We start from the raw sequence: 138,352 nt of genomic DNA, 5'->3' as shown, positions 1-138,352 counted from the left end.
TGAAGTCCCCCTGGAAGAACAGCACAATGAAGGCACTGCCAAGCTTCAGCATGCCCCTAGGACCCATGTGAGGTGAGGACAGCCATCTCCCTCCCCTTGTTTGGAGTGACACCCCACCCCTTCCCCCACACTTTGAGTGATGGGTGGGCATCAAGCCATGCTTCCACACAGGGCTACCAACAAGTCTGAGCACCCAGGCTGTTCCAAGGAACCCAACAGCTCTACAGCACACTGATCAGGTGGCTCTTGGGCACATGCTGATGGAGGCATCCCAGACCTCATCAAGCTCAGCACTGCTCCCACAGCAGCAGCTGCACCCACCCCTCACCTCTTCAAGCAGCTCCACCAGAGGTGGCAATAACCCACAGGTGATGAGTTGCTGGATCTGCTGGGAAGGCCCTGCTGCAATGTTACTGAGTGTCCACGCTGCTTCCTTCTGTATAGTTGGCTTCACGTGCCTCAGGAGGTAGGGCAGGACAGCCAGGACACCAGCATCAATAGCTGCCTGGGTCTGCTCGTCGGTGCCTGTGACTACATTCCCCACAGCACGGAGAGCTGGAGTCTAGACAGAGATTAAAGGAGATGAGGAGAATCCTTGCCTCGAGGGATACATGCCAGAAAGTCCAGCAAGATCCCTCACTAAGTGCTTGATCCTTCAAATCAAGAAGGCACTGGGGGTGATTACTGCTATTCACAGACCTATCCTCCTCCTGTTCTGCTCTAAGCAGCTTTACAGCCCCTTTGAGCCTGTCCACTCTGCCAGCCACAGCCAGCTGGGACAGAGCAGCAGCCTGTGCTCATGGGCTGAGCAGGCAGCAGACCACATTAGCCACAGAGGATGGAAACAGCCTTCCCTCTCCTCAGGGATTCCTACATTAAGGGACAAGAAGCCAGAAACTGCAGATTGTTTCCTACCATCACAGTCAACTCCAGGCTGGCCATGATCTCCACCAGCCTTGGGAGAATCCCTGTATCCACCACAATCTGGATGCGATCGTTGGAGCCATCAGTCAGGTAGGAAACAGCCCAGCAGGAATCAGAAATGATGTCCCTGTCCTCATGTTGCATCAGGCAGATGAGGACTGGCAGCATCATCTTCACAGCATCCAGGGGAGGGTAGGGGTTCTTGTTCCTGCAGAGGTTTGAGAGTGTCCATGTGATGTTCCTCAGGAACCCAACCTGAAACACAACAGAGGGGTAAGATCCTCACTGCAGTGGCAGATCCTCACTCTGCTTCTGGTCCCTTCAGCTCAGATGCTACCCAGCTTCAGCTTTGAGGGCTGAAGCTTATTTAAGGGAGGTGACAGGTGAGTGACCAAGATTCACACTCTCCCTCCCCAATATCAAGTTCCAGCAACTTCAGCTCTGCTGGTGGGACAAGCTACAGTGACTAACAGGTGCCAAGCAGTTTATTTTCTGGGTCCTTGAGCAAGTTACAGAACATTCACTGGACAAGATCAGGAATTTGGTGGGGTTTAACCTCAGCAGCTCACTGGTCTAGATCCAGTATCACCCAGACAGCTCACCCAGTAAGGATGCTCCCAGGAAAGCACTGGGGCTACATTCAGAGCATCATAGCTACCAAGGTGCATGCATATCAACTGGTGTTTTGTCATGTTCCTTCCACAGGGCTCCCCAAGAGTCAAGGGTGACCTGGGCTAGAACAGAGCAGCCAGAGAAGTTGGCTTTTTGACAAGCAAACCCCACAATGGAAATTCACAGGAGGTCTAGAGGGCATCTTGACACCAACCTGAGAGGCCACAGGTTCACCCACAGAAAATAAACAGCTTCCACCACACCCAGGGTAGTGCCAGCACCACCATTCCAGCCCCTGAGAGCTTCTCCATCCACCTTATGCCTCTAAAAGGGCCCTTCTGCCCCAGAGCCCAAGGAAGCAGTGGGGCTTCATTGCAGAAGGGCAGAGAAGCCACAAAAGCAGCAGGAAGAACCTTGAAGGACAAGTCCAGCCCACACACATGCAAGTTGACATGGCCCACACAGTTCCACCTTATTCTTAGCTTGAGATAGTCAAAGCTGGATAGGAAAGCTCAGACTAGAAGACATCAGTGACCTGAAGACTGTCTGCTTGGCACCTCCAGCTCTGAATCTAGCTGGGAGGCAGGGCCATTAAAACCAGTTCAGGACAGCAATACAGACAGGCTGGTGTTTGTCAGGCAGATGATAGACCACCAGTCACCCATCACCCAAGTCATTAGGAGCTGTTAAGAAAATGAAGGTTATTTACTGGAGTTACAGGTGACACCAGAGCCAGCAAGGGAGGAATCACGTTGCAGTTGATAAGAGCATCTCTGTACAGAGGACCATCACCTGCACAGATGAAAGGGTTGTTTATGGAGTCTGCCCAAGTCACAAGACACCTGACATCAGCCAGACCCACAGGTACACACACCAGGGCAGGTGGCCAGGCTCCCTCACAGCCCCACACATCTTCATTTCCCAGCTAGGCTGGACCAGCCTCATGGCAGGTAGCCCTGCACAGCCCATCCTGCTCTCCCTACCAACACCACCAGTGGGTCAGATCATCCCAGCAGGATGGAGTCCTGTGCTCAGCTTTGGACAGAGCCCTCTTGGAGAACCAGCACAGGGTCTCAAGGGCTGCCAGGCTACCTGGAGGGTTACAGGCTTCAAAAGGGGCAGCAGCTTGGAGACAAAGCTGCAGGGAGACAAGTTCTTGAGGAACATCAAAGTTTCATCTTCCCAGCACTGGCTCAGGCAGTGACTCCCCACATGCCACCAGGTCTGGAGACTTCTGCTCACCTGCAATGTTGCCCAGTGCCCACACAGCCTGCTCACTGATGTACATGTGTGGGGAGGACAGGAGGGAGATGAAGGCTGGGATGGCACCTCCCTCCACCACTGCCTTGGTGTGGTCAGAAGTGCCAGAGGCGATGTTAGTCAGTGCCCAGGCTGCTTCGAACTGCAGAGGAGCCTTGTCTGCATAGCTCAGGAATTCAACCAGTCTGGGGATGATCCCCAGCTGAATGATCTGATTGATAGGTGGGTCCTTCTGCTTGGACAGCATCTTCCTGCAGAAAACAGCCTGCTGTGAGCAGCTCTGTGTGGTCCTGTGACAGACCAGGGGTGAAGGGGGAGGCAGCCCTGCTCAGCTTTGGCCCCTTACAGAATCAGGGTCCCCAGCCCTTATCACACCCCCATGTGCTTGATTTCTTGGGAGGTCCAATGTGATCCCAGCCCCAGCACCTCCAGGAGCTGCCACCAACCCCTGGGCTGGGTTCAACCACAAAGGTCCCTGCCACAGGCACCACCCAGGCCTGAGAGCCAAGGCACACAGGGCACAAACCAGGCACCAGCTGGGGGTCCCTTGTTACCAGGCTCTGTCCTCACTCCAACATCCCTTCAGAGCACTGGGAGGGGATGCCAGGAGGACCCAGTGCAGCTCCACCAGCCACCTCCCCCCAGCACAGGGCAGCGTACCTGGCAGCCTGCGTAGCCTGCAGCTGCAGCCCAGGGTTGCTGCCATTCACAGCTTCAGCGATCTCCTCCAAGGACAGCTGAATACTCTGCAGCACAGGGAGTGATTCAGAGTCAGGTGGCAAGCCAGGACTCCCTCTGGTTTAATCTCCACAATCAATCAGCTGTCTAGACCCAGGTCAGTCACCGCTCCATTCCTGAGCGGTGTCTGTTCCTTATGCAAGGCAGTTTCGTGATGAGGCAGAGGAAGAGAATCCACAAAAGCCTTGGAGGCAACTAATCCTTCTAATCAAGCCCTGCAAGAGTCACCAACACTCCATAATGGGCCCAGGAGCTCAGTAATTACCCCTCACCACACAGGGAGCCAGACAGGAGCTCCACCAGCTCCCAGGTGGCTGGAGCACCAGTTCTACCTGCTGGCAGTGGAAGCCACACAGAGCATCACCTCCATGGAAATAGCATGGAAAGAGGCTGGGCAGCCAAATGCTCCTGAGCCTGGCCATGGAGATCAGGAATTGCACCCACTGTCTAACCCAGGTCACCTGAGCTGGGCTTGGTAGTGGTCCAGGTAGACAACAGCACTAATCCTGCCCAGGTGCAGAGCACCCAGCACTCACCTCATCCCCTTTGTCTTCTCCCAGAGGGACACGCTGGTCCATCAGGCTGAAGGAAATGTTCCTGCGCTTCAGGATCTGCTCATCCTTCTTGGCCTTTCGCAGCTCGACACTCACCTCCACTCTCTGTCTGTGCAGGGCCTGGGGGTGGAACAGCACTGTCCCACTGGTGTCCCCATCACCCACTTCCCAAAGGGCTCCTCTGTACAGCCCTCTGCCCCATGGTCCCTGTGTAAGCAGCTCAGAGCACCAGCACCTGCTCTCCAGCTCCTCAGAACCTGGAGGGTTCTGTGGGGAAGGGGCAGTAAAGCCTCTCCCCCAGTAGCCCCCAAGGACATGGGCTGCTGGGTGAGTCAGCAGCCAGTGGGGGTTTCTAGAAGTAGATTTGCTGAACCAGAAAGGCAAACTCATCTCCTCTGCTGGCTTAAGACAAGCTGACAGATGCCATGGCCTGACAGCCCATCCCAGCACCTCTCTGCAGGGATAACTACTGCAGAGAGCTCAGCAGGCTGGGACTGAACCATCTCCTTCCCCCAGCACTACCCAGAGTTACCCAAAAACTCATGTCCCCCTTGCCTGGGCCACCACATTCCTTACAGCCCAGCCAGCTCAGGAGCTAAGCTGAGCATCCTGGCTGGCAGAGCCACCCCTGCACAGGGAGAGGTGGGCAGTGGCCTTTCCCTCAGCTCCTGCTGATGAGCAGCCCCCCAGTGAGCTCTGCCAGGCTCTGCAGGGGTGGCACAGCACAGCAGGTACTCACAGCAGCATCCTTGCCCTTGTTCTTGAACTTCTTCATCCGCTCACTGTGCTCCTTCACGACTGGCATTTTGGCAGGTTTGAGAGAGGTACCAGCTGAAAGCCTGCACGTGCTTTTGGGGTTCAGGACAGGGTCAGGTCACAACAGCACAGTCACCCCCACTCACAGAAGGGTCTAGACCCACCCCCATTCACATCCATAGCCTGGGCCACACTTTTTCTCCCCCAAAGGAGATGCTGAAGGTTCCCTTCCCCAGGCAGGGCTCAGCAGGATCCTCACACCCCATAGCTGAGCCACCAGCTATGTGTGAGCACAAACCACCCACCCCTTAGTACCAGACAAGGGTCACAGCTGCTGCTGTCCCTGAGAGGGCTGGACACACATCACTCCTCATCCTCACTCACACCACCACAGGGCTTCTGAGTCTTCTCAGACACCAGCCCAAGCACAGCAGGGCTGTTGGCCTCCAAAAGCCTGAGCTTGAGCTCTGATTGAAGGACAAGGAGCCATCCCCAAGCCTACTCTCATCCCACCACACAGCCTGGCTGGCTTTCCACACCAGGACCCCCTGGGGAGGGCACAGGGTCACTTGCAGTGGTGCAAAGGGACCAAGTTCAAAACAGCAAAGAGCTCTCCTGGAAAGCCAGCTGCCAGTGAGGGTCACCAGGTAGAGACCATTAAATAGGGACAAAGGTAAGTTATTTCTAAGCCTCCTCTGGAAAGAGCCCCAGACACACACACATGAGACCAAGAACTGGCCTTCAGACAGTGTTGGAGGCCACAAGGTTTCCACCCAGCAGAAGCAGAGCTGCTTTCAGGCTCCACAGGGACACACTCAGGGGCTAACAACACACAGGAGATGCATCCTCACCCTCCCTCCAGGCTCACAGCAACACCTGTGGCTGAGACCAGCCTCAGAGAGCTGCCCCTCACTCCCTCTTTCAGTGAAGTTGTTATTTTATTTCTCTCTCCATATTTCCAGCCCCAGACCACCCCCAGCTCAGAGGGGCCAGGATGAGCCACCTCTTGGCTCAAGCCAGTTACATTCCACACTCAAAACCTGCTTTAGTCTCCCTTCCCCCTGTTTCCCCTCCATCAGGGGACCACAGTAACACCCCAAAAGAACTCTCTTGGGAGCTTCCTCCATCCCCATCAAGGTATACCACAACCCACACACCAACACCAGCTCCATACTCACCCTGAGGTGAGCAGGGGGCACCCAAAAGCTACTCACCTCAACTCTCTCTCATGCCCCACCACCCTCAGGTTGCCTCTTTTATTGGCCCCACAGAGCCACATACCCTCTGCTTCCCCCCTATGATTGGCTCTTCCCAGGACAGCCTCCCCATTGCCTCCAGCTGCTCCTGGATGCACCTGGGGGAGGATAGGTGGGGATGCTTTTCCCCTGGGTGCTGCCCACTCACCCCCCTCCATACATTTCTGCTTTGCTGACTTTGGGCTGGCCTGTAGCTGGACCCTTCATGGGAGATGCCACCCAATGTATGTGCCCCATAACACAGGGCACAGTCTGGGTGCTGCCTCCCCACTGCTGTGCAGGTGAGGGGGTGCAGGGGGTGCCCCTTGTTTATCCAGGTAGCTGGAAGGTCTTTGTGTGTGGGGATGAAGGCTGGGAAACAGCCACCTTCAGTTGACAGGGACTGGGACCCCAGAGCTGGGCTGCAGTGGGGGGGGAATCGGCTGTGGGGAGGTTACAGCTGGGCTGAGGCTGGATTAAGAGACTCAGAGGAGCAGCAGCACCGAGCTGCTGGCTGGCCTGGGATGAGGGGGACCTGGTGGGGCTGCAGCAGGAGGTAGCACAGAGAGAAACCCAGTAGGAACCTGCTATCTCTGTGAGTCCTGAGCTGCTGGGCAGCCCTTATCACACTGTGTTACTGCCTGTCACAGCCTCTGCCAGCTTTCAGCAGGGGATCCTGTGCCTGAACATGGGGGCTGCATCCTGCCTGTGCCACGGCTCTGGCCAGCAGAGACCTCGACATCCCAGCCTTTGAAATACAGCAGGGCCTGGCTACAGCACTGAGGTGTGTTGGGGGACTCAAGTGCTGAAGGCACCCTGGTTTTGCAGCCCCCCCAAGCCATCCCCCTGTCTCACAAAGCTGGGGGAAGCCCAGCCTGTGCTCCTCTGTGTGTGCAGATGTCCCAGCCTGCTCCAGCCGACGGTGGGTGGAGGAGGAATGTTTCCTGAAGGGGCTGGGAAAGCAGCTACTGGAAGACCCGGTGGAAACCTGGCTTTAAACTGCTCCACACCTTCTGCCCAGGAGACAGGGATGCACAGGGCTGGCTGCAGGAAGGTGGGAGCGAGGTGGGAGCAGCCCCCAGCGCTGGGGTCTGCACCTTGCATACCCCGGGAGCAAAGCCCTGGCTTTCCAGCCCTCCTGGATGTGGGAACAACTTCGAGTTGAATTAATTATCTGAGTTCCAGGGATCTCTGAGTTCAGCACACAGGGATCTGCAGTATGGGAACACCGACAGGAACAGGCTGCAGGACACCCAGGCTGCTTTAGGTCACAGGTACAAGCCCCAGGGTGACCCCAGCGCTCCCTTCCAGGCCACATGCAATGAATGGAAGGAAGCTTTGTGCAGAAAGCGATGGGGGAAGGCTGGAGAGGAGGCCTGGGGATAAACCTCTTGTTTGTGGGCATTAACGAGCCCGTTGGGCTAATCCCAGATGTTGCTGTTTCCAGCTTCAAGTGCCACCAGTGGCATTATCTCCATCCTTTGCTACTTGAGACCGGAAAATTACATTTCAATTGCTTTTTAATTCGACTTAATCTGGTGCAAAAGTTAGCGGTGCGCCCTCTAATTTTGTTTTCTCAGTGGTTTGTTTCAGCTAATTCCTAATCAGCCAGCGCTAAATCAAACCAGGCCTGGCTCAAGCTGAATCACACGAGTCCTCCCAACCTTTCCAAGCTAGTTAATTAAATTGGCTTCCAATCACGCCCCGAGATAAGCAGGGGCTGCCTCCTGCACAGGCTCCTGCCACCGGCATTCGCTCCTGTGCCTGGAGAGCTCTCGCCCGCGGTGCTGCGGGACACGAGATGTTTTTCCCCTTATCCTGGGCTGTTCTTTCCCTCTCTGCCCTTTTCTGTTCCCGCTCCACCTGCCAAGCACAATCAGACCCATCCTGTTCCATCCTCTGTCCCTGCCAGCACAGGGAGGGAGAGGATTGGGAGAGGAAAATGGATATAAATTGATTAGTGACCCCCCCCCCTTCCCCACCCTGCCCGGGCTTCAGTCACTGATGTCATGAGAGGTGGCACCACGGCCCCTCCTGAGCAGGCAGAGGATGAGTGGGACTGATTTAACCCCATGCTGAGGACATGGGCCGATCGATGTTTGCTGAATGGGACCAGGGTTGACTGCTGGAGGGGAATAAAACCCAGTTTTGGTTTTCAGCATAACAAGAGGGTATCACAGCAAATGGAGGGGAAAGGAGAGAAAACCCTAAATCTACATGACAGTGTCCCCCGAGCTCAGCCGTGTGTGCTCAAGCTGAAAATCCACATGGTGACAGGTATGAAGAGCTGTGCTCTGGCTTAGAGGTTTCCTTTGCGGCTGCTCTGTCCCACCGTGCCACCCTTCACCCTGCTGGGACACCACAGGCAGGTTGGAAAAGCCCCAGTTTTAGCCCTGAGATAACAGCACTGATTTTTCCTCCTCTTTTCCCCTGCCTGCTTCTTACAAGGTTTATCCTCACTGCACGTGGAGAAAGGTGCTGGTCAGGAAGGATGTCAGCATGTGGCATCTCCACAGAGGGGTCAGAGGAGCCAGGAATGGCCCAGGCTCCATCACAGGAGGTTGCATGGCCACGGCAGCTGGTCGGAGCAATGAGCAGGTCCCTCTGTGAGCAGAGGGCAGGGAGCGAGCGAAGGGAGGGATCCCTGCCAACCCCCAAACGCTCCTCTCAGGCAGCGCGTTCTCCCTGTCAGCTCTAATTCAGCCCATTAACAGCAGCAGATTAATTTCACTCCTCAGTTACAGTAACGCCAAGGCAAAAATCCACACGGGTTCCTGAACTGACTGCTGGTGGATGCGGGGCAGTTCCCAAGTGTGGCAGGGATGGAGCCTGAGCATTCCTCTCTTTCCTTTTCCAGCTGGGATGCAGGATCCCGGCGGGAGCGGTGCTAAGGCCGCAGCGGCTGCTCCCGGGGAGGCAGCCGCCAGGCAGCCAGTGACCTCCCCACCGCCAGCCATTGGATTCATTTCAGGCCTATTGTTCGCGCAGCGGCCGCGGGGCTGAGCCGCCATCAGAGCTGCATTGTGCCAGGCACCAAACAAGCACATAATAAGTGACAATCCCCGTCCCTTCCAGTCTATCTAATCAGGCCGTGCAGAAGGTGGGAGAAGGGATTTATTGTTATCCCTGAGCCAGAGGCAAAGCCGAGCACCGCAGCTGGATTTTCCGAGGCTCAAGATGCAGCTTGTTGTTTCCCCTCATTTAGCGTAGCAGCCTCAGAACAGCGGTCCTGCTTTGCTCCCCCTCCTCAGCCTTTTCTCCCAGCCCACCCCCTCCTTGCTTTTCCCTGCAGCTGGGGAGCCGTGGGGATGTGTCTGCTCAGGCAGTTCATCCGAAGGACAAGCAGCCCATGAAAACAAAGCGAGCGGTATGGTTTGCCATCAGTTCGGATAACCCAGCTCCAGCGCTGGCCACGGGATGGTTGGGGCTGGTAGATGAGGAATCACCTTTTAAAAGGGTAGATAATGGCAGGACAAGGGGGAATGGACTAAAGTTGAAGGAGGGAAGGTTTAGATTAGGTATAGAGTGAAATTCTTTACAGAGAGAGTGGTGAGGGGCTGGAACCAGTTGCCCAGAGAGGGGGTGGGTGCCCCGTCCCTGTGGGTGTTCAAGGGCAGGTTGGATGGGGCCCTGGGCAACCTTGTGTAGCTCCAGGCCTGGAGGTTGGTGTCCCTGCCTGTGGCAGGGGGGTTGGAACTCTGTGATCCTTGGGATCCCTTCCAACCCAGAGCAGTCTGTGATTCTATGAGGAGGAGAGGTGTCCCTGAGGGCGGGCAGCAGCACAGCATCACACCCTGAGATGGGAGTTACAGCAGGGTAGAGCAAACGAGTCCCTGTGGGAACGTACCTGAGCTCTGCGATGGGGTGGGACTGAGAGCAGGGAAGCCTGTTTTAAAGGCAGGCTTCATTTTCTCCCAAATACCTGGGAATTTTGCCTGTTAAAGTGGGTTTGATAAATGCCACAACTGTGGTTGTTTTGCTGCGCTGCAGGACATCTCCATTCCCAGCATCCTGGCCCAGGTTTGGTAGGGGTATTTATTTGGTTGAGCAAATATTGATTCCTGCCTGAGAGAGAAAAAGTCACACTGGTTTTTACTGATAGAAACCCAGCAGAGCTGGGAATTCCCTGGGAATTCAGGAGAAGGGAACTGCTGCGCAGGAAGGGAGCTTGTAACATGGATGAGAGGATAAAGTGCAGCACCAACTGATGATCCCATCAGCTCGGTGGGACTGGGAGCAGGACAGAGCCAGTGGGGGCTGTGGGACCCTCTGCTCGCCCAACGCAGCTGTTAACGTCCTTTAGGCCACTGGGTAAGTGGATGCCCTGGAACAGCAGCACAGCCCTGGGCAGCCTGTAACTCCACACCAGTCTGAGCCTTAAGGAGCTAATTTTAACTTCTCAGCAGCATCCTTTGTGCCAGCCACGGGGGGATCAGAGCAACGGGCTTGGAAATTATTTAAAAATAACACCAGACTTAATCAGAGCTATTTATTAAATCCATTATCCTCCCTGAGTTGTGGGACACTGATTTATTCAGCTGCAGAAACTGTAATAACCTACAGCTAAAAATCTTACTTGCTTTTTTTTTTTCCCATCGAGGCCCAGGAGTAATTATCCCTTTAGGGCAAACCGGTCAGTTGGGAAACTGAGATGGGGAAACCTTTGTTGAATTTGGGGATGAGGCACAGCAGTGATGGAGAAACCTTGGACTTGGTGAGAAAACCCCACATGATTTTGTATAAATCCTGCACGACTTTGCTCCATGGCACCTGGTGGGAGAAAGGCCAAGGCACGGAGTATCTCGTAAATCACAGAGGGGAGAGAAATCCTATGAAAACACCAGAAAACCCACATCAGCCATGGAGTCTTCAGCCTCTGGGTACTTTACTGCCAGGGTGTCCACATGCAGCTTTAATTAAGGGAAAAGATGGGCTTTCCCTTGTTTCTGCCATGTCCTCAGCAGTGAGGGCTGCAGACGCTGCTCACCTTGCTCTGATACCTCTGGTTATCACAGCCAGGACAGCAGCTCCACAGAAATCAGTGCCTGTGTTTAGAACGTGGATTCCGGGGGCTCTGGTTGAAAGCCACGCTTGGGAAATGCTAAAAAGAGGGTTCAACGTGTGCATTTCACCTGATCCTGGGAGCTGAAGGCACATTTTGCTAAGCCCAGGGGTGATACTCCTCTCTGTTTCACCTGCTCCATGTCTCAGGCACACACCGATTTGGTAATGAGCTTTTGGGGCCCAAATTAATTATACATCATTGTGCCACCTCCTTGATGTCACTCACTTCGCTGCTCTGAGGTCTGTCCTGGACAAGGCGATGGGAGCAGCTCCCTGTGCATCAGCACAGCCCCTGGGCAGCACCATCCAGCCGCTGTGACCCTCAGAGCAGGGCTGTTTTCAGAGATTAGATACCAAAACACACGCTCCAATTCTGCACGTGGCTCTCAGTGGGGATGTAATAGGCACAGCCCTTTCCTGTGAGGCACAGTGGAGGTGATGTTCCAAACGCCTGGTGAGCCCTGTGGAGCTGCTAGCGAAGCTGCTGCCTGCCCGTGGCGAGGGGTAGGCTTGTGCCATTACTGGTGTCCTCGGCCAGGGCTGTGGATGGTGGGCTGGAATTGGGCTGGAAATGGGCCCCAGGCCTGTGCTGGAATGGATGGACCCAGGATTAGGGCCCTTTTGTGGGCTGGGGCTGTTCTGGGCCCACAGCTGGGGCTGGGACACATCCCTGCCCGGGGTGAGGCTGTGGCCCAGCAGTCTGTGGCTAAGCACAAGGGTTGGGCGAGTGGTGGCCCTTGGCAGGGCCAGACCCAGAGCCCTGCACCTGCAGGCTGGGGCTGGGGGAAGGCTGAGAGACCAACTCCAGGGCTAGGGTGGGCTCTGTGGGCTTTGGCTCCTCCTGACTGTGCCAGAGTCCTCTGGAGAACCCAGCAGGACAGGCAGGAGGGAAGTGCAGGCATGTGTACAGCCTCCTTCTCCATAACTGGGAATGCCATTATGGTCACCAGGGCTACTGTGTTTGGCCTGGGATCCCTGGCAGGGCTAAGGGGGAGAGATCAGAACCCTCTTTCCATGGGCTCTGGATTCTACGGGCTGATTTGACCCCGATCTGATGATCCTTTTTCAATGTGAAACAGGGACAGTCCCCATCCCTTCCAGAGGGAAAGCTGGACTCTGCATCTCACTTTGAGAAGAGGGAAAGCTGGACTCTGCATCTCACTTCAAGATGATGAAGAAACCTGTGCTGGGGCAAGAAACTGCACCCACACTGAAGGCCAACGTGGTGCTTCGCAGACAGCTCCCTCCCTGCGATCCCCGCAGAGCTGGCTGTGAGTGCTGTCAGGGCACATCGCTGCAGAACACGTCTCCTTCATTTTCTAGGGGAACCTTCAAACACCCCCCTTACCCAGTAACATCATCACTGTAACAGGATGTGCCCAGACCAGCCAGCTCCAGCCAGCTCGGGCTGTCACAGGGGGATTCATGGAGCATGGTGATGTGCTGGAGAGCGGCGTGGCCAGGGATGATACAGGACAGCCCTGTGCTAGGGACACTGTAATGTCACGTCATTAAACTCAGCAAGAGGCATCCTAGGAAGCAGCGTGGCTGAGTTCTAGCCATGGCTGACCTGTCCATGGGCTGAGTGAGCCTGCAGCTATTTCAGGTTTGCCATTCTGACCTGCATCACTTCAGAGAGAGGTCTGATCGCTCCCTTCACAGCTCGCTCCCCTCACGCCATCGAAACAGACACTTCTGCACCTTACATGAGCAACCAGCTCAGAGCCCATCATTTATCTGATGCATTTCACCTCTTTCTCTAAGGTGTTTGCCTGAGAACTGCTCACAATCTTCATTTGCAGGCTGAAGGTTTGAAACAATTACCCAGAAAAGCCCAGAAAATCAGCCTTGCTCCAGATTCATTCCTGAGTAAACACAATTCTCACTAGCCAGTGCTCAAGCTGGCCAGGGTCCCTGCAGTGTTACCCTGCTCCTGACAGGACAGGCTGAGCTCTCAGGATCAGATTGTCAGGGTGAATAGTCAGTAACAAATTCAGGAGGTGGGTGTAATGTGAACTCTCTAATTTTCACCTCAAAGCGGATGTTTATCTGAATCTTCCTGCTTGGAAAGTCTATCCCAAGCATATGCACCCAAACACCCACGATGGGAATACTGGCAGAGCAGCCAGGTCCTGGACACTCCAGCTGAGGCAAATACAGCAGAGAAATACTTGAAGCTGACACAGAAGGAGTTGTCTTTCCGGGCAGTTCACATCCACTGAGCAACTGAAACCAGCAAGACTGTAACACAAGAATAATCGTTATCCTTTCTGCTTGTAGCAAACCCACAGGATTTATTCATCACAAACACGGGGTCAGGAAGTGATTTTTAAAATGAAACAAGTTCCAACACAAGCCAGGTAGGTCACTGACAGGGCTGCTCCTGCCAAAGATGAGCTTCCTTCACTGATGGAATCCCCCAGCCCACCTTGGCAAAAAGGGCACGGTCGAGGATGTGACTTCAGCTGAAGGCTTCCTTAGACAATCTTTCTATTTCAGCCTCTTGGCCCTATACTCCAGCAGCTGAATTCACAAAACACTCTGTAAGAAAGGAAAGACAAGGAGAAATCCTCATGAAACAGAGCATTATCTCTCCTGAGGGACCAAAGGTTTCCCAATCAGGGTCCCAGTCTGCTGAATGTATGGATGTTCATATGTTCAGCATATGTACTGGCTCAGGCCCTCTGCTACAAAAGAGCCTGTCTGGCCCTTGCACACACACATCTCCCTGGATCATGTGTGTAATTGCTGGGAAGAGGCGAGGGGTGGAGATCAGCAAGGACCTTACAGCTCTATGGGCAGCAATTGCAAGCAGAGGCAGAAGGAGAAAAGCCTAAATGCAGCAGGTCTTACAGATTTATACAGGCCGAGGGGGATGTGATTGCTCAGTGGTCTGAGTCCCTCACCTCTGCCTGAGCAGGAGTGGACATAGACAGAGTAAAGTTTCTCCTGCCTGCTTTATGGGTGAAATTCATCCCAGAGCAGCAGACTGCAATCCGCAGTGTGACACCAGGACCTTCCTGAGCCCCAAACCAGTTTCCAAAGGTGCAGTGCTGCTGCCTTGTAGCTCTCACTCATTAATACTTTTAGACTCCCAAGGTTTTCAGGAGGATGGTGGGGAAAATGAGAACCAGAAGGGTGAGTGCACTCATCATCTCTGACCAGTGCCAAGCTATTCAGGCCAAGTAGTAGCCTCTCAAACCAGACCCTGCTGGCAAGGAGCTCCCCACCCACCCCAGGGTCTTCTCCCTCTTCCCCCAGACAGACTCTTAACTCCTGTGCAGGAGCCTGTGACTCACAAAGCTGGGCAAAGCATTGCCTGGGGCTGTCATCAGGGGGGCTGCAAAGGTGGGACAGCTATAGCCCTTGGCCTGGGCAGTGTGTCCACATGGCAGAACAAAGCCACAGCACAGCCCATGTTCCCTTTAATCTATGCAATGCACACTAGTGATGAAATCAGCTTTGCCTCTGCAGGGAGCAACAAGTTGAGCAGGTATCACAGGTCCCCAGGAGGCACATCTTTAGGTAGCTGGACACCAGCACAGACTGCTCAGCAGCAGTGGTTTGACAGTTGCCTTGACAACATTCAAGCTAGTTCAGATGTGTGGGTGGGGGAAGGAAGGCTGCCTGGAGTGTGGGACATAGTCTGTTCCCAACAAGGAACAGGGCCCAAAAAATGCAAAGCCTTGGGACATGAGTCATGTCCTTGAACTCCCCTGCTCCTCCCCGTGGAATGGCTTTGCCACAGGTTTAAGTTCCCTAATGGTCTCAGGTCATGACAAGGGTGCAAAACATTGAGGGCCATGTGAAGTGGTTATGCCACAGACTCTTCTGGATGACCCTGGTGGTTTTTGATGGCTGAGGACAAGAGCTGATGAACCAGGTCCTCCCTTTGAGGTTCCTCTGAACCCCTTCTATAGCCACGCCTGTATCTGTGCTGTTTGGTGCACTGCTGTAGCTTTACACCCTACAAAGGTCTATGCCCACACTGTGCAGGAGGCACCTGCACAGGGGTTACCTTGCTCAAGGGAGGGAGTGAGCAGCTCTGTGGTTGCTCGGACTTACAGTGACTTTGTGAGTTTCTCTGGGAACCACAGAAAATCACCAAACACCCTCAGTGCTGCCAAAGTCATCCCCTTCCAAGAACTGCCCCCTGCCCAGAACTGGGCTGTTGGGTTTTACAGTTTTCCAGAACACAAGGTGAGGGATGGGAGAAAGGTCCCCCCTCCTCAGCCACCCACAGGTTCCCAGTGGCCCAGCACTGGACAGTGAGGAAGGCTAAAGAGAAAGTGGGAATATTGTCCCTTTCTCCCCAGTTCATTTCTGCCCCCTCTTAGGAACTGCCACCCAGGTTTGGGATGTTGACTTGCCTGTTTCTTCTGCTGCTGGTTTCTTTTGAACTGGAATGTATTGTTGGTGTGAAGAGAACAGCATCACAGGAAATTCCAGGCTTCTTCAATCTCTACTTTCTCAGCAATGTGGGAAGTATCATTCTCCTTTCCTTCTAATTTTACCTTCTGCCTAAAAGAAAAGCCAAGATGTCAGATGGTTATAAAGAACAGTGCATGGATGATGCTGACCCCGTGCAGTCCCTGGTTCCTCCTGAGAAAGAGAAGACTGAGCCATGAGCAAGCCCTGTGACATCAAGACATCCTGCTGGGGGAAAGATGAGAAAGGGGTTTATCCTTGCTGAGGAGATCCAATCTGAAAAGGTTGACAAAGTCATGGGGAAGATGGTAACCAGCCAGCTAAGCTCTAAATTACGAGTTCAACAGGAAAGCAGCAGCCTGTTGCCCCCAGAGGTGCAACCACATCTGAGTTCAGATCTATTTTGCTCTGTGGGATGGTGGATGTGTGGGACTCCTCTCCTGAGGCCACCTGCCAGGGGCAGCTAGCAGACCTAAAGTGGCAGTATGTCTAAGATAGTGCCTTTCCAGGGCGGTCTATGGAGGCCTATCAGGGATAACACCACCTTCCTCCTGTTCCCCAGCACTGCAGACATCATGGTGAAGATGGTGGATGACAAACGCATCCAAGTTCCCCCAGATCGACGTTCCTGAAAGAGGCCAGTGTCCTGGACAACCTGTGCCAGCTCTACACTCACAGGAGGATCACAGAATCACAGAATCACAAGGTTGGAAGAGATCTTTGAAGATCATTGTGTCCAACCATTCCCATCCTGTGCTAAACCATATCCCTGGGCACCTCATCTACCCTTTTTTTGAACACATCCAGGGATGGTGACTCAGCCCCTCCCTGGGCAGCCTGTTCCAGCCCTGACAACTCTTTCAGTAACACATTTTTTTCTAATATCCAATCTAACCCTGTCCTGGGGCAGCTTGAGGCCATTGCCCCTTGTTCTATCTCCTGTCACCTGGCTGAAGAGACCATCGCCCACCTCTCTGCACCCTCCTGTCAGGTCAGTGTAGGCAGTGATAAGGTCTCCCCTCAGCCTCCTCTTCTCCAGGCTGAACACCCCCAGCTCTCTCAGCTGCTCCTCATAGGATTTGCCCTCCAGCCCCTTCCCCAGCCTGGTTGCCCTTCTCTGCACTTGCTCAAAGACCTCAATGTCCTTTTTATGGTGGGGAGCCCAGAACTGGAACCAGCACTCAAGTTGTGGCCTCACCAATGCTGAGTATGTACGATCTGAAAGGGCAGAGGGGAAGCAACTTGGGGTAATGGCAGGACAGGGACCAGTCCTGACTCAGAGGGCCAGTCTGTGCTGCTGTAAAGGGTGTACGTGACTTAAACCCTCCAAGGCCAGCTCATGCCCAAGCCCGTTTTCCCTGCCTGTCGTAGCACTGGGACATCTGAGCCCTCAGCTTTGCTCTGCCTTGTTTTCAAATGAATTCCCTGCATTTCTTTTTTCCCATTCATAAAGCAGAGGGTGATATTGATCTGTGGCTGCAATGAATCTACCCTCACACGGAGCTCTGGGGGCTCACAGGTGGTCTGGAAGCTGAAATAAATAGCAGTGGGAGGAATAATCACAGTGTTCACAGAGAACAGTGCTGTGGAGCAGCCTCAGGGATCCTCAGCCAGGTGGGATTTCCCAGCACTTTATTTCCTGCCACCTGCAAAACCCAAACATAGCAAAAAGTGTTTTATCTGGGTAAAGCAAGGTGAAGAGCAAGTTATCCAAATAATAGAAGAGACTTAAGCATCTATAATCAGGGAGGGAGAGCTGGTCTTTTTTCTCCTGATAGCAGTGAAGTATGTTGTTTGGCATCAGATAGAAAGAAGCCCTCTATGATACTGGCTGCTTCTACATGCAGAGGCATTGCAGCTTCTGGCTGAGCACAATGGTTTCTTCTCTTCCCCTTTCTTTCTGTGCATCCCCCCCCCCTTCTTTTTTCTCTCCCCTCTGCCTCTGCTATGGGGATCAGTAAAACAATTCAGAATTTAAGGACATAAATAGCAGCTACATTTGGCCTTGCAGCAAAAATCCTGTCATTCTGGCCTTGTGGGATTCCTTCGGTGGTTTCCTATTTCTCCTTCCAGCTTCCTTGCCACCAGAGCTGACTTGTCATGTCCCAGCCTGTACCTCTGCGCCCGTTTCCTCCTGCACAACTCCTCCCTCCCGAGGCTCTCCCTACCCTACCCGCATCCCTAGCCTGTCGTATGCTGCCCTCTATCCTTGGAATAACCTTCTTCTTCCTACAAGAAATAAACCTCACTCCTCTTTCCTAACTTTCTGCCTGCACATCCTAGCATTGCTCTACCATTGCCCTCAATCCTGGCACATCCCAAAGCCTGTCCTCTAGAAGATGGAATTACAACGCACTGAAAGCTGCATTACACTTTGCACTGGGTTCTTGGAATTAGGGAGATTAGACAGACTCCTGCTTACTCCCAATCCACAAGGCTGGATCTCTGTGGAGAGCCTTTGGTAGGGCTGAGCCTGAGAAGGAGTTCCTGCTCCCAGCAGTAGTGCAGCTTTCTGTGGGAGCTGACTGGCAGGAAATGGATTTACTGGATTGCTTTGGATGGGGAGAAGGAGGTGTGCTCAGAGCCTAAGGCTTTGGTGTTGAGCATCCTGCTGCTGCTGACTTTAATCTTCTTTTTGGAGTAATCCCTGGAAGATCAAACCATCCAGGTGAGTCCTGTTCTGGAGACCCTTGAAAATGCTAAAGCCAAGAGGAAGAAAGATTCCTCACATTTTGGAAGCATCAGCCCTTCACTTCCAAGCCACTGGTAGGTCACAGACAGCTGTTCCCCCAGAAGAAATAAACCAAGAAATGTTCCTCAAGTCCTACAGGTAGTTTATATTTACCAGCATTTCACAGGAGCCATTACTGGTTCCTGTCTGCTTGAACTCTGTCAGTTGATACTGGTTTTTACTTCATATTTTTATATGTCAGAAGAAAACAAATAATTTTGATCCACCCCAAACCAACGCCCTTTCAGTGTTGACTTCTGCAAAGACACAAAATGCTCTCAGTTTCTTCAGAAGATTTTCAATTTTAACATTGACAGTGAAAATGTAAAACGGTGGGGTTTGCAACTGAAGTCTCCTCATCCCCCTGTTCCTGTGCTACATGCTTCTGCCATATGCTGCAGAGAAAGGAGGATTTCTTTAAGCTCTAATACAGAATCCAAGAAGAAAGAGGTTTTTTATAGATCTGATCTTTGAAAAGATTAAATTTCCTCTCACTGACTTGCAAATTTGCCCCTACAGGCAACGCTGCCTGTCCCTGATGAACGCTCAGAACCTCTCAGCTAGGTTCTGTTTTCCTACAGATATTGCAATCTTGATTAACAGACTCATCTTTTATTTTCTCATCTAGGGCAAATTTATCTGACTTCACTTTGGCAGCACAGGGAAGCTGGCTGGGGCTGGCACTGAGAGCTCTAAGTAAGTACATAATTCTTTTTATTTACTTTGCTTTGGATTCTTTTTCTTGGGTTGAAGGGACCTTGTTCCGATCGTTTCAGATGTGCAAATCTGAAATGAATTGTGTTAACTTCAGCAATCAGCATCACAGCAAATCACAGAGTCACAGAATCACAGGGCTGGAAAAGACCTTTAAGATCATCGAGTCCAATCGTTCCTGCCCTGTGTTAAACCATATCCCTGAGCACCTCATCTGCCTGTCTGTTAAACACACTCACCCCTGTTCCAGGCCCCAACAACTCTTTCAGGGAAGAGCTTTTCCCTCACATCTGACCTGACCCTGCCCTGGGGCAGCTTGAGGCCATTTCCCCTTGTCCCATCTCCTGTCCCCTGGCTGAAGAGACCATCACCCACCTCTCTGCACCCTCCTGTCAGGTCAGTGTAGGCAGTGATAAGGTCTCCCCTCAGCCTCCTCTTCTCCAGGCTGAACACCCCCAGCTCCCGAGCCACTCCTTATAGGATCTGCCCTCCATGATTTGAACCCAAAATCTGCCCCTGCTTCAGCAGGGAAGTTACACACTTTCCATGATGAGAAATTTATTTTTAATTTCTTTAGTTGCCCACGAGACTCTGTGTGAACACACAGCAGACACAATGCCTCCCCCAAAAGCTGTACCCTTGCCATTCTACAATTATACTGCAACCATTACTCACATTCATCAGTCCAACTCTGTAATTGTCTTGCAACCAAGACCCTAAAAATAGCAATCCTGGGAAGGTGCATTGTTCTTTGTTTGCACACGTGCATCCAAGACTAAATTGAGAACCACAAATCCCAGCTCTCAAGGTAAAAAGTCTCCATTGTGTTTCCTGACTAAAGCCCTTCAGCATAGAGAAAAAGGAGAGAGGAAACATATGGACGGGTTATTCTTTAATGTGGGATTGTCTGCATCCCTCCTACTTTCAACTCATCCCAGATTTGTATCACACCCAGAGACCATATGTTGGATTTGCCTCTCTGGACAGTGGGCCAAGGCCAGTTTCAGGTTGTGGCTGCTTCCAGCCTGTCCCACAGAGTGGGGCACAGACAGGCAGTCACTGTGTGAGCAGCAGCACTGGCTCGAGGTCCTTGGCACCCTCCCTGGAGCTCTGCTGGCAGAACAGATTGTATGAGTGCTCCCTGAAGTCACCTGGACTAAAACTGACAATAAAGATGAGTTCAGTCAACCCAAATTTTTCTGAAGACCTCACATGATGCCTTCCACCAGCAGAGCTCTATGGACAGAAGACTTCAGCTGAGAGGCAGGGATGAAAAATGCCCCAGCAGGACTGCCAGCAAGAGCTGGGGATTTGGTACAGCCAAATGAATTGCTGCAGTGAGGTCTAGAGGAGGATGGGCTTTGTGGAGATCAGAAGCCAAATTTAGCATGTTAGTGCCTGACTATGGATAGAGTGATCACAAGGTGCAGAGTATCTTTTCCAGAGCTCTTCTCAGAAAGAAAAGGTGATGGAGGGACACGTTTCACAGGTCAGTCTTACAAGCCATGCACTAGGGGATGCTTAGAAGTAGCATTAGTCTGGAGATCGGTTCCTGAACCCAGCACTGACATAACTGGGCAAGTGATGGCATCTTTTGCCTCCATTTCACTTGCTGCCAAAACAGCTGTGCTAAAACTTGTGTCAGTGGGAATGTTGTCAAGCTTGAAAGCCTGCTCTGAGAGCATCACTGGAGGATGCTACAGCTCTTGCTGCACTCACAGGACTGCCAAAGGACAGTGGTGAAATGCTGGTGTTGCTGATATCAAAAGCGAAATTCTCACTGACATCCACAGGGCCATGATTTTCCAGTCTCTGTCAGCTACCTACATCTGGCCCTGTCTCCCTCTGTGGTTCAGGTCTAGGGAAGTCACGTGCCATTTCCTGGGAAGCAGCTAAGAGACACGATCATATTTTCCATCAGATTCCATCCAAGAAGAAACTTGATCTTACCGGTATGGCACTTTGTGTGAGTTACTCACTCCCTTCACCACACACATCCCAGCTCAATCCTCTGTTTCTAGAATAAGAAACTTACTCACCAGAGCTGTGCTTGGCGAGAGATTGAAATAGGTTCTCTGCAGTGGGGGGTTGTTACTAATTACCCTGGAAGAAGACGATTGCAAGTGACTTTTCCTTAGGCAGCCCAGAGTGAGAAAAGAAAGCTGTCTTCCTTTGTCTTGATCAATGTGTGGTGAGGTCCCTCTTGACCTGGCAGGGCTGCCATTCTAAGGTAAAAATGATCATTTCAAACAGAAGTGTTGAGCTGCTTCATGTCAAGTGCTTACATCTCCTCAGGACAGGAAAGACAGCCAGGACAAGTCTTTTAATACTGCTGAAAAGGTTTGGGTGTTCAATCCCACTTGCTTTGACGCAGCTGCTGTGTCAGAGTCTCCTAGGTAGCCTGAGAAACTCATCCCACAAAAAGCTTTTTTCTTAAGTGATACAGTCAAGAGGTGCTCAGGAATTGAAACTTAGAAGAACCCTCAGTCTCCAGCCAAAAAAGCTCATGTCATACCTTGATTGTACTGATGGCAACCGGTGTGATCACCTCTTGGCCTGTCTCTTGCTGCAGAAGCTGCTTCTTGTGTCCGAACCTTGTCATTACTACGGGGTGCATCAAGGTGTGATCCCAGCAGACAACACGGATGATGGGGAAGAGACACTTCTCACTAATGTAAGCCTGGAGAAACAACAGTGGAATTGAAAATACAGCAAACAGGATGCTGCTGCCTCAGCCCAAGTTTCCCCTAGGAATAAAATTCAGCTCCTTCAACCTGAGGATAAATAAGCTACTGGAAGAGAAGCTAGGGATAGCCTAAAGATTTGTTCAATTGTCTGTGAGCTGAAGCCTGAATGCAGAAGATCTGCTCCAGAGCAAATGAGCTTGACATAGGAGTTTCTGGTTAACATTCAATGGCCTGGGGTTTGCAGGGCTTCAAACAAGCTAGTTATAAGGTTTGTTTGAAGCCTGAAAACTGACAGATCTGAAAGCTGTGGCAGAGACCCTGGGTTAAACCTGCTCATCTCGCATACATATGTAATCTCAAGGAGCAGCTTTGTCTGGTTTTGACACATATTTTCCTTTTTAATATCATTTTGCAGAGTATCTGTTACTGGAAAGAGCTTATTGGGAATATCTGCTGGCTCCTGAGACTATTATTATAAGCAGGACTTGAGCTACACAGAGATCAAACAGTCTCCAGCTGCTGAACTTCCAGTGCCCTTTCCAGCAGCTGTTGGTATTTTACAGCTCCCAGGATTTTATACATTGCAAACAAGCCTTTTGTACAAAGCAGATATGATTTTCACAGCCACTAAGGCAGGCAGTCCCGAATCATCATGCCTCATGAGTAACCACACTGCCTGCAAGACTCTCCAGCACGCTGAGAGTCACACGCTCCCCCTTCTGTGGGCACAGCCTGTGAGCAAAGCACAGTGCTCCCAGCAGCACCCTGCTCCCCCCTGTACCTGTGCCATGAGCTGAGGAGGGGGATAATTGCAATGAGGGGATGGCACTGCTCCTGTCCTGCTGATTTTAAAAAGCATGGTGAGGAGTGGAATGAGCTGATATGTTGTGTTTTACTCCTGGTAGCAGCCACAGTGAGAAAACTGCTGCCAAAGCACGTGGTTCTTAGTGAGCATAAATCAGTGTATGGAGGAAAAGTGAAGTGCTGGTTTACAGCAGCACTAAGCTACTCTGTCCCAGGCAGTCTGAAGGGACCTGGCTGGTCAGATTTCAATGGGCTGGAAAATTATTTTAGATGTTTAGTGCTTCAGGCTGGCTTCCAGCTCATGGTGCAGATTAAGAATTCCCCTATGTGGGTCTGTGTCCCTTCTGCCAGGTGGCCTTTGATGTCATGGGCTCCAGTCCAGAAGAGAAGATCTGTGTTTACATTGACTAGGGGTACTGGGCTTTTGGGCACTGTGAAGTTATAGCAGAAGCCAAGAGAGGAGCAGGCAGAGGTAGACAGCACGGAGGTAGGATGGCATCTCATGCTTGGTGACAGCAAACCAGGGCAAAGCCAACATGCCAAGAGCTCAGCAACTTCGTTAAGATTGAAAAAGCTGCTAAAACCAGATTCTTGTTTCCAGGGAATATAAAATGACCTTAAACAACACAGTGATTTTTTTTTTTTAAATGAACAGATGTGCTACTGAGAGTCAGAGCTGGCATTCACAGCTGCCACAGGGCAGCAGGCCTAGCCAGATGGCTGAGCTGTCAACTAAGGACTTGATCCTTCTTTGTTGAACAGCCCTGCTTTGCAGGTGTTTTGGGAGCCACGGTGAAGCAAACAGGCACACACCTCCCAGAGCATATGGGAGCCCATACACAGAGCAGTTGCCCCAACACCTTGTTTGAAGTGTGTATTATTGCTCCATCCAGCAAGCTCTGCTGAACAGTGTATGTGTGTGAAGGGACAGAGCTGAGACCTGCTTCCCTTCTGTCCTTCCCAGTGAGCTCCCAGCAGGGCTGCAGAGCTTGCCCTGCCCCTGAAAGCAGAGCCTGTAACCACCTTCCTGAGTATGAGCAAGGGGATGTCCGCACAATGAGTGATTTTCTTCCTGTTACTCAGATGAGCATGTTAATCTTCCCTCCAGTAGCAGCTGACAGAGTTACTCAGCTCACAGGTCTGGAGAGCTGCAGTGCAGGGATCACTGGGCCCAGGGGGACAGCAGGGAATGAGCGGGAGCAGAAATACCCTCTTAGCACTGTAGTGCCAGAATTAGGGATTTAGCCAGTGAGAGCATGTTCCCTGAGGCCATGGAGTGTAACAGCCATCCCAGCAAACCACCTAACTTCCTCAGTCCCAGGGGAGGCAAAGGCAAAGGGAAAGCAGCTCACTGCACAGTAAGTACAGACCAGTGCTGGTGCTGCCATAGCCCTGTGTGTAGCTCTGAGGAAGCTACAGCAGGCACTCAGCCAGGTCAGACATGAGGCCAGGATGCAGAAGCCATGAACAGATCACATCAAACTTCCATGGACTTTAATGTACACCAGTGCTGGGAGTAGGGCTGTGCTGGTGCAGATTAATGTGACTCTGTTGCCATAAAGCAGCACTGCAGCCAGAGCTTGGCTCTGCTGCACAGAAATGTGCATCTCAGAAATCCTTTCCAGCAACAATTAATTGAAAACACTGATTGTGCAAATGTCTGACCAGTGATGCAACAGTCAAGCATTTTATTGTACAGAGAACAGCCAGGCTGTTCCATGACTCTTCAACATGTTGCCACTGGTCTTGATTAAAAATATAATCCTTGTAGATATTCTGAAAAGGAACAAACACCACCACCCCCCCCCCCCAACTCAAGCCAAGTCTTGTTTGTAATAACACAAAGCTATAGGAATGCTACCCAAAAAAGCACATCAGCTAAAGGATTACATTCATTTTTGCTTCTGTTGCTTACACGTTGCTGGGAGAGCCAGAGTCCTGCAGTTCACTGCAGCTTGTCTAGCCTTTCCTGGTTTATGTGACTTGCCTCTCTGCTGTGTTGTCAAGCAGCCATGCTAATGCTTAGCAGCAGGAACAGTCTTTAAGCATATTATCAAACCCCACCAGTTATTCATATACTCCAGTGCACAGACACACTGACAGAACACGATCAGATCATGAATCACAGGCCCTTTGCTCTATCTTTTTTACACTCAGCATCTATTTCCTTTCTTTGCTACCAGGCAGGTTTTAGAAAGGGACATTTGACTGTGCCAAAATACGTTCTGATTGTGCTTGGTTATACAGTCTGTAAAGCTGTGTTGCCCCTTCTGTCAGTGTATCAAAGCATGAGCCTAAAAGGTAGGGATGTAATGTCTCCACAACACCCTTTAGCAGTCCTGCAGAATCATTTATTCAGTGCAAATGGACTTTCCACAGTAAAGTGTCCACGCCATGAGTCCTGAAACTCTAGGGAGTGTGTTAATGCTCTTCCCATGCCAGCTTTAACTCCCTTCCTGGCCCTGTGGCCCCAGAGGCCATCTCCCTCTCTCTAAGCAGGTTAATGATCAGAAATCTGCTTCCTTGTGCGCTGTGACTGGGCTATTCCTTCGCAGTGCCTGAACTGGCCACGCTCCTTTCCAGGTGTGCTACGTATCACAGGGTGGCTACAGCAGAGCGAGGAGCCCTAAATGAAGCAGTAGTGGGATTGCTCCAGAAATCCAGCACGCCCCTGGCTCTGGGTCCTCTTTAAAGGGAAGGCTGCAGGTAGAATGAATGTTATGAGGTACACTCAATACTGTCAGCTCAACGTGTTGGCAAGCAAATGCCACTGGTTCTGGTGCCCAGTGCTCCCCCATCATTCTTTACTGGAAAGGATTAAGCCCAACATTGCAAAACCCTCTTTCTCCAGCCTGTGTCTGCTTCTGCATGCTTCTCTTCCATGCTGAAAGCCAATCTAGCTCTGTCCTTGAGAATAGTGCCCCTCCAGCACCAAGAGAGGCAGATGCCTGTTCGTTGGGCTCAGGGAAGGCCCCAGCAGCCCTGCTGCAGACAGAGGCCTGCACAGATGGGAGCGGGAGCACAGGCCCAGCTTAGCGACAGCTACATAATCCCCTCCTGGCAGTCAGGGGCCTTCTGCTGCCCAGACAAACGTCAGGTTTCTATCAACCAGAAAACTTGCTGCCTACTGGGATTGTCATCAGCCCAGCCCAGTTGAAAGGTGAATGGGAAACAGTTTTAGAAAACTCCTCCTCAGAATTTGAACTATCAAATAGGAAGGGCTGGATCTTATTTGTACTTCCTGCACGTGCAACTCCATCTCAGCCTCTGCTAAACTGGCAAAGCACCAGTGTAAGAGAGAGAGAGAGTGCAAAAAATGGTGCATGCCAACATTCTGTGAGTGCAGCTTCCCTTCTCTTCCACAGATGACATTCAGTTCTGGTCCGAGCACAATGCAGGTAAAATGATGCATATTTTTATTTGGTTAGTAGCTGGTCTCTTGAGATGCAGGCCAGCACCCAGAGGATGTTGTATACCTTTCTGAGGCTGGTGTCACAGTACATAAAACTGTCATGAGTGCTAGGAACAGGACAAGAAGGGTCTGAAGAAGTCTGTTAGTATTTCAGCTTGAAAGTCACAAATAAAGAGGAGAAATAAGTTAAGGGAAGAGTCCTAGGTTACTATTCCTGTGGTATCCAAAGCTGAATGGCAGCTGATACAGTTATACATGAATTCAATCCCGTCCCTTTCAGACATCCTGTTATGCACCATGCTGCCATTTCACCCACCCTTGACCGCTGACAGCCATGCAAGAGTTTTCACAGAAGCCTAAATGAGGTTACTGTGTATTCTCTGTCCTCTGTGGCTTCTGCATCCAGGGGCTGGTCCACCCAGCAAATAAAAGGCAATTGCTGTTATCAGTTCATGGAACTGCTCCTCTAGGCTTGCTGGTGGAGAGCAGGACTTTTGTTGTTAAGAATCATAAAACAACATTTACCTAAAATGCTTTCAGGTTCACACCATTCCCAAGGATGCTTCCATGTACACAAGCTTGTTCTCCTGGGCCACAGAGGACCAGGCTCACTTCCCTAACTTGTTCTGTGTGGGATTGTTTTGTTTGATTCCAGCTGTGAAACGCAAATGACTTTATGAAACAGAAGGTTTTGTCTCTCCAGCCTTGATAGCTGCTGCTAATTTTTTCAGTCCATTTGTCTTTGTCTCATTCCAGGAGCAGCTGAACTAGCTGATGACCGCTTTGCACAGCGCATCCCCTCATTTCATCCACAGCATTGTTCCAAATGAATCCAAACAGTCTGGTAAATCAATCCTCAGGCAAAGCCACACAGTGCCTTCAGCACAAGCTGTGGCTGGCTCAACAGCAGATCCTTATTCAAGAATGAAAGAAGTTGGGTCACCACTTTACAGACTACCTCGTACCCCCTTCAAGGGAATGTTAGTCTGAGCTGCTTCCAAACACCAAGGCTAGAGACAGGATGTCTAATAAACTCCTCATTTCATGAGAGAAGCACAAAAAATTAGGAAATACAGGACCTGGAACTAGACAAACTGTCACCATTATTTATTAGACTGCATTGCCTTCCACAGCCTTTTTTTCCTGCAGGATCTTTCACAGAGCCAGTGAGTTGCAGAGGGGAAGAGCATCACAGGCTTTCACCTGTGATATATAATAAAGTGGAAGGGCAAGGAATGGGAAGCAGTGAAACGCAAACAAATCTGCTACCCACAGGCAGTTACTCATGTTGTTTGAATTCCAGCTCCATTCCCGAACCCACATCTGCCGCTCTCAGATAAGGGAGGTGTGCATCCTGCGCAGGGATCCGTCCCTGGGGAGTCAGAGGGAGTGGGGATGAATTCCTGCTCCTAAGGTTTCCGCCTCCAAGAGCTTCCACTTTGCACAGACAGATAGAACCGTCCACCAGCTTCCTCACCACCAGCAGCTCAGCGCCATGCCCCCGGGGCTAGGAACCCAAACGGGAGAAGATCTTAAGCAGTGATTAGCCTTTCTGCACTACCACTAACTGCAGCTCTCAGATCATTATACCTGTCTTCCCAGTGTAATCCCTCCAGGCTTTGGGAACAATAAGAAGGCATCAGAGTTGCTGCCTGGCTCTACTGACCTGGGGGAGAAAGAGTACAGCACTAGGTATAACGAGGTCCTGTTTACTCCTACCAAAGTGAGCTAAATAAATTGATGGCAGTTATGACTCAGCATGCCTTCGGTGTGGATCTAGCTGCAGAGTTGGAGTTTCTACAGCAACCCACTTCCCCGTGCATATAATGTTCTCTCTTACACACGCTCCCCAAACTGACTTTTAATCAGACAGTGCAGTTAATATAATGCAAACGAAGTGCACCTTAAGCTATGCAATAAATCCTACTTGCTCTTTACTATTCCTTAGTCAGGCAAAAATCCTACTAACTGATCATTTATCCAATTTAAGACTGGAAAGGAAAATGGAGAGAGACTGTTGTAGCTGTCTAATATTAGCAGCATACATCATTAATTTTGCACATATGTTTTTGTCATACCATAATGAAAGTAGCTATTGGAACAGCCACGCAAAAGGGAGCATTCTGTTCTTTGCATGAACCTGAAATCTGCATTTCCCAACTTTTATAATAGTTACACAATGTTCATAACTCCTCCAGCCTATTCTATCCTTGAATTTCAACTCATGGATGGAGGTTAAAGCAGGCCAGGCACAGCCCAGGATCTCACTTTTAAAGCCAACATCCACATTACTACTAGTAGTTTTTCATTGGCTGGCCCTGGGTGGAGCCAGGAGTTGGACTTGATGATCCTTATGGGTCACTTCCAACTCGGTGTATTCCATGATTCTATGAAACTACTCAGCGTGCTTCCTAGCACAGGAGATCACAAGGTGTATCTGTGCTTCATCAGGAAAAGGCTTCCACTCCTGCTGTATGATATGCCACTTAGCTGGATATTATGATGATCCTGCTGTTATTTTTTATAGCTAGACACACTTCAGGCACAGAAAAGGTGACAGAACTCCAGGAAAGTCCACGTAAAGGTGCATGAAACTCAATTCTTAAATATTAGTCTTCCATTCCCATAACCTCTCCAAACACTGCATTTTGTAAATGTAAGCAGAGAGCCAGGCAAAATCATAACAGGATAAACTGACATGTAAAAACTAAAGAAGTATTATATCCTCATCTCTGAGTGCCAATACACAGCACGTCCTGAAGACTACCTAGAACTCCAGCTTCTGTCTCCTGCCTTCCAGCATATTTTCCTGTGCTGGGGTCCTGGCCATACTGGAGGACATGAGAGATGAACCCCTGGCAAAGATCCTGACCATGCTGCAATGTTGTGCTCATGGCTTTCTGATGAGGAGGGAGTACAAAATCATGCTGTAAAGGAGGTATCCTTGGGGGAAAAGATAGAAACTAGTCCATGAACCATAGAATCATAGGGGTTGGAACCTCAAGAGATCATCGGGTCCAACCCCCCTGCCAAAGCAGCTCCCCAGCTCATACTGCAATCCAAGGTGGGATTAGAAACCAGCCACTAATGTAATTCATTTACTAGCAAGAACCATGAAATTAAACTGGGATTTCCAAGATCTGCATCCCAGTCCACAGCAAAGCAGTAACATTTTCCAGCTTTTTCCACATGGCTCCATGCAGCAGAACAATAATGCAGCTGGATGGCTGGTAGCTCCACTATGTCCTGTGCATCGACTTCAAAGATCAGCAGCTGCAGGCTGTCTGGAATTTGGTAGTCAGCATTATCCCTGCCCAGAAACCCCAACTCACACGGTGACGCAGCGAGTCTCCTGGAACTCGACCACAACACATACGTTTGAGTCACAAGATTTTGGGTTCGATCTGTGCATTTTTTGTCAATGCCTGTGGCATCTGTGGCTGCAGGACAGAGGAGGAAAAAGATGGGAGGCAAAAAATAGCCTTGCAATTAGCTTCTCATTTATGAGCAGTATTTGTTTCTTCCAGTAAACGAAAACCTCAAGTTCTACATCCACACTAGCCTTTTTAATGTCCATTTTCCTATCTCAGCAAACTGCTGTGACTCTTCTTGTATGCCAAAAAATTGTGGTGCACTGAGACTTGCCCCATATGACTGAGATTACACACTGACCCCAGCATTCTGCTGCATACAATTGAGTGTGGACACTTTGACTTTCTCTACCTTGAAAACCGTTGGTTTAAGCCACATATACTCTGTTTGCTACAGGCTCAGTCTGGTGGCATTCAGAGGAATGTAGAGAAGTTTCTGCTGCTGTTTTTCTGGGGAGGGTGGAAATTGTACAGTGAGGTGAGAGAAATACTCTGGGGTCGTCCTGGTCTGCAGAATTAAACAGGGGAAATTACAGGCACTGAGAACCTTGTGATGTCTGGGCAGGGGAAAAAGTAACAGCCCTGATCACTTAAGTAAAGACACTGAGAAAGCTATTTTGTTACTAACTGAAAGCTAAATTATGTGTTAATTATTAATAGGGCAAAGGACCCAAATTATTTATTTCCAAATCAATGCCAGAAAAGTTAGTAAATGGAGAAAGCCCTGAAATCAGTCTAAGCCTGCTACTGCCAGGAGTGGCAAGAGAGTGCCTTAGAAATTCAAGACCTGGACTTCTCCAAAAACAGAGAGAAGTGGTGAGGTGTAGGTCTAAGCATGGGAATACAAGATTTTGCTATTCACTAGCATATAAAAGCTGAAACAAAGCTGCTTGGTTGACTTCTCTTAAGCAGGAGCACGCTGCCAGCATGAAGGGGCAGTTCCTGCTCAGACTCCCTCCATTGTCCCAGGATGGCAAATTCAGTTGGATTTCTGGTAAGGAAGGAAAGAAAGATTGACCAAAATATTCAAGCTTAAGGGAAATAAACTATGATAGAGTCAATTGTCCACATATAGGTGAAACAAAATTTGCCTTTCTACCTGGGGACATACCTTCCCAACTCCAGTGCAAACAAAATGAACTTCCACTGCCTTACAAAAAACGAGCTTTCAGAGGGTTCTGGTCCTATATGGACTGGTATAAATCTAGATCGTTGTCAGATTAATTCTGCATGTATATCAGTTCAGAATCTGGAATACAGTCCTGATTTCTATGCTGGCACACAGACCTGCTACTGTGCACCATAAGAACCTTTTCTAGGAGTTGCATTACTCACACTATAGGTATGAAACCCTCTACACTAAATAGGCATTACAAAAGACACCAGGTCTCCCAATGATATGCAAAAAATACTAGGATAAGATAATAAAAGGACTGCCTCTGGGCTTTCAGGGGCCATTCTAACAGAAGAGGCTTGGTTTGGGAACCTCCTTGCTTGAACTCCTTAAATTTCAAGTGAAGCCTTTGACGAATGTGGCCCATCAGGAGAAGAAAACTAACTGAAGGAACTGGAGCTGCAAAGCATCGTGTAAAAGACTTGGGACCTCTCAGAACACACAGAAGAGCAGAGAGCCACCCTCAGCCAGGAGAGTGACCTCTCCATCCAGCAGCAGGCTGAGACTTAGCATAGGGAATGGTTAAAGGTTCAGTATTCACTGAGGCAGGGCATTGGCTTTCTCAAATGACTCATAAGAGGCTCCTTTTCAGAATATGGAACGAATAAAGAGCATATGGGGATGATGCATGAAATTCACAGACAGTCTGACTAGATCTTAAATACAGTTAAATCCTTAGAAAACAGGGGAGACTGAGAGGCCTCATGGTGAAAGCAAAGGAGCTGTTGTCACAAGTACTGAGTTCCTGATCTACAGCCTGTCAGGGTGGCATCTTTTAAAAATGCAAACTCTTCTTTAGAACCTACCTGTGCATGCATAAACAGGTCATTTCCCAGCAATTTCTAGGGATCCCTCTATAGAAAGACACCTCCAGCTACATTCTTTACTAATTATACCCAGTTTTACACAGCAGGGCTGCTAAGCCTTTACTTATAAAATGTCCCTTTCCACAGCCATGTAACTCCTTCCCACCTAGCCTTGGGGAATACTCCCTCTCCTGCACCTGAACTGGCTTTTATGTAATGTAATTGGAGAAGTTTTAAATCTGTACTGTAGCAGCCATGTGGCTGTCTGCTGCTTCTTCTGAAGTCAGCGTTAACATCCACAGGATGTTAAACTCACAGATGCCTCATATGTCTCAGAATTTATTAACTGAATCTCAGATTCCTTCTAAAGAAATATAAGCTTCCAGTGACATTTTGTCCTGATGCTGCTAAAGGCTTCTGTGATCCACAAAACCTGCATGATGTTCCCTCTCCTGTCTGCAGGCATTAGACCACAGAGTTTGAACTCTGACTTCAGATCTTTCTGCTCAGAATGACTCAGTCACTGAATTCCTGAAGGGGAAGAGGGCTTTGGAGGAAGTTCATCAGGCAGAAATAACTGCTCCATTTTACTTTATTCCCATTCTCATTCTTTTAGTCTGGGGAAAGGAAAAAAAACCCCACCATGTCTGCTTGCTTAAATGCTGCAAGACTACAGTTTGCTACACAAACAGTATCAACTCATGGCAGCAGAGTGAAGTGGTGCCAATTTGTGCCACTGCCCAAAATGAAGCTATGTGAATTGCTGAGGGTGAGCAGGATTCTTCTGTATGGGTCACTGCTGGACCAAGTTCCTCTGAGGCCATTGAAAACGCACCAAGTGTGTGATGTTTTCAGGAAGCACCTCAGACAAATCTGTGCTTTGGGTTTTCAGATTGTTGCCAGGGTAGGTTGGTTTAGTTTCTCACCCAACCCTGTGCACTAGTCCAGTCTCTCCCTAGAAAACTGCAAGGTGAAGACAGGTGAACCACGAGACCATGAACAACAGGAAACCTACTGCTCAGGTGCATGAAGTGAGGTGCAGTTGCTACAGTTCATGTTTTAGATGGCCCAGTTGAAAAATACCACCTCTATTTGTGTTGCAAAGTTATTTTTCACACTGATTCCAATTTTTTCAACTAGCTGGAGGACAAGAGGGAACAAGAAAAGACCACCCATGGCAAGATGGAAGACGCTCATCATAAAGCAGCGAGTGACCTCAAAGGACAATTGCTAACCTCAGTGAGAAGAAATGAGTCAAGCTTGGAAGAGGCTGTAAAAAGAAGTGTCACTTGTAGCAGAGTTTCCCAGGATACAGGATACAACTGGGTGCAGCTGTGTTACATCATAGCTCTGACAGCATTAACTACACCTAGAAAGTCACTTGGTGATAAAGTCACTGGGAAAATCCACATTTGCACCCTGATCTCTTCAGTATTAAGCTAACAACAAGCAGAAGGACAGTTCAGTAGTTCAGGCAAGCAGAATCAGAAATACAGGATTTTGTTTCCCGAGTCTCTCTCTGACTCATTGTCTGATATTTGTAATTCATCTTCCACACTCACCCACATATAAAATGTGTATAATCACCGGGAAGTTATGAGGCTTAAATGATTCATGTTTATGTAAGGCCTTATGATCCTCAGATAAAAACTGGTTTAGAAATGCAAAATATTATCACAAATTAGAACTTTATTTTAGTGCCACTATTGACTACTTCAGCAATGGGTCTGCCAGCACTTCTCTGACAAACCTCCCCTTAGAAATTAACTTCCCAGAATACAAATATCCAACTCTGTATTATCCAAACCATTAATTTACTTAGTTAAAGAGCTAAGTAGCTAAGGCAAAGTGTACAGTCATTAATAAATACTGGCAAGCTTTGCTAGTTTGAATTCTAACACAGTGCTCCACAGGGAATACAAGATACTTGTGCTTCAGAGCAAGGCCACTGGGACACTTCAGTGCCAGAAGAAAACTTACGTGCTGGTGTTAGTACTTCAGAGCTGCAGCAGAGGACCCAGCTTCCCAGAGTGCCTGGAGTGCCTGTGCCTTTACTTAAAGATGGGGTAAAGAAGGAACTGGAACAAAGGAAAAGGGGACTAAGTGCCCTGCCAGTCCCACTGAGGAGACAGGGCACTAGATCTCCACCCACTTTCAGCAAAGATTAACCCGTTCACAACAGAGTAGAAACACTTACTTGGTTTAACTCATTTCCTGTAACATCCTACCCTTCCTCACCCCACAGCAGCCTGTTTATGCTGCTTTGGTTTTGTGGTAAGACTAAGTTGGCATAAGAGATTAATGCAGACTTCTTAAACCTGCCCTGTTAGAATGGAGTCTGGAGCCTATCACTCTTTAAACACTTAAACAACAGAACCAGCTGAGACCCAGTATTTCTTTTCCCCCAGGTAGATTTTGAGGTTTTTTTCTACAGCACATCCTGACTCCTTCTCTATGAGCTCCTGAAATCCCTTGGCTTCAAAACATTTGCCTTTTTAGCTTCCAGTGAATCAATAGTTCAGGCAGCTCTGAGATCCAGCTTGTCTTGTGTATTAATCCACTCACTCTAAACTCCACTTCCTTTGAAGTCTGAGCAACTGTATGCTCACTGCAGGTCTCCTGCCACGTTGCTATGGCCAGAAGGCAGGCATCTGCTGCAGGGACCTCCTCTTCTGCTTGCAAAGACAGCTGATAGACCTTTTCATCAACAGGTTTAACCAATATTCCTCATGAAATAGTAATAAGATGGACAACAATCCTGAACTCTACATTTAGCCTATGCAAACTCACTGTTACAAACTGCACATGCTACTCCTTTCATAGAAACCTCTGAAGAAGGCAGGTACTGATGGGGCAGTCCTCCAGAGAGCAAGAGAGTAGCAGGTGAGGGATTTCTCTGTCCTGTGCTTCAGCTATCAAATCACACCATCCACATTTAACAGTTCTGCAGTGATAGATCTACTCTAACAAATCTTATGTAATTGCCAGGATGAGGTTGTTAAATACATAATGAGATACAGTAACACTGGGAAAACCCTGAAGATAATTTAGTCCCCAAAAAAGTTGTATTTTAATAGACTACTCTGAACACATCCTAATGATTCATAAAAATTGATAGCAATAATGAGAAGTAACATTTCTATTCACTTTAGAAATGCTGGCTAATTAATTCTCAATCATAGAGATAGGTCAGTGTTAGACACATTGGACAGGTGGGGAAACAGAGGTAAAGGAACTGTCCAGTGACACAAAGAGGAGCAAAGCCAGTTAAACCAGAGTATACCACTTGGGAATTCCTGTTTCCTTTCTGATTATGCCCCATACTTGCCACTATTGTGTCCAAAGTATGTATGTTTCTAGATATACATAGGCTTTGTGGGATGGAATAAAAATGTTTTCCCCTCTTTCCCACTAGGTGGAGAAACAAGGAAGATTGCCTGGAAGAAGCTGATGTTGCAACAGCTGCTCAGGTCAGACACCTTCCCAGCATCCGAGCATCTCGTCTCTTTCCTCAGAGAATACGAAACATCACTGGGATCCTCCGAAGGAGAAACTTCTTCAGCAGCTTCACCTGGAGACAGACAGATGGATGACCTCAGTGCAAGCATGGAGTCTCTGCAGAAATCCAAGGCAAGAGGCCAGGCAGGGAATTCCTCAGTCAATCATCAGTGCAGGCATGGATGCAGCCATCAGTGCAAGGCAGAGTCCAGCCCTCTGCAGTGGGAGCTAACAGTCTGCAGCTGTTTGCAGGTGGTGCTGAGCATTGCCTGCCTCAGCTGATGGGGTGGGCATCCTCCTCACTAAAGGTCAGGACACCCTGCACTCCCCCTGTCGATTACAGTCATCCCACTGTAACTACAACCAACTGGAATAAACTGAGTTTGCAAGAGAGAAAGGATCACAGAATCACAGAATTGTAGAGGTTGGAAGGGACCTCAAGAGATCATTGAGCCCAACCCCCTGCCAAAGCAGGGTCCCTAGGACAGGTCACACAGGTCAGTGTTCAGACAGGGCTTGAACACCTCCAGAGAAGGAGACTCCACACCCCCCTGGGCATCCTGTCCCAGGGCTCTGTCACCCTGACTGTGAAAAAGTTCTCCTGCATCGTGGTACAGAACTTCCTATGCTCCAACTTGAAAGGATATTGTGGTCTTACTCAGCATCATTTGCCTGATTGACTCCTTACAGCTGAACTCAGATGCTCACATTCACAAGCCGGAAGATTACCTGTCTGAAGCCAATGCCCAGCAGGCTGAGGTGGAGAAGAGCCAAGCTGCAATTAATGCCATCAGGCTCCCAGGTAAATTCCTTGACAGCTTTGTGCAACGTTACCTCCCTCTGATCCTCCTCTTCCCCTACATTTCATCCAGCTCTGGCAGCCCTGCCCTCCCTCCTCTAGCATATCTGCCCAATCCTTCCAGCCTTCACTTCTCTTTCTCTCCAGTCACATTGAACTAGTTCCTTTCCTGCTTTTCCCACAGCTCAGAACAGCTGGCTGAGTCGGGAGCACAAGGAAGCTCAGAGCAGGCTTAACCAGATTGTCTGCATAAAGGTTTCTCTCACCTCACAGGCAGATGACTTCAAGAGGTAACTGGATGAAGAGTCAAAGGTACCGGGGACCACCGACTGCAGAGGTTGTTGCTGTGATGGGACATGCAGCGGCTGTTCTTTTGCACTCAGAGTGTTGTATTTCACAGAGGAAAACTCTCTCATCCAAACTATCACTGGACTTTTTACCAGCTGACCTTGGAGGCAGCGTGGGGGGCATGAGCCTTGTATGGCTATGAAAATAAGACACAGAATCTCCCATGAGTCAGCAGCAAAACAGCAGAACACAAACCTCTTGACTCTCAGTCCACTGTCCACTCAGTGGACTGTCCACCAGTTTATTTGCATAGATCACACAAGTCTGGCTCAAAATAGACCAATATTTCAAGTCTCTGAAACATCTGTCTTGGAAATTTCTGCTTATCTCCAAAGAGTGACTCCAGTGCTGCACCTGTATATCAGAAGTCTGTCGAGAACCCTCTCTGTGTTCAGAACAATCACCAAATGGGGTTTCTGTTACAATTCCTTTGAAACACAGCTTGAGAGAAAACAGTGATGATGACAAGCCAAGCTCTGTTTTCAGTTGTATGAGCTCAATTCAATTCACTGCAATGCAACAAAAAAACAGGTATGGAGAACAGAAACTTGGCTTCTGACCAGAAAGATATTTTGAAGTCTAAGATGCTTCTAGCTGGTCCAGAACTGAGTTGTTCAAGTGGAGCACTCCAGCTCTGGGATTCATATTTCCAATAGGACAGACACACAGTAATGACTGTGCTGTCTCTAGTCCTGCACTGCTGCTGTCATGAGCCTGGCCAACACCGAGCATGATGAGAGTATTTGGAGGAAGAGGAAGAGAGCAAAGCTGAACTGCAGTGCCTGGTCTCTAAACTCCATACTGAAGACACAAGCTAGAGGACTGAACACAGGGCAGATACCATTGAAGTATGCAATTAAATGGCTACTTTTACCTGAGCAACCAAAGAGCTGGTAGAAACCAAGTGAGCACCCAGCTTTCAGGGAGTCTGGACTGGGACTTAATGGTCCTCTCATCATTTAGTCTGGCTGCTGAGTTACAACTTATACATGTGATCTCTTAGGACAGAGAGGTATATTTGGTAAGACAGACAGAAAGCAAAGAGCTCCAAGATTTTAAAAAAAAAACCCCAAACAAAACCCCACCAAACCAAAAAACATAACTTGCAATAATCACAGTTATCATTGAGACCTAATACTTGTACACAGAAGCAGAAACCCAGCACTGATCCTTTCTGATAAAGGGTTGAATTTGGATAACCTTTCTTTAGTTCAGCAAGGACTCTACTCTTCCAGCAGCCCTACAAAAGCCACTAGCATTTCTTAAGAAAAAAAGCAATCACCAAATCATATTAAACCCCTTAGAATCTGGTCATTGAGAGCTGGTATTACAGGCTGGAAGTTGGGCCAGTCTCTGTAGCAGACATAAAGGTGCTTTCCCATAACAGCAACAAGAGTTTAAAAGAGCTGAAGCGTTTCACAAGTTGAGTGAAACAGAATAAGGTACTACATCTCAGCATGACTTTGTGCTGAGACCCAGGGATATTCACTTTGCTCTTAGACACTATTCCTAGTCCTTGAGACACTTGAATGGGAGGTGGAAGTGTCTATCACCAGGTAACAATCCAGCAATGAAGAGCTGAGCTGTGGTCCAATATGACACATTCAACAGCAGAGGGGAAGAACCAGTCACATCCCAGACATGGTTTAACAGTCCCTTTTCTGAGGCTGCTGCCAGGATTTCACCTTTTCACTGGTGAAACAGTGATGGTGCTTGAGGTGAGGGCTCCTGACTCCCACCACTCCTTACTCCATGAACTTACTCACCAGGATATTTCTGCCCTCTTTCCCTCAGGAAAAAGTTGGCTGTGACACTCCAAGAAGAAGACAGCTGACTCAGTCCAAGCCTGGGTTTCCAACACAGAGAAAACTAAGCAGAGACTTCAGGAAGAGGCTGAGAACCTCACTGTTGACCTCAAGATGGCAAGAAATCTGTCCATTCAAGACTGCCTCCAGCACAAGCCTGACTAGCTAAGTCCTGGTATTGGGGGCCCTGGGAGTCTGTTAACTCAGGTCAGCTTTGGATTAGTCCCTTATTTCTTAATATTTTAAGATCTCTCTATTAAGTGTCAAGTAATCTGCATGACCATGAGAAGCAAGGCTAAGATTTATCACATCAAGAGAAAACCTAGATGAGAGCCACAGCTAATTCCTAGGAGCACACAGCATGCTTCTGGTAAGCTCATTAGCTGACTTCCAGAAACAAGAGCACAGCTAAAGCAAAACCCCTCCTTTACTGCAAGGCAAGGTATTCATCTTCTTTTTAAGGATAATGATATCCTGCTTTGAGCTTTTCAGTGTTGCAGTACCAGTGGGTTGGCCGCTGGTTATTAACCACTGTAGTCAGAGAGATCTAAACAACATGCAGTTTAAACACTAGCAACAACTGCTCCTTCATTAAATTAGTATTTCTACTCTTGCTAGTGTTAGTGTAAGAGCATGAATAGTAGTGCAACTGTGGGACATTTGAATAAAAACGTTACTTAAAATAGGCACAAAGGCTGCTCCAAATCCACTGAAGTCCCTGGGTAACTGCCAACGACTGCAGTCGGCTTTAGAACAGGGTCTCAAGAGCTGAAAATCCCACATACATCATTACATTACTGGGCTGAAAAATCTGTTCCACCATCACTTTCTTTAATGAAGCAGTTCTTTATTCTATGGTTCCTGTGGTGTGCTTGTCACCATGGTATCTGAACGCATGTGCGGATCATAAGGGTATGTGGAATATTTGTGATTAAAAGCTCCCAGGAAAGAAAAATGTACCTTTATTCTTTCCCTTCATGACAAGCAGTCAAACACAGTCTAAAATAGTCTTGAATAACATCTTGTTTGTAACCCAATAGTCTTTGAAGTAGAAAGAGTCACACTAATCAACCCAGGCAATTACTAACAGCACATCTGCACAAGGAATATCTGAAGTGGAAAACATTTGCTCCACAGCAGCATCATTATAACCACAGGAGCAAGAAGGACTATCACACTGATGGGAACTGGGTGATCTTGTTAAATTCCTAATGGTGAGGAAAGAAAGCCTCGTAAACATGTTAATCATCCATTCAGTGACCAAGAGAAGCTCTGCCAGCCATTAGACTGGCTGCCAATTTAACTGTGACTAGCTGGCAGGACATGCAGAGAAGTGAAGTGTAAGGCAAACTTGTGTCCAGTGAATGTGTGGCTTTATCTTTCTAGGCCACTGCTGCTTGTGCTGCCCTGGACAAGAAGCAGAGAGCCTTTGATGAGATGCTGACAGAATGGTAACAAAACCCACAAGGAGCTGCAGGTGGAAGCAGATAGTTCACAGGAGGAATGTGCACAACTGAAAATTTTGAGCTTAAGACTGCTCAAAATCTTTGAAACCTTGGAACAGCTGGAATCTCTGAAGGAGAACAAGGCCTTTTAGGGTGAGTACTGATTTGGTGTTAAAATACTCTGCAGATTATAAGCCCCTTGGTTCCTACTGAATGAAGAAATCCTGTGCTGTCTTCCAGCAGCAGTTCCACTTTTCTCATTTCTAGCAGTGCTTTCGTTCTCTGGAGACATACATTCAATGCACTTAAGGTCACAGGTTAAAGTCTGCTCCTGGGACAGAGTCTGCACTCACACACACCACCCCATGGGATCACCCAAAATTGGAACTAGCACCCACGTACTGCTTCCAGGGAATCGACTCTGGGGGCAACATTAAGCATCAAGGCCCTTTCTAAACACTCAAAGCAAGACCACAATAGCCCCTTGGTTGCACTCACTGTTCTACTATATGGTCATCACTCCAGCCTGAGCCAGGTATCATCTCTAGAGCACTGCATCAGGACATAACAGACTGGTTACAGGATGAGGCTTAAATAAGACAGAGGCTGCAGTCCCAGTTCTGGCTACCAGCATTCTCTCCAACTCTGAGCACTTCACTCGGCCAGCTTTACCATGGGAAGGTGATGTTCCCTTTAACCTCAGTGGAAAGGATTAGGCACCTCCAGGAATCAGTTCAGAGCAAGTCAGTTAAACTCCTGCTTAGAGCCTCCCTCTTTGCATCACTTCTCCCCCACTGGCTGCACAGGGAGACCAGCTGCCTTGACTCTTTTTTTTAATTATTATTTTTTACAAACATTTCTGTAAAATGCAAAAATTGATCTCTTACAGGAGGCTGGAAGATGACACTGTAAATATTTAGAAGATGCTACAATCTGCTGCCCTTACAGCCAACAGAAAACAGTGATGGACTCCCTGGCTCAGACCCAGTGTTTTCTGGGCTATGGCCCCCAACCCTTTGCTCTGGCCTACATCAGCTGGCAGAGTGCCCCTTTCTGCTGTACAGAGATGATGTGGCATCCTGCTTGCATTTTGTAAGAGCAGCCATCTGAAAGGGGGAGAGGGGAAGGCTGGATAAGAACTGGAAAAAAAGTAAATCTCTTGATTTAATAGGCTTCATTCTTCCACCTCCATGAACACACACAGTGAGCAGGGCTCATTCAGAAATCCAGGATAATATTTAGCAACCAAAGAAAAGGGCAGTTGATATAAAGTGACTGGAATCATTTCATGCCATTTCTATTCAAAGAATCTGCCGGGCGCGCTCAGTAAAGTTCATAGTCCTGAAATAAACCTATCATATGAAGTATCTGTTTTCTTCCCTAGAGGAAATTAAGGATCTAATCAATCAGCTGGGGGAGGGAGGGAAGAGCATTCATAGCTGCAAAAGACAGAGACAGGAGATTGAGAAGGATGAACTGCAGGTGGCACTGGAGGAAGCAGTCTTCCCTGGAGGTACCAGCGCTACAGATGTGAGAGCTGCATGCCAGCCCGGTGGCTGCTCTCCACATTCCAGCTGATGGATTTTGTATGTTTAACCCCACAAAGGGCATTTATTCGTCCATCTGTTGCACCCTTCCTTCAGGCTGGAGGAAGTAAACTGATTTGCATTCAGCTCAAACTGATTTTGACATGAAAACATGTAAGAATTTGAAACAATCAGGCAGAGCGATGCTGTGACATTGTCACAGGTGAAGGCTGCAGAATGGAGGCTTTAAATAAGACACTAGGAAAATTTTATAATAATTAAGGGGAATTGCTCCTTAGACCAGATTGTCTGGAGGTCCTAGAGTCTCCATTATGGGAAGTTAAGTGCAGTCCAGTCACACATTCTCTAGCAGGACATGATCCAGATTTTAGGCAGTAGATTTTTAAGATGACCTCTCGAAAGCTGCCCCAGCCCTGTGTTTAAAAGGAGGTATTCATGAATGGCTTGGTGCAAAATCATGGCATCTCAGCTTTAAACAGGTTTGAAAAGTTACTGTATTTTTATTACTTGGTGGGCAATAATTTGATACAAAGGCTGGATCAGACTCAACACAACAGAATGCCATACCATATGCTTCACTGGACTCTGCAGAAATAATCACCAACAGGCAACTGAGTCTCTGCAGGCAAGTCTGGAGACTAAAGGGAGTGCTGAAGCTGCCAGGCTCAGGAGGATGGACTCTGAACTGACCAGAATGGAAATGCAGCTGGATCTCACCAACAGGCACAGTGAATTTGCCAGGACACTGAATAAACTGCAACAGCATGTCAAGGTAAACTGAGGAGGCTGAAAGCAGGTCTCTGGATGGAAAGCTACCAGTTCTATTTTATAGCTTAAGCAACAAAGCAGTAAATCATGTACTTTTGCTTAGACAGACATCTTGAATAAATTCAGAATATGTATTTGAAAGCCCCAGTTCTCCCACTCATACCAATTTCAATCTGCAGTAGTTCCCCCCTTATGTAAGACAAGCATTACTATCAGCTTTTATCAAACTAGAACCCCAAAGAAATATTCATATGTAATTAAATCAAGAAAGTTCTGCTTTTAAGAGCAGTTGTAACTGCTGTTGGAACAGGGTAGCCAAGAAGTGGACTACAAACTAACAGAAATGCAAAACTATAGAACTTCCTTCGGATTTTCATTTCTGAAGTAAAACTAAGTAAATTAGTAAAAGGCTGACCTCTTTGTTGGAATAAATTGATGCAACCGCTGCCAAAAATCCAATTTTAGTAATTTAAACAGTAACAACAAGGATTCTTTCTCTCTATACATGTGTGTATATATAAACACACCCACAAGCCTGACTTGCCCTCAGTTACATCAGTCTCAGTCAGAAGTAAAGCCACTGTGGCTACAATGATGTAAGACAGACACACACAATACTGGCATCAAGCGATGGGGTTTTTTTGGGAGAGGGTTATTTTTTAAAATTCTTTTCAAATCTGGCATCACCTTAAAGAGCAGCTTTGCAAAGAGACCTCCTACATCTTCCAGCTTCCTCTCCCATCATTATTTACATTAATCTTTCATCTTCAGATGTAAAGGGAGGAGGATGCCTGCCAGCAACAAGAGGAGCTGCAGGAGCAGTACATACCACCTCAGCCTGCTACAGACAGAGCTGGAAGAAGCACAGGCTGGCCTGAAGGGCAACAAGCACTCTCACAAAGTCCTGGAGCAGGCTGAAGTCATGGAGAAGACATAATGAACTCAATGTCCATGCAGAGAGAAAGTAGAACTATTTATGCAACAGCTGTCTTGTCAGAGGGTTTATGTGCCAGTGGCTTAACACTGAATCTTAACTCTGGGTAAGAAGTGGAGGATTAGGCCAGTAATGGATAAATATAACAGTATTCTGTAACATAGGTCTGGTAACACTATGGAACGTGACAAGCTCAGTCTTTAGAGATATTACATTGATAGAATTTTTTAGAAAGCATCATCTTTGCTCAGCTTTGCTCCTAGCAAGGTCTATGAAAGAATTTTAGCAAATTCTTTCATTCATTCACAGAATGACAAGGTTAGAAAAGACCTTTAAGATCATCATGTCCAACCATTCCTGTCCTGTGCTAAACCAGATCCCTGAGCACCTCATCTCCCCGTCTGTTAAACACACCCAGGGAAGGGGGACTCAGCCCCCTCCCTAGGCAGCCTGTTCCAGGCCCTGAAAACCCTTTCAGTGAAGAACTTCTCCCTCACATCTGACCTGACCCTGCCCTGGCACAGCTTGAGGCCATTTCCCCTTGTCCCATCTCCTGTCCCCTGGCTGAAGAGACCATCGCCCACCTCTCTGCACCCTCCTGTCAGGTCAGTGTAGGTGGGGAGAAGGTCTCCCCTCAGCCTCCTCTTCTCCAGGCTGAACACCCCCAGCTCCCTGAGCCACCCCTCATAGGATTTGCCCTCCAGCCCCTTCTCCAGCCTGGCTGCCCTTCTCTGAACTTACTCCAGGACCTTAATGTCCTTCTTACGGTGAGGAGCCCAGAACTGGACACAGCTGTCAAGGTGAAAGAGTTAAGACAGTGTGGGAACTTTTGAAAAACCCACCTTAAAAGGGACAGTATAAAATTCTGCCTCCATTGAAGCTATAGTTTTACTACTTGTGGTTTCCATGGTGCTCAGATTTCTTCCCTAGACTGTAACCCACAGTGAGATCCATTTTAGTGGAATTTTAAGCATCCTCACGTTACAGATTGCAGTATGAAATAACATACCTGCCATTTCATTTTGTGTATAGATTTAGGAAGCTACTTTAATATTCACCATTACAGCCTGCAGTTCTTTTCCATAAAGACAACACATACTAACATTTACAAGGAAAAGAGTATAACTTCTGGAAAGGACTGATAATACAAGAAGCATTTCTCAGCTGCAATTATGGGACATCGGTTATAAAAACTGAGTCATAAATGTGGCTTTTATTCAAATAGGTTAAAAATGCAACCACTGCATTCACTTCCAATTGACTGATAATGAATGGATACATTTGTAGCAGGTGAGCTGCTATCTCCATACTAAATTTGGTGTTTTAAACTTATTTGTTATACAAAACCTACATAGCACAGAGCCTGTGTGGCATTCCAGAACACAATGGCACATTTACATGATGTTGTTTTGCTGAAGAGCAGCTTGTGTTGCTAGAATACAGTTTTTCTATTAAAGCCTGTGTAGATCTCCTTCCTTAGAGTGTTTTGGGTTTTTTTTTTATTTTAAATTATTATTTTTACAGCAGCAACAACAACAGTCCTCCAATGATTCATACCAGTAAACAGTAAGCACTAAATGAGCTGGGGGGCTCATATTTTCCATGAGATAGACAGACACATCTATATTGTAAACTGTGGAGCAGAGACTATGTTTGTTGAGAATGCAATCAAATACTGTTTGAGCTGGGTCTAAAGCCAGCTGCTGCTCCTGCAGCATAATTCTGAAATAAATAATATTGGTATATGAACTCAAATCCATACACAGAAATTTAGGGAAACAGACTTAAGACTCCAGGCCTTCATAAACAACCAGGTCTATTTCTGCCTCAGAGGTGCATCATCATTCTACCTCTCATTTAGTGTGCAAGTAAATACATAGGTCCTAATGTTCCGCAATGCAGATCCAGTGGGGATGAATCCCACTTGGTTTAACAGTGCTCAATTTTCTAGAGAAAAAACAAACTCCACAGACAACTGTGATGCACAAATCGTCTCTCTTTGAGAGCCAAATGGAAGAGCTGAGTAGATAAGACACTCTGGGTCTCCAAGACCTCTTCCTGCCCTGTAGTATCAGTCTGCTTACTATTAAATTAAAGCTGGAGCCTGATCTTCAACACACTACTAATGAGCATGAGGAAATCATCAGTGAGCACTGTGCAGCTGTGGCTGAGATGTCACATTTCTGCCCTTTATGTTGGTAGCTGGAAACCTTAAGGTATATATTCCATTATTTCTCTCCAGTGCTGATTTGAAAGCACAGCGTTAATAATACATGTTAGCACTTGCATTGCTTTTTATGGTCTTGGAAAGCAGAATGTATGTTAGCTCACTGATTGCAGTCTGGCAAAATTAATCCACAAAAGAAGAAATCTACTTCCTCTCTGCCTCCCTGGTAATCTACATCACAGATGGCACCCTGAGGAATTCCTCCATTTCCTCTCGATTTGTCCTTTCTTTCACTTATTACATAACTCCACTCATCACACCTATCAGGCCTCCAACAAAGACTAGGCCAGCTTCCCTCTCTAGCTAGTCAATGGCATCCATAATTGGCACAGAGGGGAGAAAAGTTGCCAGCACAGAGCAGATTGCTCCTTTGGCACTGTGCTGACAACTGGCACTTCAGAAATATCATAGCTAGCTGTGGATTTAATGCACAGCGTTTCCCCCGGGTGAGGCTGAGCCTTCTGCCACCTTCATGCTTTCAGCTACTGCATTTTCAGACAATATCATCACCTTCCATCTACAGCACACTGCCAAACACCCTCTTTCCAGTGAAGGGTAGAAATAGAAGCCTGAAGTGCCATTAGAACTGAAGGTATTGACTTAATAATAGGTGGGGACAATACCTTTGACTAGTCCAGTGGTACTAAGCAAGCATACCACCACCTGGTTTATGACCCAGTCTAGAGTTGTCCCAGTCAGCTAGGGATTACCTTCATGGATCTCAGCAAACCACTGATCCAGTCTTTAGAAAGGCAGCCTATGATACCCAGAAAAAGTAAAGATAGGGCAAAATTTCTCAGAGGGTAACATATAGATATCAGGTCTACATATCCATGCTTTCGGTGCACTGTATAAATAGCTGTGCTGTCAATCTGTTCCATACCTTCCTCACAGGCTTTCTGCATGGTGAAAGATCTGTGTCAGGAGCAGGATCAATGTGTGCACCTGGAAAAGATTAAGAATGATTTAATTGCAATAAAAGACCTGTAAGTCAAGATGGAATAGGCTAAGCAGTCCTGAAAGGGGGAAAAAAATAAATCCACCACCCTGAAACCTCAGGGTAACAAACCCATGTACAAATACATTAGAAAGATAACTCCCAACAGAGCAGCTATGCAACTCTTTCCAGCACCTGAGCTTCCATATTCATCACTAATACCTGAAAAGAACCATTTTGATTTAACAGCCAACATGTCCCAAAGGGAATACATTAAGGAAATCCAGACTGCAGAAAGGATGCAGCTCGAATGCTCTCAGCCTACTGGAGCACAAGAGGACTTCTGCATGGGGTGCCAAGTGCTGAACTCCTCCATCAGAATCTTTACGGTGCTTGAATACAGCAGTAACAAGCCACTGGTATCAGCAGTGATCTGTACCCACAAAGGCAAGTTTGCAAGGTGTACTGTCATCAGTGGCATGACTTGCTGTTTATTTTTCAGCTGCTACAAAGCTTTAAAGCATGAGTAGCTTCAAATTCCTGGTGTAGATACCATCTTCCTATTTCTTTTTCTAATCCTCGTAATTCCACATGTACACTTCAAATCCCCTCCAGAATCATTTATCCTTCTGCTCCTTTTCAGATTAAAGGACTGGAAATAGACCAAGACTCCAAACAGAAACACCACATGAAAATTCTGGTCATGAACAAGAGGCCCATCTTCCACAGTGGCCACAAAACAAACACACAGATGCAGGAGCGACCAGAAAAGAAAAAGAACAAACTGAAAACTCACAGGAGGCAGACTGAGGAGGCTGTACATATTCCCTGCTACAGCTCACTGCTTCCCCACTTGGGAACTGGACTCAATAATCCTCACAGTTCCCTTCCAAACTTGAGGTATTCTGCAGTTGCACAACTGTGCCTTATGTGTACCAGGGGCATTCTGTCTCTCCAAAACATGCTGGAGCAATCACACATTCAGTTTTCCCTGATAGCATCGCTGGCTGTGTGACCCACTACTGACTTGCACATACTTACTGAGTCACCCAGAAACATGCATCATTCTCTACAAAGGATTACCCTCCTCTCTAATCTTTGCAGCCACTTTTTGTCATCAAAATATGTGCACAAATATGAACACGTAATTTAAAAAATACCTATTAACTATCATTCTTTAGGGTCATGACTATAAACCTCACCTTGATGTCATTATGGAACAGGTATCAGACATGTTGCAGGTGAGTTTTGTCCAGTGCAAAGTTTTCTCTTGTTAAGTCAAACCCTTTCTGGCACAGGAGCAGGAGGCTAACCAGAGATTGGCCAAGGAAAGAAAGACCATACGTGAACTGGATGGTACAAAGGAGGGAGACAGGAGAGCTGAATCAGCTCTAAACAAACTCTGCACCACACATGGTGTCTCAGTAATCAAAGGGCTCACTTTTGGAGAGATTATCAAAGCACCTAAACCCTCTTCCTCTGTGCCAGTGGCTCTGGAACTGGCACCAAAGATAGGGCTCACATGTTTGGACCCACCTGCCATGAATTCATTAGAACAGAAAAGGGTGTGGGGTGGAGATGAGGAAAACATAGGTGTGTTCCCAACATCAGCTGACTCATGCAGTTCCCTGCAAAGGGAACAGTTTTATGCACATATTTTCATCGAGGTCTGAAACAGCTGATGGGTAGTACAGATGTGTGTTCACTGATGGTGAAACAGGGGTAAAAGCAGCATTGTTGTATTTCCAAAAGGGATGCACATTAAGGGCTAAATATTTTCTCAATGCCACCAAAATGGCACAGCAAGGACCTGTCAGGAAAAAGCCCACCTCATCCTGGCAGGGTACTATAGGACACTTCTGTACATTCCAACAGCCTAGCAGGAAAGACAGGGACCAGAACTACACAAAGCAAGTACCACCCAGTTCCTACTCCCCCTCCTCTGGGCTAAATAAAAGGGGTTGAACATCTTTACTTTTCAAAGTGATTTCTTTACATAGCAAGAGGTTTTATACACACATACTTGGACACTAGAGCATTTCTACCTTTTCTTAGTAAGGTTTTGAAAGGTAAATAAGATGCTACTGCAACACAGCTTCAGCCTCTTTTTGTTCTCCAGAGTACTGTGTATCTTGCCATGAGCTGCCCATTAAAAAATTGCTATAGCAATTTTGGACTGGGAAAGACTTAATTTTCTTTATGGAAGCTATTAGGGGTCTGTGTTTTGTATTTAAAAGCATTGATAATAGAGAGATGTTTTTGTTATTGCTGAGCAGTGCTTACACAGAGCCAAGGTCTTTTCTGCTTCTCACCCCATCAAAAACCTGCCTGCCAAGAGGCAGCAATGAATTAATTCCTTTTGCTTTTCTTGCATGCACAGCTTTTGCTTTACCTGTTAAACTGTCTTTAGCTCAACCCATGAGTGTTTTTACTTTTAGCCTTCCTATTTTCTCCCCCAGCCCACTGAGGGTGAGGGAGCAAGCAGCTGTGCTGTGCTTAGTTGCCAGCTGAGGTTAAGTCACTTGCACTGATTAAAACAGGTCTGAGATAGCAAGTGACCTACATGGGAAAAGACTAAAAGAGAGCAAAAAGAGTGCAATGATTTGCAGACAGAAGTGTTACCTGTGTGTCAGACCCAAAACCTTGCAAATAATACTTCTCAAGTATATCTGGAATGACAGAAGACATCCAATATTACTTCAAAAGTATTTGTAGTAGCAGAGATTTTGGATTTTTCAAGTTAAGGATATAAAGTGCAGTCTGGTCTGTCTCTTGCAACTAACTCCCTTCATCAGTAGCTTTCATTCATAGTCTTAATAAAGCTTATTGTATGGGGAAAAACTTGAAATCATTAGCAGCAAGACAGCAGAACATAGTGCTCTGGGCTGCAGCTCAAACCTAAGATACTAGAGATAGCAGGGTGCTGCAACAGGAGCAGAGAGTAGCACAGGAAGAGGAAATTCAGGCAAATTGGGAGACAGAAACAGATCCTGTGGCAGTTTCCTAAAGTACAGTCTGTAGGACACAAGACTTCACTGGTTGTGGGAGAATTGCTCCCAAACTAGAAGATCTGACTCCTAGGGAACCAGCCCATGTTGACAATGTCAGTGTACAATTTTACTGTCATAATGTAAAAACCAGTGATAAACACTGCTGCTGCTTCTCTTCTAATGATCATTTTCTGTAGGAACTAGAGTAAAACACTGCTGTCATCTAACCTGCTGTGGTCCACCAAGCCCTGCCTGGACAACTGAACAAATGCATTTAGACATATAACCTTTGAAAAGCAAGCTACCAGAGTGCAGATGCTGCCAGATGTCATACACTTTACACTCTGCTCTGAAGCTGGTCACTTGGAGCCTGAGCCTAGGGGCCTGCCAGCCTGTGAACACAGGATCCTACCTGCTCCACCACAGATCTTCTCTGGCAGTGGGGGAAGCAGTCAGTATCAAGCTCATCATTACCTAGAAAGCCTGTATACAAAGAGACTGCACAGCACGGGTCTGGCCTGGCTGCATTCAGCAGGAGCAGCCTGCCTGCCTGCAAACTGATACAGAACATAAAACAGGACTTGGCAAGGGGACACAGTATTAAGTAGAAAAAAAAAAAAAGAAGCAGGATATTGGGACACACTGTATTCCCCTGCTTAAAAAAATCTGAAGTTTGCAGTTTAGATCATCAGTGACACTATCTTATCTTAAGGCAATGTTCTTGATAATTCAAAAATACTGCTGATGTAAATCAGTTTTGACAAACCACTGTGATCCAGACAGCAGGTCTAGAGAAGCAGGGAATAGTCAGGGAAAAAACCCCTACATTCATTGTATCTTCCTTTTAAACATCAGGCATGATACCACACAGGGCTGGAAACAGCTTCATTTTCAAATACCTGGATGTACAATGCACATCCAGAATGCCTCTCAAGGCAAGTATTTTCATCTGCAATTACCTCTTTGCACATCTACCAGCCTGCTTTGAAGACCTCTGACTCGCTGCTACCCATCTGCAGACATTTGCTGTTTATAAAATAACACCAGCACCCTCAAAGGATGTCATAGCCCATTTTTTTTTTATCTTAAGGTCAGACTGCATCTAAACTACTTTCACTTTCTTTTGAAGCATTAATCTCAAAAATATTGGCATCCTTCTGGAATTGGCACAGCAGGAACTAAGGTGGAAAATTCTCTGGAAGACTTTACTGGAGACACAGCAACTTAGCTTTTAAGGCTTAAAAACATTGCAGAATTCCTCATTTAGATTATTTTCACCAGAGGAGTTAAAAGTATTTTGCAAACATAAAACCATACTTAAATGTAATTTCATTCCTGTTACATAAGTTTACTTGGCCTAGTTGAGTATCTTTAATCTGTGCAGTTGATCTAGTTTTATCTTTAAGCCAGTAAGGGTTGCAACGATTACATATCTCGCAGTTAGAGAGCCACAGTAACAGTGATTTAGGAGGCCATTGCCTCTAGCCTCCTTCCTGAGAGCAAGATCTTACACTGCACTTCTGCCTTTCTGTCAAATATTTGTCTGATCCACTCTTAAACACCAGTAAAAAGAGCCCTGAATCCCGCTAAGTCAGTCCAACACAGGGCTTGACTACTTCAAATGAATCACTGGGGATTTTTTTCACTGTAACCTAGATCTGCCTTGCTGTTACCTTAGCTTATGACTTCTTGCCCTACCCTCAGTGGACATAAAAGAACAAATTGTTCTCTTCCTCATAGCAGCAGCCTTTTATCTACTTGTATGCTTACATCTTTCTTCAGTTTTCTATCCCATCAACAGGCTCAGCAAAAGTCATGTGTTCAAAGACTGTGATTGTTATTGCCACCTTTTTCTCCAAATACCCATATTTTTCATGTGTGGACAGGACATAAGTGTTCTAGCACGGCCCAGCAGCGCAGGATTCCTGCGTATGCATTACTATCAGTTGCTTACCTATATTAACCTGCATGATAGTTTGCCTCTTCTGCAACAGCAAGATGTGACGGACTCCTGCTCAGTTTGTGCCCCACAGCAGCCCCTCCATCCTTTCCTGCAGCACAGCCAGCTACCCCATTCTGTTCCACTGGTAGTCCTGGAGTTGATGACAATGAAGTGTGCAGTGGTGCACCTGCCACTGAACCACATCCCGTTTTTAACACAGAGCTCCTATTTTGGATCTTAGTTCTGTAGCTGTGTTTATTCTGCCTTCAAACCCCACCTCACCTTCAAATGCAGTAATTACACTCTATTTCATCATGGATGAGTAATGGACCCAGGGTAATTCCCTGTAAAGGTACTCCTATCAAGTACCTATCAACCAGTTTTGCAACTCCCTTAGAGTGGCATCATTTAGACTAGTTTGCCAGATTGTTATTAGAATATCCTGCAAGCCAGTATCAGAAGCTCTACTAAAAATCAAGATATATGACTTAGACTGCTTCTGCCTTATCTGCAAGCACTGTTATGCTGCCAGAAAAGGAAATTACATTGGCCCAATTCATTCACAGCAAAGCCATGCTGGCTTGCATTCACCTTCTTGTTTCCATTTAGATGCTTATAAATTGATTATTTTCTTTCAGACTTGAAATTAAACTTACTACTCCATTGCTCCTGGGTCTACCTGAGAACCCCTAATCTCTCCCCACTCCCCTCACTCCTCTTTTTCATTGTTGTTGCAGTGGAGCTGACAAAACCTCACAGACAACAGATTGAAGCTTTACAAGAGTCAAACCACAAGACCCCAAGCAGCTCCTCAAGGGGATCAAGAGTAGGGCAAAGAACGTTCCAGACAGACAGAAGGGAAGGTCTTACAGCATCTGAGCCAGTGCAGCATTGTCATTCCCTGCCCTGCAGAGCACATTCCTTCTCTCCCTCAGCCTCCAAAACAGGGGGCAGCCACAGGCACTGCTCACCAACCCTCAGCTAACCTAGACCAGCGATATCCCTCCAACCCCTCACAGCTCCCCCTCAGAGCCCACAGCTCCTCTCTGGCGCTGCTGCTCACACAGCCCTGCCGACCCCCACCTCAGGAGGCCTCACACAAAAAACAGCCCCCCAGCAGCACCCTGGGTCTCCTCACACCCCAAGGCCCTGCAGAGCCCTTTCCAACAAGGGCAGCCGCAGCCTCCTTCACCTCACGGGATGACAAAGCCCCGTGAAAGCCCCCGGCACCCTCCCTGCCGCCCCGTCCTCTGAGGCGAAGGGCGCCTCACCGCGCGCGCACGCGCGCTCCCCCCCCCCCCCCCCCCCCGCGCCGCGCCGGCCTTTGTGTGAGGCGCGGGCACGGCGCGCGGCCCCCGAGCCCTCCCACCGCGCGAGCGCAGAGCGGCTCCCCCGGCGCGCCCCTCCTTGCCCCGCCCCTCCCCTCCCCGAAGCGCGCAGGCGCAGCCCGCCGGGCGGCGCGCAGGCGCAGAACGCGTTTCCTGGCTCCCTTGTCAGTGCCGGGCCCTCCCCCTCGGCCTCCGCCGCCGGCCGCTCCCTCTCCCGCCGCCCGGAGCGGAGTCGCGTTGACTGACCAGAGTCCGCGAGTCCCGCTCCGCTCCCGCCGCTTTAGGTGAGTCACCGCGCCGGGGGTGGCTGCCGCTGGCGCCCCAGGGCTGGCTTGCCCCCGCCCCGAGAGAGATGGCGGGTGGGGGTTGAGGTGGGGGGGCGGGTGGGGAGCCTGCAGGCCCCGCCGATACTGAGGGGGTGGCAGCGGGGAGTCCCCTCAGCCCCGGCCCTCCCGCCGGTGGGGAGCCGTGCCCGGGCCTGCCGCAGGGCGGGGACGCCGAGGGCACCCTTGTGAGGGTGAGGCGATGGGCACCCCTCAGTCTCCTCACCCTGAAGGGACGGGGCCGCACGGGGGGGGATGGATGGATGGATGGGCCCGGGGAGGGAGCAGCCGGGCCGGCCTCGGCGGGGCAGCCCCTGCCTTGCCTCCTGCCCCTGCCCCGCCGTGGCCTCCGCCGCAGCGCTCTGCACCTGTGTTATCGGCGTGGGGCAGGGCCGCAGCCCGCAATCCGTCCCAAACCGGCCGGCTTTATAATGCTAATGGTGTCCTGTGTCGATAGGCTTTGCCGTGGGGAGTCACCCTCTTGGGAAAAGCTGCGCTGAGTGTCTTGGAAGGGAATGACAGTAGTAGGAGGCAGTCCTTAATTGTAGGCACTTCTCTTCTAGGTGCTTGAAAGTGATGTAGGTGCTCTGAAAATAGGCGAGAATTAAAGAGGTCTTCTTCTCTCCCTTTCTCTCTGACACACACACATGTTCTCTGCCCTTTTGAGTCTGTATTCCTGCTAGCTGCTTGTCCAGGGATGGCCTTACACCACATATCTCACCCCACTGAGAGATGACAACAGCTGAATCCTGTACTTCCCAACCTCAATCTTCTCAGTCTGCATACTGAAAGAACTCCTGCTGTACAAAGGTTGCAAGATTTCCCTTTTCTTCCTTCTTCAAAAATTTCCTGAAACTCAAGGACAGTTAATTTGCATTTGATAAAAGGATTAGGGATAGCTACGTTGGTAGCTTGGCTAACAAAGTTATCACAGCAGTATCTTTCCTCTGTGGGATTCTGAGTTTGGCTGGCAGGAAGGCATTGAGGGCTTTGCTACATAAGAATCACATCAAGAATCGTAGCACCACTTGTGAAAGGTGACTGTGATACAAGGAGAAGACTTCATTAAGATTTATCTTCCTGAAGAAAGTAGCACTGCACCTATCAGATGAGAGACAGAGTAGTGCTTTTTGAGACTATCACCACTCTTGTTTTTTATGAGTTTGTTACCAAACTAAACCAGAAATTGGCCACTTGCTACAATTTACGCTGCTCAAGAAGCTCAACCAGGGGGAAGGAATGGATGGTATTGCTTGTCTAGGCTGACTTTGGCAACAGCCCATAAGTTAGTAAAAATATCTCAACTAGAAATTAGGATGGGACTGTATCACTTATACGTAGTGCCAGTCTGTGAAGAAAATACCAGGGCTGTATTAGAAAGTGTTTCAAAATAGCAGTGCTCCTTGGGGATGGGGAGACTGGATATTTTTACGTTTTATTTCTGAAGGAGTAGAAAAGCCTGAGCATTCTTTGTTGGTAGAACAGCACTTCAGCTTTTCCTGTATATGGAAATGTACTGCTACTGAATGTTGGCAAGTACTAAAGCAAGATCGTGGAAGGAGCAATTTGCAGTTGTGGTTTGCTTATATTAACACATGGAATCTCAAATAGTGGCTGTCCAAGGTAACTTGGATTATGTCAACGTTTTCACATTCATAAGACGTAACTAATTATTCTCCTTAGCACTGTGTGTATTTAACAGCTTCATTTGGTAGAGTGTGATAGAAGGAGGATGAAGATCACGCTGGTTACAAGTAAGAACTGGACTTAAAGGTCATAGAGTTAAAAGTTATAGTTGAAGTACATCTGAAATGTAACCATAAGTAGTATTTCTTTAAAATAGCAGTGCTTGATTTCTCAAAAGAAAGTCTCTAGTTATATGTGTTGGCAAAGTAGTGTATCATCTCTGCTGCAAGGCTCAGCACTTCCAGTGTATTTGTAAAACTAGTAGTGTGATTGCTGAGCTCTGTAAGAACTTACTCATCTCTCATTCCCTCCCAAGTTGGACTGCTGTTCGTTTCCTGTTTGCTTCCAAATTCCTACCTGGGCCTGAAGTCTCCACCCTCTGCTAACACAGCCATACTTGGGTGTGCTGTAATTTCAGGCTATAATGGGTGTGGATGCCTTGGAATGACATCACAGAGATATTTCTTTTTAGATGTATATGCGGGGGTAAAAAGACTTTGGTTCATCAGCCAACAATAAATTGCTATGAAAAGAAGAGGAATATATGGAAGGAATTGACAAATCCAAGTTGTGTGTATTGAACTGTGCACATGGTAATTATTACAGGTGACCTTGAGTTTTTACAATGCTGTTTTCCATCCATTTATGCCACCCTTGATTAATACAGGACATAGAATACAATATGATGTTTCAAACAACTTTATAGTTGTGGGTCAGTGTGCCTCCAGTTGCAGATGTTCAGTGCTATCTCTTGTAGCAGTTACAGGTTAAAGAAAAACCTAGGTGTCTAGCTAAAATGTTTACAAACTAGATTGGTTCAGCTTGTTCTTTCAGTGTTTGAATCTCATGGGGGGCTAAAGCCTAGGATTAATTTGAAGAATGCTTTGTCAAATAACACATCAGCAAATTGCAGTTACATATCAATGTTCTGGACACACCAATTTAACCACCTGAAAAAGAAAGGTTTCATTGTAGGGCTGCCTGTGAGCCTGGATACCTGTCAGGGTTTGAATCCATTCACTGAGCTGTGTCCCTGGGTTTCTTGCATTTCCTAACCTGATGTCTCCCCTGTGCTGATATACCAGGAAGTCAGCATATATGGCTTGCAGGGCAATTACAATTAGCTGTAGCAAACAGTTAAAATTCATCAGCCAGGGTGTGTGGATGACAAAGGCAGCTCTTTAGCAGCCTTAATGTATTTACTAAGTTGTGATCTTCTGTAAGTAAATTGTAATGGTGGGCTGAAACAACCTTGGTAAATGTTAAAGGCTGATTTTATTTCAATAATTATTTGATTCTTGAAGTGGTTTGTTTTCAATTTTACACCTTTCAGCTTTTTGAAAACTCGGAATGTCTCTACATCAGTTCTTACTAGAGCCAATCACCTGCCATGCCTGGAACAGAGACCGGACTCGTAAGTGATGTGTTGGAGTTTCCTTTCTCAGGGCTATTTGTTCTTTGCTGTCCATTTGTCACCTTGTAATTTTCTGGATCATGTTTAGGGGAGATATGGCCAGATACACAGTGCTGAATATTAAATGTTCCTCTTATGATCCAAAAACCACACATCTCCTATATCTGAGTCACTTTTCTAAACCCGTTACTGGAACTGTGGCATATAAGCAGATCTAGTGATACCAGTGTTCCAGAAAGCTTTGCTTTTTGGTCTGTACCTTGTGAGAATGACCTACCCCTCCCTCTGACTATTTCTATAGCCCCAAAGCAGCCCTTTAATAGCCTACTTCTCTACTAGAACATTAATTGTGTTCAAAATGTATTGTCTTTCTGTACAGTATACTCATGACCATGTTAAAGCCATAATTATTTAAGATAATCCAGGGGTATTGGCCCTTTGTTTAAAAAAACATGTAATTCTTTGAAATTTGAGAATACAGGCTTTCAGTTGGAAAATCTTTCCAAGCAAAGCATTTGTTACTATGGGATTGTTCTATTTCCTCTTCCAGAGATCGCCATTAGCCCTAATAACCATGAAGTCCACATCTACAAGAAGAGTGGGAACCAGTGGGTAAAGGCTCATGAGCTAAAGGAACATAATGGACACATTACAGGTAAGTGAAGAACGTGCTGTGTCAGACATGAGGTTCATCCACCCCCTGTTTTCCCCAGTTGGGAATCTGAACAGGAAATCTGCAAGTGTTGAGTAAATAGATCTTTTTATAGGTTGGAATTCCCACTTAGAGAGATGTGCAGCTTTTTTCTGGACTGCATGTTAGGAAGAAAAAGCCCCATTTCATTTCCAGACATTTCAGTAGAGTCACTGAGCCTTTCTATCTATTGCTCATCTTTCATCTGTAATAACAGCATGAGAATAAGTTTTCAGTCCTCTGAATTAATCGGGTTGTGTCACACTCTCCTGGTGATACATGCTGTTCTCTTTCAAGTGCTAATATTAAAACTTCATCAAGTATACAACTGTTGCTTTGGTTTGTGGTTTCTGACAGCAATAAATACTCTTTCTTATGGTATAAACACTTAAAGTGGTCAGTCCCATACTTAGGACAGACCATCCATGAGCATGTTTTACTGCAGGCCCAGAGCATCTGTAGATCCACAGTGAAAATCCAAGAATAGCTGCCACCACCATGAGTCACAAGGTGTTATTTTTAAAATGTGATTGTCCTGTGGTAGTCTTTTATGTTACTTTTTTTTTAATCACCTACCATGGTGATATTTTTACAAGGACTTTATTCTCTAAAGAAATGAAAGTAATTAATACAAGCACTTGCCCAAAACAGTGATATCCTTCATTATCAAGTCATTAATGGGCAGAAGTTCTGCAGGAATTTTATTCAATTTATCCCATCCTTGCTGTCAAAGAGCACAACTGTGCATTTTGTGCTCTTTTGTTAAGAGTCACTTGGGCTGAATTTACAAGTGACATGTTGCTCCCCAGACACATTTCTCTGCATTTTTCTTGTGCATATTAGTGTTAGAAGCCAAATATTCATGACTTGGGAGCAGAGCACACTCTGCTTTCCTGCATATCCTGTACCTGTGGAATGCTAAACACTGTGGTTGTCGTACAGAGTAGACTTAAACTGTGGTTAAACACAGGAGATAGACTGATAAAACCACTTGTTGCTTCCGACAGGAGTGATTGAACTGCTGTCACTCCAGCTTTGGATCACAAGGGACAAGGTCTCCTGTCTTGCTTTCCTGTGTTTTCATTCAGATATTTTGTGGTGAGCTGCTTCAGTTCACTTCCAGGGAGAACATTATTCACTTCTCTCTTCTGGCTTAGTTTTCTGCCGAGTTAAAAAGCTGAACTTGTCACAGGTCAGAAGAATGCTAGTGAAAGAGAAGTGAAAAGAGAGAGGATAGTGCCCCTTTCAAAAGTAGTACTAGGTTGATTTGTGTAACTGCTTTCAGACTTCCAGCCTCTTCAAAATTGAACTTTCTAAGTATAAGCTTATTTTGAAGTGGGCCATACATGACTGGCATGGTAAAAGAAGTACAAATTCTTTCCATATCTTTTTAGCCTTTTTCAGTTTGTGTGCTTAAGGAGTGGTTTTAATACAGAACACAGTTATGGAAAAACACTGGGATACAAATTTGTGGCAGGAGAGTTAAGGATTATACACTGCATCTCCAAGAGGGCTGCTAATGAAAAGCTGAGGAATAACATTGCCATGAGAGTTTCCAGTTGAGAACATCCTTCGTTGCACAAGAAGGGCAAGAAGCAATGGCAGGCTTGTCAAAGGCTTCACTTTATTCTTTCAATTTATTTTTGCTTGGTAAACTTTGCTTATGGCACATCTTAAATTGGCATGGAAAAAAATGTAAGGATTGTATCAGTACATCAAGATTGATAACTTCTAACAAAAAAACTCCCAACATCCCTCTGTCTAAACTTTCATGACTGTGGTCTGGCAGGAATTAGATAACTATGTGTGCATTATTTTAGAGTTATTGGGTTTCAGCTGTTGGAATGCACCTCTTGCAGAAGTCAGTGGGTTGTGGGGTGCTGGAGAAGGACAGGCCCTAGTGGATCTGCAGCACTCCACCTGTTGGCCAGCCCCAGAGCTGGCTTCCTCAGCCGGCAAACTCCCTGTGGAAACTGGGGATCTGCAATTTTGATGAAAGCTACTGGGAGAAACTGATATCCCTAACTGCTTAAAATGCTGCCTGGAGAATAAGTGAAGAAGGGGAATACTGACATGTCTCTGTGAGACTCTCTCTGTTTCGACTTACTGTAAAGCAGACAGTATAAAGGGAGAAGTTTATTCACCTGAATTCTGATCTGCAGGTATTGACTGGGCTCCCAAGAGCGATCGCATCGTAACGTGCGGCGCAGACCGGAATGCCTACGTCTGGAGTCAGAAGGACGGGGTGTGGAAACCAACCCTTGTGATCCTGAGAATCAATCGTGCAGCCACCTTTGTGAAGTGGTCTCCCTTGGAGAACAAATTTGCTGTGGGAAGTGGAGCTCGACTTATATCCGTGTGCTACTTCGAATCTGAAAATGACTGGTGAGCTGTTTCATTTCCATTTAAGCCTTGAAGGTCTGCATGGGAAAGCTAAAGCTTGGCATTGAATGGTGGTAACTAGGGTACTATTTTGTTCCTGAAATCCCCAGAAGATGTAGAGGGATAGACCTTGCTGATTCTTTCATGGACTTCTTTCCATCTTGGAGAAGAGTTCTGTTTTTCACATCTTTACTCTGGCATAGCACCTAAGACCTTTGACTTGGCATATTCTCAGGTTATCATCTCAGTGTGGGTGTGTTCCACCTGGCTGCCATAAACCTACAGTGCTTTTCTAAAAGTGCAAGAATTTCTGCAGAGTAAAAATTCCCTTACACAGCTGTATGATTGAAAAAATAAAATGTTCCTTTCCCCTCCTCCTTCTAGAATGAATGAAGAAACCTTGACTCAAATCTTTCTTCCATATAGATTATTTTGGGCCATTTCTTGTCATTAAAACCTCACTTATCTCCAGGGTGGTCTATTGGAAGATGTCCAACCTTGTCATCTACCTGTTCCATTTTCTGTTGTAAATTTCTTCACAGTTCATGAAATTTGGACAGGACTATCAACAATATTTCCACCATTAACATTTTTCTCTCTTTGGCATCTGACTGCTTCTGACCTTTAATGGGTCTGTTGTTTGTAGCTGTTCATGTTAGAGTTACATTTGCTGTATCGTCTGTAGGTGAAATCAGTATCCATTACTCTGGGTTGCATAAACATGCATAAGAACTGAGTGTGCCCACCATTCTGTGTGGAGATGATAAACAATGAGACCATGTAAAAATACATTTTAAATACTGTTTTGGATTTCTACACTTTCCAACGTGTTCAGTTATTAACATTTTCTTTGCCTGACTTGTCTGTGGAAGAATCAAAACCCCGTATGTTGAAGACAAGTAATGTAATGCAATCTTTAAAACTGCTTGTGCCTAAATGCAAAGAAAAGGCACCATCATCCCAAAGGCCATCAAATGAATAAGAAATTTAATTAATATTTTGTAAATAGTTTGAACAGACCAAATATGCTGGGATGTTTAGGCTAATATTGATGCATTCAACATCAGGACTGCTTGATGTTGGACCTCAGCTGATTGAGATGTGTTGTCTCATTGGCAGTTCACCCATTTACATTTTGCCTTCTATAGTTATTGTGTTATTGAACAGTAGAAAAGTTGCTAAGTATGAGGTGATGATTGTAAAACTCATTGGGGGAGCTGGAGGGAAAGTATAAAAGTGTAAAATAACAGTGTTTCTTAACCCAATACCACTATCAAAGCTGAACTCTTGCTCATAAGATATAAGGGACCATACAGTTACTGTGCAGAATTCACATTAAGGGGTTCAATCCGATGCATTACAAAAATGAGTTAAAAGGGCAGTAGGATTTAGGTGGAGAGATAGATATTTAATGTGAATTTGTTTATAATCTTTAAAATATTAATTAAAATAACCATATCAAGTTCACAAACAGCACAAGGCAACAGGAGGGATTTGGGTAGAATGTGAGTTTTATTGCAAGACTGATTTGTTTAGTCATGGGCAAAGGGTGATTGTTTTGAGGAGTATTTCATGGATTTGGGGGAGTCTGGTAAGATATTTTCATATAAATTTTCTCCCTCTCTTCATTTAGGTGGGTGAGCAAGCACATTAAAAAGCCCATTCGTTCCACTGTCCTGAGCCTGGACTGGCACCCTAACAATGTTCTGCTGGCTGCTGGATCCTGTGACTTCAAGTGCAGGTGAGAGGAAATAAAACATCTGTAAATCGCTTTGGATTACTGGTTCGAGTTAGTAGCATGAGCATGTGATAGTGTGTCTGCTACCAGAATAGAAGACAGCTCCTTGCATACTGTTGTCACCAGAATAAACTATCCAGCTTGGTAGACTTTGGCTTTGGTACTACTAGAGGCAGACTTTGGACTACTAACATGTGTCTGTTCAGGGAAACATCTGGATTGAGTGAACTGGTGGGTTTCTTTACTAGGAGTACATGGAAGTATGACTAGTCAGCACTGAGCACTGAGATCCAGTTATTAATCTGAAATCATACTATGAAGTGCTGTCTTGTAGAAAAACAGCACTGCTAGTCAGTTTGAGTTTAAAAAGTGGTGTGTTGGTGCTGCAGTTCCAAAATCAGGGTAACTCATCACTTCCAGATGAGGTATGTCACCTCTTCCTTCCCTTTGTCACTCACCCCTTCCCCTGTACCTGCAGTAGCCTTAATGAAGGAATTGTTCCTCCTGAAACTCAGTGTAACATTTCTCAAGAACATAAAGAAAGAGGCTGTTAAAGGCAGGTTGGCATGTGAGATGGATGGGGTAGCCTTCCAACCTGACTGTGAAATTGCACCACGAGGGATAGGTCCCTGCAAGTGCTCTGTGCTGAGTGACTGGGGTCACTGCAGTGAAGTCTGCAGAGTGGTTGGCTTTAATTCATATTTTACTTAATCACTCGTACCTTGAGTAATACTCAGAGCTTTATTTCTTAAATTCTTTATGTAATGGGCCAATTTTTAAGCTTCAAAGTGTGTACTAAAAATGGCTAAGAAGGTGTGGGAGGAGGAGGTGGGACTGACTATTACGTTCCTGATTTCAGAATGAAACCCAGGCATCTAAATTCTTTCCTCTGATAACTTTTTATGTAAGGAGAGATGTTAAGTAGAAGCTGGGAAGATGAGGAGAGTTATCTTGCTTTCCTGCCTTATCTCCAGTTTTAATTGGGTAAACAATACCTGTTCCCTTCCTTTCACAAAAAGTGTGATGTAAAACTTAATTCATCTTCCAGAAACAGCTGCTTTTCACATATGGAAATATTTTCATGTGCATTCATAAAGCATCCTGGCACTTTTATATTAGATCACCTGATAAATAGTCTGTCCTGAATCTTATTTCTCTGAAAACAGGGTATATTTAAAAACCAACCAACCAAAAAAAACCAACCCCAACAACCAACCAAATAAAAATAAATCCAAGCAAAAACACCCAACAAACCCCCCCAGATATTGGTTTAAAACATAGGAAAAACTTTCTGTCTCCTGTAACACTGTCCCTTAGGATGAATCATTGCCTGATTTTGCTGGGTTTATCATGGAAATCTCCATATAGAAACATTAAAGAAGGAAAAGTAATGGAGATTGGTACTGGGTTAAGGTTTGTATTTCTTCCCCCAAACCAAGAAAGGATGAATATGGATCTCTAGAATTCCAGTTCTAGGGAATGTTCATTTACATATTAAGCGTAATAAAGCTCTCAGGGCCTGAAGTATGCATCTGTTCTGATAGGTGGTTCTGGAGAAAATTATGAAATGGATCAGCCAGAGCCACTGCCAACTAATAAGCAGCTAAATGGGAGATATTTTGGAAAAAGAATGGAGGGCAGGAGAGGCTCCAAGTTGATGGGTATTCAGCAGAGGGGCTTTGGTAGCTGGCCTAGATGACCTTCTCTTAGGTTTGTCTTTAGACATGCATGTATCTAACAGCACCACATAGGTGTGAATTTTATATTCTTGCTGGAACAATGTTGCTGTGGGAATGAAAGCCATTTCCCAGTGTTCTTTGAAGGCTGGGGCCTTCAAGCTGAGATGAATTTGGTTTTAAAAGAGAAGGAGACTTTAGTAAGGGAAATTACTTACTTTTTTTTTTTTTCAACTGTTATCTTCAAGGTCTTTCACTACTTAAGAATTTTTCTGCTTTGTGTCAAAGGCTGTTGCTTTAAACATCTTGCCCTATTTCCATATATTAAGAGAACTGTCCTTTCAGATGTCTCTATAAAATTAAGTTTGTTGGAGGATTATCATTAGATTATATTTAAACTGATAGAGCTGAATATAAATTCGTACTTAATTCCCTAAAAGTCTGAACCTAATATAGCAGCAGTTAAACCCTTCTTGTTCCAAATGATCAGCTTGATTTGAATAAGCTGAATATAGGTCCCTTTTGAACTGCATACCCCACACATGTAAAAGATGTAAAAAGCAGGGAGGGGGGGAAGCAGTGTTTCCTCAAGCTCCCTCTAAAATAATTCCCTGTTTGTGTTTGATTGCAACCATGACCATTGGATTGTGCCTTTTTGTTCCTACTGGAACATTTCTTTGGTAGTAGCATGGTGTAGCTCACTCACTCCCCTTCAATGGACTCTAATCCTATGCTTGTGACGTCCCAGTAACTTCCATGGTAACAGTCAGGAACACCATATTGTGGCATGTCTGAATCATGCAGAAGGAATTTGATGGAAGGGGGAGGCTTTCTATTTAAACATATCTTGAAAATTGGAGTGCTGGGAAAAAACCTATAAAAACGCCCTGGTATTTCAGGGTTTTAAGGCATTCTTTCAGTAATGAGCCAGGAGAAGGTGGCTCAGAGCCCCGTTGCTGGCGTTTGAACATCATTTTTTCATTCTTTGAAATGGTGCTTAAAAAGGGAATGTTCTTAAAAAGTGGGTGATTTTGTAGGTGTTTGTATTAGCTCCTAATTACAGGGTGCGATTCCTGGGTTTTCTCTAACTGAAGAATCAACTCTGAGAGTTATTAGCACCACAAAAGGATGAAAGGGGGACCTGAGAGCAGTGGAAAATGCAGTGATAATGTACATTTTTGTGCCATCTTCTGGAAGAAAGGAGGGAGATACAAGACATGGCATTTATGAGACACGTGTACGCGTGACACCCTTTGTACAGTTCCTTTCTCTCTGGGCATGGAAGCTTCCCAGCCACCAGCAGCTTGTTTTTTAAAGATCCTGTAGCATTTTATTATGGTAGAATTAGAGTGTATCCCCTTGTTTCCAATGTGAAATACATATGCAGCTCCCAGGAGGGGTTTTTACTGCTCAATAGTTGCCACGGCTATTGAGTTTTGATTCCGGCTTTCTGAGGCATCACTTGGTTCATGCTGAAATCTTTTCTTTGCAGGGTGTTTTCTGCATACATTAAGGAAGTGGATGAAAAACCAGCCAGTACACCATGGGGCTCCAAAATGCCTTTTGGGCAGCTGATGTCAGAATTTGGGGGCGCTGGAAGCGGCGGATGGGTGCACAGTGTCAGTTTTTCTGCCAGCGGTAACCGCCTCGCCTGGGTCAGTCATGATAGCACCGTGTCAGTTGCTGATGCCTCAAAGAATATGATGTAAGTCTGCTCTTTCTGCTAGGCATTAGCTGTTTGGCATTAGGAAGAAGCTGTATGATCAATGTTGTGCTTGCAGCAGCAAGAGGGAAGCTGTGATGGGTGTTTCCAGTTTTGACAATTTTATTGTAGGTTCCAGGAGTCTTTTTGAGGTGTCTATAATATAATGAGGTAGATTCTTTGAATTTTAGGATATATAATTTAAATTTATTATAGGATGACTTCTAAGAGGGGTACAGCCATTTGCTTGGGGGTGGCATTTGAAAAAAAAGTCCTTTCTATACTATTGTTTGGGGAAAGTACTTCCTTGTAAATGGATCCAAGAGTCCTGCAGAAACACACTTGCTCCCTAACTGCTCAGACCCCATCCCCAACTGGAAAAAGTAGGTTGAAGCATTTTTTGGGTGTATTCTTTATAAACTCTTGCTGCTGTTTGCATGTGATGCTAGGTTATTTCAGTGTTTCACCTGGAAAACTTCATGTTTGTTACAGATTTTCCAGGACACTTTCATTAGGTTAGAACTATAGGACAAATGACAGCCTTCTGGTGTTGCCCAAGACAGCTGAGCTTCACCGACTTCTTCTCAGTAATCCTTGTGTGGGAATGGTCTCTAATTTTTTTGTTGTTGTTGGAGCCAAAGGTGAGAGGTTGCAGTGAAGTCCTCTAACAAATGTTCTTGTCTTCAGGGTTTCGCAGCTGAAAACAGAGTTCCTCCCACTCCTGAGCGTGTCATTTGTCTCTGAGAACAGCGTGGTGGCAGCTGTAAGTAACTATTATTTTCTCCTTGTGGAGTGTTGTAGTGTTTTTGGGGAGGGGGGAGAAACACAGCACGGTGTGAAGTTAGGAACAAGCAAGCTCTTCCACAGCCCCTGGCTCTGCACTTCTGCCTTTAGCAGCAGCAGCGGAAAGAAACGGCGGCCGGGCTGGTTGTGTTTCTTGACCTGTTTTCATGGTGTCTGGTTGCAGGGCCACGACTGCTGCCCGATGCTCTTTAACTGTGATGACCGTGGCTTGCTGAGCTTCGTTTCCAAACTAGACATTCCAAAGCAGAGCATCCAGCGCAATATTTCCGCCATGGAACGCTTCCGGAACATGGACAAACGGGCCACTACGGAAGATCGTAACACCACCCTGGAGACCCTGCACCAAAACAGTATAACGTGAGTGTCCCAGGATAGACAGCAAGCCCTGGAGAGCTGGAATTCTCTCTGCCAGATGGGTTTAGCTGCTGTCCCCTTCCCATTTTTTACCTTCCGCTAACAGCTGTTCCTGGGACTCAGAAGCTGGCAGAGTCAATCATTAACGTGGCGTGCACACTGTTTCTGTTTGTTCCCATTCAATGTGTACTCTAACTTGAACTCAGTTTATCTTATCAAACATGCAGCTGGTTCACAAGAGCTTGGTACAACGTTGTGGTCTTTTGCTCTGCAAAATCCAGTCAGCCAAGTTCACCTGAGACAGGAATTCACGTACCAGCTTCCTGTTTCAGATGGTGTTTCCATCTGGATTGGTTCAGCAAAATGATTGGTTCAGACCAGTCAAGTAAAACACCCTTGCATTTAAAAAAATAATACGTGAGCCCAGAAGATGCTAACATTTCTGAAGCAATTTGTCTTGATTCAAGGAAAATGCTTAGGCTCTAGCCTAAAAAAAGCTTTCAGCATCTTTTTCCTTTGCTTATCTTTCTAAAACATTGTACCAAAAATCTAGCATAAGCTCTGCTCTACTCGTGTCTCCCTTTGAGAGAGTAGGAGTTGAATTCATCCCAAATTTCCCAGCTTTTGGCTCCCTGGAATGGGTGTCTGTGTTACAGCTATCACTCTCTGTTTGCAGCCAAGTGTCTATTTATGAGATAGACAAACGGGACTGCCGTAAATTCTGCACCACCGGCATCGATGGAGCAATGACCATCTGGGATTTCAAGGTATGCTTTACTCCTGTGTTTATGTGCACTGGGTGTGGTGGGGTTTTTGTTTTCTGAGCTCTGGTGTCAATTTCTGGGGCTCAGCCCTTAGGTGGGCTTTATTAGCAGTAGGAAATCCAGACTGGAGTATTCAAGAGCATTAATGAACTCTGTAAGGAAGAAAGATCCAAGATTCAGCATAAATGCAGATCTACTTTGTGCAGCAGATGGTGCTATTCCAGACTTAATTTTTTTAATGGACTTGCTCAGTGTCCCTGTAGGAATCCCATTACCTCTTCCCTTTCTCAACCTCTACCTCAGCCACAATCAGGCTGGAACCTCCAGTGGTACAACAAGACCTTCTGTCTCTTCTTGCTCCCATCCCTGTGGACTCTGCTTGCTGTCTTTCTGCAGCACATGGTCCTGCCTTCTCATAATTAACTACTCAAAGTTACCTCAGACAGTTAATTAGAGTGAGCACTGTGCTGAAAGACAGTTTAATGGAAGGGCTGGCTTTGCTGAGCACTGCCCAGCAGAGCTCTGTGCTGGCCTCCCTGAGCTGCTGGGAGCTGTGCACTGCCTCCTCCAAAAAGAACAGCTTGTCTGCATTCCATAATGCCAGGAAGTGCTGGGGAGGGCAGGAGCCATGAGAAATGGAGGTGGTGGCTAAGCTGTTGCAGTGCAGTTTCAGGGAGAGGGGGTGGAATCGTTGGCCTGTGTATGCCTGAGGTGGGAGTGAGTGATGGTAGTGGTCGCTGGTTCTTGAACATGAACCTCCTTTCGGGTATTCAGAGGCTTTACTCTTCTTTTTCTTCTTACCATCAGCATTTACACAGAATTATTTAACCCAGGGTACTGTAGCAGATTGTGATTTAAAACTTTCTCTCTTTCAAGACCTTAGAGTCCTCTATCCAAGGTCTACGAATCATGTAAAGATGGATTTCCGTGATCTAGCAGGACAAACTGCTTGACAGAACGCAGCTCCCACATCTGCACAAACCCCAAAAGGGAGGAGGAAGGTGGAATGTTTGGAAACACTGAGAAAATACAGCTTGGCAGATTTTCTTTTGAATCTAAATTTGGTGAATTGTGTTGGTTTCAAAATCAGCTGTGATTGTTCTTTTTTTTTATTATTATTATTTTTTTTCGGTTGGTTGTTTCATTCCATTCTTTACCAAAGCTGCTCCTTCAGTAGTTTATTGCAGGAAGTTATGAATCACTAACTTAAAAGGGGAATTTTATGTAAATTGTCTGCTAGAAATAATAATAATAATAATAAAAAAAAAAAAGAAAAACTGATTCTTTGTTTTGCTGCTCATTAACGGTGGTAAAAAGGGGGGATATTAAGGGAATGAACTCAGAGAAAGAGATGGTGGGAGAGCCTTGCACTGATATTTTATGGCCTTAAAACAGGAAGAGTTCATCTTAACTGAAAGTTTCATAAAGTCAACAGATAAAAGCCTCCAGTTCTGATGATCTGGGTGTGGAGACTCTGGGTTTCTTTCAGGGGAACTGTTCCCCAGAGGTGATGATTTCGGAGGGTGAACGATTTTGTCCCTCTGACTTGTAGGTCTGTGTCCCTGGCATTTAACCCAGTGCTGACAGCAAAGTCACCTGAATGCCTTTTCCTTTCTCTCTGCTTAGTGGGCCATGGTTTTCCAAAGGCCAATCAACAGAATTATTTGCAGTTATCCCTTAAGGTTTGTACCAAAGGCTTCTCCCAGTGCACTGCTTGGGATACAGGCTGGAAGGCGGCATGTAGAAACCCTCACAAAAAATCTGCTGAGCCAGCTCTTTGGAGGACAAATTGAAAGCAAATCACTTTTTAAGGCCTCAAAGCCACCCAGGCCTGCGTGCTGTGATAGAGCTGAGTGCTCAGCCCATGAAACCCCTGTTCATAATGACTGGTGGAGAAATGAAGCTCACTTAACAGAGGTAGCAGCATGGTCTGGCTTCTGTGCAGATCCTTTGTCTCCAGGTGACTCTTCTGAAGCTCAGTTCTGAGCCCCAGTAGCTTGCTGAGACATTTGCACATAACTTAGTTTATTCACATGGTCAAGGTAAGATTAACTGTGCTGCTGCCTTGAGGCCAGGCTGAGCTCTGGGGGGGATTACCTGGCTCACAGCATTGCTTTACAAGGTTTTTAGGCTTCGTAATTTCTGTTGAAAATGCAGAAGTGTCTTTAAAAAAACCCCAATGACTAAATTTACCACTTCCTCAGGAACCAGAGTTGCCTCATACTCTGCTCATTTCTCAGCTCCAAATGACTGAAGAGGGAGGATGGAGGAGAAACTCAAAGCTTACAGCTGCTGCTCTGTGTCCCTTACAGAGCTGGATCCTTTTCAGACGTGATGGTTCCATGTTTTCCTGGTTCCTTCAGGTCTCCCACCTTCCTCCCCTGGCAGTCAAGTGTGGCTTGGTGATTTCCTCTTCCCTTCTAAGCACAAGGTAGCAGCTGTATAACCTGTGCTCATCTCCCAGGCCAGTGTGCAAGGGTTTATCGGGCAGAACATGATGCTAATGGGGTACCAACTGTCTTCTGGGTCAGAGCCACCCTGCCAGCAGGGAGCAGGGGTTTGGCTTTGCCCATCTCCAGGGGTACTGCTTGATGCTGATCATTGCAGAGAGCAATGTTTTTGTTTCTCTCTTCAAAGTGTAGTGGGTGATTTCCAAAAATGGATTCTAAAATACATGGTTCAAATAATATAAAAGGAAGGGGGGGGGGGGGGGAAATCTAATGAGAGTGGAGAAAATGGATCTCCCAATTTTATGTCTTGTTCTTTTCTCAAGTAAAAGGGTCAGGGAAGGTAAAAGCCCGTTTGCTCCCAAAAAGCCAACAGAATGCTGTTTGAGGCAGCTGTCCTGTCTGAGAAGCGTGTGCTAGGAGTCCAAGATCAGAGCCATTTGTAACAGGAAAGGACTGGGAATATCAACAACCACCATTCAAAGCAGAATTCGACTTAAACCTGCCCCATGGGCAGAGCTCTGTGCCTCCAGTGGGAGCAGGTGTCTCGCTGGGTTTCCAGGCTGCTGCTCTGCTCGGGGAGGATGCTCTGTGAACCAGGGTGAAGGTAGGTGGAGGTTTTGACTCTCTTATTTCCTCAGCTCCTCCCCCATCTCTGCCACCATCAGGACATCCTCTGATGGGTGAGAATTCACCAGCCACCCACAGCACCGGGCTCTGAGCACGTGCTGCTGTGTGCTGGGGCTAAGGGTGCCTCTGAGAGCGATGCTTGCAGTAAGGCTCATGGTTCCAGTCCTAATGGCAGGGTAGCTGCTGCCTGCATGTGCTTGATGTTCTGCAGCAATTACCAAGCTGCTGGGGGCAAGGAGGGGGCTCTGTGTGGGCAGGGATGCCAGAGAGCGTTTGCTGGAGCCTGGCTGGAAAACTCCCCAGCCTCTAAATGTAATGAAGCTGCAGAATCGCTGCTGTTTGCCACCCCTTCTGCCCCAGTGCCAAAGAAATCCCCAGAAAAAAACCATTCTGTGCATGGGACAGTTGCCCTGGAGCCTTTTCTGTGGAGGTTGCAAGACGTGCCCCATGGATGCAGGAGGATCTTCCCACTTAAAAAAACCCGGGGGCAAAAGCAGGTCAAGGATTTGGCCAGACTTTGAGTCAGACCTGGTGAGGGACCCAGCCAGGCCGAGCCTTCATCCCTGATCTCTGCAACGCTGGCTTATTCCCTGTGGGATGTTGAGTCCGGAGAAAACACAGGCAGTGTTCAAACCCAGCATGTCCATGGTGGAGGCTGCTTGCAGCGCAGGCTCAGAGGGGAAGCCTCAAGGCTAGAAGCAATGAGGAACCATGATGGCAGGTGAGGAACTGCTCTGCAGGCAGTGCTGGGGGTGATGCTGCTCTTCTCTTCCTTAATATCATCCACTGAGTCTTGCCAGAGAAGTTAAACTGACCTGCCCAGAAGGGATCTGACGTGAAGGGATGGCAGAGGGATGGTCTCCTCTCCTGCATCCTCCCATCACACGTGGATGAGAGCTACTGGTCTTGGTGCAGGAGGCAGTGGAAAGACACCTGGGAAGCCTGAACCCTCCTGGTGAAGAGCAGAGGCCGAGCAGCTTGTAGCCCAAGGAGGCCCAGAGGAAATGTGCAGGCAGCAGGAAAAATTTGAAGAAGCTGCCACTTTCTGCTGTGTGTGAACTGCTGTGGGAGCTGATGTGGGAGCTGTCTCCCTTTTGCTGCATTTGGGGTGCCAGCAAAGCTGGGGGTGAGGCTGGGCGCTGCTATGGCCAAGCTGCTGCCAGAGGATGGGGCACCTTGCTGCTTCTGAGAGGGGCTTTTCCCACCTGGATGGACCTGCAGAGACTTGCTTCCCTCTGGGGATCCCCGTGTAGGTCTGTATGGGAACAGGGCACCACATGCGAAGGGGAACATGGCTAACGGACTCCAGGAGAGAGATGAGCAGCTGGCTCGGGGCCACCCTTATCTCCAGCTGACCCCTTTCACTTTCACTTCCAATTAATTCAGCAAGAGGTCATCCTGTCCATGTTCTGGACCCTGCCCTCCCTGCATGGGACCCCGGTGCGCTACTGTCCTGCTTCTGTGCCGCTACTCAGGGAGGGAAGGGGTGAGTGCATCCCTCTGTGTGTGGTTCTGCAGCCTGCTGGCAGCAGGGCAGCAAGAAGCTGGAGCCCATCTCTCCTTTCCAGCAGGAGCAGAGCTCCAGGGAGTTCCCCAGCATGGGGGGGAAAGGGATTAGAATTAGTTGTTCTGGAGCAGGAGGGAAGAAAGCAGAGGGGTGTCAGGCGGGGGTGCAGGCATGGTGGTGCCGGGCTGCAGAGCCCTGACTGCTGCCAGCCTGGGTGTGGGTCCCACTGGGCTCAGTGGGATGCAGGAACTGGCAGCAGCTGCTGCTTGGGTGACCAGATCTGAGCTCTGCGGGGTCCTGCCAAGCTGCCGCTCTCCTCGGCAGCAGGAGGCGATGCAGGCGCACGGCTCGCCCGAGGTGGTCTCCAACTGCAGCCAGCACGGTCAGGCAGGGCCTCCCTGCCGCATCCATCCCCCCCAGAACGCGTTGGGAACTCGGGGGGTGGAGGGGTGGCTGAGCAACCCTCCCGCTGCCGGAGGTAGAGAAGAGAACTCAGCTCCTTCCTCTCCACTCTGCCAGCCTCATCCTTCCCAGAGCGCATCCGGGGTGCGATGCCCGCATCCCACCCAGCAGCGAGGGCTGCCGGGAGCATCCCGGCTCGGTGGCCCCGTCGTCCACGTGCGGTGATGGCAGGGGCCTGGCTCGCAGGCAGGCAGGGGCAGGGCGGCCGCCGAGCTGCTTTTGCGCTCCCCCAACGCCCACGTAAGGAAGTGGTTGCATTTCTCAGAGAGGAAAAGGGAAGTCGGGTTTGCCTCGGCGGGGCAGCCAGCAGCTCCCGCCGCTTGCGCCAGGCTGCCGTTCGTGTGGACTGCCCAGAGTCCACGAACTAGCCCCTCGCCCAGCTGCTCTGCCCGCGCTGCCCAGCAAGGTAAGGAGCGGGGAGGCAGCTCTGCCACTCCGGCGAGGAGCTGGGACTGGCCCACGGGGGGCTGTGGCCGTGTCACCTCTCCCCATGCTCACACCCAGCTTGAGGGGAGGCGGGGAAACCCCCCTGGCTGGGGCTGCTTTGGGGTCCGAGGGGGGTGCAGGCGGCACCTCCCCACACGTGGGTTCAGCTGTCACTGCATTTTGGGGTTGTTTTTTGAGATTTTTTTCCGGCAAGTTTGAGTTTTATTCTCTTGCCAGGGGCTCGGCAACTGCAGGGGGTTGGAAGGGGGCTCTGGTGGGGGTCCCATGGGGATTGGTGCTGGCAGGGCCAGGGCTGCCCCTAACCTGTTCTCTCCTCGGGCATCTGCTGCCTCTGGCTTTACGCTGCATGAGGAAGAGGAGGGTCAGAGCTGCCCCTCATCTGTCCCAGGACAGTGATGTTCCTGACAAGCCAGGGCGGCTCCTGGGGTACCCCACACTGGTGTCAGGGACCAAGGGTGGGTGTCCCCAACCTGGCTGTCAGGAGCGGGGGTGGGGGTCGACCCCCTGCAGCCCCCATGGAGAGCAGAGGGGCTCCCGGGCTTGGTGCCGGGGGCTCAGGAGGACCGTGCCGCCACGGTGGCTGGGGACAGCTTCACAGGGTCCCACAGCTCCCAGCAGGACCTTCCCTGTGTCCCTGGCCCTAGTGAAGCACAAACCCACCTCCCACCACTCCGCCAGGCTCAGCAAAACCCAAACTACGTCTCCTCTGCGCGCCGCTTCCTCCCCGGGAGCGGGAGGAGCCCCCAGCGCTCGGCTCCTGCCAAGCTTTGGCTGTCATCTCCTCCAAGGATGTTTCCGAGCTGCTCGGCGCCTCGGGGCTGGCTGGGGAAGATAACCCAGTCCCGGACAGATCCCGATCCCGCCCTGCCTGGCCAGCTGAAAACGCTGGTTTGCCTCCCTCCAGAGCCTCGTGTCGAGCAGGGCTGTAGCCCCGGCCCCTCTGGTGCTCATCCCTTCTGGGGAAGGGGCTCCCAAACTCCCTGTGGGTCACCCCGCGGCTCCCCACCGCCCACGGCCGGATCACGGCTCAGCCCACGGGCGTCAGCAGGGAACTGGCCATACCCCAGCTGCTGGGGAAGTGACAGCGAAACTGCTGGGGAGAGAGGGGGGACCGCAGCTCTTGCCTCTTACCCAGCGCTCCCGCAGCAGCCGGGGCACGGCTTCCGCTCCCCAGCACAGCAACGAGCCTCAGCCCGTCCCTTCGGGGCTGCTGTTGAACCACTGAGGAGCAAGAGACCCCTTCGGGGAGGAGGCTCTGGGCCTCTGAGCATCCAAACCCAGTTAAAACAAAGCAAGTATCACTGTCTGCTTAGGGTTGAAGCCAGAAAGGGCCATGGGGTACCCTTCCTCCCATTCCTCCTCCCTGGGAGCTGTTTCTGCCAGGTCCCCATTCCAGCCAGGTCCCCATTCCAGCCAGGTCCCCATTCCAGCCAGGTCCCTGTATCTACCAGGTCCCCGTTTCAGATGATTTTTCCTCCTCAGTTTTGGCAGCCCCAGCATCAGCCCTGTTTGCCAACACGTTCATTCAGCCCAGCTCCAGCTGAGTGGCTCAGGCAGGGGGTGCCAGGGGCTTTATAACCCCCCGCACTGCGTCCCAGTGGGATCACTGGGGCTGGGGCTGGGCAGCTGCCTGCTGGGCCATGCCCACATCCTTGGCCAGCAGGGATGGCAGGGGTCGTGCCATGCACCAGCACTGGGATTTCCCCACGTGCAAAGGGCAGGTGATGGAGCTCCATGGATTTCCTTCTCCCCAGCCTAAGGACAGAAGTTTGCTGGGAGGGAATTTTTTCCTTCCCCTGTACCGAATTGAGCTGCCAAAGAAAACAGGCAGCACTCAGGGAGTTCCCAAAATAGCCGGGAGGCAAACTGAGTAATCCCCATCCCTCACACCCTGGTGAGGTGTTTCCCTCCATCTGTGTGTCGCCCCAGCTGGGTGGGCGAGGGGCTGCGCTGCTGCTCCGAGCCCTTCCCAGTCCTGTGGCACCCAGAGAGGGTTTGCAGGAAGCTGCTCCCTCCAGAGCAGTCAGTGGGTGCTGGTGGGAGCTCAGCCAGGGGAAGAGTCACTGGCTCAGTGGGACTGCACGTAGGCAGGGTGGAATGGGATGGGACGGGATGGCACGGGATGGGACAGGGTGGAGGACCCTCCATGGGGCTTTGGCTCTTCCTAAATGAGAGGCAGGGAAGGGCAAGTGGATCTGGCCGAGCAGGGCTGGTGGGAGCAGCCAGAGGGAGAGGGTGCTGCCCATGGTGGGACAGCCCTGGATGCGCGTGGGGCTGGCGGGGCTGGCACCAGGGTCCCCATGTGTCCGGCTGGCTCCTGCCCATCAGGCTTCACCCAGCCAGGGCAGGATGATGACGTGGTTTGGAAGTGATCCCCCTTCCCATCTGCCCACTGGACACCCATGAGGCACCCAGCTGTAGGGTGCCCAGCTGTGGGGCATCCAGCTGTGAGCATCTGGCTGTGGAAACCCCTTCCCTGGCCGAGGGGGACACAGTGGGCTGAGATGTGGGGCTGATCGCAGCGGGAGGGAACGCTTCATGGGGCTGGGGCAGGGGAGTCCCACTGGGGGCTCGTCCCTGTGGCCAGGGCAGCATCTCCTGACAGTCACGGGGGTCTCACCCCATCCCCAGCCCGTGAGCCATGGCCTACCACAGCTTCCTGCTGGAGCCCATCAGCTGCCACGCCTGGAACAAGGACCGGACCCGTAAGTATGGCCCGGGCACCTCATCCCAAAATCCCCAGGGACCCGACTGTCCCTGCTGAACATCCCTGCAGTGGGTGAAGCCCCTGAGGTGGGACAGAGCTGGGCCGGGGCTGGGTTTGGGGAAGCAGGTCCTGCCATGGGGGGCAGGTTTTGGGGCTGGGGACAGCACGTGTCCTGCAGCCCCCTGGTCCCAGCACAGCATCCAGCCCTGGGCCACAGTGACAGGCAGCGTGGGGAGGGACAGGCGAGGCGCGGCGGGGAGAGCGGAGCCGGGTGATTCATGGCCGATGGCATTTCCCGGCCTCGGCACAGGGGATGTGGGAGAGAACAAAAAGACCTTTCTCTGCGGGGCTGGAGAGCTGGGTGGGCAGGGCAGGATGGGGCCGGCCGGGAGCTGAGCACCAGCAACCCCCCCATCCCCATCCCAGCCCCACAGGACCACAGGCCGGGGAAGGGAGGACGCTGGGCTGGCAGATCGGGGGCAGCTTCTGCCTTCTGTAGGGACTGTTTGTGGGAGCAGGGCCAGCTCCAGGGCAGCTTGATGGGACCCCACTGTGCGGATGGGGCTCAGTGGGGTCTCACCATGCACTGCTGAGCCTGGAGCATGGAAAGGGGCAGGTCGATGCTGGCTGGCCCCCACCCCTCTCCCAGCAGAGCCCCTGACCCACGGTGGGGCTTTGTCCTGGCCGCTGTCACCCCGCAGAGATCGCCCTCTGCCCCAACAACCACGAAGTTCACATCTACCACAAGGATGGAGCCAAGTGGAACAAAGTCCATGAGCTGAAGGAGCACAACGGGCAGGTGACAGGTGAGTCCTGGACAATGGAGGGCACAAGGATGCAGCTCACCAGTGGCCCTGCCCCAGAGCTGGTCCCTGGGCTGGATGAAGGGCGTGCAGCAGGTAGAGGGGAGGGAGCAGTTGTGTCCACATCTCCTGGCCCCAATCCAGCATGTCAGAAGGCACCCAGGGATGGGATGGATGGGAAGGGTGGAATGGGGTGAGATGGAATGGGGTGAGATGGGTGGGATGGGGTGGGATGGAACAGTTTTGGATGGGAGGGTGATTTGTGGGTGGAGCAATAGAGCAAAGAGGGACTCGGGGGCAGAGACCAGCCAGAACAGCTCTGCCTTCAAATGTCCTCCAGCCCCAAGTGACCTGTCCCCCCAGCTCCCTGGGCCACCATCACCCCCTCTCTGCCTTCCAGGCATCGACTGGGCCCCTGAGAGCAACCGGCTGGTGACATGTGGCACCGACCGCAACGCCTACGTCTGGACCCTGAAGGGCAACATCTGGAAACCCACCCTGGTCATCCTGCGCATCAACCGGGCCGCCCGCTGTGTCAAGTGGTCCCCCAAGGAGAACAAGTTCGCTGTGGGAAGTGGCTCCCGGCTCATCTCCATCTGCTACTTCGAGCAGGAGAACGACTGGTGAGGCATCGGTGGGCCTGTCCTGTGGGAGATGGAGGGAGGGATGGCAGAGAGACAGGGTGGGAGAGGGGCTGGAGGTGGGACAGGAAGAAAGCGGGGAGGCAGAGGAGCTGGAGGAGGAGGAGGAGGTGGAGGAAGAGCTCTGGGGACATGAAGAGAGGTGCTCCAAAACCTTTCTGCTGGGGTTAGGACGTGCTGTCTCCACGCTCTGGCTGCTGCAGCAGGTTGGGCCCTTGGAGCCCCAACCACCCTCAGCCAGCCCCTCGAAACCCTGGGGGGGTGCTGGGGGTGGTGGTGCTGCTGCTCCCCGCTGAGCCCAGCTGCTCTCCCCACAGGTGGGTGTGCAAGCACATCAAGAAGCCCATCCGCTCGACTGTGCTCAGCCTCGACTGGCACCCCAACAACGTCCTCCTGGCTGCCGGCTCCTGCGACTTCAAGTGCCGGTGAGGAGTTGGGGGGAGGATGAGGCAGGGGACCCTGAAAGTCTGGGTTGGGGGTGTGGGGTAGCCCAGCGCCCAGGTGTGTTGCCAGGTCCGGCTTCACCCCTCTGGGTGCTTCTGGGGGCTGGGGACAGGGTGCGGGGGAGATGGGGGGTGTGGCTCAAATTGCCCCAGGGACCATTCCAGCCTTACAGCAGCGCTGGGTGCCTGATGGGATCTGGCAGGGAAACTGAGGCACGCAGCGGGGCGGGGATAGGGCCGCTCCGGTGCTGTGCCTGGAGGAACAAGCAGAGCTCTCCTTCCCTGCCAGGATCTTCTCGGCCTACATCAAGGAGGTGGAGGAGAGGCCCAGCCCCACGCCCTGGGGCTCCAAGATGCCCTTTGGGGAGCTGATGTTCGAGTCGAGCAGCAGCTGCGGGTGGGTGCACAGCATCTGCTTCTCGGCCAGCGGCGCCCGCGTGGCCTGGGTGAGCCACGACAGCACCCTCTGCCTCGCCGATGCCAACAAGAAGATGGCGTAAGCAGGGCTGGGGAGCCGATGGGGCTCGGGGTGGCTGGGGGTGGCCATGCTGGGAGTAGCAGGGAAGGCTGACCCCAAAACTAATCTGGGGATGGAAGCATCTGGGTTGGGGTGGGGGTGAAAGGCCAGGCAGACATGGTCAGAGGAGGTGGCATGTCCTCTCCTTGTAGCCTTGTGGCTTCCACCTGTGTCACGAGCTGTGCTAGTCTCAACACAGAGGCTGTAGCTTGGCTCCCTGCTATCCCTGTTCTCTGCTGTCCCCCTTAGTGTCGCCTCTCTGTTCACTGAGACCCTGCCCCTCCTGGCTGTCACCTTCATCACTGAAAACAGCCTGGTAGCTGCGGTGAGTCGGGGCTGGGGACACGGGGTGGGCACAGCACGGGGAGCTGGCGGGAGAGCTCTGACCAGGATGTGCTCCAGGGCCACGACTGCTACCCCATGCTGTTCACCTACGATGAGAGCCAGGGTGCCCTGACCTTCGGGGGGAAGCTGGATGTCCCCAAGCAGAGCTCCCAGCGCGGCCTCACCGCCCGCGAGCGCTTCCAGAACCTGGACAAGAAAGCGAGTTCGGACACTGCCAACGCCACGCTGGACACCCTGCACAAGAACAGCATCAGGTGTGTACTGGGGGGGGTGGCAGGGGGTGTGGGACAGGCTCTGCTGTGTTACCCCGGGTGGCTGCTTGGGTTGCTGGTCCTTGAGCATCCTCTGGCTGTGCTGCTGTCTGGCCCGGGAGCTGGGACAACCCTGGAGCATCCCTGGAGTATCTCTGCACATGGGGGGGGGGAGGGGGGAGGGGTGTCATCCACAGATGACCTCGACTCTGAGGGCTGGGGGGGGGCTGGGGCTGACTCCTGTACCCCTCTTTGCACCCCACAGCCAGATCTCAGTGCTGACAGGTGGGAAGGCCAACTGCTCTCAGTTCTGCACCACGGGGATGGACGGTGGCATGAGCATCTGGGATGTCAAGGTGAGGTGCCCCCACTGTGTCTCTCCAGGCTGGAAGCACCCAGCTCTGAGCCCTCGTTAGCCACAGCTTTAATTGCAGTCCCTCACCCCACTGCTCTGCAGCTCTTTGCTGCAGTGGTGGGGCTCATCCTGCCCACGGGCCCCACGGTTCCTGGGTGGGGGAGACCCTTGGGTGGCAGTTTCAGCTCACCGTCGGGGAATGGTTGAAGCCAGCCTCATGCAGGGACCTGGCCCCCTCTCCTGGCTTCAGCTTTGCCCACATGGCTTGAAAAACGAGCCAAAACAGGACAAAATTGGGAGCTCCTCCCCACAGGGACAGGTTGGCACCCCAGGGAACAGCTGCCCCCCAACCTGAGCTCCCCTTTCAGCTCCCCAAGCACCCCCACTTCCCTCAGAAAGCCAAAAAGCCGATGCCAAGTGACCTCTCATTTCATTGCAGAGTTTGGAGTCAGCGCTGAAGGATCTCAAGATCAAATGAAGGAACCACCCAGGAAGGGCATCCCGGCTGCCAGCCCAGCCCTGCTAACGCTGTGCCTGCCTGCTCCCCCCTCCCCGAGCCCCCCGCGCCACGCGAGCTGGTCACGGTGCCACCGGCGCTGCCCCGGCTGCCAGCCAGCCCCACAAAGGAAAGAGATTCCTCTTGTACCCGATGCTGGTCAGACATCGCTTCAGGAAATAAAAGGAAGGGTTTTCCTCTGTAAATCCAGGGGGTTTGGCTTTTCTTTGATTTATTTTTTTAAAAAACAAGTTCAATGTGAACACGGCCCAGACACTGTGTTGCACCTCCCCAAGCCAGGGGCACCTCCTTTTTGCCACCAAGCCTGAGGATGGATCAGGACTGTGGGGATAAGGGGAATGTCACCTCCCTGCTCCCTGCTTCAGCACCGTTTCAGACCAGGATTGGGATCAGTGCAAAGGTAGGGGAGAGGGGGCATGGGGGGGGCAGAGTTCCCACACTGTTCCCGGCACCGAGCTCCTTCCCAGACACAAGTCAAGGCCTGGCAGGCTGCAATCCCACACCCTAGGAGCCAGCTCTGGAACCTTGGGCAGCTGAACCGTTCCTGCCCCTTGGCAGCCCCTTATCACAGGCTGCTGGCAGGTTTGATCTGAGCACCTCCACCTTCCACCTTCCTCACCTCCACGTGTGAGCAGCCGCACTGGGAGGGCGAAGCTGCTCTCAGGAGAGCCAGGGAGCCTTTGGAGAAGCTCCAAGCAAGCAGATCCATCTTCCCACCTTTTCAGAGCAGGGTTGAACGGTGTGTGGTAAATGCCACAGGCGCCATCCGTCTCCCAGTGCTCCCAGGCCCCCACACCCCCCATGCCCTGTCCCCACCCTATCAGTTCTTCCCCAGTCAGAGCTGACAGCAAGGGCTCAGCTCCCGGTACTGCTGCCTGTGGAGCTCCCTCAAGCTCTCTCTGGTCCCAAATCCCATCTGGAGGCACAGGAAGCACAGCCTAGGGGGGAAGAAGAGCTCCAGGGTTTGTGTCTCCACCCAGAGGTGACCCAGGCTTCCAGCACCAGGGAAGTGAGATGCCCTCACAGGTTGTGAAGGCAGCTCAGTGCCAGCAGCCCGGCCGAGCCTTAACAAGAACGAATCACAACAGCTGCCATCCTGGGAATCGTTTCTGTGACTGTCACCTCTCTGCTGGTGGCACCAAGAGCCCCTGGCTCAGCTCTCAGGTGGAATCTCCTCCAGCCTTTGCTGAGCAGGTCTGGGAAGCACCAGCGTGCCCGGCCTGGGCTGAGAGCAGGACTCCTTGGCCAACCCAGGGCACAGTGCTTTGGAGCATCCCCTGCTCCAGCAGCCCTATGGGAGGGTGACAGGGGTGACAGTTCCAGGACCTTCCTTCCCACACGGTGACTAGGTGAATTGTTTCCTGCAGTAACCAGATTGTGCAAGGCGTCTGCCAGGCAGCAGGGAAAGCTCTGTGCCTTCAGGCTGCATCTGCTGACTGAGGGAGCTCCTGAACCTCCCAGCCAAATGTCACACCACAGAGAAACCAAAGTGGCAGAAGTCACCATGCCACCAGACTGCTACCACACCTTGGCACCAGCCCATCACCTCCTGTTCACTCACTCACACACACACACATGACAAGGACAGAGTGGTTATGATAATTTAAATTTTAATCAGCCAAATATACAAGTTTTGCTGTTGTTGGTTTTTAAACTTTATCAAGTTTTTGGGATGCTTTTTTTTCCCTATCTGGGTCTGATACGATTAATGTTGGGGTTGTTTTCTGTTTCCTTTAAACAAAGGATGATGTGGTTAAAAACTGGCACTATCCCTAAGAAGAAGGAGGAAAAAATAATAATGAAGAGGAGGGAAAAGGGGAGACTGGCTGCAAGAGAGGAGGGATGGACAGGGAAGGAACGGCACTCCAGGTGTCCATGAAGTCAAGCTCCTGATTATACTGCAGGACCCTGCAGCAAAATTTGATGGGCCACCTGCCCAAAAGGAGACATCATCCCTTGGGCTTTCACTAGCAAGCCCAAGTTCCCCACCCCACACTGACCCCACCATCTATTGTCTCACAATCTAACATGTGAAGCGCCTCCCCTCCCGCGCAGCTCCCTCCCCGCCCTGCCCCTGCTCTATGAGTTTTTAATCCTAAAAACAGCAAAAAAAAACATTCAGGTTTCCAAACTGTTACAGAGAATTGCTGCTCAGCACAGTTCTGCACCCAAGAGAGCGGCTGCCCCTAACCCCAAATGGAAAAAAATCTGTGCCAGGATGAAGACAAACACATCGTCGGTGTCTCTGGGAGGTGGAGGTGACGCGATGCCGCAGAGCAGCCTACGTGACATCGATGGTATGCAACGCCACAGAGTTCCTGGCAGGCACCAGGCACAGTTCCCTGGCGTTTCCTCCTCTTGCATGTATCCTGTGCTTACTTGTTCAGGGATAGTGACTGAAGTCTTTTACCTGCCATGGCCGCTTCGTCTTTCGCTGCGGGGGGAAAACAACGGAGGTTTCAGCATTTCGCAGAGTATGTGAGGAGATGGTGGAGGTTTGACAGCCCCAGGGATCAGAGACCTGCTAGCCAAGCACAGCGAGGTCAGGGGAAAGCATGGGACCCTCCCTGCCAACCATGGGTAGGTCCCCTCCCTCCAGAATTAGGGGGGAGCAGGGAGAGGAGGGCTGAGAGTTTGCTGCTGGGAGGTTTGGGTCCTCAGCAGGTGAAGCAGATAAATCACACACAGCAAATGGGAGCAGCATTGGTGTGAGGACAAGATGGGTATCAGGGGTGACTCCCTCCTCTCTCTCTCTCTGCTCAGATGCCCTAGAGCTTTCTAAAGCATTATAAGAATGAAGCAGCTGAACCTGGTTTTGATGAGAGAAGTTATAATGACACTCAGCAACACCATGCAGTCGCAGGAGACGAGGGATTACCGTGTGTGATAGGAGAAATCACACCTCTTGGCAGCGCAGCCATCGCAAGGAGAAGTAAGAGGACATGATTAATTACTCTCTAACCTTTTCTTTCTTCTTCTTTCTTTCTGGCAGCTTCTTCCCTCTGCTTCCGAATGATGGCTAGTCGGGCGAGATCTGCCTTGGCTTGTTCTGTTTTCCCAGCTAGGTGCATTTTCATGTATCTCTCTTTTGCCTTTTGTTTCTCTATTTCCTCTCTGTTTGAGCAAAACACACCAGTCACCAGAGCATCCCAGTGAGCACACGGGTAGAGGCAGCATGGGGGAAGCTTTCTCACTGGGAAGGATGCCCACAGAGACTGGGGCATTCATGTGTTGCAGGGTTTGAAGAGGGGTGATGAGATAGATTATTAATCTAAATCAGGACACTGCCACACAAGGAGGTCAGGTGAATCAGACCCAGACTGCACAGCACCCTGAGGTGTTTTTTCCCAGCCTCACCCTCAAAGGTGTACTTCTGCTGGAGCAATCTGTCCCAAATAAGCAAGCTCACATCCTTCACTCTGAACCTCTCCTCTGCTAAATGAAACCAGGAGATTAAACTTTGGTTTTCATCTTATAAATCGGCTCAGAGCAAAATGTCACCGTGACCCTGAGACTCTGGGAACTGGCTCCCTGTCACCAGAGCACCTTCTGTGGGAAGATTAAAGCAGACCCCAAGGTAACCTCTGCTTAATGGGTTTCAGTTACTTCTGGCTTTGGGCATAAAACTCCAGGGAAGGAACAGTCGACGTTCACTTCACAGCAACAAACTCCACCCTCTCAGCGCGCCCGGCCAAGCTGCCCGGCTCCAGGCTGGTGCAGTTATTTCCAGGGGACAGACAACTGCTGTGAAGCTTGTCAGGGAAGTCCTGCCTGGTGAGAGCAACAGATCTAAAGGGCTTCCCAGCAACACCTAGGGACACACAGCAGGGGAAAACCTCCTCCCCTGCCAGATGGAATTCCAGGAAGGCCGTAGCTCCAGCCGAGGTGGCGGGGAAGACTCACCGTTCCCGTCGCGAGAGCTCCTTAGGTCCATCCAGGTCCAGCTGAGTGACTTTTTTGGTTGTCTGAATGACACGATTGGGGTTCTCTATGTCTATCAACCCTTCCACTCCCTTACGCTTTTGCTAAAGGGGGAAGAACAAGAGGAGGGTTAAGAGGCTCCTCCCTTCCCAACACACTGCACACACCCCAGGAGCAGGGTTAGAGACGTTCTCACTACCAGGTAGCAAAACCACTCAGGAACCACGAGTTGCACTACCAGGCACCTTCAGCCTGTTTTGAAACTGCCTTTGTGTACTCCCCTTAGAAAAATACACAGGTTTTCACTCTGAGGGCTAAATTCAATCAAGTGAAGAGGTTTTTTCTGCCTTCCATAAAGAATTTACTGCAGGTAGCTCCTGAAGAGAACTCTGAGTCAAGAGCGTGCATCTCTCCCCTGCTCCAAGATTCTGGGTGGTGCAAATGCATTACCTGCCCTGAGAATTAAAGTACCTGATAATCCTCATCATCTTCATCACTCTCATCTGAATCTAAAGACTTCTTCTCCTTTTTGGGGTCTCCTGTTGCTCCTTCACCTCCTTCTTCTTGCTCCTCTTCTTCCTACAAAATTCCATGGAATGAGAGAAAATCTGTGTCAGTGAAAATCCCAGATCCAACAGTGACCCTTAAATGAGATCATTTGGGGGGGACCAGAGACAGCTCTGAGAGCATCGCTGTTCTGGACACCTTTTGCCACCAGAGGTGTGCTGCTGTTAGAAAGCAAGAGCTGAAGACATCAGTGTTCACCACCTGTCCTGGCAGGTCACTTCTAAACAGCTCTGCTGCTCTCTCTGTGTAACAGGCCAGGAACATTCCAGTAAAAATCAGAACCAGCACTTCATTTCCCCCAAATGAATCACAGAATCACAAGGCTGGAAGAGACCTTTGAAGATCATCGAGTCCAACCATTCCCATCCTGTGCTAAACCAGATCCCTCAGTACCTCATCTACCCTTTTTTAGAACACATCCAGGGAAGGTGACTCAGCCCCTCCCTGGGCAGCCTGTTCCAGCCCTGACAACTCTTCAGTAACAAATTGTTTTCTAATATCCAATCTGTCCCTGCCCTGGCACAGCTTGAGGCCATTGCCCCTTGTCCCATCTCCTGTCACCTGGCTGAAGAGACCATCGCCCACCTCTCTACAACCTCCCTTCAGGTAGCTGTGGGTGGTGAGAAGGTCTCCCCTCAGCCTCCTCTTCTCCAGATGAGAGATCACCAGGAGACATTTTGGCCTGGATTTCCAATCTCAGGGATTGGAAACTACATGGATGCAGTGCAGAGCTGGATCACATCCTAGACCTAGGTGAAGAGCAAACTGACAAGCATCAGCCAGGACATGATCACCCCAGTCATTAGAACCTCTTCAGCACAGCTTGTACCAGTCAGAGGCCTAGGAATCCTTTTGTAATTAATTAGAAGATAAGCTTAGAAGAGCCAACATGGGTGTGAATAGCTTGCTTTACTGTTGCCAAGTGTTCCTCAGCAGAGCACAGGGGATGAGCTACGGGCAGGCAGAGGAGTAATTCTGTTAATTGTTTTTTATAAGCTTTCCCTAAGGAAACAGTGAGAGCTGTAACTGTCACTGTGCAGCATGGATTGCCATGGAAGGGCAAGATGAAATCCTTCTCAGAGAGGGATTCTCTGGTTTGGTTTGAAACAGGACAGACATTTCAAGTGGGGTCCTGCTTGTTCTCTTCCACTTCCAGTTGGTATTGACAACTGGGGAGCAGAGAATGCCTATGAGGTTTGTGAGTGCCATCACACCAGTGGGAGTTGGAATCGTTCTGGAAAACAGGATGAGACCCAGAAGTGGTTTCTTTCAGAATGTGGAAAGATGGCACGAAGCCAAGAAGGTGGAATCAGAAAACAAACCACAAAGAATTACACTTTGGGAGAAGAAATCCAACACAACGTTGGGATATGTGGCTGAGCAGCAAACCACACCATCATCTGGAGTTACAGATGGTCAGGGCATTAAAAGAAGCCAACAACGTGGCTCATGATGGCTTTGAAAGGGTGATCTCCTCTGAGGTGTTCATCAGTGCTTCCTTATGGGGTGTAATTACCCCCCCATGGTCAGTGCTGTGAGGTGTCAGCTGGAGGAGTGTGTCTGGGCTTAGGCAGCACTTCAGAAAGTCACAGAAAAGCAGCAGTGAGAGTGCTGCTGTTGCTGCAGTCATTTGGGAATACAGGAGAGTGGGCACCCCAAAAAGTAGCCATGTCCTTTATAAACCCAGCCAGGTGGTTGTGGAAGTGAGAGGAGATGTCAGGATCCAAAAAAAGGAGTCATGCCAGAAAACTGTTCCCTCTCCCAACAAGTCAGATGCAAACAAGAAAATCCAAGTTGTTAAAGGAGTTTGGCCTTCTAAGCCCAAAGAGAAAGAGGGCAAATCTAGTAATTTCAATAAGCTGTTGAGATGTGAGCCCTTCCCCTCCACAGCCAAGCTGCAGAGCACAGATATAAAAACCTAGCTGACACTGGAGACTAGAATGATGAAACACAGGGGTCTGCTGTGTAACCCCCTTCCCTATCCTTTACCCTTCAAACTGCAAACCAGGTGGTTTACCTGGCCTCAACTGTGAGGAACCAGCCTGGATCCCACCTTGCCATCTCCCTGGCCAGAGACACTCAGGATTCACATTGCTGACAGGATGATCTGCAACACTTGACTAAGCTGCCATTTCTCATCAACAGCACGATGCCCATGCTGTACAAGGCAGAACTACTGCCAGCAAAGCACAGAACACAGGCAAACACATACCCTTGCCTTCTGCTTTTCTGCTTGGAGCTGGGCATCGATCTCTTCAGGACTTGTGTACTGCCTTGCTCGGCCTTTGTGGCCTCCTTTTCTACCTGTAGAGAAAAAAAAGCATACAATAAATATTTTAGTGATAACCTCCCAGACAGGTCATCTCCTCCTGCAGCACTCTCTGTGGAGTTTTGGAGCAGATAGGACAAACCAAAATAGCTCCTCTGATAGAATCTAAACAACAACAACAACAAAGGCCATGTTGAGCCTGCCAGCCTCAGTGAAACACTCCCAAGGATTGTGGGTAAATTGCAAGCAGAATCATGATTAGAATCATAGAATCAGACTGGTCTGGGTTGGAAGGGACCCCAAGGATCATAGAGCTCCAAACCCCTGCCACAGGCAGGGCCACCAACCTCCAGGCCTGGAGCTACACAAGGCTGCCCAGGGCCCCATCCAACCTGGCCTTGAACACCTCCAGGGATGGGGCATCCACCACCTCTCTGGGCAGCCTGTTCCAGCCCCTCACCACTCTCTCTGTAAAGAACTTCCCCCTAATATCTAATCTAAACCTTCCCTCCTCCAGCTTCATTCCATTCCCCCTTGTCCTGCCAGTCTCTGCCCTTTGAACAAGTTGATTCCCCTCCTGTTTGCACATTCCCTTCAGGTACTGGAAGGCTGCAATGAGGTCCCCCCACAGCCTTCTGGATTACTGATCCATAGAAAGGTATTTGGTGAATCAGTTCCTTCCTTCCTTCCTTCCTTCCTTCCTTCCTTTTTTCCTTCCCTTGGGCTGTTTTTGGAGACAGCAGAACCAAGAGAGCAGCCCATCAGCTGCAGGATGCTCTCCAAACCAAGCGCAGGCTCGTCCAGCAGAGAGCGAGCCAGGGGAACACTCCCCAAAGCGGGTACCCCCATCCCTCAACCCCAGCAGAGCTGTCTCCCACCACCTCTCAGGCAGCAGCTCTGGGTGACACCACCCTTCCTCACCCTTCCCCACCCACGCCCTTGGCCTCTCTGATTCACTTCCCGGGCTGGCAAGGGGTGCTCAGCCCCACAGCCGCTTCCTGCGCCGGAGGGATCCCGGCGCAGCCCGGGTGACAACCAACTCCTCCTTAACCCCTCCCCTGCACTAAGGCTGTGCCAAGAGAAAACCAGGAGCTAATTGGCCAAAAGCTCTGGGAATTATAACAAGAGCTGAAGAGCTAATGAAAGAGGCCTCCATGTTTTTCCTGCTTTATAAGGGAAAGATAAAAACAAGCTCTAGGAACAAGAGGCCAGAATCAGCTTACCCAGCTGCTCTACCCGGCCAAGATCTGCTCTCAAGTTCAACATGCTGTTGATTAATGAGTTGCTGAAGCCATTAATGCTTCCTGCAAGTGAGTCCCTAACAGCTCAAAGCCTGGCTGGGAAGTAAAGTGAACGGCATCAGTCTCGAGCCCTGCGTTGGGGAGCTCCAGGTACAGCCCGTGTGTGCGACTGGCAAGGAGCACGCAGCTCAGAAAGGGGGGCTCAGCTCCCAGAGGGGCTCTGAGGGGGCTCTGATGGTGACAGGAGCAGGAAATACTTGTGCCATCTCTGTCCCTCCCCACTTCACCTGCTGAGGACAGTGGAAAACTCACGGTGGTGGGGAGGGCAGAGGGATTCATGTCCCCTCCCTTGGGGCTGCATGGGGAGATGTGTCAGTACAGCATCACCCCACCACGGCCAGGCCTGGCTGCACTGCTGGACATGGAGGGGCTGGGGGCTGCTGCAGGCTGAGACCTGTACAAATTCAGCATTTTCTATTGAAATTCAGTGTTTTCTGTAGAAACTCAGCATTTTCTGACCAGTCCTGGCCCAGCAGAGACAAACTCTCAAACCTTTCAGCTCAGCAGAAGCTGAGCTGTGGAATAAATTCTCTCCAAAGCCCCACTGTGAAGCTGTGCAGGCTCCTGAGGTTTTTCTCAGGTGAAATGGGGAAGGGCAGGGAGCAGGTTCTTCTCTCTGACCCCCACTCTGGAAGCTCCCAGGCACTCCAACAAGCAGCTGAAGGAAAAGCTCTGCTGCACCCAAGCAGCGTGTCTGCTGTTCGCCTGTTCCCAGCCATCCCACGTGGCAACACTGACACCCTCTGGGAGGGAGATCTGCCACAGGAGACATTACCTCACTGCCCAGCAAGTGACATCACTCTGGATGGATCGACAGCAGCATCCCTGGCACGTTACATAACGCTGAGCTGAAGCTAAATAAACCCAACCAACAGTGTGGTGCAAGCCCAGCCAAGGGCAGGCAGCCTCCTCGCCCAGCTGCAACGAAGCACCAGCAAGGCAGGGGGAAAGCAACAGGGGAGAGAGGAGCTTACAGGGGATGTGGGAAAAGAAGCAAATTGAAGAGTGACTCAGTCTTATTTCTGTTTGAGTCTGCATGGGGACAAGTAAGCTGGAGGGAGATCAGTATGGGGCAGGGATGGGGCTCTGCTCCTCAGGGATGGGGGTCTGTTCCTCAGGGTGGGGCTCTGCTCCTCAGGGATGGGTGCCTGTTCCTCAGGGATGGGGCTCTGCTCCTCATGGGGCTCTGCTCCTCATGGGACTCTGCTCCTCAGGGACAGGGCTCTGCTCCTCATGGGGCTCTGCTCCTCAGGGACAGGCTCTGCTCCTCACAGGGAGACGAACCCGGAGTCAGACAAGCGAGTGCTGGTCCTACATCTGCCACTGACCTACCACATCACACCACACAACTCACTGCAGCTCTGTGCCTCAGTTTCCCCACCTGTAACATAGGGACAGTGATCCTTATTGCTTCTTGGGAGCACCTGAAAAGACAATCACCTGCAGGGAAGGCCACTGGCCCCTAAGGCAGGCACACTGATAAAACTGTCTTCAGCTTTCAACAGAAAAAGGAATTTAGATCAGAGAGAATGGAGGAATGTTGAAGGAATCACTTGTTCTTTTAAAAAAAAACCATGAGAAATGATCCTGTAATTAAATTTATTAATGGCTGGATCAACCTCCCATTTTCTATTAAACAGCAAGTGCCAAAGTCCTCACTAAGGTAACTGCCCCACAGCACAGGAACTCCTGCTGACTGGGGGTGAGTGAAGATCCTGCTTTCTCCCAAGAAGCAGAAGGTTGGAAACAAACATTCATGACTGTTCAGAGAACAACAGAGTGGGAAATCCTTGGTTACTGGGCATTTAAATGCAGTAGCCAGGGTTATAACCCACCACAGCCCTTTGCCTTCACTGAACAGCTTCAGCCCTGGCTAGGAACGTGGTGCAAACAGCCACAAATCAAGTGGTTAAAGAAAATCTGAACTGGGCAGCAGATTTGGTGCTAAAGCTGGAGAAATGCTGATGAAATAACCTGGAGCCAACTACAGAGAAGCTGAAGGAGGAGGGCTGGTTTCCATTAATGTATATGGCTGGGGTTTGAGAGACGCACACACAAGAGCCAATTATGCAGATGGTGCATCTGGAGAAGGTTCTGGGTGGATCCAGCTCAGCCCTGACAGCCTGTCAGTCCCTCATTACTTCTTCTTAATCACGGGAGCAAGTTGGTACCCGCTCCCTAACACCCAGAGCTGCCAGAGCCACATGAAAGGACTCGTGCTTGGAGCCCCTGAACCCAAGGCCACCTCTGCAGCCCCCCCGCGCTGCCCAGCAGGGATGGACCCTCTGCCCGGCCACTCAGATCCCCTGTACCCAGCCCTCCACCATCGAACCGGAAGGGAGGAGAAGGCCCTCAGCCCCCCCCCCCCCCCCCCGCCTACGTGCCCCTCAGGGCTCCCCCCGGGATCTCTGGTGTAGCTGTAAACTCGCCTCTCCGTGCGAGACCGGCTGCAGCTTCCAGCCCAGCGGGGAGCACGTGGGGCCCAGCCCGCTCCCGATCGCGCGGGGAAGGCGGGAACCCCCAGCGGCCGGACCCCTTCCCCTCCTCCCCCCCCCTCCCCCGGGCCGATGCGATCCCACGGCGCTTGCTGGGAGGGGGGCGCAGAATGGGACCCCCCACCCCCGAGGGAACCGAGGGGAACCTGCGGCCTGTGGCGGACGGGACGCACCCCCCGCGAGCGGGCCAGGGGACGGCACCGAGCCCTGCCCGGGAGCCGCACCGGGGGGCGGGAAGGGGCCCTCCCCCCGCGGCCGAGGAGGGGGGCGCAGGGGAGCTCCCCGGGGAGCCCCGCACGGCCGGGGCGGAGGGGGCGGGGGCCTCTCCTCAGCGCCCAGGCCGCGCAGCCAGGCCCGCCCCCGGCACCCACCCGCCGCCGGGGCGGGAGGGGGAGGGCGAGCGCTGCCCCCCGCCCCTCCGCAGCCGGGGCCTCTCCCCCCCCCCACCTCCCCGAGCCCCTCCTCTCCTCACGGGGCCCCCTCCGCCCCCTGTCCCGGCCCCCGGCCCGGCCCCCACCTCCTTTCGGCATCGCGGCGGCGATGGCGGCTGCGGCAGCTGCGGCGAGGCCCCCCCCCCGGCCCCGACCGGTGACCCGGAAGCGGAAGCCGCCCCACCCCCACGCCCCCCCCCCGCGCGCGGCGCGCGCCCCCCGCCCAGTCACCGCCGCTCGCGAGGCCCCCTCAGCGGGGCTGCCCATCGGAGCCGCCTGAACTCCGAACTCTCCGGGTTCCCCCCCCTCCCCCGCAGCGGAGAGCTGGGGACTCTTCCCCCTCCCGGCGGGACGTGCTTTCCGCCCCGGCCTGACCGAGGGCAGGGCGCGCACAGCGTGAAGGCTTTCCTTCAGGCACTGCGCTGGCCACCCCGGCGGGGCGGCTTGTGTGCGAGAGGCCCCCGCGGGTGCGACGGGGCGGAAGCGGCGGCCGTCGGGAGGTGAGCGGGGACCGGGGCCCTCCCCGCAGCTCGGCCCGACTCCGGGCTGGGCAGCGCACCGGGGCCGGGCCGGGCGTCCAGAAGGAGCGGGAGGAAGTTGTCGGTCCGGGGCGGCCGCAGCGGGGGGCGAGGGGGGGGCTCTGCCGAGGGGAGCGCGTCGCGTATGGCGCGGCGCTTCCCCGGGCCTGCGGGCAGCCCGGGCCGCCTCAGCCAGCTCCATAAGGCCCGTTCCCGAGCTCCGTACGGCTCGTTCCCGAGCTCCACACGGCTCGTTCCCGAGCTCGGCCGCGGGGCCGTCAGGAGAACTACCGCTGAGGCCCGTTTCCCTCTTGGTTTCCCCCAGCGGTTCTCGGGGCTTGGAGGCTCTTTCGGAGCGTGGGCACACCCGACCCTTCGCCTTCTGCCTTCCTCGTTTGCGAGGCGATGCCCAAGGTGAAGCGGAGCAGGAAGCCTCCCCCGGATGGCTGGGAGCTGATTGAGCCAACGCTGGATGAGCTGGATCAGAAGATGAGAGAAGGTAAGTGGCAGGCTGGGTGTTCCCAGGAATGTGTGTGTGAGACAAGCTCGCCCTGAACTGCTTCAGGAAGCACAGCTTACTGTGCCAGTGTAGAGGCACTCTCTTTATACCTCTGCCTTGCAGTGGTGCTGCAGACTGAGACTGGGCCAGGACTGGGTGCTCTTCTCTGAGTCTATGCAGGTTACAGAGCACAGGGGTTCAGTGTGCAGTTGTTTTAGGGCATTCCATGGCCAAGCCCTGGCTGAAGCTCGCTGGTATGTGTGGTGGGAGTGGTGGTTCTTGTCCATGCTGTTGCTCTGGTCTGACGAGCCAAGGAAGCTGTGAAGTCATCCACCAGCCCAATGTGGGTCACATCATCCCTACTGTCCTTCTGTTTGCCTTTCCTAAAGGAGCTGTTCCAAGACAGGTCCCTTTTGTTTGAATCTTCTCCCATTGGGCTCAGTCTCATCTCTCTGATGTATTAAAGTTACAATAATGTTCTTGGATCAGTTTGTTGCAAAGAGACTTGAGGAATTCAGTTGGCTGCCTGAAACACTCAGCTGAAACCTGGTGTTTGTGTTTCCTTCCAGCTGAGACTGAGCCTCACGAAGGGAAGAGGAAAGTGGAATCCCTTTGGCCCATCTTCAGAATTCACCACCAGAAAACACGTTACATCTTTGATCTCTTCTATAAAAGAAAAGCCATCAGCAGAGGTGAGGAGTGGAAATGCTTTGCCCTGGGCAGGGGAAAGCAGAACAGGGTGAGATGTCTGCAGATGGGCCTGAATTGGGGTGTTGGTGGGAAGGATCAGGTTTCTGGGGAGGGAAGATGTGTATGGGGGAGGCTGGCAGCTGCCAGGCTTTCACTGCTAGTTCCTACAGCTAGTAATTCCTGGTAGTGAGTCTCCTAGCCCTTCTGAGGAGTTAGTTGTGGTGTGTGCTCCCCTGCAGAGCTCTATGAATACTGCATCAAGGAAGGGTACGCTGACAAAAACCTGATTGCAAAGTGGAAGAAACAGGGTTATGAGAACCTCTGCTGCCTGCGCTGTATCCAGACACGGGACACCAACTTTGGAACCAACTGCATCTGCAGGGTCCCCAAAAGCAAGCTGGAAGTGGTGAGAGTTTTCAGCTTGTTCCTCTGCTTGCCTGGACCTGTATGGTACCCTGTCTAACCCCCTACCTCCTCCCCAGGCAGGGGCAGGGGAGGAGGTACTGCTGTTCTTTTGGGCAGCTTCCTCTAGTGCTGACAGTTTCAGTCTTTGCTGGCAGAGTTGGTGTCTAGCTGGCTGTGAAGTGACTGTCAGCTCTGGTGTGTGCTTGTTTGAGGTGGTTGAAGTATGGGGAAACAACAGGGAGCTCGACAGCAGAAACCCTGCCCCTGCAGACCCATTCAAGCCTGCTGGTCTGTTTGTTCCTGGGGCTTGCCTGAAACATCCCCCCCCTTTCTTTTTCAGGGGAGAATCATTGAATGCACTCACTGTGGCTGCAGAGGCTGCTCTGGGTGAGGCCTTTACCCATCAGACTGCTTTTTGAACTCTGAAAGAGATCATCCTACACAACGGACTACTTGTGCAGTTACAGCCACCTTCCCTGTGATTGGGGATCTCTGTACAGCAAGCTCTTCCCCTGCAGTGTACACACAGTGGTGGCTGGCTTGGAGTATGCTTTTGTGTAGCCATTTATTTTAAAATAAAATCTGCCCTCCTGAGAGAAGAGTGTGATCTTGTGCCAAAACATTTCCATCCTCTTTCTCCTTTGGGGTGGTTGGGTTGAAGGTTGGTCTACACTGTGCAGGTGTTGTACATGTGGGTTGTTTCTTACCCAGCTCTTACTCCTTTTTCTCAGCTATCTGAATTTAAAAGGCTGCAGGACAGGAAATAATACAGTTCTCAGATATCCAAGTCTGATTCAAGCCCACCTTACATAGAAGGAAGCTAAATTTCACTTGAACTCTAAGGTTTGTGACCTGGAATTAGTGTGTATACAGTTAAGAATGGTTAGAGACTTACCCATCACATGTTGTTTCCCCTTGCATAGTGCAGGGTTTGGCAAACTACAGTGTACCCACTCTCCTGCAGTTAAAGGAAACTCACTGAGCATCAATTTGCTTCTTAAAACTAAGGACAAATATTTTATTTAAGTTACCAGGAGAACTCAGATTCAAGGAAACAGGAAGCAGCTTTACTACAAGACAGTTTAAAGCAGCAAGTCCCAGGTTCTTCCAGCAGAAGGAAGATGCAGCACTTCAGGGTCCTGCTCCCTGTGACATCTGCTCGGGCACAGACTCCTCCTGACTCTTGCCTTCTGCACGTTTAGCTGTTCTGTATTTTTCCCAGGGGTGGGGGGTCTCCTCTGCTGCCATCACCTTTAACCACCGGTAGTAGTACCCACGGAAACCATCAATTTTCTCCAGATAAGGGTTCTTTGACTTATACTGTGAACAGAAGGGTAACAGAACAAGGTTCTATTAGAAGGGAGCTCACTTCCACACCAGCACGCAATAGCTGCAGGCTGCTGCTCGAGAAATGGCCACTGAGTAACTGTCAGAGCAGGCAAGCCCAAAGACTTGGGGTGGCACCTACATCTCCCCTCCCTTGTGGGTGTTCTCTGCCTTTGTACTGGGACCAGCTGGGGTACTTACCCTGTCAAACTTCGGGGGGTACTGTGCTGCGAACTCCAGCTGGCGTATGATAACTTCATTGGGAGGCACTTGGTTACTCCTCATGTCTCGCAGGATCTCTGTGAGGTAACTGTAATCCAGGTGCCTCACAGCAGCAGCAATGAGGGTGCTGTATATAAACTTGTTGGGAGTTACTCCAGACCTCTGGAAACAACAACAAACACCACAGTTAAACTTGTTTTATCTGCCAACCAGCGCAGGACTCCAAGGAGGAAAAGGCATGTTCTCCCTCCAGAACCCACAGCAGCTGAGTAACCTGCCCTAGAGTTGTGTGTTTTTGGATTTAGACCACCACCCCTCCCCACTAAAACCTCAGCAGGTCTTTTTGTAAGCAGTAATGCTTCACTCTGCCTCTTGCTGCAGCTCAAACCCTAAGCAGCAGTTTCTTACCTTCAAATCAGAGAGTAACTGCAGTCCGTCCTTCTCCTGGTTGCAAGCGATTGCCAAGTTACAGAAGGTCTGGAGGTTAGGGGACAGTCCCCTCTGCACTAGAGCTGGCAGCAAGCTCTGCAAGACACAAGCAGTGACATCAGTTTCCAGAGCCTCACTGGAGCTTTCCAGACAGAGCACTGAAGGTGCTAGAACAAAATCTGTAACTACTTAGAAATTAACCTGAGCGCTGGCTGGTGGAAAACTCTGAAATTCCCAGTTTCTACTGGGGACAGAAACAGGTCTCAGCAAAGCACTGGTAGTGCTGGAGGCCTGAGGCAAGGAGATGGCCAGAGGGCTGGTTCTGTTTGCTCACCTTTGCTCCTTCCAGATCTCCCTGTTTGCTTTTCTTCCTTATCAAAGTGTTAAAGAAGGTCACATCTACTTTCACCTTATGCTCATCTAGTAGTGCCAGCAACGAGGACTCCGAGGGGCTCTGGGGTTCCACCAGCTCTGCCAGCAGCGTAAAGGTTTTGATGTCAGGTTCTGCATTGTCCTCTCTCATTTTATCCATGAAGCCCTCCACGCCCCCCATCAGAGCCAGTCTATCAGCTGGGGTGGCTGCTGACCCCAAGGAAACCACAGCTGTGTTGGGCATCCTGGAATCCAGCAAGTTGGGCAGGTTGCAGAAATGCTGCTCCTGGCTTAGTTGTGCTGGTTCTTGCTTTGGTTCCGGCTTCATCTTGTCCTGGCCTCTCCTCAGCAGCGCTGCAGTCCTGCTGGGAGCTATGCCAGGGCTGCTGAGAGCAGCTGGTTCTCTTTCAGCCTGATTCACATCTTTATTGTGTTCCTGGATCAGTTCTTCAGGCTGCACTGACCGCTCCTGAAGTATCTGCTTTTCCATAGCTTCCACATCCAGCTGGAGAGCAGCTGCACGCTCCGATCTCCTCTTCCTCTCACTTCTCACCTTCAGCTTCCCAGGTCCAAGCCTTAGCTGAGGTGAGGTCTCATGGGGGGGTTGGAGCAGGAGCTCAGAAGCCACAGCTGGATCACCTATCCCACAGTCTCTGGCTGCACGCAGCATCAGATTGTAAGTGTGGCTGTTGGCCTTTATTCCTAGCTTAGTCATTTCTTTCCAGACCTGTGGAAGGGAAGATGAACACCAGGTAAGCACCAGATGTACACAATAGTAACATGAGAGTTTCTAGCAGACTGTAAGTGTATTTACTTGTGGCCACTGTATCTACTTGTAGAAAAGGAGTGAGTTTACAGCAATGAGTTGAGTTGCTGTTGGACAGTGAACAGCCACCCTGAGTTAGTGAAGTCCTGGAAGGTCATCCAGGGTGGTTTTACCAGTGTATGAGGTGTCCTGACAGAGAGCCAGCTTACAAAACTCCTCCTAGGAGGAGCTGAAATCACTTTAAACCACCTTATGTGTGTTCAAGTGACAAGTTCCCATACAGAACTGCTGTTCCCTCCCCACTTAGAGCCAGAAGACAAACCTGCAAGGCGTACCGGAAGCCGTTCTCACTGTCCTTTATGCAGCTCATGAGAAGGAAGCTGAACGTCTCAGCTGTGAGAACGTGGCCCTTCTGCACGATTTCCTAAGAAAGCAGAGAGAGCATTAAACTCCACAGCTACCCAAACACTCTGTCACAGCTGGCTGTGAAGCTCCAATACAGCTTTTGTCTTCTGGGCTTACAGCAGCAATAAAACCTGAAGTGAACTGCTGATGCCACGAGCAGAATGATCGCTCCCTGTGTAGATCCCAGTGCTCTCTCTGATGGGAGCCACAAGGAATGTGAAGACAGAAAGAGCAATCCTTTTAGCTACTCCCAGGCTGGCCCTTTGGAGGAGAGCTCTAAAAGGCAGTAGGGATCAGTATGGGGGTCTTCAAAATGAATACACACAGACATAGTAGCTGTGAGCCCCACAAAAATCTTTTGAGTCTTTAACACCCCTGAGCAGAGTTTCAAGGCCAAACTCTGCAGCTTAATGTTTTGTGTGCAATTTCCTTGTACGAGACTAAGGATCAGAGAAACACAAACACCTGATCTGGAATTTTACCTCTGCTGGGAATGAAAGTCTGTGCGGTACAGCAGCTTCCAGGGGCTGCAACCAGAGCACACCCCACCTAGCACGAGGAGAGCTGTGTCTTTACCTTCAGTACGTCAAAGCACGTCCTGAGGTCGGAGCACAGGGCGCAGACCTTCAGCAGCGCGTGGTAGGTGAGGAGGTTCAGCTCTTGGTTTCTGCTCCTGAGCTGCTGCCGCAGCTTGAGCGCGCTCTGCAGGCCCGAGTCCTTCCAGGGCGACTCGGCGCAGGCGTTGAACAGGGCCGTGTAAGTGGCCTCAGTGGGAGCTAAGCCACGTTTTTTCATCTGAGGGAAAAGAAGAACGGGAACCGGCTCTGAGGGAAGGACTTCTGCAGCTTCCTAACTTGGTTTTAAGCGTTCCAGGCTGAGAAGGTGCAGAAAGTGGCTCAGAGGCGTTTTAGAGAGACAAAGTAACGTGACCAAAAGCTTGAACCCCAGAGGGGTTGGACCTGATGGCCTCTCCCAAGGTCCCTTCCAACCCCTGTGATTCCACAAAACTGTTTTCAGCTTAAAAAACATAATGAAGGTTTGAGAGAGAACGTAAACCTACGTCATTGTAGAGCCTGAATGCCTTTTTCACATAGCCAGCCCTGCCACAGCCGCCAATGAGGACAGTGTAGTTGATTTCTTGTGGCTGCACACGCTCTTCCTTCAGCATCTGCACGTCAAACAGCTCCAGAGCCTCCGCCAGCTACAGGGAAGAGGGAAATCCACAGTAAGACAACATGGGAACCACAAACAACAGGCATTAAGTCAGGCAGCTGGGCAGAGGTCCTACACAGCACAGGATTGATTCCTCACAACTCTTACTTCACCCCTTTCTGTAAAGACACCCAGCCAGTATGTGGGGTGATGCAGGCGGGAGAGAATTCCCGAGCTGCATCTCTCACCAGCTCTATCAGGATGCTGGTGAGGGCAGAGCTGGTAACCAACCTTGCCATCTCTGATGAGGGCCTTGCACTGCAGGAAGTACCAGTACGGGGTGTTCTTGGGGCCGCGGCGCGCTCTGCTCTCCGGCTCTTCCTCTCCCTCTTCCGGAAGCTTTAAATTCTGAAGGCGCGGGGTGGTTTTGTGGTAAAACTTCCTGGAGGAGAATCTGTCGGAGAGCGTCCCGAACTCCACGCCTTCATCCTCCTCCTCCTCCTCCTCCTCCTCCTCCTTCCTGACAGCTTCAGCGCAGCTGCCGGCATCGCTCTCTCCCGGGTCGCCAGCGGGCAGCTTGCAGCACGACTGCGACGAGCCGAACGGCCTCCGGCCGGCCAGCGGCCCCCGGGGAGGCAGAGGCCCCCGGCCAGGCAGAGGCCCCCGGCCAGGCAGAGGCCCCAGCAGCAGGCACGGCGCCTCACCAGCCCGCTCGGCCACTGCGCGGCATCCCCGCGGGACAACGGAGGAGGCCCACCGGCAGAGCGGCCCCCGGGGGCTGAGGAGCCGCACGGACCTCATGACGCGCCCGGGAGGGCGAGAAGCCGTTGGCAGCGGCGGAGCGGGGAGCGTCCCCGGCCCCGCACTGACCCCGCTCCGCTCCCCTCAGCCGCGGCGCCTGCGCGGGCGGAAGGGGCGGGAGCGGAGCCGGCCGCCGCGCTCTGATTGGCCCCTGCCCGCGCGCGGCCCCTTGGGCAGCGGGGTCGGGGGTGACTCCCGGCATTCCGCGGGCGGGCGGCGCGGGGCGGCCGGGTGCTGCCAGCGTCGCCTCCCCTCTCCTCAGGCGCTGCCGGCGAGGAGCGGAGCGGGCCGGGCCGGGCCAGCCCGGGCCCGGCCGCCCGCTGGCACCACCACCGCCGCCACCATACCCCCCTTACCTTCCCGTTGCCGCCGCCCCCCGGCCGCCACCATGCAGGAGCTCATCGCCAGCGTGGACCACATCAAGTTCGACCTGGAGATGGCCGTGGAGCAGCAGCTGGGGGCGCAGCCGCTTCCCTTCCCTGGGATGGACAGTGCGTGCGGGGTCTCCCCCCCTCCTCCTCTTCCTCGGGGTGCTGCGGGACGGCTCTCGTCCCCCGTCCCCGGAGCCGTGCCTCGGGGGTCCGACCGGGCGCGGCCGAGGCTTGGGGCGGGGCGGGGGGGAGGTTTCCGAGGGCCTGAGCGCTTCGCCGAGGTCTTACCCTTCGATCCAGCTGTGGCGAGCCAGGTGGTTTCATTCCCTGATCAGCTGCAGGCAGTGCCCAGCCAGCCGGGCAAACACGAGTTGAGGCATTGCTGCCAATAAACTTCCCTCTCCTCATGGTGCTTCGCTGTTTCATTCCCCCTTGATCCCCTGGTTTGATTCCCTTTTGATGGCAGGGAGGCTGTTTCTTTAGGCGTATCCACGGCCCAGTGTACCAGCCTTTTCCTTCAGACTAACAGCCTGACACGGGTTGTCTCAGGGACTCTTAGTTTGCTGAAGTGTTCTGGCAGCACTAGTAAACTTGTGTTTTAATTCCCTTGAGTGTTGTGGTTCCTGTTGGTCAGGATCAGTGAGGGGTAATGCATCAGTGGTTGTTTTGGCCAAAGTCTGTCATTGCCAGGACTGTAAATACAGGGTTCCCCAGAGAGATTGACTTAGCAGCAGAGGAAAACCCAATCAATTATGCTGAAAAGCAAACCAAGCACCACCAAACCTCTGCAAATTCCCTTTGGTGTCCCCCAAGGAAAATCCAGATATCTGTGGAAGTCAGCTTTGAACAGGGAACTTAGGCAGGAGAGTAAATTCCTGAAAGCAAAATGCTGCTTCTCTCTTGGCATTGAGGATCAGATTGTCTTTCTGGGCAAGGAAATATTTTAGAAGTCGCCACAAACTTTTGTTACAATTAATTCTGTTTCTTTGTTCTCTTTACAGAATCAGGCGCAGCTGTTTGTGAATTTTTTTTAAAAGCAGCTTGTGGAAAAGGCAAGTGGTGTTTCCAGTATGTTATTCTCATGTGGATAGGGTGGGGAAGCTGGATTTGCTGGCACTGCCTACAGTACTTGTCTTTTTTTGTGAAGATGGGGAGATAGTGTAGATAGAGAATAAAAACAAAGGATGTTGGCAGCAAGGGGGAAATAATGGGGTTTTTTTTGAAGAAGTTAGGAAGTGAATAAGCAAAGCTACTGGTAAAGGAAGTCTTGACCTTCCTGCAAGCAGACCTTGCTGTGGATGTGCTTAGCTGCTGTGGGCTGTGCTTGGTGGGATTACGAGCAGGAGGCTACGTTGCTTGGCTTGCTAGAGGGTAAAATAAGACTAGTTGCAAGCAGCCAATGCTACTAAAGGCTACATTCATAAGAAAAAGCGATGCCTTCTGAACCCCTCTCGTAGAGAGTAGCGAGTATTGCTGTTGCCCTGTGCCTTCTTGTGCTGAGGATTTTATTGTTTGTTCTTTTCCCCTTCTCACCCCGTCCATCCACAGGTGGGATGTGCCCGTTCCGACACATCAGTGGGGAAAAGACAGTTGTCTGCAAACACTGGCTACGAGGACTGTGCAAAAAGGGAGACCAGTGCGAGTTTCTGCATGAGTATGACATGACCAAGATGCCTGAGTGCTACTTCTACTCCAAATTTGGTAAGGGGCATTGTAGCTCCTACTTAGCGTTCCTTGCCAGCGTGAGAGCCTGGTGAAGAGGATCCTGGTACATCACTCTCATCCATCTTCAGAGCATTACAGTTCTTCTGTGCCTGATGATATTGTTAGATTAATTGTTCAGATCTGCTTAGCCCTTCATCTTATTATCTCCTGGAATGTGTGACACATTGTAGATATCTTCTCTTTCAAGAGCTTGTCCCTTGAGGGAAGAGGGGGGAAGTTCAAGTTTTTTTTACTGTGTTTTATGCCTTAGGTTCTGGTTTTGGGTATGAGATGAGTAGGCTGAGCAGTTGGTCTTTGCATGACTCTTATTTTGGGGAGTTGATGAGCAGCAGAGGGCATGGGGGTGCAAAACTTTTATGCACTTGCTTTCCAGCTCTGGAGATCTGGACATAATGAGGCAACTTGCTGTCAGAAACTTACAGTCTTGTAGGTTTCCTTGGATTGAGGTTAGTGCGCAATTTGTAGTTTCTCCACACTTCTGGTGCACTAAATGTTTGGTTTTTGTTACCATGACTGCTCTTTCAGAGTTAGTTTCTGCATTGTTTTTAAAAGCACACGTAAATAACCCAGCCTGGTAGAACTTAACTCGCAGCGGGGGCGAGTCCTTGGAGACCTTCATCTAGGTTAAGGCAGGGAGTTAAAGCTCTACCTGGACTCATGGACAGCATTCCATGCCTGGAATGTTGGGAAGAGCTTTGTGGGAGCTGTGTGATGCAGGTGATGCTTTGAGAGTCGCTTCATCCCGAACCCTCACAGTTGACTAAGAAGTGTGTTTGCCTTTGGTACAGGCGAATGCAGTAACAAAGAATGTCCATTCTTGCACATTGACCCGGAATCTAAGATCAAAGACTGTCCCTGGTATGACAGAGGCTTCTGTAAACATGGTATGTACGTCGCACAGTTGCAGCTTCTGTGCCTGTAAGTTGAGGGTAGGGTGTTTGCTGTTCTTCCTCTGTGTACTTGCTACTACTGCCTGCTGGGGTGGGTGTAAATGGAAAGGGAACGACTGAGCTTTGTGTTGCAGGTCCCCTCTGCAGACACCGGCACACTCGAAGAGTCATTTGTGTGAATTACCTTGTAGGATTCTGTCCAGAAGGCCCTACCTGTAAATTCATGCAGTGAGTATGCTCCCAGGCTTGTCCTGTGATCCTGTGTTTCCCTTGTAATCCGGTGTGTGTCAAATAAGGCTGCTCCAGTGCTTCCCAATGGCTGTGGAGATCTGGCCGCCCTTTAGTTGTACTGATTTGAGGATATGTGGGGGTGGGGAACCTCTGCAGGAATGACCAGTAAGACTCTGACTGGTGTTCACCTGCCCTCAGTGCAGTGGGCTCATGTGGGTTTCTATTCCACAAGGCCTCACAGGTAGAGGGATGTACAACATGCTGGACTGTCATTTGTGTACACGTAACCGCTGAGGTTCAGATTGCAAAGAGAAGTGGGGAGGGAGAGGTCTGTTCCCTGTGAGCTGGGTCTAATTGGCTGAATGTTTGTTCTGTCCTTTGGAGTTACTGACTGAGCTGATGCTAAGGTGTTGCCGTGTGATTTGAGAATCAATTTTCTTGTTTCCATCTAAACCAGCCCTCGGTTTGAACTGCCAATGGGAACCACAGAGCAACCACCACTGCCTCAACCGACACAAACACAGCAAAAGGTACACCATTCCCCTGCCTCCCCTGCACGCCCACCCTCAGAGCGTTGCCCACAGTGCTTTAAAAGAGGGTGTATGGTCGAGTTGTCAAAACTGGGCACCTGGGCTCTTGGATCTGGCTTGCTGGAAATACAATGCAGAACAAGGGAAAGCCTTTCCTATCTTATAACAGGCTTTGATATTCTTTTGTAATTAAGACCTTGGAGACAAATCCTAATAAACTGCAAAGCACCATCCCTTCTCTCTTCCTTCCAGCCCTCTAATGTCCACCATCTGATCACAGCAGACTGCTGCTGCCTTTTACTCCCCTCACTTGGTTAACCAGTATTGTCCTCGGCTCAGAGGCAGTTCTGTGACATGGGGCACTGCCTGGAAGGGCAGGTGCTATGCAGGAGTTAAGCAGTGAGCAACACTCAGTGCCATGACAGTGCTGAAAGTCCTACTATTGCTCCAGCTTTACACAGAGATCTAGTCACAGAACGTTCCCACGTTCCATGGAAGCACATCAGAGGTGGTTGGGCAGCAATCTGCCAGGCTTTGTAAACTGCGTGACATCTCTCAGTGATGGCAGTGATATTTTAGCAGCTGAAACCTACTCTCTAAATCTGCTTTCCAGAGAAAAGCAGGATTGCTGGGCTTTGTGAGCCTCAGTGCTTCGTTTCTTCTCTCTGGTGCTCCAGCTGGCAGAGCACCCACACACAGATTTGGAGGAAAATTGGTCATTTGATATACAGAGTACTCTTATCCCTTCTTAACAAATTAACAGCCATGAGAGTCTTTATCCTTGATGCACTTAACGAGTCAGAACTCTTCTCCTCACCAACAGAGGACACCCCAAGTCATCGGAGTCATGCAGTCTCAAAATAACAACACTGGCAACAGAGGACCCCGGCCGTTGGAGCAGGTCACCTGCTACAAGGTAATGCAGAGGGGAGGGACAAGGAGAGGAACCAGAAAGTGCTACATTTAAGAAGTACAGAGTGTGTGTCACCAGGACTGCAGCGTGCTGCTCTGCTGTTGGCACAGGAACAGACTGTCGTGACGAGGGGTGTTGCTCTGGCAAGAGGGTTTTGTCACAGACAGGCTCAGGAAATGTGTGCTCTGCTCAATAGATGCCACATTCTAGGGTGTGGATACAGCAGTAGGAATTGGCATTGAGTTCTGAGGTTACTGCTCTGCCAGCTCATGGACTTGCTGTGACAGTTAAGGATGCTCCTGTCCTAAAGAATGGGAAACCCCAGCACAGTGGCAGTTAAAAGATTCTGCTGAACTGTGCCTTTCAGAAGAAGAGCTAATGCTTTGTCTTGTGAGCTGATTTGCTTATCCTTGGTGATTGAAGAAACGTTTTCTTCTCCCCTGGCAGCCTGGAAGGTCCTTGTGAGTAACAGAAATTGAACATGCAAAGAAAGGCTGTTTGGTGTTTCAGCTGTAAACCTGCCCTGGTGCCGTCAGACCATGGAATGAGCTGTTCACCCTGGTTGCTCATTGAGGAGCACCAGTAAAACCTGAACACAGTATTTACTTTTCCATAAAAGCCCCAACCCTAGCCAGGGCAAAGAATCTTCCTGTCCCAGCAGTTTTGACAGTTACATCCCTGCACGTGCCAATTTCTGAGCCTTCAGGTGCTTGTTTGGGTAAAAATGACTCTGATTGGGCAGGGATATTAAGTAGCTGAATATTTTGCTGAAGACCTTTAATAGCTGCTTGTTATTTCAGCTGCAAGTAAATTATCTGGAGAATGGGGCAGCATCAGATACTGGCATTTTTCTCTGAGCTTGAAAGCTTCAAGGTGCAGAGTGATGAATTTCTTGTGTGGATGCGCTTTTCTCTGTGTGATTCAGGACAGCTGACTGGGAGAGCCTCTGTGTGTTGGTGCTGCAGTGCATCTCAGATGGAGTAGTCTGAGGCCTCCAACTTCTTGTGTGTTAGAGCCCTTTGCTGTTTGTGGTGGTGCACTGTGAGCTCTCTGCTTCACGGGGTGGTGGTGTGACGTGGTGTCAGGCTGCTCCAAGGTGTAGAAATAACCCGTAAATCGCATCCCTGGTGACACCACGTTTCACTTCACTTGCTAAATGCCCCATCTTCCATATGCCAAAAAGCTTCCAAATCAACACAAGACAGCTACTACCTTAAAGGCAGCCAGAGGGGAAAAACGCTGTAACTGTGTAGTAATTCCTTTCTCTTTCTCTTTTAGTGTGGTGAAAAAGGTCATTATGCCAACAGATGCACCAAAGGACATCTGGCCTTTCTCAGTGGACAGTGAAAGAGCAGAACGAAGAGCACAAGGGAGCTGTTGACACTGAGAGAACTATTAATCAGGTTGTTTTTTAATGCCATTACTGAAAGAACTGGTCAGAGGCTGGCTGCTGCTAAGCAATGTTTTTGTAATTGTCCCCAATTTTTTTTTTTTTTTATGTTTTAACCTTTTTAAAATAGATTTTGGCCTCTGCCTGTTTTCATTGAGCCCTGCTGAAAGGTAGATCTAAGAGCAAATAGATATGCAATCCCCTCACCGGTGCAGCACTCTACCTACATGCATCTTACCCTAGTGTTTCTTTAAAGTGTTTTCCTTCTGCCACTTCTCTGTGGAGAACCTGCAGCGTTTCAGCCCTCCCTGTGGAAGCAGGAAGACTGACTGGGAAAACTAGAACTTGAGATGCCTTCCCTTCAGTGAGGAAGCAGGGATTCTGCTGTCCTGTAGCCCTTAAATAGCAAAATCGTGTTCCCAGGTCTGGCCTGTTGCAGGCAGTAAGCTCGTCCTGGTGGCTGACTTAACATGTCACGTACATCAGGCTGTAAAACTCTCCTCCACATGCTTTGTTTCTGTGCTTCTTGCTGTACTGAAGGTTAGAAATCAATCTTCTGGGTGAGAACTGATCAAGGAGAGAATAAATTGGCATCTCTGTGGTTACCCAAACAATGATCATGGGAAAACTGGGTCCACCCTCATTTTCCCCGAGCAGAAAAGCAAGGAGGGAAATGAATGTGGCTTGTGGAGTAGGAATAGAAGAGCCTTGTCTCAGCCCCCCTCGTTGTCCAGCTCACAATGAGCAGGTATTTCCATAGCTTAGAGAAGAGCAAGAGGTGGAGAGGTGTATTCTTACAGAACACTGCTTTTTAAAGTGGTAGAGCATTCTTCTGGGAGCGTTCTTTGCCAGCCGAAACCCATTTGTTTGGAGAAGACAGTTTCAAAAGGGCCAGTGAGAAAATGTGACATTAAAAAAAAAGAAAAAAAAATGCACCTAGAATGTGAGCCTGATTGATTCTAACCCCTCTGTCAGTTGGTGACTGCCTTTATACTCTGTTTTTATTCAAATGTACCGATGGAAAAAGCTGGCTGTGGATTTATTTTTTAAAGACAGGTAACACGACTGGTTTCAGAGAAGCAGCGGAGCCCACGCTGGTTGAATGTGTTTATTTCACTGCAGAGGGTTGGAGTTGGTTAAAATAGAAGTTTCAAGTCTAAGTGACCATGGTCTGACAGACCATCAGAGACTCCTCTTGGGGCGTCATGGTCCCAGGGGCTGATCAGCCAAACCCAATGTGCTGTTTGGGTGGAACTAGGCACGGGGAGAGGGGTCATATTCAGCTTCACCACCTGAAGGAATGCTTTCCAAAACTGGAAGCTCCAGGGGTACTTTTCACATCCCTTAAGAAGGGGGTTTCTTTCTCCCCCCACTGAGAAAAGGCAGCGTGGTTTCAAGCACCAGCAGGTAGTGCGTGACCATGGGATCTACGTGCTTAGAGGGTGGTGAGGACGGCTGGGCTGGGGCCAAGCCCCTGGGTGCTCCTTGCTGCTGCATTTATCACATTGTGTCTCCTGTGAACCTCCTCACTACTGCATTGTTTTCCTTTAGTTTAACTTCACAGACACTGTTACATTAAAGGCATGTTATACCCATTCAGAAAAAACCTTCCAGCTTCTTTTAGTACTGAAAAGTAGGCAGAGTTTCAAAGGGAAGAGGCACTAGAATCCCAGTGATGGAAGGAGAGCTGCAGGCTCAAAGCTGTCACCTGAGACAGTGCTCAGGCAGGAAAATGTCCAGGTACCTCCAGTCCCCAGGTGACAGCCTGAGGGAGAACCAAGCACACCAACAAGCCTCTAGAAACTCAGAGAATGCTCTTTCCTTTCAGCTAGTCCTGTGCCCTCTATATAACAGCCATTAAGAAGCAATCCAATGCTTTTTACCTCAATCAAAGAGTTAATTAGGAACCAGCTGTAATAGTTTCCCCACTTCTGGCACAGCCCATGTACCAGATACTTACCCTCAAGGGGTGAACCTCTTAAGACTATAAACTCCATGCAAGGAAATCAATTGTGAGAGTGTCAGCTCAGCGAGTTTCAAGCATGTATGCTTTATTATTGGTCACAATAGTACAGATTTTAGTACGAACAGTTCTATTGTCTTCTGTCAGGGTAACTGTTCCAGCAACCAAGTCTGTTCCAAGAGCTGCACCTTCACTCAGGAATTCATGCTTCAGTGGTACTTCCTGCGGCGTTCGTGCTCTGTGGCATTCAAAGTAAAGCAAGTTAATTCTACTGAAGTCACAAGGAAGGGGAGAAAAAATCATCACACCTGAATTCACAGGGGAAAAAAAACCCCAGCTGAGTAGTTTTTGATCACTGCCAGGTCAGGTGACAGGATCTAAGCTTTCTTCATCATCAAGAAAATACTGGCTATCTGGTAACTGCCTAAAAGCATTCATGTTCTCAAGAGCTAACAGAAGCTTTGCTTCCCCACAGTCTCAAATTCAAGCAGCAGTGGTAAGCACAGCCTTTCCTTTTACTTCTAGCAGCAGACTGATTTTATTGCCCCCAAGCAATCTTCCAAGCTGCACCATACCCACTTGGCCATGGTACTTTTACTTACTCAGGTGACTGTAGCTCCAGATGTAGCTGATAACAACGTAACCAGCAAGTACCATGGAGATACCTCCGAGGCCGCCTTTCCTGACATCGATGTATTTATTGTAGTATCTGTCATAACCTGTGTAGGAGAGAAGTCAAGTTTTGTAGCAGCCAGATGAGCTGTGTGTTTGTGTCTCAGAAAGCAGCAGCCTGGTTCCACAGAACTTTAGGAAATAATATCTAACAAAACATCTGAGGGTCCTGGAAGCAAGACTGAGAGAGAGCAGCCTGTGTGATGGTTGGGCAGGATGAACTCAGGTTAACAGCACTAAGCCTTAAAAAAAAAACAAACCCCATTTGTTACTTTTCTGAAACATTACTGTGACTTTGGAACCATCTAGTTCTTGAATACTCATGTGTATACATTATGGAGACGCTTGTATTTGTTCTTTTGTGTTTAAACTTACCTGAATGCTACATCTGTAGCTACAGCAAAGGGTGCCAGTCAGAACTTTTGCCAAGGGACCTATAAAAGCCCCGTGTCCTCTCACCACCTGCAGGCATTGTCTTTCCCTCCTATTTACTAGCAATGTTGGGAAACCTCGAGATTTTCAGCAAATAGAGCCAGATTACCGTGTTTCCTCTTTATGCATGAAGGGATACTGCACATAAACCGCTGGCAGGTAGAGCCCGTGCGAGAAACACCTTTACAGACGGTAAAGGTGCCGGCGGCACCGTTCTGGGACAGCAAACCCGCCCTGAAGCGGCCCGGCCCCCTGCCACAGCCGGCCCCCGCCCCGGCAGGGCTCTGTCAGGAGAAGGGATTCGCGCCCTGCGGGCCTCCGCCGGCCCAGGGGCGCGGAGCCGTCTCGGCGGGACGGGCCTCCCCCAGCGCCCCTCTCACCTCTTCGGAAGGCCCCCAGGATGCCCCCGGGGGTGAAGTCTCTCATGGCCAGCCAGGTGGGCAGCTGGCCCAGCTTCACGTCCAGCAGCTTCATGTCCTTGAGGGGAACTGCGGCACAGAAAGAGACAGAGCCCGGTCAGAGGGGGAAGGAGGGGAGCGGGAGAGCCCCGGTCACCTTGGCGGCCCGACTCACTCACCGGGCTGCTGCGCCATCTTGCCGCTGCTGCTCTGCGCCGCCGCGGGGGACGCCGGGAGAGGACTCGCCGCTGAGGCTCACGGGAGGGAGGTCAGGCGGGAACCCGGGCGTTGGGGCGGGCAGCGAGCTGGCGCCATGTTGGGCGGGGCGCCAGGAGGGGCGGGCCGAGGGGGCGGTGGCCCCAGTGTGGTTTCGTCCCCGTCCCGGGTCGCTTCCCCAGCGGGGGCTGCGCAGGGTTCCTTGGTTGCCGTGGGCACAGCGCTGAGGGCTGGGGAGGGGCTTGCCTAGCGCCGCAGCCTGTCACGGGGCTGGGGGGCGCCCTGAGGCGATTTCCCGCCCAGCAGCTCTCCCCCAGCAACGCGGGGAGATCTGTGCTCCGGTGCCCCCGGGCGCCAGTGCCCCGCACCATCCCCGCCGTAAACGCGGGATGGGGGGTACCGGCGCTTGCCCGGGACACAGAGGCGAAGGCTCCGGCAGAGGGAAAAATTCCCGAGCCTTCACCAGCACCGCCCCGAGCCTTCCCCAGTGGCCTTGAGGGCAGCTCGCCCCACAAGCAAGCATCTCCAGCCTGTGCTGAAGGCCGGGCAACCCCTGGCACTGTACCTGTGCCTCACATACAGTGTACATTGCAACGTGCCTTGAGATTTGTTAACGTACAGTGTGATGGAAGACGTGAGAGCTTCTCAGGCCCCTTCCAGGGGTCACCTGCCCTCTCCTGCATTCTTAGGTGGCTTCCAGGCAAGAGGAGGAATGTTAGGCTGGTTTTCAGTGGCACTAGGGGACAGATGAATAATGATGTATCATGCGGACCCGTTTCAGTGCCCACTCAGGGTTTTCCCCCGCGGAAATACACCGGGTTTTAATACAGCTCAAAGGCAGAAGGAGAAGTCAGGCATCTGGAAACCTGCATAACCAGAGGGGTGGAAGAGGCAGCATACGAGGGCGTGAAGGTGAAGACCACTCTTGCCTTCCTGCAATGAGGAACAGCCACCCGGGTTTATTCCGTGTTGTCCAAGCGTCTTTCTGAGGGGATTTGGTCCTCACAAGACCCCAAAAGGCTCCCCCGAGCAGATAAAACCCCTGCAAGAGCTGGTGGCGGTGGGACGAGGTGGGTTTTGGGGAAGAGGACCCCAGCAGGTGTCACTCGCACTCAGAAGAAGGCAGCTGCTGGGAGCATGCTCTCCGTAGCCTGACCTCTAGAGGTTTCACATCCTACCAGCCAGGTCCATAAAGCAGTGTCAGGTTTTCTTCTTGTTTATTGTGCCGAATCTGGAAAGCAAAGTGATGCAGCAGGAAACAGGGAACAGCCAGCACCCCAGATTTCCCAGATAATAAATCTCCATCCCACAGAGGACTGTTAGAATGGATCAGAGGCGATGAAGACTAAATTAAAGATGATAAAAGGGGGGGCTGCAGGGCTCCTACGTAAGCACTGATCTCTGTAGCTTTCACCTACCTCTCTTAGGTCACAGAGTCTTATTCCACGTGTCTTCCTCCTGCCACTGCAGGATTCTTGCATTAGGATTTTTGTGTTACCTGGCATGAAGTGAGTCAAGGCACGGGCCCTCCGTTGTCTCTGGAGATATGGTACTCTGTAAGACGTCTTGTTCAGAGGCTGGTCTACAAGTTTAGCTTCACCTGCTATTTTACTGAAATTTATTTACATCAAATAATGCTTTCCCATAACAGGGAAAAAACCCACAAGGAATAACTTAATGCCTGGGTTTTTTTTTTTTCTTTTACTTATTAACAGAAAGTAGGATTAGGAGAGTACAGCATGCCTGATCCCTTGAAGAAAGGGTTCCAAATTTAGTTCCCGTTAAATGGGTTTAAAAATCCCCTTATTAAATTATCCTTTATTTTATTATTGAACTTTACCGGTAACTGCCCTTTTATTGCTGAAGTGTCCCCTGATGAACTACTACATGGCCTTTTACAGTACTTGCATAAAAGCATGCTGCAAACTTGCTTCCCTCATCCTTGCAAGGCAACCTATTGTTTTAAATAGGATTACTCATGCAAGGCAGATTAATTCACCTACAGGAAAAAAAGCCAATGGCGGGCGCCTCATGTTAAGGAGTTCCCTGCAGAGGGAAGAGCTCGTAGAGTTGTTCTAACTGCTTGGAGCAAGGATTGGGGAAATTTGGTTTCTTAGGGTAGGAATGGAAGTCTGTAACAAGGACACACCTCCATTGCAATTAGGGACAGCAGTGACCTAGACCTTGTCCTGAACTGCCCGCTCTGGTAGAGCAAGGGAGGAACGGTGCTGTTGTCTTTATGCCATCTTAATCCTGAACTAAGCAGGAAGAGTTAAATGGTACGGACATGAGGGAGGCTTTTGCAGCATGTGTTTCCTCCCTTTGACCTGTGCTGCTGGCCAAAATTCAGGATCTTGTTGGTTGCTCCAGATTGGAGGAGGAGTGATGAAGAAAGGTATTTGTGAATGTATTTCTATTTGCTTAGAACAACACTCACCGCCCTTCATTCCCAAACACAGAAGAAATCACGCAGTTGAGAGCCTGTTTCCTTGCTTAGAGCCCCGGACCTCCTCCAGACAGCAATGTGACCCCAAATCCCTGTTTCTGGTATTCAGTCCAGGTTTTATATCAGTGATTGTTCAGGCTGTTTGAAGTTTCCGTTCCCTGCCTGTTTCAATATGCTGTCTTTCTCTCTCTTACTCCACCTGAACTGTGTCATCCATCCACACAGAACCTTCTCTCCTTTTAATGTCCTACCCAAAACTGTCCTCCCAGAGCCTTCAGGTACTTGAGCAATTTTGCATTGTGGGTGAAAACAGACTTAATATCTCCTTCAGCTACCCTAAATAAAGGAGTACAGTTAAACATACCGGTTTCAAGAAGGTTTAGCCCAACCTACAAAAATAAAAGCCTAATGGAGTGTTGCCCTCAGGTTTTCATCGTACTGCAGACCCTTCTAGAAAATGCTGCAAAGTTTCTAAGTAATGGCATGGAAACAATAGGGAATACGTCACCCAGAACACCCGGAGTAGTTTGCAGAAGACGTCAATAGATACGAAAGAAGTTTCCTTTTTTTTCTTCCCAGTAGCAACTGTAACACAGAATATTGCAGCTTTCAGACCAGAGCATCAGCTGCAGCCTGAGAAGTGGAGTAGCGCTCCTCAGTAAAGCTGCTGCAAAGGAGAAGTAAAAAGCATAACACAACCTCCTGCAGACTGTAAGACCTCAGAGGCTGGCGTCGCTGGCATCTGAATAGCAGAAACAGGGATTTGGGGTCACATTGCTGCCTGGAGCAGGTCTGGGGCTCTGAGCAAGGAAACGGGCTCTCAACTGCATGGTTCTGTGTGCCACCCTTCGCAAACTCAAGGTCTCACCTGGTCAGCGCTGCCACAGCAACGTGCCTGCAGGTGTGTAAAGTAGCACAGGGTGGCCTTCAAGAAGGTCAAGAGAGGAGGCTTTAGCTACCTGATCCTGCACCCACTGAAACTGATGACAAAGCACCCAGTGCTTGAAATAAAGGCTCAAACCTGCCCAAAGCAGACACATGTGGTTCAGAGACATGCGGTTCGGCAGGGGATGCTTCTTGGCTCCTAAATGATTGTTTCATCAATCTGATGTCTTCCCACCAGCACAGGTTAAGTGGCTGTAGCCATCAAGGAGAAAGAGAAATCATGGGCTACCAGCACTTGCAGAAGGTCAATGGAGAGGTGCATGCTTTATCAGTCGGTAATTTGCAGAAAAGTTGTGGTCTCAGGTAGCTTCATCCTGTCTGTTCCTTTTTAACTGATGCAGTGAGAGCAGTGCAGCTGCTCAGCGTAGGTGTCAACCTCATTCATCTAAAATCGTGCTTGCGGTGGAAACCAGACTCCAGAGTTGAATAGGAAGAGACAGGGGTGTGGAGATGGAACCTCTTCCTTGGGCAGACTTCCTCAGGAAGATGGTGAATAGATAATAATACCATGGGTTGACCCAGCACAAGCAGTTGAGAGAATTAACCTATGATTGCAAGTGGATTGCTTGCTCCATGTTATTACGGAGCCATTTTCCTTAGTCAACCTCAGAACACTTTACAAAGGAGATCACTTACCAGTGATTAATACTTTAGCATGCACACAGTTCTTTTCTCCTTCACAGCACTTGCTTATCGATGCATCTTCATGCCCCTCTGAAAAAACCTGTAAGTTAATGTTATGATTATCTTTTCGAGTGGAGGAATTTGAACCTCATGTTTAGTGCTGGGGAGGGGGAATTCCTCCCTCCTCCTTTAGTCCCAGCTTGCTGGCCTTTGCTTGTATCTAGAGTCAGTTGCTAAATTACCTTATTTTGTAGGTCTTTGATCAACCTGCTGGTTAGCTAAATATATACCTGTGGGGAGATAATTACATGCTATCAGTAGTAAAGTGTAGTAAAATAATCCACGTTAATTAACACACTTGCAAAACCAAAGCAGGAATTTTCACCCAGATAAATGTGCTGCAGCAACAGCTGTATCTGAGCCTGCCTGCTTCCCACTGACAAACATGGAAATAAAACCAGAGACCCATCAAAACCAGGTTCTTTGAACTAAAGAGAGACCTGTGTCCGCTGGGAAAGCCGTGGTGGTGTCAACCCAGAAGGACAGGGCTGGACACATCTGCAAGTGCATCTGTGTTCAGAGCATGGGGCAGATCGGTGTGGTGAGTCCTGTCTTACCGATGCGCTGGGCGAAGTGTGGGGGTTGTACAAATGGGCCTCGCGTTATTAGGGGGAGGATTTGGAGACTATAGTGTGACAGAGGCCTAAAAAAATCACCTCATTACCATCTTTAAATCCACTGACAGTTCCTCCAGCACAAGCCTGGGACTTTTCCTCTCTTCTCACATTTACATCTGATGAAAATACTCAGCACTTTTCACAGTCTTGGGTGGAAATTGTCCGTCTGACTGTCCCTGCTGAACCAGTCCATGGCTGTTCTCCCTCTGCTGCCTTGTAACTTTGAAGAAACTCAGTTGCTGGTGTGAGTCTTGCTCAGTCCAAAGCCACTGGTGGGCTTGGGATGTTGTCACTTCCACTGCCCTGTGGTGCCTATTGTCATTGCTTCCTGCAAATCTCAGACTACAGAGAGTCTCCAATTCAACCCAGTGCATCTGGAATGGCTTCTCTTCAGTGTTTCTCTTTCTTCCTGATGGCTACAGTCAGTTAACTTGTGACAATGAGCTGAGCATCTTCTTTGAAGACACAAAGGAATCAGGAGGTTTGCAGACCTGCAGAGGGAGAGCCACAGATCAGCCCCTGCCAGCACACTGTCTCTCACTACACAGGCAGCCCAGGCTTTCCAGTTGGGTACTCGCATGTCCAGAGAGTTACTCCACACCTCCTTCTCCCATCAATGGATGCTGTCACCAGCACAGGATTTGTGGCTGATTAGTCAGTGAGTTGGTAACATACCTGCTCCTCCACCTGTCTGCCCTTTCTCAGTGCTTCCCTGTGGTGCAGCGTGGATGGACACGTGTTTCTCTGCATCGTTCTCCCCCTGCACATATCTCTGTATTTCGTTGTTGTACTTCACTCACAAATGAGCGATGCTTTGCACCCCCTCCCCAAATTCTAGCTTTTTACAAGGTACTGACAGTGGCATAACCCATCTCTCTAATCAGGCTTGCCCAGTGCCCATGTTATCCTACATGCTTGGCAAGAAAGGAGCTTAAAGCCAGAGTGAGAGAGAGATTCCTCTCTAAAGATCAGCTAAGAGTCGGGCTCCAGCTCTGCAGCATGAACTGGAAAGGACCGCAGGGGACTGGGATGGGGGAGCCAAGCTGCAGCAGGAAGTATTCAAATGTATTTCATTTCAGGGTGACCTTTAACAGGTGTGGATTTACTGATAGGGAGGGAGAGAGAAGTAAGCAAGGGATTAAGGGGACTTTACCCTCCCTCCACTTTAAGCACCAGCTTGCACAGCATTCCAGCACCGTGAGATGCAATTTGTGGCTGTATGGCTTTGTATCTTCTGCCTCCCTTTGTTCTGATCAGGGTTGTGGCTGCCCCTGGTCTTTAGCACTGCTGGGGGCTGAATAGATGGAATATCGATCACACTGCCAGGGGTCTCAGGTATAAACCTGGGATGGGGGAAAAAAATCCCCCTCTTATCTGCAAGGGTTGGGATTTAACCTGCAGTGGAAGTGTGCAGTTCAGGCAAAAACAAGGTGTGTGGTACTTTCCCTGGGTGACTTTGCCTGGAGATCTTCTCTCCTTGTCCTAGTGCTGCTGCGTGCTGTTGAACAGCTGCTTTCCTCTAACCCAGTGTCTGCGGCAGCTCGGTGATGGATTAAGGCAACTCTCCATTTTCCTTATCCCTCTCCAAGGGGAGTTGTAAAGTTTAATTAATTACATTTTGTAAAACACGATGAGATTCTTGGGTGATAAATGCTACACAAATGTAGAGTATTTTTTAATGAGCACTGTATGACGGCTGCAACAAAAAGCTTGTTTAATCAAACCGATCTGAGCTGCAAAAAAACCCTCTCCCTGCTGCTATCAAACAGGAGTGTTGCCAAGCACTCTGTCTTTCATGGGCTATTTGATTTGAGGGTCCCAAGGCGTTTTCTGAAACTTTATCACAATAAAAAGGCAGGGAGTGTATGTGTATATCTGCCTTAAGAGACCTTTCCCTTCATGTATGCGGGTCGGATTGCATAACACCACTGGGCAAGAGGGAAGGGAGAGAGGAGGTAACGGTGGGGATGGCTCTTGTGGCTGTGTGGCAGGGACATGTGTCCCTGCTCTAGTTTTGGCTGGCCACGTAAGGCACCCGCATTCTGGCATCATATATTTTGTGGTTTACAAGTTTCCCACAGCTGTGGGTATATGAGATCAACCTGGCTCTGGCACTCCATCCTCAGTGAACAAGGTTGAACCGACATCTGGGGATATCTGTCTGTCGCACACCGTGGTGTAAACCCACTCACTGATCTGAAGGTAGTTTCTGCAATGAAAATTGCAGGTTGCTGTTAATTGCAAAGCAGAGGGCCATTTAGTTTGCTGGAATTCAGTCTGGGAAAAAAGAGAGTAATTTCTTGAGCTAAAATACTTGCCTGGGTCTACTCGATGGCTACACCTTCAGCCTTACACCTCCTCCAGAAAGCTGCTGCTGCTGTTATTGGAATGCTGAAGTGTCAGATCACCATTGAACTGAGGTGAACAGAGGAGAGATATGACTTGAAGCAGCACTTAAAGCAGAGCCTGGAAGAAGTAGACCATAGATTTCCATCCGGTGATGACACAGCCCAGTTCTACCCAGCCTTTGGGATACAAGGATGCTCTTGGCAGAGGCCTCTCTGGTTTGTGGCACTGGTGCTGTGGGACTGAAGTGGTGGCAGCAATCGGTCCGAGCCCCCTGTACTTCATCGGCACCAACGTTTCCTTAAAGCTGCTGCTTTGCTAAATTCACCTCTTCTGGACCTTTTATAATCCCTGTTTCTTTGCACCAGCTGGAGTTTTCCTTAAGAGGAGGAGCAGAGGAGCAGGATGGCCAGGAAAAGGACAACAAAAGAAGAAAAAGACACAAGAAATGAGCTGTCGAACCCACCGTGATGTGAGAGGGATGAGCAAGGCATTTTTAGAGATAACCAACCAATCAAACAATCTCACAAGCAATTTGTCTCTCCTTGTTACAAGGTAACACCACAGTGGGAGAAGTGTAGCACCATTCTGCAGAAGATTTATTGCCCTGTAGCATCTGTGTGAGAAAACTCCAAGTGCTGAGTAGAGCAGGAAATTGGAAGTAGTTTGCACAACTTGCAATTCCACACGGCTCTTGGCCCTTCTGTGGAAAGAGTGTGCTGAAGGCTTAAAGCTGGCTCTAGCTCCTAAGGCTTTCTTAGCCCCGGGAGAAGAACCAGTCTAGGTTTGGTTAGAGCTGATGGAACCTTTGTCATTTACTGGTCTGGAGCATCCCAGAGCTCTGCTCTAACCAGTATGGAGGAAAATAACCTCCCAGTGCTGTGCTGGGTGTAACTGTGCCGAAGATGAATGGACCAAACACACTTTTGGGAGCTACTGGAGTTTGCAGGACCTCTGACAAGAGAGGGGGGCTTGTGGTTCCCGCCTGTGAACGTATCTCTTTACAGCCCTCTGTATGTACAGCATTTTCTCAGAAACCAGCCTCAGGGACAATTATACATTAATAGCTACTTCTTTCAGAAGCAGCCAGCCCTGCTCCTGAGAAACAGCTATTTTCAGGCAGTCTTGTTCCTGAGGAACTGCTATTTTTAGTGAGTTCTATTTCTGAGGCAAAAAAAAAAGAAGAAGAAGCCATTTCTGTATCCCTCCACCATGGCCCAGACCCACTGGCTGTGGTTGACTTGCATTTTGCAATGAACATTTCCTCATTACATCTCAGTAGCCTGAAGAAAGTGGTTCTCTGGCCATTACAGAAAGCAGCAATCTGAGCTGGGGCTCATTATGCAGGGAGGGCTTGTGGGAGGCAAGCCACGCTCACATACTATAGATTCCATTAGAACAAGTAGGGAGATGTAATGGGGCTCTCCTGGGAGATGCAGGACTTTTAGATACCTAATTTGGAAGTCCGTTCTGGTATCCATTTTCAACATCCCAAGAGTAATGATTAATTCTGTACTCCGGGTTTCTCTGAATCAGTTTGTAGCTGTAGTAAATATGGGCTGAACATGATAACGTCATTGATGCTATGGGTAAGTGACTTGAGGCAAGAGCAGCTCAGGTTTTGTGGCCATTAACTCACTGTGCACAGTCATCTGGCAGCGATTTCCACTCAGGAATCTGCAGCTGAGATAAAAGAGGCTCTGTCAGAGCTGAGGAATGTGGTGTTTTGCAATATAAGTGTCTAATATGCTGAAGGCCCCATAAAGGCACCCCAGCAATGCCGTGTTCTCATTCCTGCAGCATCCCAACTGCATGGACCCAGAGATCTTCCATATGTTCTTGTGGCCATGGCCTTTCAAGGGGCATTTGGTAGATGCAATGACATGAAAATTCCAGCAATATCATTCTGCTGTCCACAGATCTAACACAAATACTGGTGTCCTGACACAAGGTTGAAGTGATTCTCACCGTGCTGAAGCTGTCTTGAATTCCAGCAGAGCCTGTGCAAAGTTCTTCTCAGGTGTGTTATGAGCTCTTCCCTACAGCTCCTTCTGCCTCTCCTGAGTGTGTGGCTGAAGGTAATGGGTTTGGATAACAGTGGCATCAGTAAGGAGCATACACAGGAACGATGCCTTGGCAGGTCTGTATGTACTAATAGGTCTTTCCTTGGCAGGGTGTTGCTCTCTGGATTCAACAGAACCAGTGGCTTTAGGTCTTTGAACAGGGTCATGGAAGTATTGCGAAAAAGACGCTCATCCTTGCACTGGCACCATTTGCTCAGGGGCTGCTCTCTAAAGACTCTGGTGTGTGTGTGTGTGTGGTCTGAAGGTCACTCCTTCTCGAAGAGAGGCTCTTCTTTCCTGTCTGAGTGAAAAGGGGAGGCTGTTCGCCTGTTCAGTGGTGTAAGCAGTTTCCCTCTGCTTTTGTGCAGGCAGTACTGATGAACTTAGTCTCTGAGCGAAGATAATTTATCTTGGTTTTAACCCCCTGCAAGAGCAGAACTTGGTTGTGTTTGTCCTGCAAAAGCAGACGCTTCCCCCTCTTCTCTTTTCAAAAAATATTCCTTGTGTTCTCCCATCTCCAGGAAAAGTCATTATCTGGACAGTTTCTTGAAACCCAATTGCCTTTGTATTCTGGTCATAAGCTGAGTGTTGTTCAAAGTGCGAGCGAGTCGCGGCTGCTTTTATCACGACGAGAGCCCATTATTGGCACTTTTCCCTTTTTACTGCTTCACCAGAGAAAGGCAGGCAAAAAAATGGGACAGAAATCTAGGAAATGAAGGGTAATTTACAGTTCACAAAGGAGCAGTAAAAATTAATTAGCTGTCTGAGAATCCATACCGACCTGGGCCATGGAGTTTGTGCCAGCCTTTTGCATTGCATAAACTGTCTGAGCTGTGCTAGTCTGCTGAGATCAGGTTTGTGCTGTGAAATCAAGGCTCTTTGCTGGGGTAGAAGTCCTTTGGGGCATGCAAAATGTGTATGCACACCTAATTTCGTGTGCCAAAGAGACATGCTGGTGAATATAACTCAGGTCATTACATGCTCAACTGGCTACTTATGACGTTCACTATTAGTTGTCACAGTAACTGCTCATGTAAATTACGGATGCAGTTATCCACATAATTTAACACTGAGATCCTTTGAAAATCCAGGCCTAATTCCTCCTCCTTTTCCATGCTGGTGTCTGTTTGAATGAAACATACTTTACACGCCATGTCCATATGGTCCCATTCCAAAAGGGGATGGAGCCCTAGAGGGACTGGAAAGGTGGAAAGACACTGGCCCAGCTGCTCCAGGGGCCAGTTCGGTCCTGCTGCGGGATGCAGGAATTGAGCGGCTCCAGCATCTTGCCAATCATGTCGCCAGCCCTCCAGTCAAGCCTGAGATCCCCACCTGGAGAAAGAACTTCACAAATCAGAAATGTCCTAAATTGGATCCTTTTTTGGTGCATAATTTTCAAAACTGTAATTTCCATTTGAGAACTATTTGTCCTGATCCTGAGCGTCAGCTGAACTCATTTTTTTCCCTGTAGTTTAATTTAGGCAGCAGATGCCATCAGAATGTTAATGCCTTCTTAATTCTCACCTACATGCTTTTATTCTTATTAATTTGTTATCTGGGGCTTTAATATTCTATTTTTTTCCTACTTTGATCAGTTGAAATAATTTGATGGCAGCATTTCAACAGGGCTTGCAGTGGGGAAGTGTGTAATGGGGCATCACCAATGTATGTTGCTGTGTATCCTGCAGCGTGCTCAGCTGTTGTACTGCGAGAGCATGAATCATGTGATGTTTTTAGGTGATTATAGATGAAGCCTTACTTATCCCTGCTGCGAATAACTAGAGAGGGAACAAACTTTAAGGGCTGTTTCCCTGGTTCAGGGTTTTGCCCTGTGCAGACTAAGGGTTGGCTGTGCTGCCATCCAGGAGTGTGAGACCCTGGCCTGTGAAGTACACCTGGCCTTGGATAGCTGCCCAGGCACAGCACCCTTAAACCACTGGCACAGGGAGGTGATTGAGGTGTACCCACAGGTCCCTGGTCTCAGCTCAGGGATGGTGCTTCCTAAATGAGAGCCATGGGGAGTAGGGCAGGGACCTTTCCCAGCTGGGATGTGGTGCTGGAGGATGCCAGCTCCCAGGAGCAGAGGGCAGGAGGAGCTCTTTGCAGAGAGGATGGGATGGATGGGTTCATTGCTGCTCCCCAGCCGATATCAGATCTGACAGCACAGGAGTGTCTCTGTTGCTTGGGTGCAGGAAGGCAGCAGGTTTGGCTTCTGAGACAGGTGCAGTGAGTGTTACCTAGGAAAGGATCTTTCAAGCTGGCTAGAAGTAACAAAAATAAAGGAGAGGCAGAGAAAATGAATACACTTACTAATTTAATCAAAATACTTCTGCTTAAAGGAAGAGGAAGAAAGATGCCCAAGTCACAGACAGTTCCTGTCAGTGTGGTTCACTCCCTCCTAGCAGCAGAAAAGGGGGGAAGCCTTGCCAAACCTTGCTGGCTACTTCAGTACCACTTCAACAATCAAGGAAGCCCTTTTGCCCAGGAGAGGATGGGAATGACCTGAATCCACCTATAGGAGGTAAATAAATGGAGGGGAACTATTTGACCCTTTATGCTATGACAAAACTCCCTGCTTGGTTCACTTGTGGGTCGGTTTGGGGTGGGCAGCTGGAAGGTCATTTTACCACAACTAAAAGAAGCAAGATGAGAGTTTCTAGAGGAATTCTTCCCCATTGTCACAGAAAAGACAGAAGAGGGGTTTGCACAGGGTCTGTGCTCCAAGCCTGGCAAATGCTAGCCAGTACTGTGTGCTCAGGAGTGATGATGTGTTCAGTGGAGCGTGGGACTCCAGAGCAGAGCTTGCTCATGTCCGGGCAGCCTGAAGGGTGACTGAAATGGTGACGAGCTCGTGAAAGAGTCTCTCTGCATTCAGAACAAACACTGCATAAGGCAGGGCCTGGGTAACAGCTGCATCCAGCAGTTAGGTGGGAAAATTCTGAGTAGGGTGAACTGTAGCTTTCATTTGGGCAGATGTAGTCCATCTGCTGATGGGATCAGGCACGGGACAGCATCCTCTGGAAAACTGGGATTAAGACACACAAGAAGTGCATGCAAATTAGGCATCAGATTATGCACATGCAAACCATGACGGTCTTCTGGCATTTTGGTTGGCTTCCAGGTTCAGATTTGGAGTCAACTTTGTTTCTGGTGCAGAAGGCAGCAGCTGATGTGCTGTGCCTCAAAAGATGCTTCTGCCCCTGACGTGACCTGGTGCAATGACAGTCCCACACGCAGCACAAGCTGTCCACCCCTCCCTGCATACTTCCCTCCACAGGAAAGTGGATCCTTCTGTCCCAGCCTGGACAGAGATTCCAGAGGAGTAAGATTCAGTGGCCAGATCCTTCCACAAGCTTTGCCTTGACCATCACCCTTGAAACATTAAGAGAGGATAGCTTTCTGGCTGATGGGAACTGCTGCATGACACATCGGATATTGTGTATAGGACTTGAAGAGGTCGATGAGAGCTATCTGAATCATTCATTACCCTGTGAAGTAGGTGAGTGACTGCTATTGTCCTTATCCTTTTAGAGAGGATGCTCAGGCACAAAAAGGTTGAGAGATTTAGCAAAGGTCCCTAAAGGAGGAAGCATCAGAAATAGTGCTTGCTCCTGTGCTCAGACAATTATTATTCACTTGTTTCTCTCTGAAAATCCTGCACTAAGGATCAGTGTTCCTACAGCTGGTCAGTTTATGCTGTAGGAACACCATAATGGGAATGCAGTCTTTTCTGTTATTTTTTGGTAGTCCATGAATCAATCCCAGTTCACCAGACAGTTCCCACTGTGTCTGCATGATAAGGTTTCTCTCTCGGTAGGTGTTCTGTGTGTTTGGTTGCTCCTTCTCTTCACATGGGGGTTTCCTGATTCTACTTCTGAGGAATGAAGCTTTTTTAAAAAACAAGGAAACCCCAAATATTCAACTGCTGCTAACTTTCCAGGGGCTGTGTGGAAGGGCTCATTCTGTAGGCTTCCCAGACGGTTCCTTTGGTTCCCAGCAGCTCTCACACCGTTCAAGAACAATACTGTTGTTTGTGTCCACGTTGATTTGGGCAACAGTGGTGCAGAGCAAGTGGGTGGTCCGTGTCCCATGAGATCAAGGTTTGCAGTGTGCTGCAGGGCAGGTCTCTCTTTGTCCTTCCAGCTCTGGTGCAGTTGTGTGAGGTAAATGAGAGAAAGGACAGAGTGGGGAAAAGGTCTTCTGCCATAGATGTGTATCTGAGGTAATTCTGGGATAGTGAGGAAGGGAGAAATTCGTATTTATACACTGGTAAATATGTATAGATGAGGGATTTGAACAGACCGGCTGTCTATTTGGGAACAACCAGAATTCCTGCTAAATAAGACTCAGCAATTCATGTGGCAACTAGGGTGGTCCTGATTTTTAACCAATAAAAGAACTATCCTCTTGATCCCTGGCTTTTTCACAGTATCTGTTTCATTCTTTCTTTTCCCTTTTCCCAGCCAAATGCTCCAGCATACCCAGAAAAGCCTGTTCTTTTCCCAGCTGGCTGCATCTCTGCAGAGAGAGCCTGTGGCCCTCTCCCATTTCAGGCTCGTTTGACCTTGCCTTGTAACCAGATGTTTCACTGGAGAACTTACACTTGGGAGAGCCCGGGTTGCTTTCAGCTGCTGGTGAACTCTCTGCCTCGGTCAAGAGGCTGTAAACAAAAACAGCCCAAGAAAAACAAAACCTTTTTTAAACTGAGTTGGCCAAGGACAGAACTGAATTTGGAGATGCAGATGGCTGTTAGCATGTCGGTGAGGCTGCAGAGAGAAGCTCATCTGCAGTCCCTGGTCTTCAAATATGGGTTTCACTTTCCCAGAGGGATCATTTTTGGGGGGATAACAATTGTTCTTCCCCCTCCAGTTTCCAAAAGTATGGAGATACATGACACAGAGACCCCTTCTGATGCTGCCCGTGCTCCATCATACTGTTTGCAGCTGTCCACACATTTGAGTGAGTTTCTAGCCAAGAGTATTTAAAAAGTGGTGGCTTGATGGCCGGAAAGTCTCAGAAGAAGGAATCACAAGAATACCATAGCAAAATGATTAGTCAGAGACATCCTTTCTTCTGAGAGGCATCTGGTGCTCATAGACCAGCTTTCTGCAGAAACAGTCCTGTCTTCCACACTTGGCCCGGAGATGTGAGCAATATCTTCTGGAGTTAAAGCTACAGCAGGAGTTTAGATTGTCAGGATGTTGTTCTTAAGTTTGGGAAGTGGCCCTCAGGGTTCCCCTTTTGCACAAGAAATGTTGGGGACGATCATTAGCCTAGGTGTGGTGGGAGCCCCATTTGCAACATGGCATCTAGAACAGCATGGGATCCCTTCATCCTGTTACAGTTACAAGTCACAGGAGTTGGGAGCTACTGCCCCAGGCTCTCCCAGCTTGCTTTGGACCTGGGTTTAGATCTGAGAAGGCTTTTCCCATATGAGTGGTGCTTGGCCGAGTTAGAGGAGCTTTGCAAACAGCGAGATTCACCCCATCATCCCTGAACAGAATCAGTTCTGGAGCTGCAGCCATTCTCCAGTGAAGTGGTGTGTTGAAATCGCTGGGAGAGGGACTGCTTGGCACACTGATCACTGCAGCACCAGGAAGGATGGGGGCCTGTGGCTGAGCAGCAGACACACAGAATCATATTGGTATCCACATCAGTGATTTCTCCTCCGCAAGGGTCAGGCTTGCCTGTCCTCGAACATCTGCTACCACTCCGCAGACATCCACCACTGTGTTGAGATCCAATATTCAGTATTCCCTCAGAGGGAAATGTGCCATCTCCTGCTCCTACATATGTACTAGCTCCTCTTTCCCAGCAAGCCAAGTACCAGCTTGCTGTAGGAAATGTCGAGGTGACCTGGCTACAGCCCTTGGCCAGTTTCTCCTCTGATCCATCTCTGGCCCCATAAATAATTTTTAATAACCAGAGTGCGCTTAATGCAGCAGTTCTAATGTGGGCTAGATCTGTTTAACCTAATCTGAGTATTAAAGCTGGTCACAGTCACAGTGATATCTGAGCACCTGTGACTTCCTCAGACCAGGACTGTGAAGCCAATGGCTTTTCCTGTCCATGCCGTACTGACACATCCCTCTCGGGGTGATTAATACCTTCCAGGGACAGTGTTAAGGTCAGTTACACCAAGGTAAGGAAGAGATGTGTGGGGCTGTAGGGCAGGTGTTCCTTCAGATTCCCAAATGGAACACTTTTCCCACTTTCCAGACCTTGGCTTCAGCATCTCAGGGAGACATTCTTCATTCATAAGAAGCTCTGAGGGTGGCATTGCTCAGCCAACTGGGCACAAGGAGAGAGCTGGGAAGAGGAAGGGATCTGATAACAGTATTTTGCCCTCTGTGCTTAGGTTGACACTTCGCTCCGTTTTAAACATCCGCTTCATCATTCCTGCTGTCCAACATCCCACTATGGCCCCAGCAAGAGCTATTTTAATCCCTCATCATTCATCAGGAGGCCCCTTCCTGTTCTCTTTCTATCTGCTCCTGCATGCATGTGCATCTCTCCACCAAGAAATCCCCTGGGCTGGCTGTTGTCGGAAAGGTCACCCAGGGATATTCACAAACAGCAGGTGTAAAATTAACAACTGGTGTGGTTCCAATCATCTGGCAGGAAGGAAAACATTGGACAATAGGTAGGGTCAGGGTAAAGTTTCCAGCTGAAGGCTCATTGCCTGATATAGGGCGGCAGATCGGTGGGCTGGGAACTCTCCTAAGAATGTGAAACCGATAGGGTATTAGCAGGCCCTCTCTGCCCCTCCAACACAATTGTTTTCAGCTTGCTCAAAAATATTTGGAAATGTTACTGAGGAGGACGTGTGGGCGAGAAGGCATCCTCCAGCCAATCAGCCGAGTAGATTTCAGCCCTCCCCTTGAATTTCAAGCTTTTGTTTTCCCTGATGGAAAGGAAGGTGAATCCTCCATGATTAATTTAGGGGTCTTAAAGCACTTTGGATGAGTTCCTGCAGCACACTAACAAGTGATGCTCTCCAGGATTATGGAAATTGTGGAGAGATGGCAAGGCAGATGGATGGATATATGACCGATAGGGATTCTGACCCATTAACATTTTTGTTAGTGGAACTGATTTTAGCTGCATGAAACAATGTGACTGTCACTCAATAATGGCATCTTGATGGTCTAAGTGTTTTGGAGTCATGAATGATAGATCCTGTCAGACCCTGACAAGTGTCAGCAACCAGAATGGGGCTTGAGTCCATGAGCCCCAGGGAGATTTACTGTATAATTCAGGCTGCGGATGTACCCAAGGGAAGTTGGCAGCACTGAACACAGTGAAGACAATGGACAATGGAAAAAGTTGTTGAGAAGTTTGGTTTAAACTCTGGTGAGCTGAGTTGTTCTGCAAGTATCAGGGAGAGTGCAGTAGCTGTTCCCAGCACGGAGAAGGAGTTTGGCCAGAAGTTCTAGCCAACACACAGCCTTTCCTCTGCTAGAGCTCAGACAGAAGTCTTGCCTCTATGAAATAAGAGGAATGGTATGGGGATCACTGCACCTCAAGAGTGGTAAGTCAGTGCCTACAGCTATCTGGCTTCTTTAGTCTCCTCTGCCCTTCTCCTTCTCCACCCTCAAAGCTGTCAGTTAGTGTGGTGTGACAGCAGGTTTCTTTTGTCAAAATGTCATGACCAGAACTTGCAGGCTTCTGTCCAGCTTACATAATGTCCATCTTCTGCTTAAACAGGTTTGGTGCAAGCTCCATCCACTGCGATGCAACCAGTGCTGAGAAACTGCTCTTGTGGGTCTCTGAGCCTCTGCAGGGATCCCATGGCACTCGCTTAGCAGGGATCTCACACGTGGACTGTGCTGACAAAAGATGCCTGGGCTGAGAGGAGGTCTGATAGCGCAGTGTAACCCTGACATACGTTGTCAGCAGCGCTGCCATCGCCAACGAGAGCAAGGGGGAGGACTGGAATTCTCCCCTTCAATTGGGCGAATCTGACACCTTCTCGTTCTTGTGTCCTCGTGCCTCGTCCACTTGACATTTCTAAACATTCTCAAGCAAGTTCACTGGAAAACTATCCCATGTCAGGAGCTGGTGATGTCAAGGCTAATAACAGTCCTGGGGTCAAATCCTTCTGATCCTTCAGGCAAGGACCTCAAGATTTGGCTCCAAGTCAATAACAAGGTCTGTCACGTCAACGATGGCTTATTATGAATCCCAGCGCAAGCGTTTCCCAAACAAAGTGCGTTCGCTTGGTTTTCCATGCAGGGAAAGGTTAGGAGTTTCCAAAGGCAAGCTCCTTCTTCTTTGTATGGAGCAGTGAGCAAAACTAGGGAGCTTGGAGTGGGCAACAGCACCTTGCTTTGGTGCAGGAGATGGGGTTAAGTCTTTATCTGGGAAATCTTCTATTCCCCTCTGGAGTGGTGCAAGATTTTTGTTCTCATCTCTAGAGATGCTGGGTTGGTTTTTTTTCCATGTGTCCTTCCATCATTTGGATGTTAACAATACCACTTGGCTGCCTTTGTTAATGTTACAATGGACCTGAGAAATCCATACTGGGGAATGCACGGCTGGATGTTGGGGAAGGAGATAGCAGGGATCTTGTTGGCTCGCACTTGTGCTGCCATGGGAAAAGGAATTGTAGCATGACATTCGCTCTGCTATTACATTGTAATCCTGACAGTGTGTTGAGAATGATGCCACAGGAATGGTGTCCAAAATGATAATTATAACCACTTCCTATTTTTAATTTCCTCTTAATAAGGGAAACGCTGGTCATCATCCTAACAATAACGATTCTGCTCTGCCCTTCCAGATGTCAGAATGTTATAAAGCATGGGTCAACAAACACTGATGTCTCTCTACAGGCCTTTCTTCTGCACTGAAAACTCCTGTGCAGCCCAGCCCACCCAGAGGCATCCATCATCAGGTACCAACCAGGGAGCTACAGAAAATGCTGTGCCTGCTCTTCTGTTGGCCTCGTTTTGCAAAGGAAGGTTTGAATCATGGGAGAAAGAAGGTGACTTGCTCCATGTCCCTCAGTGAGTTGGTGGTAAAGAACAGATTCCTCTGTTCACCTCTCCCCATTTTTCTCTGTCAAATGATCTTTCTGCTGCTTTTTTAGAAGGCATTTAACATGAGGTTCCTCAATATGTAATTCTGATGTTCAGAACTGCTGAGTTCTCACTAGTTCCCCTCCAGGCGTTACCTAAACAAGGTGTCTGTGCAGAAAGCTGTCTTGTCTTGAATACCAGCAACCACTAACTAAGCTGCTCCCCTTTCAGACACTCACAGATGTGTGTTGCAGGTGGACTACAGCTCCATGCACCCACCCAATCCGATGCACATGGAAGGACAAGGAGGACCACAGCAGATAGCCCCAGTTTCCTGGACTGCTATTAGCACCAACGCGACTATTTCACACATCCCTCCTAAAGACCCACCTGAGGATAGGAAGTCCTGTGGCTGGGACGATTTGAACTATGGTTGTCAAAAGTCCTGGCTAAGGGAAAGTTGATCCACGTGGCTTGGCTGAGCGATGCCTTGCTTCTGAGCAGCTCCTGACTCCAGAGAGTGGACTTCTCATTTTGCAAAGCAATTATCCTCTGCTGGCTTATTAGAAGTTTCTGGAGGATCTCTCTTGAAGGTCAGGTTTTAATGTATCTTCTGAGATCCTAGAACCAGGGTTCTGCTGTGCTGGAAAAGCAGAACGGAGAAGACTATATGAGGTTAGCAACATCTGAGCAAAACAGCTTTTATGGCTCAGACAGCAATTCCAATTATCCAGCGCTTAGGCATTGAGAAGATTCAGATAAGAGGTCTCAGATTTAGCTCCTCTCTTCTCTCTGCAAGTTAATGTGCCGCTTTTCTTCTTCTTCTTCTTCTTCTTTTTTTTTTTTTTAAGCAGACAATCAAATCTGTGATAGCAAATTTCAAGTTAAAAGGAAAAGATTGTCTCTGCAAAGAATGGAAAGAACCATTTTGGCTCTAGGGTGAATTTTGTGACCCACCTGAAGCATGGGTAGCTGTCATTATGCACACATTAAACAGAAGCTAGCGAGCTTGTCCCAAGAGTAGCTGGATAAAATCCTCTAGTTTTCTTAATAAAAATATTTGAGCCCACATTTGCTGTACTGGGTAAAAACTAAGTGAGCTCCTGTTATGCTTCCATCAGGGCTATTTATACACTATGACAATGCAGGAACCTAGTTTCCGACTTCTTCCTTAAATCTGAGAAAAGTCAGTTGAAAATCATATAGTTCCTGCAGCATTAGATCATAGGAAAACCTCAACAAAACTCTGTAGCCCCATCCATTTCTTCTCCATTGCCTGGGGCCAGGTTTCCAAAAGAAAAGGGGTTATCACCAAGCTGGTAGGAGTTGTTTCCCTTCCTTCCCTGGAGTATTTCTACAGGTCAGTCCCTCTAATATGGAAGCTCTCATCTCATCAGGGAGAGCTTCCCAAATTTCCTTCTCTCCTCACTGTGTGGCCACCCACAAACAGCTTTTCAGTCATCTGAATGCTCACAGACCACTAGCATACGGCAAAGCTTTAAGGAGCATGTGCAACAACCTGTATACTAATCCAACAGCAATGTGTCCAGGCTTGTCCTTATTTCCTGGGATAGATGGTAGAAGAGCTTCTTCCTTAAGACCTGCCTTCTAAAAGGCCATCAGTCCAACCCAACCCTGTTTTCTCTACGGCTCTGAACCCCGGTATACTTCTGAGTGATGCCTGTGGACTTCACCTGTTCTAGCTACTTCTGGTTACCTGGGTTTGTCAGCAAAACCTTCTGCAGGGTCCTGACACCTGGTGTGGGTTATGCAGCTGAACAGCTCTGATTCTCTGAGCCTTTTCTATCTGCCACAGAGTTGATTGAATCTCTCCCCCTGCTCCCCCTCTGCATTACGCTATGGGGTGGAGAGGAAGCAATCCTCTGAATCTAAAGCTCTCCTACCCTTCTTTTCCCACACAAGTTAACTCCCAGCCCTTGCTTGCTTCTGCTCCAGCCCCCTTCTGAGCGTGCTCTCATTAAGACCCCAGAGGGAGGAGGTGATGCTCTGAAATTGTCTTAATTGCTCTTGTTTATGCTGGTTACGATGGCAATAAGTTGCCATGCAGAGGAGGCTTTCTTCAGATGTGCAGGTTCTCCATTGTTCCGTATTCTGAAGGATTGTCTGTAGGCAGCTCCAAGTCATTTACAACAATAGATTAATATGAAGATCAGTAATACTGGGTGACTCACAGTCACACACACGCGAGACCCGCCAATCGCTGCGACCTGCCACCGGATTTGAGGGGAGGTGAAGTGTTGCTGGTGTGCTCTTGCAGGATGCTGAAGAGATAACGCTTTGCACTCGCACAGTTTCTGCTCTCCAGGAGCTCCCAAACATGAATGGAGCACGCTGCTTTGCTAGGGCAGGCGATGACTGCTACGCTCGCTGCAAGGCAGGGAATGGCAGCAGAGCCTGTCTTTTATTTGGTGTAAACTCTCAAGTTTAAACAGGGATCAGGAATCCTGGCTTTTAGTCCCTGATCTATCTGCCAGGCACTCCATCATCCAGATCCTAGAGAGGATCCTCTATGTGAGTTGTGCACTGCTTGTACTGTGTCCCATTTATCACCCTTGTAAAATGACAGACAAGTGTTCCATCTTCTCTAGACCTCTGCAGTACAGTGTCTGGGTCCTCGTTTGGCAGACACCCATTGGAGATGCTGTTGGGAGACTCAGGCTGTGGGTCTGCCCCTCTGTCCCATTGTTCAAACTTAGGACTTCATGCTGGGACTGACTGTATGGGATGAGAGGAACTTTCCTTTCCAGATAGTTCCGGTCTGCCACATCCATCCCAGAAACAGGCTACATCCCTCTGATCCATCCCTTCAACCAAGAGGTCTGTGTGCCATCCTTTGCCCTGTATCCTCAGCTCAGGTATGTATGTGCCTCTCTACTATGTCCCCACTAGTCCCATGCCTCCAGGATCTACCCCACTCCGTGCATCCCCTGCCTCTCTCTCCCATCACTCTCCTTACTTCTCCCCTGCTGTCAGAAGCTCATCATACCCCCATTTTTCCTTTGCCCCATGCTGGTTGAAAGGGGAGGTGTCTGCTCCCATTTTTTCCCTGTTTGGGAGATACATTCAAACAGAGGGGAGCAGAGGCAGAGCTGAGAGGAAGGCTGGGTTGTGCTGGAAGGGATTAACAGCTGTCATCAACCTGCTCTTGACACTGAAGTCCATTATGGAGGTAGGTCAAGCTGCTGAAATTCCTCACCGGTTTCCTATTTTCTGCCTGTTTTCAGTCCTTGGATGCTGATGGCAGCTGTATAATTTCCAGTGTCAGCGAGGTTTGGTGCTCTGGGTTACCATATCATATCTACTCCAGCAAACAGGCAAGCAGAGAAACACTGAGAGTGAAAAATTGCCTCTTGGAGTCCATCAGTAGTGTGCCTCGTTGAGTCTAGCTCATTTTCTTCCTCATATAAACCAGTGCAGTTTCTGCATAATTCTGTGTGTTACAAAAACACCAGATCTCAAGAGCTTGATGGTGGGCCAGGCCCCAAGTGTGTCGCTAAGCAATTACTGAGTCCCTGCCTGCCTCAAGCTGAATAAAACCTTGAGGCAGAAGCTGAGGACCTGACCCCTGATTAGTTCTGTGTGCTTTTCCATATTCATAAAGGCAGTGTGCTTATACTGGGTCAGCAAAGGGCTGATTCAGTATCCTGTCTTATATATAGCCCCAAAGAGGGTGCCTAGAAGGACTATGAAGACTTTTTGGCAAAATAACTTACATAAATGGTTAGAAGTTCTATTTAATTAGCAGCTCTCTGTGGATTTCTCTTCCACAAACTTTTCCAGACTCTTCTTAAGTTCATGCACATTTTTAGCCTCTTCAGCATCCTATGGCAAGGCCTTCCTCAGCTTGACCACACATCTCCTTTCATTTGAACCTGAAACCACCCTGTTACCAGGAGGTTCTGAACCACCAGCCTTTTAGCTGGCAGTGGCACACATTCACACCGATCTCGAATTAGCCATCCACTTAGCAGTAAAGTTTGTCCACTCTCTCCATCCATTTGAACCTGCTATCTGCAGGAAATCTGCACTGCAGTGTAGTCACCAGGCTGGAAGGAGAAGTGCAGAAGAGCTCAAAGGACTTTGAAGGCAGTACTGGAAAGGACCTGCAAGAGGTACCAGTGGTCACCTACCAAACAGTTCCCCTGGAGTCACCGCACATTGCCATCACTAGACGGTGACATCTACCAAGCTTTGGAGCAGATCTGGTTGACAATCCAGAAGAGGGCAATGGTGACACATCCTCACTGATGCTCTGAGCACCAAATCAGCTGAGGACAGCCGCTGTAGGAATGTAGCCAAATAGCCAAACCACCTTGGCTAGCAAATCTGTGTGTTCCTGGTTGTTTTGTGGCAAGCAGATTGAAGTGGGAGGCAGCTTTCAGCTACTGTCTCAGGTCAGATGGGACTGTCAGTCAATTGTTAATTATGACTCTTCTTCTTACTAATTTCTGTAACTTCTATCACCATGGCAGCTAACTGCCGTGGAAAGATTCAGCCAGAAAAAGGAGAAGACAACCAAACTTTTCATAGCAAGAGAACAGGAACAAGCTACAGAGGAGTGGGGGGAGTGGAGGAAGAGATCTGTAAATTGCCTTCTAGGAGAGTCTAACGCTGAAAGCTGCTCTGGTTTGGCTTGGTGTGGTGCTATCATGGCTGCTCCCAGCTCAGAACACGGTGGATATATGGTGCCTGTTCAGTGGGGTGCTGGGTGCTGTGACTTTTCTTCCTCTGTGCTGGTTACTGGAATCCTGTGTTATTATCACATCTTCTCTGCCCTGACCTGGCCAGTCCATCGGTTCTAATCTTTGGTGATGGCTGCATGTCAGCATAGCAAGGGAGGAGGAGAAACTCGACAGCACTTTGAGCTCTGATTAATTTTTAAACTTCCTCTCTTTCTGCTTATTGTGGAGCTTTAGTCCCCGTGCTGAACGTGTTCTTTCCCCCATGTGTCACTTCCAGAGGGGATGAAATGCCATTTGGCTATTGCAGGGCATGGATGGAAAGCCACAGGTTGGGACCATTGAAGGCCCTAGGACAGTTGGCCACGGGATCCTTAAAACAACAGCCATTGTGTGGCTGTTCTGCAGCAACACCACGTGGTTCTAAGGAAAATGACTGTGCCTGGGCCATTCGGCACCTTCCATTCCTGATTAAGCTCTCCAGCCTGTTGGCATCTTCTCTCACACCTGTCCTGCCATTTCCAATTAGATGGGCTTAATTTAGAAACCCATTGTACCTGGCCCTGCGCAGAGCAAGGTGTTTGTTTTACATAATGCCTCAGCACTTCAGGGAAACAGACCTGTTCAGGGTCCTTTCTGAAGGGAAGGGTGGATGCTGGTTTGAGATTTCTGAGAAACGGTCCCTGCTGTGACAGTGCTCACAGATTTCCTGAGACCTTTATCAAATCACTTACCCTGCCTTGGACATAGCTTCTGTCCCTGGAAAATAGTCAAGTATAACACCACCTTCCCTACCTCAGGTTTGAGGAGGATAAACATCTAGATGGCATCAAAGTCCTTGTGTTCTCTGCTTTACAAATAGAATAAAAAGCTGATTTCTGTGCTGGAGGGACTTCAGTGCCTAAGTGCAAGGTGAGGACAACGGGCAGGCACAGATCTGAAGTGCAGCAGAGCTGAGGGGAGGCAGACAGAGCCCAGGAATTGCCCACCCAGCTGCTGTCAGCCTTTCCACCGGCATCTCATCAGGGGTGTGCGCGGAGGGAACGAATCACTCCGTGGGCGTTCGCAGGAAGCTACCCCCGAGCGCGAGGGAGAGGCACGGGACAGCGCACGCGAGGGGCGGCTTGAGAATCCACGTGGGTGATCTTCCCAGCACGCCCAGGGGACAGGAGGCTCTGTGATGTGTCTGAAGGAGGCACAAACACCCCCCTCCCCAGCAGAGATCTCAGCTGGTGAGATTGGATCTTTTCATTCACTCGAGGCTTTCTGTTTGCTCACTGAACGCCCCAGGACCGGGCTTTTCAGGTCTCTTTTCCTTCTCTCCCATTGTCACTGCCACAGCAACACGTGAGCCGGAGAAGGTGCATGCAGGGGAAGGTGAGTTTGCACTGAGGAGGGGACTCGAATCCTTTGCAGATCCCTCTGGAGCCAGCAGATTTGAAGACAGGTGCTCCCCATCCACCCATTGGACCACAAGCATGGGTGAAACTTCCAGTGGCTACAAGTCCTGTGGAATTCTCATCGCTGTCAGTCAAGCTCTTCCCCACAAAACAGTAGAGGAGGAAGCTCAAGATGTATTGCTTTTTAATTTCAACGCTGCCACAGTCACTGACGTCCTCGTTAATCCTCTTGCGGCAGCAGGCTGCTAATCAAAAACTCTTTGCTCGCCACTTTGGCATCGTTCTGGGAAGCCATCGGAGCGCAGAGATGCTCAATTCCTCCCCCTCCACACACCTGCCATTGTCTTCGGGACTGACAGCTCTGATGTGGAGCAGTGATAAAAGCCAGCTGATGCTGTCAGGGCCCCGTACAATTGCACCGCAGGGAAAAAGGCGACTGGCTCTGACTCATCCTAGCCGCCTGGAGCCTTGCACGCGTGCTGCCTCCCAGCACGGCTCAGCACAGAGCAATGCACCTTCCCTGGGTTCTGGATGCTGCCCTGTGAGGAAGGAGTTGACCCCAGGCTTTTGAAAAGGCTGGTGCTGGTGGCCAGCTAGGTGTCCTTTGAGATGTTAGAAAAAACCCACATGGGGAAAAATAAACCCTAAAGACTCATTTGCAGATGTCTGCCAAAGTCTTTGGTGTGTATGGGGGAATAAAGATGGTTGGATGGATGTTCCTGGATTAAAGCTAAAGGAAGGAAGGTTTAGATTAGATATTAGGGGGAAGTTTTTTACGGAGAGAGTGGTGAGGTGCTGGAACAGGCTGCACAGAGAGGTGGTGGATGCCTCGTCCCTGGAGGTGTTCAGACCCAGGTTGGATGGGGCCCTGGGCAGCCTTGGGTAGATCCAGGCCTGGAGGTTGGTGGCCCTGCCTGTGGCAGGGGGGTTGGAGCTCTATGATCCTTGGGGTCCCTTCCAACCCACACCATTCTATGATTCTGTGATTCTGTGATTCCTCTGCTTGCCCCATGTTCAGGGGTGTTTAGCAAAACATTTGTGCAACTCCTGAGTGGTGATCTATGACAGCAGCACCTCTCCTTCACCTCCTCAATGTCCATCCCTACGGAATGAGCCAAGCTGGGGGTGAACTGCAGGGAGGCTCCTAAATGTAGGGGGTCCAGTCATGCCAAGGAGGTAAGGACATTCAAAGAGGGAAAGCTGGACTATGATGTGAACTTCTGGGTGACCTTGAGGAAACTGGCTCAATGCTGCTCATCCTGGCCAGGACAGCAGCTGAAATTGCCATTACTGAAGGTAGAAACTCAGGGGTCATTTCTGGTTTATTTTTCACTTTTTCCCAAACATGACATTGAATGAGAGGCATTAGGAGGTCCTCCTATAAATAGGATCAACCCTGTCAAAGCTGGTTAAGTCATAGCCGGTGTCAAGCCCATAAACAAGGTGCCTCTCAGATGCACTGTCTGGTGGAGGGTGCAGAGGGGTGTGCAGGGAAGTTTGACAGCTCCCTCTTTGGCTAGTTGGCACTGTGACACCAGCTGTTTTCAAGGCAGCAAGCACCATCACCCACAACTCCTGTTTGGAGGATTTGGGAAGCGGTACAGGACAGAGGCAGCGTCATCGAGGACCACCGCTATGTGTTGCAGCAGAAGTGAAGTCTCCCAGCTGTGCTGTGAGAGGAGGCAGCTAAGGCATAGAATCATTTAGGGTGGAAAAGACCTTTAAGGTCATCGAGCCCAATGGCAGTGTGCAGGTGCTGGGACCTCCATGGCTGCCATCGCCCCAGGGGTTAGCATCCAGATTTCATCCATTCCTTCAAGGTCTTTCCCCAGATGTGCCCTTGGGGTACATCCAGGGATGACCTGGAACCTCCATTTCCCCTGGAGGGAGCTGCAGTTTCCTCTTCCCTTTGAGCTGCAGGTTCTTCTTTAGCTCCATGAGAAGCAGCAGTTTGAGCAGCATCTCTTATATAGTGGCTGTGCCATACTGGCAGCCAGCTGGGGCATGGCAGTGAAGCCAGAGACACAAAGCAAAGCACCTTTGAAACAAGAGCATGTAAGTGTCCTCCTTTGCCAGATGCAGCAACATCTGGATGGAGCTGGCTTGGTGGAGCTGAGCTGCAGCAGTCACTGCAGGTGACTCTGTAGCAGAGCACCTTGGGGTATTGTGAGCTGGAAGAGGGACCCTGAAGTGCCCTTCACATTCCTTCTCACCCCCAGGAGCTTCTTCCCACCTCTTCACCAAACTTTGTGCTGCTCTGAGACTGGGGGCTGCAAGGAACCTGTTCTGCTGAGTGATGCAAGCGAATGCGTCTTAAAAAAAAAACAAAGGAGGATTATTTTTTTTTATTAATAAAAAAGATCATTTCTGTGGTCTGATTTCCCCACAGATCCACAAGCAGTTGCATCAGTACAGCTGAGGGGGTGGAAAACTGAAGTGGGGGCAGAAAGGAACAAAAACTTTCTAAGTCAGCTCTACCACTGAAAATTTCCTGTAACTATATGGAGACCCATCGCTGCTGGTCCCCTCCAGACTCCAGGAGCTGGCTGGTCCTTGTGTGTGGAGACACAGGCAGCAGAGCAGGGAGGAGGGATGATTTGTTTGAAGCTGAACCGGGAGAAACTAAGCAGAGGAGGAATCGCTGCCTGTTCTGAGATAGGCTAATTATATTCCGTGTCCTTGGAAGCCAACCCTGTTCTACTCCACTTGCATAATAGAGATCCTATAGCTTTTTACAGGAGTACAAGGGTTTCCCTCCCATCACTGCTGTATGCAGCAGCCTGTCCCACTGCCAGCCTCCACCCCAGAAGCGTCTGGATGTCAGTCCCGCATTCCCCGGAGGGCTGCAGGAGCACTTCAGATTCCTGGGAGATGGAAACCTTTCCAGAAACGCAGGGTAGAGTTACTCTAATTCCTTGCTGTTTGGGATCAAGCTGAAGCCTGCTGCTTAATGGGGGATAAGTGGCTGTAATGCAGCCAGTCAATAGCTCCGCGCACACACGCAGAGCCCTTCGGATTACTGATTACCAAAAAAGAGAGAGAGTCTCCCTCACGAGCCCTGCAACTCACTGACTCAGCCCTGAGCCGTTTGACTTTGTTTTTCCTTCTTTACAAAGTGACTTGTACTTTTAATTCTCCTCCCTCCTCCCCCCCCCCCCCTTATTCTGGAGGATTTTTTTTCCCACTTATTCATTTTTTTCCCCCATAAAAGTTTTCAGCTTGTCAAACCGCTCTCCTTCTCCCTGTCTTTTTTTTTTTCCCCCTCTTTGCTTTTGCAGTGGGAGGAAAGATAATAATAAAAGAAGCAGTTTTCAAATAAAAAGCCCCACGTGTTACCTGGGAACTGTCTCTCAGCATCCAAATACCCACCGGGGCAGAGATCGCTGAGTCCCCGCTGTTGTTTTGTACCCGCCAGACACTGTTTGTGTTTGTCACTAAATGCTGCTGTCAGGTCTGTCACAGGCAGGACTGCCTGGGCCCCTGTAAAATGGGATTTCCCTTTACACCTCCCTGCTCAGCGCTCCTCACTCCTTCCCTTCCTCCTGACAGGGGAAATCGCTGCTTTGGGCTGCTGCTGTGGTCGTTCCCAGGCTGGAGGAACGGGCTTGGGAATGTTTGAGCTCTCTCTTCAGCACTCTGGAAAACCCCTTGTTTTGGGCAGCCCTTTGGTCCTGCCTGGCATCTCAGCAGGGAGGGAAGGGTGAGATGAAGGAGCTGGTGAGCCTACCTGCCTCTCCTTATCAGTCCTCACTCCCTGCTCAGCCTCAAGCTGAGCCTTGTGGAAGTTCACTGCTCCCCACGGCCTCCTGGGACATCTAGGTTTTGGCCACGTTTTTATGGTCTTACTGAATTTCTCCTGGAAGGAGAGACTTGTGGAAGAGGGAGCTCCAGACCAAGGTGTTCCTGTAAGAGCAAAGGACTGGGAATTATTCTCTTGGCCCCCTCAGATGGGGACATGCAGGAGGCGATGGCCCGTGCTGCTGCACTCATCCCTGCCCTCTCCATTTCCCCACTGGCTCTGCGCTAAAAAACTCATTTGACTTTTATGAGGGCTGCAGAGACCAAGTGCAGAAAGCCCTGGGGTTTAGTCAGCACCAGCACATACCTTTTCCTTCTCTCCCCTCCTCTCATTCCTGCTGACAGCTCTCCAGAACACGTGGTGTCTGCTTGGCACGGGAGCCTCTCGTCAGGAATGAGCCCATTGATTGGGGCAAGAGAGAGTTTGAGAGCATCTCAAGTGGGGACTGCCTTCTCTTTCATACCTCCAGGACATCTCCATACCCTCTGAGCTCTGAGGAAGTCAAGAAAGGCAGGGAAAGAAGGGGAGAGATGCTGAAGCTGTCTTGAAGCATGGAGATGCTTTAATGGATGGAGAAGTGATTCAGGCATGACATTTTCCCTCCCTGCTTTATCACTGAGCTCTGACTTACACCACAGCCTGTCCTTTCCACTTCAGCAGTGATGGGAGGAGGCAGGGAAGGGGAACTCGCAGGCCTCGAGTTAGGGTCCCCACACCATCAGCCTCCCCAGGCCAAAGGTCTGGCTTGGGTTGCTGCAAAGGTGGAGCTGCAGCAGCAGAGCTCCTCTCCCTACACACTCCTGGGTTTGGAGACTGTAACAAACCTCTGCCTTGGCAGCAGGGCCTGTGCTCTGGGGCCGGGGATGAGGCATTGCTCATCCTGCTCATCCGTTCGTTACGGGAGTTTTGGGAATCTTTGTAAATAAGCCAAGAACATGAGAAATAGAAATTCCTCCGGCTCCAGGCCCTGCCTGACACTGCACAGAGCCTTTGTTCTTGGCTTCCTTCTCCCTCCCAAGGCCTCAGAGAAGTTCTTCCAACAACACACCACCCTGCTCAGCATCATCCACCAATTAGCAGTTACCCATTAACTGGCCATGAATAATTCCATCAATTAGCCCATCTCTTGAGGCTCTCCTTCCCCAGGTGCTAGCAATGCCTCTTCAGCACCAAGAAAGGAGCATGGGAGAGAGCTCTCTTTATATAAGTGCTTGTACAGGACCAATTTGTCCTTGCTAACTTTATGGTGCTCTTGGTTTCAGCTCATCCCCAGAGAGCTCAGGCTCAGCCCATCTCCTGTCTGTTGCTCAGAGCCCTGTATTCTGTGCTGGCAGAGGGGACTCAGACCTTTCTGGCATAGATTTTTTCCTTGCCTTTCATTGGAGGGAGTGTGCAAGGATGTCAGGAAGGCTTTGAAACAGAGGTAGTATCCTGTCACCTGGTCAGGTGGGATGGATCCTGGCTGGTAAGAAGTCAGCTGTATGTGTTGTGATGGAGACTTCGATAAAATACATCTTTTCAAGTGAGAAGGAAAGTAGCAGGAATCAGCAGAAGAAAGGAAGTTTTCAGCCCTTGAAGGGGAATCAGGGGAGAGATCTTTTTTCATGAGTAAAATGGTGTCAGTAAGAACACAGTATTGTTACTCCTGTGATGAGAGCAGGTAGCTGCAAAGGGAGGACTTGTGGGTTATCCCAGGCAGGAGGAGAAAGCAGTGATGGAGTGGAGGTTCCTTTGAGGTGCTCTGGTCCTACAGCGAAAGGACACAGTCCTGCTCCCTTGAAGCCAGCGGGAATCAGGGGCAGGGGATGTGGCTCACAGCTCTGCCCAGCTGAGCCTGGCATTCCCTTGCTGCTTTTCTTCCTTTCCCATGGTTGTTCCTGTTTGTTTCCCCAGACACGTGCACTCTGCTGTGTGTTTTAGACATTGCCTGGCGAGTTCCCCCAGCCCTTCCTGGGTGCTTTGTTTTTGCAGTGATGGAGGCGCAGATCACTGCGGGCTCGTTATCCTCTCTCAGTGCCTGCTCTGAGGAGCTGTAAGGACAGGACCAGGAACGTGGCACAGCAGGGAGAGAGCAGGTAAGTGGATTAGCCACACAGCTCTGCATGCCCAGGGGCTCTTAAACTGTCTGGTGACCCTGCAAGGGGAATGATGGAAGAGTGGGAATTGGGGATGCCCACACCTAGCCTAAGCCAGAGGGTGGAGAAGGGAAAGGATGTGGCAGTCCCTGGCATCTGCCTTTTGTTCTCATGCCAACCAGCTTTCAGCTCCTCATACAGCAGGGCAGGACCCAGCAGGTACCAGTGGAGTTGTACTTGCTGCCATCAGCCAGGAAAGCAAACATGTGACTTGAGGTGATGCTTTGAGTGCCCAGGTACCCCTTGAAAACTTTTCCACCTTGGCTCTTTGGGCAGGGGAGTGTGGCCAGCTATTTCCTGGTTCCTGATGGGAAATGCTAAACAGGGACCCCAGAAATTATACCCCCAAATCCCAGTAATGCAGCTAGGGAATGTGCCCTGTTCTGCTCAGATAGCACGCAGGAAAAGGACAGTGGCTGCAAATTAATTACTGCTAACGATGCCACCTTCCTGCAGAGAACAGCAATTTCTGCAGAGGGCATAAGGCTTGGTTTTATCTAGTGCCCAGCTTGTAAAGAAGCCTTCTGGCATCCCTGCTCTGTCCGTGAGCCCATATGTTCCCAGTGGGAGCCACAGAGCCATCAGGCAGTGCCGGATGGAAGCACGTTTTGACTCATGGGTTCAGGGGCTGTGCAGAGAAGTCCATCGTTCCCAGTCACTTCTTTAATTGACATGGTGAAAGAAGCCACATCTTCCTGCCTGATTCTGACCGGGTCTGTAATTGAATTCAACCCAACATCTCCGCTTCAGCCCCCCTCTCCCTGGGGCCCGCCAATTAACGATGGATTTTTTCTCGCCTTGGGAATTTCTCCTCCCTGCCATTCTTCTTGTTTAATAGGATCGAGCGAGAAAACCGGCAGCAGTAAATCTCCCCCCCCACCCCCCATTTCCTACCTTTCCCAAAGGTGCCTCTTGAAGAAAAGTGCTTGGGCATTAAAAGAGAGACCAGGGAACTTTGGGGACTGAAAACGTGTGCAGCTTTCCTGTCCTTTGTTCATTCCTCCTTTCTCCCGCTCCTCTCAGGTCTTTTGTTTCTCCTTGCCAAAACTGCTTGTGTGCACTTCACTCGGGATCTAATGAGACTGTTTTAGAAACTGCAAAGCTGAATTGGATCCTTCTCTTTTCCCCTCAGAGCACAACGCCTGTTTAACCTTTCTCCCTTGGCATCCGCCTCTCCTGGCATCCTACGTGCACGTCCTATGGTCCCAGTGCTGACCGGGTTTAAAGCAGGGGTTGCTGGGGATGTGGTGGGGGTATGTGGTACGGTTTTTAGGCTGGCTGGAAGGGGGGGCAGCTACTCCATGGATCTGACTTAGCCTGGTCTTTCCGTGCCCTGCCAAGATGGAGAGGGTTTTTTCTTTTCTCCCTGAAATGGAAATGCGATTTGCATGTCAAAGAGTGAGAGAGGACAGGGGTCGGCAGTTCTCCAGCCTCTTTGTCTTCCTCTAGTCTCTCCCCCTCTCCCCACATCCCCAAAGCTTTCCTGTTGGTATTCCTGTGCTGCTAAAGAGTTACTGCTGCGTTCCAGCGTCCAGTCGCCACGGGAGAGATCTTGGGGTTTCTTAAACTCTTGGATCCTGTTGAACATCCTCGTTAAACTTCGCCCTTACTGCTGCGTGCGGGGAGCTTCCCACGCAGAGCAAAGTTCGGTCCCCAGCCCACCGGTTCTCCTCCACAGGCGATGACGTACGAGTCTCTGCACGCGGGAGGTGGTGAGGGGAGGCTGTTTGGGAGAACGTGTCTCTCAAGCAGTGACTGTGTGCTGAACGTGCAGAGACAAGTGGATTGGGTTTGGTGGTTAACCAGGCGAGAGCATGGTGTCTCCAGGCCCTCCTTTTCGAGAAAGCCCACTAACCCTGCTCCTTGTCCTTGCCAGCCACAGCTGGGGATGGGTGGGAGGAAGCAGGGAGGAGGCAATCTCTCCATGACCCTCTCCTTGGTGGTCTGCTTTTCCTGTGTACACGTGTGAGAAGGGGTGAAGTTGCTCAGGTGGTGTAGCAGATCTGTGTCCACTTTAGGTGACACATGCCTGAAGTACTAGAAGGCACAGAGCATTTACCCCCCTTCCCCTTTGTGCTGTGACTCTTTCCCAGCTTCCAGGAGTGTTTCTAGTTTGGGGGTTTTGGTTTGGTTTTTATCTGTTTGGGTGTTTTTTCCCCACATGTGGCTGCCAGGTCTGTGCTGCACTTCTCCATGGGGATCCACATTCACTGCCCAGATCTGGACGAGGCTCCTACACAGATGGGAAGTACACAAACCTCAGGATGTTGCTTCCAGCTGCCTGCCTCTGAGACCATTAAGACAGTACCTTCATATGATGCTGGTTACAGCAAGAGCTCATCAGACAGCACATCTCTAATGTCCCAGGTACACCTGTGCCTTCCACAACTAGCAAAAGCAACAGCCTGCTCTCCATGCACTGAGGCTCTGTGAGCTGGAAGCAACACTCCTGG

At 49.6% G+C, this 138,352-nt stretch overlaps 8 protein-coding genes across 9 annotated transcripts in view; 4 read left to right on the top strand and 4 right to left on the bottom strand.

The window, feature by feature from the left end:
• Positions 1-4,893, bottom strand: part of KPNA7 (karyopherin subunit alpha 7) — a gene marked incomplete at both ends in the record, with an annotated part of 6,965 nt that extends 2,072 nt beyond the window's left edge. Inside the window, 8 exons of the mRNA XM_084271318.1 lie at positions 1-10; positions 329-562; positions 916-1,179; positions 2,246-2,328; positions 2,779-3,047; positions 3,457-3,542; positions 4,071-4,208; positions 4,828-4,893. The exon at positions 1-10 is cut by the window's left edge and continues 173 nt beyond it. Coding sequence (XP_084127444.1) covers positions 1-10; positions 329-562; positions 916-1,179; positions 2,246-2,328; positions 2,779-3,047; positions 3,457-3,542; positions 4,071-4,208; positions 4,828-4,893 — 1,150 coding nt within the window. The remainder of the gene's footprint in view (positions 11-328; positions 563-915; positions 1,180-2,245; positions 2,329-2,778; positions 3,048-3,456; positions 3,543-4,070; positions 4,209-4,827) is intronic.
• Positions 4,894-51,984: 47,091 nt separating this feature from the next.
• Positions 51,985-66,653, top strand: ARPC1A (actin related protein 2/3 complex subunit 1A). Its single transcript, XM_084271153.1, has 10 exons — positions 51,985-52,122; positions 55,181-55,261; positions 55,812-55,916; positions 58,115-58,337; positions 59,968-60,075; positions 63,241-63,453; positions 64,138-64,213; positions 64,418-64,611; positions 65,285-65,375; positions 66,249-66,653. Exons 2-10 carry the CDS (start codon positions 55,198-55,200, stop codon positions 66,285-66,287), a joined length of 1,113 nt encoding a protein of 370 aa, XP_084127279.1. The 5' UTR covers positions 51,985-52,122; positions 55,181-55,197; the 3' UTR covers positions 66,288-66,653.
• A 4,057-nt stretch (positions 66,654-70,710) lies between these two features.
• ARPC1B (actin related protein 2/3 complex subunit 1B) lies at positions 70,711-77,629 on the top strand. Of its 2 annotated transcripts, none has more exons than XM_084271074.1 (10): positions 70,711-70,824; positions 73,497-73,570; positions 74,274-74,378; positions 74,776-74,998; positions 75,334-75,441; positions 75,749-75,955; positions 76,226-76,301; positions 76,379-76,575; positions 76,838-76,928; positions 77,367-77,629. In XM_084271074.1, exons 2-10 carry the CDS (start codon positions 73,507-73,509, stop codon positions 77,403-77,405), a joined length of 1,110 nt encoding a protein of 369 aa, XP_084127200.1. In that variant the 5' UTR covers positions 70,711-70,824; positions 73,497-73,506; the 3' UTR covers positions 77,406-77,629. The 2 variants fall into 2 exon arrangements, with proteins under 2 accessions (XP_084127200.1, XP_084127201.1); XM_084271075.1 differs by having other exon boundaries at positions 70,767-70,824; positions 73,453-73,570.
• Positions 77,630-79,037: 1,408 nt separating this feature from the next.
• Positions 79,038-88,584, bottom strand: PDAP1 (PDGFA associated protein 1). The gene is made up of 6 exons (XM_084271128.1): positions 88,515-88,584; positions 84,145-84,236; positions 81,837-81,944; positions 81,348-81,469; positions 80,407-80,558; positions 79,038-79,878 (listed from the first exon to the last, which is right to left on the bottom strand). The coding sequence occupies exons 1-6, from the start codon at positions 88,525-88,527 to the stop codon at positions 79,820-79,822; spliced, it is 546 nt and encodes a 181-aa protein (XP_084127254.1). The 5' UTR covers positions 88,528-88,584; the 3' UTR covers positions 79,038-79,819.
• A 306-nt stretch (positions 88,585-88,890) lies between these two features.
• On the top strand, positions 88,891-91,140 carry BUD31 (BUD31 homolog). The gene is made up of 5 exons (XM_084271168.1): positions 88,891-88,928; positions 89,272-89,445; positions 90,015-90,137; positions 90,375-90,541; positions 90,881-91,140. Exons 2-5 carry the CDS (start codon positions 89,352-89,354, stop codon positions 90,929-90,931), a joined length of 435 nt encoding a protein of 144 aa, XP_084127294.1. The 5' UTR covers positions 88,891-88,928; positions 89,272-89,351; the 3' UTR covers positions 90,932-91,140.
• Positions 91,141-91,535: 395 nt separating this feature from the next.
• On the bottom strand, positions 91,536-96,085 carry PTCD1 (pentatricopeptide repeat domain 1). The gene is made up of 8 exons (XM_084270890.1): positions 95,504-96,085; positions 95,121-95,261; positions 94,637-94,855; positions 93,978-94,079; positions 92,852-93,616; positions 92,497-92,613; positions 92,068-92,250; positions 91,536-91,860 (listed from the first exon to the last, which is right to left on the bottom strand). The coding sequence occupies exons 1-8, from the start codon at positions 96,011-96,013 to the stop codon at positions 91,672-91,674; spliced, it is 2,226 nt and encodes a 741-aa protein (XP_084127016.1). The 5' UTR covers positions 96,014-96,085; the 3' UTR covers positions 91,536-91,671.
• Positions 96,086-96,230: 145 nt separating this feature from the next.
• On the top strand, positions 96,231-102,216 carry CPSF4 (cleavage and polyadenylation specific factor 4). The gene is made up of 8 exons (XM_084270888.1): positions 96,231-96,504; positions 97,386-97,436; positions 97,933-98,085; positions 98,898-98,993; positions 99,134-99,227; positions 99,688-99,760; positions 100,584-100,676; positions 101,952-102,216. The coding sequence occupies exons 1-8, from the start codon at positions 96,402-96,404 to the stop codon at positions 102,018-102,020; spliced, it is 732 nt and encodes a 243-aa protein (XP_084127014.1). The 5' UTR covers positions 96,231-96,401; the 3' UTR covers positions 102,021-102,216.
• A 1,876-nt stretch (positions 102,217-104,092) lies between these two features.
• On the bottom strand, positions 104,093-105,764 carry ATP5MF (ATP synthase membrane subunit f). The gene is made up of 4 exons (XM_084270889.1): positions 105,708-105,764; positions 105,511-105,618; positions 104,629-104,745; positions 104,093-104,264 (listed from the first exon to the last, which is right to left on the bottom strand). The coding sequence occupies exons 1-4, from the start codon at positions 105,721-105,723 to the stop codon at positions 104,236-104,238; spliced, it is 270 nt and encodes an 89-aa protein (XP_084127015.1). The 5' UTR covers positions 105,724-105,764; the 3' UTR covers positions 104,093-104,235.
• Positions 105,765-138,352: the final 32,588 nt, after the last annotated feature.

Source organism: Gallinula chloropus (genome assembly GCF_964237585.1).
Source record: "Gallinula chloropus genome assembly, chromosome: 15".
Lineage (NCBI taxonomy): Eukaryota > Metazoa > Chordata > Aves > Gruiformes > Rallidae > Gallinula > Gallinula chloropus.
This window is presented reverse-complemented; position numbering and strand designations above follow the sequence as displayed.

Coding starts and splice junctions, on each gene's coding strand:
- ARPC1A (XM_084271153.1), top strand. CDS start 55,198: ATGTCTCTACATCAGTTCTTACTAGAGCCAATCACCTGCCATGCCTGG. Junction 64,214..64,417: donor AGAACAGCGTGGTGGCAGCT/GTAAGTAACTAT, acceptor GTCTGGTTGCAG/GGCCACGACTGCTGCCCGAT. Junction 64,612..65,284: donor CTGCACCAAAACAGTATAAC/GTGAGTGTCCCA, acceptor CTCTGTTTGCAG/CCAAGTGTCTATTTATGAGA.
- ARPC1B (XM_084271074.1), top strand. CDS start 73,507: ATGGCCTACCACAGCTTCCTGCTGGAGCCCATCAGCTGCCACGCCTGG. Junction 74,379..74,775: donor GCACAACGGGCAGGTGACAG/GTGAGTCCTGGA, acceptor TCTGCCTTCCAG/GCATCGACTGGGCCCCTGAG. Junction 75,442..75,748: donor TCCTGCGACTTCAAGTGCCG/GTGAGGAGTTGG, acceptor CTTCCCTGCCAG/GATCTTCTCGGCCTACATCA.
- PDAP1 (XM_084271128.1), bottom strand. Junction 80,559..81,347: donor GAGCTCTCGCGACGGGAACG/GTGAGTCTTCCC, acceptor TTGCTCAAACAG/AGAGGAAATAGAGAAACAAA. Junction 79,879..80,406: donor GAAAGAAGAAGAAAGAAAAG/GTTAGAGAGTAA, acceptor TTCCCCCCGCAG/CGAAAGACGAAGCGGCCATG.
- BUD31 (XM_084271168.1), top strand. CDS start 89,352: ATGCCCAAGGTGAAGCGGAGCAGGAAGCCTCCCCCGGATGGCTGGGAG. Junction 90,138..90,374: donor AAGAAAAGCCATCAGCAGAG/GTGAGGAGTGGA, acceptor GCTCCCCTGCAG/AGCTCTATGAATACTGCATC. Junction 90,542..90,880: donor CCAAAAGCAAGCTGGAAGTG/GTGAGAGTTTTC, acceptor TTTCTTTTTCAG/GGGAGAATCATTGAATGCAC.
- PTCD1 (XM_084270890.1), bottom strand. CDS start 96,013: ATGAGGTCCGTGCGGCTCCTCAGCCCCCGGGGGCCGCTCTGCCGGTGG. Junction 94,080..94,636: donor CGTGCTTTGACGTACTGAAG/GTAAAGACACAG, acceptor CTGCTTTCTTAG/GAAATCGTGCAGAAGGGCCA. Junction 93,617..93,977: donor GCTTCCGGTACGCCTTGCAG/GTTTGTCTTCTG, acceptor TCCCTTCCACAG/GTCTGGAAAGAAATGACTAA.
- CPSF4 (XM_084270888.1), top strand. CDS start 96,402: ATGCAGGAGCTCATCGCCAGCGTGGACCACATCAAGTTCGACCTGGAG. Junction 99,761..100,583: donor CGACACAAACACAGCAAAAG/GTACACCATTCC, acceptor CCTCACCAACAG/AGGACACCCCAAGTCATCGG. Junction 100,677..101,951: donor AGCAGGTCACCTGCTACAAG/GTAATGCAGAGG, acceptor TTTCTCTTTTAG/TGTGGTGAAAAAGGTCATTA.
- ATP5MF (XM_084270889.1), bottom strand. Junction 104,746..105,510: donor CCTGGGGGCCTTCCGAAGAG/GTGAGAGGGGCG, acceptor TCTCCTACACAG/GTTATGACAGATACTACAAT. Junction 104,265..104,628: donor CTGGAGCTACAGTCACCTGA/GTAAGTAAAAGT, acceptor TGAATGCCACAG/AGCACGAACGCCGCAGGAAG.